We start from the raw sequence: 144,179 nt of genomic DNA, 5'->3' as shown, positions 1-144,179 counted from the left end.
TTTGAAGTAAGTGCAAAATGAAGATATTGATGATACCTTTAAAAGCACAAAGTAGCATAAAGACTGCTTTCCAACAAAGCAGCTAAGCATGCAGCTAGACCTGTGTAGTTCCATGACACTACTGGCTTTAACCTGTGACATTCTGCATCTCCCATAGCTGTGTGAACCTATGCACAGTTGTTCATGCGAGTCTGTCAAATGAGACTGGATCTGACTGCACCACAGTGCCTGTTAGTAGGACCAGGAAAGCCAGCAGTGACGTGGTCTGTAAACCAAGCGGCTTGAGGGGGGTGGAAATTATGGGAACAGTGGAGAAACTAGGACCCTGCAGTGACCAAGGTTGCATGGATAACCAATCAGGGCAGACCCAGCCTACAAGAAAAGGATAAAAGGGAGGACGGGACAGTTCTGGGGCAGAAAGAAGCCTTCTGTCAAGATGGAGTTGGCCTGCACCCTGGGCATCTGCAATGGAAGTGGAGGTTAGGCTTGTGGTGGGTATGGTAAAACCTAGACTAATGGGTGGAGGCAGGAACCCTCCCTCTGACATGTAGGGTGACAAGAATGAAGTTGGTGAGAAAACAGCCCCAGGGCAGGGACTCTGTAGAGAGGGATGGCCCAAATCCCTCTGGGCACGTCTACACATTCATTAATGCACAGTATTTACTGGGATACAGGTTGTAGCCATATAGGTCTACAGGCAAAAGGAATCAGAACTTGTGGTAGAGGTGATTATCTTTTAGACCAACTAGATATTTGCAAGAAAACATTATTTATTTGCAAGCTTTCGGGCACATTCATGCTTCTTCAGGCATAGGACAATGCAAAGATTGTAAAATTAAATTTAAATTAAATTTTAAAATAAAGAAATTAAAAATTAAATTAAAAAATTAAATGCAGTAGTTACAGTGCATTTAATTTAGTACTTGTTTAATGAAGTACTAACTAAATGCTCAGTAACTAGAGTTAGTGCATAGTAGCACCGGTGAATGTCTTTTTAGTGACACTACAGTGCAGTAGCATATTAACACTGTCCATGCTGTGACGTGCTACTGTGCAGTGTTGTTAGGCTACTGCGCGTTAAGCATCTTGTGTAGACATGCCCCAAGTGTGGCACTAATTGGGCCACAGGGAGTATACCCCTCCCCAGCCTAATTAGGTGGTACTGGACTGTGAGCCACACTGACCTTGCCCAGCCTCTGAAGAGGAGAAGCAGAGGTGCAGGGGGACATGGTGTGTAATTTGAGGTTAGCTGCAGGATTGATCATGTGCCCAAATCTAAGCATGTTTTAACATCCTGCTGGACTGACCAAGTCCCCCTTCCATGGGCTTTGCTTGGACCTGCACAGCCCCCATGAAGGACCCAGCTGCTTTGCTGATGGCTGTATCACGATGCTGCACACAGCCAACCATTCCCAGCTGTGTGAAAACAGATTACCCATCCATCAAACATTCCTGGACAGAAACAGACAAATGGGGTGATGATTTAAGGGCCAACTCCTCTGTGACTCCCTTGTGTTAGGGGTCTGGTGGGTTTCCTGAGACTGACAGTTCACATGAGTAATGTGAAGGCAACCTGGTTCTAAATTTGAATTCTGATTTCTTCATTTAACACGCAGCACTAAAACGCTGGTATCTGTATCCTAGTCCTGAATCAGCAAAGGGCATTGCTATTCAGGACAACAATTCTTCTTATGTTAGAGTCATATAAAACAATATTTATGCACATACCTTTTTTTTCCCCGCAACATGCCAGAGATCCACCACTTCAGAGCAGACTCGATTAATCAAGTCTCCTCTGCTGCATGCAATTGTATAAGCAGTGAAATGCGCGTCAGCATGCAGAAAATGGTGGCGGTGCACTTTTGAACTAAAGCACTTCCGAGGTGTTTTAGTTCAAAAGTGTGCTGCTGCCATTTTCTCAGCACTGATGCGCATTTCGCTGCTTATACAACTGCAAGGATTATAGTGCTGCAGCGCTTGCATACGTAAAAATGCCCTAGGGTGCTAGATGGTCAAATTTTTCCAGAAAAAAAACCTTTTTAAAATGAAAAATGCATTTTACGTATTTTTTCCCCATTTAATTGAATTCAGAAAAATATTCAACCTTCATTTCTGAGGTTGAAGAAAACAAAGCACAAATACAGGCTGAATTGTTTTGGCATAAAACCTGAAGAAATATTTTTAAAAGTGGCAATGTTTTGCTTTGACAATTTCTGAACAAAACATTTGATTTTTGTTGTTGCCAAAGCATGCTTTGTGCTAATTTTACCTTTTTTAAAGAAATGGGAAGGGGGGGAGAAATGAATCAATATGTTCAGTTCTGCCCAAAATGAATGTTCTTCAGCTTTTGGCTTTCAGAAAACAAACAACCCAAAATCCACAAAAATCTGTTCCCGGTTGACCTAAAATAATTGTAGTTGTTGTTCAATGTATCAATTCAGGCAGTGAATCAAACCACCATTAATTAGCTTTCTTGAATTGTGGGATATAACCCTTTAGCCAAAATTGACTCATTGTTGAAGGCTGATGATGCTTTGCTTTCCTTTTCCATTTATTTTTCGTGCTTGCACTCGGGGCATTAAGAACACTGTAGTGGTGCTAATGAAGGTCAGGCCAGGTTGGTCTGCTACCATAATTTACAGTAGAAGGTCCTACCTGCGACTAGCATTGCCGAGTGCTGGGTGGCGGTTAAATTAACCTGGTAATCTCCAGGGTGCCAAACGGTTTGTCCAGAAGTGCATCTTAGAGGTGGATATTAGTCTTACCACTAGTGGAGGAAATGCCACCAAAAGGTTGTGGAACTGAAGTCCGCTCCATGATAGGATAGGCTGTGCTCTTTAATCCTGGTCTGCAGCCAGTCTTGGAATGGAGCCCAGGTAGACAGACATCTGGATGATTTTTGCTCTGGCAGCTCTTGAGGCCAAACTGGTTCCAAATCTACTGGCACCTGCCTTTCCTTGGGATGAAACCAGCAAGGCTGAGAGGGGGGATACTGGTGTGTGGGCAGTTCAGTGTCTCCATATACAATGCCCAGGCTTTTACACACTGGAGAAGTCACTCCAGCTTCGCTTTATCTTTCAAGTGAGGATTACATTCAGCAAGCCGATGTCTCACTTGGCATAATTCTTACTGTCTTGTGAGACAGGCAGATGCCTACTACTACTGTGTGAGCACTGCACATCCCTTCCTCACTTGTTTCCAGTGTTTGGAGCTATATATTTGAAAGCCACAAGATCAGTGACTCTGACTTGAGATGTGACTGCTTCAACTTTGAAATAACAGAGTGCACTTCTCTGTACAAAGCTGTTGGAGTTGCATGCCAGTGCAAACTTTGATCCTTTGTCCATTAATGGCTTGATCAAAGGGCTTGAATTCTTTAAATTCAATAGCAAGGCTTTCATTGACTGCACTTGTACAGGAGCTGGGACCGAGATAGGGAATGGAAAAATTCTGAGACAAAATACATGGAGATAGCTAAGGGCTTAATTGATAAACTCATATAAATTAAATGAAAATCAGATAGAATTAGAATGTTGTAAGTAATTAAAAACACATTTGAATCCAGTAATGTAACTAAAGGGGGAGGAGGCTTAACTGGGGCAGTTGTCCTGGGCACTGCCTCTGTGGAAGGTGCAAAAATAGCTATGACCACAGCAGTGGCTGATCACATCACTGCAATCGGCACTGCAGCAACTTGCACTGCCCAAGGAATTGTGTGGTTGCCCAGGGCACAGACCTGCATGGCTAGCTGCAAGCCTTCCTATATGTTCAGGTGAAAGCTGGATAGAAACCAGCTACAGAGTGCTTCCACAGTTTCAAGCACCAACTTTGTAGCTGGTTGCCTCTTTTTATAGCTCGATAGTCATTTTTATGGTGTGATCATTACTTTGCACGTGTGACTGGTCTAAATGTATTGCACAATTAGCCAGTTAATTGCATAATATATGCAATGTGTTAGCAGGGGCCTGTGTGACTCTAAGGAAATTCAGACTTGAGGCTCCTCACAAAACCTTCTCTCTTCTCCTGTGCCCTTCATGACTTTCCATGAAATATGGATATTGTTATGCCATAAATATTATCACTGTTGGAAGCTTTCCACATTGCTGACTGTAGAAAAGCTCCCATTGATTTTGATGGGCTTTTGACCAGGCCCATGTCTGCGTAGGTTTATAGACACAGAGGTGCTTGAAATAGGACAATGTTTGTCATGGGACATTTCAACAATGTTTGGTTTGAAGTTACCCATGGAAGTATATATTTATTAATTGAATATTGAAAAAAATTCTCTTTTTGAAAACTAAAATGTTTTGCTTTTTTTATTTCATAGAAAAGCAGGCCTGAAAGGGATTTTTGCAGGGCATCTAGTCCAACCCCCTGCCAGAGGCAGGATCATCCTTATCTAAACTAGCTTATACAAATCTACTGTCAAACTTATTAGTAAAGCTACACAGTCAACCCTGACAACCACAAGACCTGAACTTGCCACAGGTCATGCAGGGGGACAATGGTGGCCAATGTCCTGCTGCCACAACAGTTGTTAAAATAAACTCGAGAGATCCAAGGAAGAGGGTCTTGCCCCCTGCTACAGGGGAAGACAAAACACCCCACAATCTGGCAATAGGATAAAATGCCTTCCTGATGCAAAATATGATGACTGGTCTGACCTTGAGCAAAGGGGCAAGCTTCCTCCAGCCAGGAGACTTGGAATTTAAATCCCAGCAGGAGCACTGGCACAGCCCAGTCAAAACCCCCCGCCTTGGCTGCAGACAATTCCCATTGTGACTTTCTAGTGGGGATTTCAATGAAATCTTGTAATTTCTTTGCAAATGTGTCTTTCTTCCCCTAATAAAATGCCCCAAAATGAAAACCATGCATGTCAAGAGCTTTATTTTTTCTAGGTTTTGTCTTAAAAGATGGGAAAGGGGGATGATAAAGGTGAGGGAAGAAAATTTCCCCCAAATGATTTTTTTTCCAAAACTTGAAAGAAATGGAGTCATTAAACTGTTAAATTACAAAGTGTATTGCATTTAAAATAGGGTCATTTGGGGATTTAAAGCATTTTAGTTTAAAAACATATGTTGCCCAACTCCATGTAGAAATCAGTTTGATTCTTTATGAGCACATGTTTAACAATCTTGCTGGTTCAGGTCCTAAAAGAGTACAAATCAAATTATAATACATTCTACACACATGCCACCGTATACCCTTTGATATCTTCAGCAGAGCACTGTAGTGACGATGGGTCAATAATGCATCATCGGGGGGAGGGGGGGGGTTGGAGAGTCGTGTGCTAGAGAAGCCCCTGACCCATAAGGACAAAGTTGTGGGGGGTTTTGTGAAATTTCCACTATGACTTGTCCTCCTGGTTGGGTATAGGTAGAGGCTAGGAGCATTGAGGGTCCTGGTGACTAGTGCCTGTGTCAGAAGAGGAAAGGGTTTGAGAGAACTAATTGGAAGGGCATGGCAGTTGCACATTCAAACCTCTGAGGCTTGGACACCTGATGCATTTCCTCCAAATAATCAGCCCTTACACCCATGTAAAAAACAAGATGCATAACATACTGCTTTACACTGGTGTAACTTGGACCTGATATAGAATTACCATGGTGAGAATCAGAGGTAAGGCAATCACAGTGAAGAAATCCTATGTCTACAGTTTATCTTGGGGTACCTGGAGAGAGACATGGAGAAATCCCTGACTAGCTGCCTACCTGTCCACTCTGGATCCTAGTGCAACATAGCCCAGTTTACAAAAGCTGTGTAAATGACACCAGTGTAAACATATTGTGTGTCCAGGACCTTTGATACTTTTAAGTCCTAATGATCAGTTTGTCTTTGCCCCAAAATGGCAGCATTTGCTTTGCTAAAGAAAGTAAGCTCGGGTAAATGTTGCTCCACTAAGGGCTAACTGCCCAAGTGAATGCATTCTGCCAGGACAGGATGAGCTGAGTTTCAAAGCTCACTGTAGATAATTCTAAAATTAACTACCCAACTTTCCCAAAAATATGCAAAGTTCACATTTAGGACAACTGACTAAAATGAACCTGGAATTTGCAGCCTGAGTTATTTGTGACATGGTGTTCCAAAATAAAAGTATAAAACTATAACAAATGCAAAAAAAGAAAAGACCTTCTTAGATTTCACAGCCTCCTAGCTCCAAAAGAGCTTTAATTTATAGCAAACTTTACAAAACAAATTACCTTCTGGCTACAGAATGTGCCTGAGACGTTCCAGATGAAAAGCAACTTCTTGAGTGAGTTCAGGAAGGATGTCAAACTCAGGCTTGCATAACGGAAAGGTGGTTATAACTTAATTATGGAGTTTTAGTATGGCTATATGCTATGCATGAATTGTCCAGCTTGAAGGGACAACGGATATATAGGATGGGTTTGAATTAAAATGACTGTGTATTCTGAGAGCAAGGGAAAGGGAGGAGTAATTGCTGTTATATATATGTACACACACCCCTTGAAAGGGAAGTGTTTTAACCTCAAGAAAATTCAATTAAAAATATGCTCCAACACCATCAGAGCTGAATCACTGAGTGGGAGGACTGCTCAACAAATGTCACATGAAATATTTTCCTGTCCGAGATCAGGGCTTGTTGAAATCGAATGGTGTTGCTGGATACGTTTGACTTTAGCCTGCTTTTCCATTGGAAAAAACAAGCTCTTTCATTTGTGTTGGTCAAAATAAAACATTTCTTTTCAAGTCAGGTGAATCTTTGAATCTGCCTGGGCCACTAGAAGCCTCATGGGAACTGGGTAGCCAGGTGCTCTGTAACCATCTTGTCTTGCTCCTGAGCCAGACTGTGTCTCAGGTTGAACAGTGATGCAAGGCCCCATTGAACATCTGTGATGGTCCCTGGAATCTCAGTCATAGCGAGGAAGCCTGGTGACTCATGGGTAAGCTAGGGCAGCTGGGAAGAGGAGATTGTCGCAATTTCAGTGTTTCATCAGGATTCAGGAGAAAAACGAATGTCGCAATACCAGAATTTCTCTTGCAACAGATGTCCCAATGTGTTTTGATCGGCTGTATGAAAGCCCTCAGAAGTTGGCCCACGGCAAGGTGGCATTGTCCTAAGGCAGTGACAGAGTCAATCACTTCTCACACTCCTAAGTTTAAGTAAACTTATGAGAACATGGCCAGCCCTAGAGCTTCTGTTGCTGCTCTGCTGTTGAGCTTTGGCCTGGAGTCTCCCTAAGCCTCCACCTGCCTGGCTTTCTGCTGCAGGCTGTAAGAAACAGGCCACGTCTTCCTTCCATCCCTTTGCTCGCATGTATTAGAAGCAAATCTCTAATTACATAACTACTCATTAGTTTGCAGGTCATGCACTGTATCACATACCACATGGGCCTGATTCTCATTTCTACTAAGGTCCCCTAAAATTATTCAGGTGGTATAGTCCAACCCTCTGCTCAAAGCAGGACCAGCCCCAACTAGATTATCCCAGACGAGGCTTTGTCCCGCCGGGTCTTAAACACCTCCAATCCCACCACCTCTCTAGGTAACCTGTTCCAGTGCTTCACCACGCTCTTTGTGAGAGAGGTTTTTCCTAATATCCAACCTAAACCTCCCTTGCTGCACTATGAGCCCATTGCTCCTTATTCTGTCATCTGCCGTCACTGAGAACAGTCCCGCTCCATCTTCGTTGATACCACCCTTCAGGGTGACAAAGGCTGCCGTTAAATCCCCTGTCAGTCTTCCCTTCTATAGACTAAATAATAGGGCTGCGCGAAGCTTTGGTCCCTGATTCAATTCGGCGGAGATTTGGCCTGATTCGGTGGCCAAATCTTCGAATCCGAATCAAATCAGAGGACCCTTTAATCTCTCTTAATGGAATCGGAAACCTCTGAATCAATTCAGAAAGATTTGGCAATTCGGACATAGACACAGCTTTAAATGTTTTTTCTATGTATCATTAGGTACCAGACAGCTCGTGAATGCTGCAGTGCTGGGGCGCACGGAGCATCCCACAGGAGCGCAGGGCGCTCCCCAGCGCGCTCGGCAGCAGACCCGCAAGTGGACCAGAAGCGCTTATGGTCCACTTCCAGGTCCACCAGGGAGCACGCAGGGGGGCCCCCTGTGACCCCCGGCTCGGCAACTGGTGCCTCCTGGGTCGGGGGGGGCACCTGGGGTCCCCCTGCAGCCGACTGCTGAGTTGGGGGGCAGCAGGGAGGGGGGGCCCAGCGTGCTCCCCAGCAGACCCGGAAGTGAACCAGAAGTACTTCCAGGTTTGCTGCCAAACACGTGGAGGGCCCCCCGCCCCCCTGCACTCCTGTGGGACGCTCCATCCGCCCCACCATCGCAGCTATCACGAGCCGCGCCTGGAACCTTGAGGTATATAGAAAAAACTTTTAAATCTCTGTCTGTGTCCGAATCGTAGATTCTCTGAGTCAGCATCAAATCTTCAGATTCAGATTCAGCTGAATTGAATCAGGGACAGTGATCCAAATCAAGTAATCGAATCACTGTCCCTGATTTGGGCCAAATCCAAATCAAATAGGGCCCACTTTGCACACCCCTACTAAGTAAGCCCTGTTCCCTCAGCCTCTCCTCACAAGTCATGTGCCCCAGCCCTCTAACCATTTTCATTGCCCTCCACTGGACTTTTCTAATTTGTCCAGATCCTTTCCATATTGGGAGCCCAAAACTGGATGCAGTACTCCAGATATGGCTTCACCAGTGCCAAATAGAGGGGAAGAATCGCTTCCCCTGATCTGCTTGCAATGTTCCTACTAATGCAGTGCACTAGAGCATTAGCGTTCCTCACAACAAGAGCACACTATTAGCTCATTCAGATTCTTGTCCATTGTAACCCCCAGGTCCTTTTCTGTAGAGCTGCTGCCCAGCCAGTCAGCCCCCAGCCTGTACCGGTGCATGGGATTGTTCCATCCTAAGTGCAGGACTTTGTACTTCTCCTTATTGAACCTCATGGGATTTCTTTTGGTCTCTCTGAATCCTAGTCCTGCCCTTCAGTGTATCTGCTATTCCCCCCAGCTTGGTCTCATCTGCAAACTTGATGAGGGTGTACTCCATTCGCTCTTCCAGGTCATTGATGAAGATACTTAACAAAACCAGGTCCAGTACTGACCCCTGAGGAACTCTACTTGATATGGGCTGCCAACTAGACATTGAGCCATTGATTATACTACCCTTTGAGCCTGATGATCCTGCCAGGTTTCTAGCCACCTTATGGTCCATTCATGCAGCCCATACTTCCTCAGCTTGCTTGCAAGAATGTTGTGGGAGATCATATTAAAAGCCTTATTAAAGTCAAGGTAGACCACATCCACTGGTCCCCCCACATCCACAGAGCTAGTCATCTTATCATAGAAGGCAATCAGGGTGGTCAGCTTGCCCTTGGTGAATATAGTATGAATAGAGCGTGTAGTATCTGTACTTTAGACAATACAAGTATCACAGGAGGGAAAAGATATTGTTAAATAAGGGACATGCTTTGAACAGGGGATTTTTAACGGGCCTCCTATTTTTTTCAGGATGCTTGTATTTGATTTGGGAACACAAATGGTTGTGCCTGGATATATTGTTGACCTGAGCAGTCTGCACTTGTTTTTCCATAGCAGCCTATAAATCTGAGGAGTCTGTTGCTTCATGAATCCACTGTTCACCTGTTTTCTATATTGATATTGTTTGTCTGATGGATTCTGTTGTTAACAACTTACTCTGTCCCAAAACACTGTTCTTTGTAAGGTACCAATTTTTTCCTTTTAGACTGCAGCCTTGGAACTGTCCAAAATGAGACTGAGCTGCAAGAGACACATGGGAGAGATTTCATTGAGCAGTTGGTTCATTTGAAGGTTTTCTCAGTCTATCTGCTTATGAGAAGTGAGCATCTTGGGGTAGAAAGATTGAATACAGGGGTAGATCTGGGGGGAGGGGGCAGGGTTGAACTGGTCACTTGACTTCATGGCTCATTATCATCTATGTGATCCCTTCTAAAATCTTCATTCCACAGGTGTTAATGACCCTCTCTTCCTTAGGTCCCTATCATATTGGTATAGCTTCTAATTTAATGTTAACTGGAGAAAAATATATATTGTTTTATATGTGTTCACACTATATATGCACTTCACTTATATGCACTGCACTATGTGCATCCTGCTTTTCAAAATTCTACATCTGCCAATGGTTGAATATAAGTCTATAACAGTGGCAGTTATTTAAGGCCATTGTGTAATGCACAGACATGAATACTGCAGTATCTACAGTAGTGTTGAATTTGTCAGTGTATGTGTAGAAGCTAGGAAATCAGTAAACAAGTTCCTGGGGAGATAGTCAAGCGTGCATTGGACAGGTCCGGCATTTCAAATGCAAGGATATGTGTCCATTAACCCAGCCCCTCCTGCAAAATGCAAAAAAGGATGAGGTCACAGGGTATTTTGAACCTTCAAAGGAAAACTGGGGATAGCTTCTATTGAGGGCAGGGAAATTCAGACATATTGCTCTGCCCCTTTCATCATGGGTGGGCTTTCTGGATAAAATACTGGTTGCACTGAAGCTGGTAGCAATGCTTTTGCTGACTACAAAGGGGCCTGCATTTCCCAAGGCAGAAACAGTAGGTTGGCACACAACTCCTGTTGGTGCCTTTTTGAAAGGAAAATTGACTTAAGCCAAGATGCTGAGCCTGGATGACGTCCCTTACACAGAACCAGATTTGTCCCCTCGGCAATTGCCGCAGAACACATCCAAGTGTTGTTATGATCAGAAACAAATGTCTCTTCAATGGGCCACCTCATGCTATAATATAATGTTGCTTCATTTGCGTGTGCTACAGGTTCTGACCTCACCAGGGGACACTGCTCTTCTTTGGTTTTCATATGGGCCAGATGGTGATATCTTCACTCAAGCTCCCTTGCCTTCAGGGAGATTCCCTGTGGTGCAAGGTACCATTAGCGTCACCATCTCCTCCATCCTGGTTATTTTCATTTTCCTGTGACTGCATTCTCATCTTCTGAATGGATTTTGTGGCTAAACTTAAGTCCTGTTCCCTCCCACCACAGATAGATACACCCCAGATGTTGTTGGTGGGGTTCCATGTAAACACATAGACCTGCCCAAATGGAGCTCATTTTCCAATGCAGGGCCAAAGAGGGGCATTATTCATCTAGGAAAAAAAGTTAGTGTTGTCTGCTTAGCTCCATTAATTGGATGGGACAGGTGCCAGGAGTGCCAGCTGCACATTTGGAAGGTCCTGCAGGGGTTGCAGAGCAATGGACAATACCTTTGTTTACTGTGAATTGACAAATGAAAAATGAAATGGGAAAGCCACTCTCTGCCGTACATATTGACAGAACCCACTGGAACAAGCCCTGGGATTGATCTCTTTGGAACCATTCAGCTGGCTTCTGTTAGATCATGATGTGCCTTTCCAGATCCCATGGAAGTATTATGTTACACTGGCTCTGGACCTGTCAGTGGAGCCTGTATTATGAGCCCTTAGGGTACAATTAAAGCCATGGTGGGTGAGAATGAATTACCCAATCTTAAATGAGAAATGGGCGTCAGGGACAGAAACCACAAACGGGAGAAGCAGAGTGTGTGCACTGGCCTTAATGGAAAATGACACATGCTGGAAAATATTCCCACCCACATTTTTATAGCCTTCGAGTGAATTTTTTTCTTTTGCATAAGATCCAGGATGAAGTAATATCATGCTGATCAGAGCCCAATCTTATGATCTGATGGTATGCACAAAAAGAACGGTAGCCAGTCATTTGTAACCGATACTATATTTGCAGAGTAGCCATGGGTTCGGTACAAGTGTTGCCCGGCATACCAAAACCATGCATAAGGAGAATTAAATAGGCTCAGATCTATTCAAAAGGTGCATGCTATTTTCTGAGAACTACGGTAACTTCCCCTTGAACATTACTGGCTGTCCTAGAGCTCTTGGCGTTCCTCAGAGCCCATCTAAAGTTTAGAAGCACATTGCCATGGCAACTAAAACATATTATTTTTTCCAGCTGTCAAAAATGTTGAATTAAAAAAAAATAGAAACCGAGAGAGGAAATTCTAAGAAAATGAAATAAGCTGGAGAAACAGCAGGCAGCTCCCTTCCCCCTGCCCTGGCTGCAATTTTCTCCTTCACAAACACTGGCTGGGAGCAGGCTGGGACCCTTACAGTGGCATTAGTAATATCTTGTCTACACAGGGAAGCTGGCCAGGATAGCAACTGAGGAATAAGGCATCTCGCTAGACCTATTCTGGAATACCTCCCTGTGTGGACACTCTGTGCCAGAACAAGTCACTTGATCCCACAGTAGGAGCATGGAAGTCATTTTATCCCAGAATAGGATATCCACCTGGAAAGCTCTTCTGGAACTGCTATTCTGATCAGTTCACCTTTGTGTGGACAAGCCTATAGTTAAACTTGGATCTGTTTTTTTCCCTGGATTTCTATTTTCTCTTGTACAGTTAGGTTGTGCTTTGTTTAAACAGACCTTATCAAGATTTTTACATAACTTTGACTTTCTTTGTCTTCATTTCAATTGTTTTCCCCACCCTTGTCTTGCTCTATCATGACTCCTTTCTCGGCTTGAAACTAATTTCTTTTCCCTCTACTGTGTGTGCTAGGTAGGGCTGTGCTGTATGTGTGGGATTTTTCTTTTGAGGACTTTGCGGTGGTGGGGAAGAGGATGCAGCCATATATGCAGTATTGGGCTGGCTCTGGATACACGGGTGTAAGGTTGGACTTTGGCTTGACATTGAAGTCCCTCCAACTCTCTACTCACGAGGAGATATTGCCCACTGTATATGCACCCCTTAACAATTTTTGAGTTTGGTTGGAAACAATACCAGCCCTGTACCAGGCTGTGCTGATGAAGAATTACCAATTGTCCTTTCAGTTTCTGTTTCCCTGGAGTGACTTCTGCCCTCCATGGAACTGGGGCGATGATGCGAACTATGACAGAAACAGCATGGCTCTCAAATGATTTCCATGCACATCTCATTGGCAAGAGCCTGTCAAGTCTCTAGAAACATGGCTTGTCTGTTAGAGCATCCAAACTCAACCCTGACTAAAGGCTTTCAACTGAGGAAAGTCTTATACCCCTGTGTGGATGCCTTTGCTAGTGTCTGTCATCATGAGTATTGGCCAAAGACTTCACCTTCTGAGACAGAGGCCTGAGGAAGAGGGTAATGTATAGGACCTTCACCTTCTCAAGCAAATGATTCCGGCACTGAAAATCTGTCATCAGCAGCGATCTCAGTTCTCTGTTATTCTGCATTGCTGTTTGCTTGCCACAGCCTCCTTTCCTTGTGGGGCGCTAACAAATGAAAATCCATGCCCACCTACAGAAGCATTGCCCATCCATACTTTCTGATGGAATTTGCCATAATATTTGCTGGTTTTAGTGAAGTTCCCAGAGTCAGGTGATACCATCAGAATTCTCCCTTTCCAAAACAATGTTTGTCGTGCCCTTTCGGGGTGCAGACACACACACACATTTACACTGGGGTCAGTGTGCAACATCATATAGACCTCCACCAGTGTAAGTCACTCCACTCTGGGGTAAAGGTACGCATTCTGGGGTAAAGGTACGCGTAAGAAAGTCAGCAGTAAACAGACACAGATAAGGGTGGTGTGTCCATAGCTCCGGCCATTTTCATCCCTGTAGAGGTCTTTCCTGATGAGGCTCTACAATCGCTAATACTGTACTGCTCCTTTGGAGAGCAGATCGTCTGTCCAATCTATGCACAGTGTAAATGTATTTTGTATCCGTATGCTACACCATAGAGAAATGCTTGAAATTGTGAAGCTGAAAGGGTCCGTATCTGATGTGAAGCCAGTATCTTCCGTACTGGGGTCTGACTTATGGTTTTTGAACAGGTGGGATTGTCAGGACTCAGCAAGATGCCGTCCACCCCCATCTGCCCCAGTGGATCCTATGTCAAGCTTCTCTCATTTTTATTTGGCTCACTCTTCGGTCTGTTGCTTTGAGCAGAACATAACTTCTGCTCCTGCCTCTTGTGCAAGGCCTTCACCAGCCGCACCGTAATGCATATTGCAAGCCGATGAAAGATCCTTGACCCTTATCCACCTGCCAGTGAGATAAAACCAAGGGTGGAAAGTTGTGTTGATAAAACAGAAGAGCTAACCTTTGCTTTGCAAAACCAAACAGGTATGTAAAAGGAATGAAGCACCTCTCATAGGCATGGGGGTGTGTGAGGAAATGTTGGAATCGGCAAATGGCCTCTGGGATGTCTGTGCTCGGTTGCAGTGTGATGGGGGAGGTCACTCATTTTATGGAGAAATGGATCTCCATTCCACATTCCTTTGGGGCAAGGGAAAGTGAACTGTCAGCATGACATGGTGGAAATGCTGGATTGCAAAGATGAAGTTAAATCAATGCTTTCTGACTTTTCTCCTATGCCTGAAGAAGGGTGCTTGTGCCCAAAAGCTTGCAAATAACAATTTTTTTCTTTTTTTTTTGCAAAAATCTAGTTGGTCTAATAAAAGATATCACCTCTACCACAAGTTCTGATTCCTTTTGCCTGTAGACCAAAATAGCTACAACCTGGATACCACACACACACCCACACACCCCAGCATGCAGGGCAATCCCTACTTTCTGGAATCTAAGCACAGCATTAATGAGCGCTTTATATGCACACATGCATGCCCCTGTAAACCAGTCCTGGAACAGAGATGGTCAAAACATCATGCAGGGCAGTCCTTACTTCCAGGTCTCCAGCTACCATGCAAGAACCCTGCCTCCACTGCTTTCTCTCATTAGAGTTTACAGGGTTCTGGCCCAGGACCAGGACTCATGGGTCCTATGATAATACAAATAATAGAGAACAGATTCTCCTGCTGCTCCCAGAGCTCTTTCTCTCCCAAAGCTGTCTCTGCACAGAAATCTTGCATAACCCAAAAGTAACAACACTCCCAATTGTCCAGACCTGCTCACATTCCAGGGAAAAAGAAGCTGGAAGATTATATGTAACAGCACCATCTGCTGATGCCTGCATTTCGAATTTGGAGTCGTAACTCCCCAACCTCTCTCACAAAGGAAAACTTTTAAACATTTTCCTTTGGAGGTGAAGCTTCCCATTCTCTGTCTCGCAGCAGAACTTTTAGTTTTTGGAAAGTCTAAGGAAAATCCCTTTGAGTTTAAGGATGAAGAGATCTGCTTTGGAGCTAGCCTTTTCCTATCTTTATGAGAGACCCCTAAGAGGGAGGTTTCAGGCAATGGCTCATCTCAGGTTTCTTTGTTATCACAAGGTTCACCCTTGCCATCCACATGTGCATAGGGTTTATGCGGCAGTGACATCAAAGAGAATCATAGAGATATTGGGCTGGATGGTACCTCCAGAGGACATCTAGTCCACCTCCCTGCCTGAGGCAGGATCATCCCAATCCAAACCATCCTATACAATCCATAATCTAAACTCTATATAAGACTAGCATCAGCCCTGACACAACACAGACCTGACGCAGGTAATGCAGGGGAACCACAGCAGACAATGTCCTGCTTCTCTGAAATGTTGTCAATATATGCTCAAGAGATCCTGAGTAGAGGACCATGCCGCCTGCTACAGAGGAAGGCAACCCTCTGACTTCCTCCCAGTCCATAACAACCTGACCGTGGGGTAAAATTCCTTTCTGACCCTATATATGGTGATCAGCCTGACCCTGAGTGGAGGGGCAGGACCCTCCGGCTTTTCTCCCAGCAGGACCATTGGCACATCCCAGTCCCATTCCCCAGCCTTGACTGTAGCCAACACCCAATGCATCTGAGGAAGGCTCAAATATACCTTGACACGTGTAGTAGAAAAGGGTGAGGGGGCAAAGGCAACCAGTAAAGCTCAGAAGCATGGGAAACGCCCATAGTAGACCATAGGCATAACTTTGCCTAAATCATCCCCAACCAATGGCTGTCCAACCTCTTCTTGAACACCTCCAGTGATGAAGAGTCCACAGCTTCCTTAGACAGTTTATTCCACTGCCTCTCTGCTCTCACAGTGAAGAAGCTTTTCCAGATATCCAATCTAAGCTTACTTTGCTGCAATGTCTAGCCATTGCTTTGCATCCTCCTCTCTGCAGCAAGAAAGAGAAGGTGCTTTTCCTCATCTTTATGGTAATCCTTCAAGTATTTGAAGAGTGTTATCATGTCCCATCTTAAGCACCTTTTCTGCAAGCTGAACATGCCTGGCTCCTTCATCCTCTTCTCATACGACTTGCCTTCCAAGCTGTTGATTATCTTTGTTGCTTGCCTCTGGACCCTCTCTAACGTCTCCATGTCCTTTTTAAAATGTGGAGCCTAGAATTGCACACAGTGCTCCAGATGAGTGCTGAGTGAGAGGCACTATCACCTCCCATGTCTTGTATCTAATGCTTCTACTGGTGTTCCCAAAACCACATTCACCTTTTGTGTGGCTCATCATACTGCAGACTCATATTCAGTCTGTGATCTACCGAGACTTCCAAGTCATTTTCCATAGTACCACCATCCAGCCAAACGTCACCAGTTTTATATCTGTGTTTTTGATTATTCCTCCCAAGGTGCAGCACCTGCATTTGTCCACGCTGAACTTCATCCTGTTAGCTGTAGCCCAGCTTTCCAATCTGTGGGGATCCTTCTGAATTGCATTTGTATCCTCTAACATGCTCACAACCCTTCCCAGTTTTGTGTCATCTACAAACTTGCTCAAGAAGCTTTCTATGCCAACATTCAAATCACTAATAAATATGTTCAATAGCACCATGCCCCGGACAGACCCCTGTGGGACTCCACTCAAAACCTCCTGCTATTCTGATATGGACCCATTAATAATTACCCTCTGCTTGAAGCTATTGAGGTAGTTACCTACCCGCCTTATAGTAGTTCTATCTAGCCTGCATTTCTCATAGATTTCATAGACATTAGGGCTGGAAGAGACCTCGGAAGATCATCGAGTCCAGCCCCCTGCCCAAAGGGCAGGAAGTCAGCTGGGGTCATAGGATCCCAGCAAGATAAGTATCCAGTTTGCTCTTGAAGGTGTTCAGTGAAGGCTCTTGAACAACCTCCGGTGGCAGGCTGTTCCAGACCTTGGGGGCTCGGACAGTAAAGAAATTCTTCCTTATGTCCAGCCTAAACCATCTTGTAGTAGTTTGTGACCATTCGACCTCGTCATCCCTTGGGGCGCTCTGGTGAACAAACGTTCCCCCAGATACTGGTGGTCACCCCTGATAAACTTGTAGGTGGCCATCAGATCACCCCTGAGCCTGCGCTTTTCCAGGCTAAAGAGCCCCAGGGCTCTCAGCCTGTCATCGTAGGGTCTGCTTCCCTGACCTCTGATCATGCACATGGCTCTTCTCTGGACTCTCTCAAGCTTCTCCACATCCTTTTTGAATTGTGGAGCCCAAAACTGGACGCAGTACTCCAGCTGCGGCCTCACTAAGGCCGAGTACAGGGGGAGAATGACGTCCCGGGATTTGCTTGAGAAGCATCTATGGATGCAAGCCAGCGTTTTGGTCGCTTTACTAGCCGCAGCATCGCATTGCAGGCTCATGTTCATCTTGTGGTCAATGATGACCCCCAAGTCTCTTTCTTCCATAGTGCTAGCCAAAATAGCACTGCCGAGCCTATAAGGATGCTGCGGGTTTTTTTTCCCAAGGTGGAGAACCTTGCATTTATCGGCGTTGAACACCATCAGATTCTCGTCCGCCCACTTGCTGAGCCTGTCCAGGTCAGCCTGGATCATCCGCCTGTCTTCTGGTGTGGATGCTTTGCCCCAAAGTTTGGTGTCATCTGCGAACTTGGCCAGTCCGCTTCTGACTCCAGTGTCCACATCATTAATGAAGATGTTGAACGGTATGGGTCCAAGGACAGAGCCCTGGGGGACCCCACTGGTCACAGGACACCACAATGAGTGACTTCCATCAATTACTACCCTCTGGGTCTGACCCCATTTTGTTTATGAGAAGATCATGTAGGACCTTGTCAAAAACCTTCCTGAAGTCCAGATACACTATATCCACAGCCTTCCCTTCATCCACCCAAGTGGTTATTTTGTCAAAGGAGGAGATCAAGTTTGTTTGATGGGATTTGTTTTCATAAATCTGTGTTGGCTCCTTGTGATCAACTTTTCCTCCTCCAGATGCTTATAAATGACCATCCATAGGATATGCTCCAGTAATTTCCCAGATATTGAGATGAGGCTAACCCATCTGTAGTTCCCTGGGTTCTCCTTTTGGCCTTTTTTTTTTTAAAAAGGGCACTATGTTGGCCCTTTTCCAGTCATTTGGTACCTAGCCTGTCTCCTATGACTTCATAAAGCTCGTCAAGAGCTGAGATCTCTCCTAGTTCCTCTAGGACTCTGGGAAGAAGTTCATCCAGCCCTGCTGACATTAATTCATTCGGTCCCAACACAAGCTCTCCAACCATTTCTTTTGTTATCTCCTCTATCAGCTTGCCCCCTTCCATATTCAGATAATCCTGATTAGGTATTTGGCCGTAGCTTAATTTTTTTGTGAAGACTGAGGCAAATCAGCTGTCTTGCATGTTCGGTTAGGAGTTTCCCCCTGGCTTGTTAACAGTGGACCCGCAGCTTCCTTGGTCCTTCTTTTCTGGTCAACATACTTAAAAAACCTTTTCTTGTCCTTAACCTCCTTTGCTGGTTGCAGCTTGTTCTTTATCTTTGCCTTCCTGATCTTGTCCCTGCAGGTTCTTGCTATTTCCCAGTACATGTCCTTGGTGACCTGCCCGTGCTTCCATTACCTGTATGATTTCCTTTTGCATTTGAGGCATTTTAGAAGCTCCTTGTGCAGACACACTACTCTTTTGCCATTCTTCTTGTGCTTCCATCATGTCAGGACAGTTTCTTGTTGGAATTCCAATACTGTGCCCTTTAGAAGCTGCCAGCCTTCCTGAGTGCCTTCATACTTCAGTCTGTCCTCCCATGGCACCATGCCTATTAGCTTCTTGAGTCAGATGAAATCTGCCTTTTTGAAATCTAGCATCCTCATTCTGATGACCTTGTGCTTTCCCTGTCTCAGGATCTGGAATTCTCCTGAGACAGGGATCACTTCCTCCCAAGTTACCCAACACCTTCACATCTGCCACCAGTCCTCCCTGTTGGTCAGGACAAGCTCCAAGATAGATGATCAGCTAGTTGTACCTTCCACTTTCTGGAACAGAAAGGTGTCCTCCACACAAGTTATGAACTAGCTTGACATTTTATGTTTGGCTGCATTGCTCTTCCAATGCTTGCTTGTCCAGAAAGTGTCAGTCTCCCATCAGTCCCGTCCCATAGCTTTTGGATAGATTTGTCTGGATGCTTGAAGTGTGCCTCCTTCACCTCCATGTCCTGATTAAGTAGCCTATAATACATCCCCATCATTATATTGGGGCTGCATCCTTCACATTTCATCTTGACCCAAATGCATTCTACTTTTCTATCTCTTTCTCCTGAACCAGGGAACAAGTGTACATATGTTTTACACACAAGGCAATGCTACCATCTTTTTCCCAACCCTGTCCTTCTGAAACTGAGAGTAACCCTCCATATTGACATTCCAGTCATAAGAGCTGTCCCACCAGGTTTCAGTGATGACAATCAGATCATAGTTTGTTTCATAAGCTGCAGCTTCCAGCTCTTGTTTGTTCCCCGTACTGCTTGCATTTGTATAAATGCATCAAATGTATTTTGCATTTTGACCTCCTCGCTTCCCTTTTGCATCGCTTGTTGCCATCCTGTAGCTCTCTGGCCCTCTCCCAGAGTGGAATTGCTTCTTTGAGTCTTTTCATCTCTGGACCGTGTGCTCTGTTGGTAGACGGTTTTGATCACCATCCTCCATGGAACCTAATTTAAAGACCTCTTTACTAGGTTAGCCAGATGAGGCTCAAAGATGATCTTCCCCCTTTTCATCAGATGGCTCCCATCTCTTGATAGCAGTCTTCCTCCCAGGCAGAACACCTGTGTGTCATCGAAGAAATTAAAGTCTTCATGTTGACACCACTGTCTCAGACATGCATCCACTTCCACAATACAATGGTCTGTGCTTGGTCCCTTGCCTCCCACAGGAAGAATCAATGAGAACACCACTTGTGCTCCAGGCTTCTTAAGCCTCTTGCCAAAAGCCTCATAGTCACCTCTGATCTGCTCATTGTCATTCCTGGCAGTCTCATGGGTACCTACATGAACAAGCAGGAAGGGTTAGTGGTCTAAAGGATAGATGAGCTTTGGCAGTCTCTCTGTGATGTCCTGAATTCAGGCTCCAGGCAGGCAGCACACCCCCTGCGCCCCCAAACCTGAATGACAAATTGGTGCCTCTGTCCCTTGCAGAAGGGAGTCATCAGCCACAGCCACTCTTCTCCTCCTTCTTGAGGCAGTGGTCCTGGAGGCCCTGTCCTTGGGGCCTTGCACTACCTACTCTTTAGGCTGCTGCCTGCTCTGCCTCATGCCTGCAGATGTCCTCTCCTCTGCCTCTTCCTCAACAGTTCCACCACAGAGTGCTTGCAAGCAGCTGCTGACTTCAATCCGCTGCTCTTCAATTCTGGGACCCTCCTTCTTTGAGTAGTCACGTGCTGCCACTTCTCATTGCCCTTTGGCCCCTCCAGTACCAGCCTCTTGTAACTCTTGTTCAAGTAACCCTCCTGGTTCCCAATGCAATGCCTATGTTCCAATCTTCAAATCTTCTTCAGGGCAGACACTTGGTGCAGATGAAGTGTTCTTGCCCCTCTGGGAGGAACACAAACATGGCACATTTCATGCGGGTCACAACAGCTGTCCCACACTCCACATGTGTCTCCTTTGATCCCTGCAGAGCCCCTCAGCTGTAAGGAGAAAAAAAAATGATGGGAGAGAGGAGGAAAAAAGGTACATCACAATAACCTGCATGCCAAACACCTACATCGAAGCCCTTGCACATGCATACACACATCATATACACATGCACAGAATCTCCTGCTCCCAGCAAACTCCCTCTCTGTTTGCTGCCCCCTGCTCACTGCTCACACAATACCTTGGGGGCTGCCTTTTTCTAAGGGTGTCTAGCCTAGCTCCACCCCTCTATTCCCTAAACCAGGCCCAGCCAGAGCTAGCCTTGTCCCTCCAGAAGGAAGGAGAAAAGCAAAGAATAAAAAGAGGGAGAGGAGAGCAAGGAGAAGGGAGGAAAAAAGCAAACACACACCATGGGGGGTGGGGGAGGACCCCCCAAACACAGGGCAGTCCCACACTTGAGCTGCTTATCCCAGAGCAGCAGCTCTCTGCTTACTGCTTAGCATGGGTGGTGATTACACTGTAAAAATCCAGCTCAACTGGCCTGGTGAATGCAGTGGACTGGATTTCCCAGGGCTCAGTTGAGAGTGAACTGGCTACAGATGAGGTTTCCTTTTTTACCTTTACCAGAGTTGGGACAGGTCTCTGATCCCAGCTCCTGGGAAAAATTAAATGGTAGATGAGGATTCTTACGGGGCTGTGATTCCTAAACATTTTATTGACAGGTAGACATATTTTTATTCCTCAGTAAATGCTTGTTCAGTAAATGCTTGTAAAGACACAGTTTTCTGTGTTTATCTTTTGAACAAAAATTCCCCCAGGCACTATTTTTGGTATTCATTTTGTTTGTAAATCAGAAATTATCCAACTTTTTTTTTTTTCAATTCCCCCATGTGTTCATTTCTTTTAAACTTTTCAAGGAAAAAACCTGAACATTTTTCAAGCAGCTGCCTGTTTGTTCATTTTTTCAAGTGGATGAGCATCTTTTAAGATAGATTCAAACAGGCCAGAAGTTAGTTCGGGGGCAAAAGTTCAAACTAGAAATTCAATTTTTAGCAGTGCTGTTAATCAGGGAAAGAAAACTTTCCATCTCTTGAAACAGAGCCTAAGCCCAGATCACGACCCAAGATCTTATATGCTTAAAATAGGATTTAGGAGCTTAGGTCCCAAACTGTGATCCTGAACACCTCTGTTTTATGCAATCAGTTTAAGGTAAAATACATAACAAGCTTTGCAGTCAAGAATGGGATAGCAGACTCATGCCTCTCCCAGGTGAGTACTCTAGAGTGCCTTTCTCTGACCCAATGAATCTTTAATACTCTTAGGCAAAATGAATCAACAGAAAGCATGGAAATTGTTCCTTCCAGACCTCACCCCTGGTTTGGAGCCCTGTCTGAATCACCTTGTGCAGAGGAAGAAATTAAACCCTTGTCTCCATATCCTTGGTTGAGTTCCTCTAACCATTGGGGATTGGGATAAATGTGGGGAGACTTCATTATGAACAGAAGCTTAGCAGTGATTTCTTCTCTTCCTTTGAAAGAAAGGACTACAGTGCCTACCTTCAAGAGAGGGTTGTGGGCCAAGAATTCAAAATGGAGTCAGGAGGCAGGATTTAATACACTGGAATTAATGGGTTTCCACTGATGTAGAAATGGGGTAAAGGGGTGATGAATCAGATGGAGGATTCTTTTGCCCTAAATGCACTGTAGCATCATTGTTGCCTGATGCTGAAGCTTTGCTATTTTAGGTTAGACAGTTATATGAGTCTGGCTCAGTAAATAGTTAGCCAGCGAATAATTCTGTAGTATCTGGTTGCAGAATCTATTAACCAGCTATGAGGCCACTGAGACAAGACTATTTTGGTTCGCAGGACCCTGCCTCAAGAAACTGGATGTTGTTTGGTGATCTAAGTTGTATGTAACATTATAAACTATATAAATAACACTTGTCTGCTTTCCAAAGGGTGTGTGGAAGGGGCAGGGTAATTGCTGTTTGCTCAGTGCTTTACAGAGATATACAACTTTATATGAGCTCAGTATGAGAGAGGGACTGAGGGTTTGAATTTGGATCATGCTCAGATTCAGGTGCCAAACCTTAGCTAGGCTACTGATTTGGCTCTGGTTGTGTAGAAACCCCATGAAACCTTTGTCCCTGGCCTGCCTGTTGTCTGTCTATATGGGATTATCATTGTACCAGATACCTGTGGTTCACATATGGTGGTCTCCAGCCCACCTAACTTGCCCAGAGTGATGTGTTAGTGAGAGCTGACTGGCCACGCGGCTCTGCCTTCTGCTTGTTTCTAGCTGCTACACTGCATTAAAAGAAATCAAAATATACTACATTTTTTTCCTACTAGCATTTTTCCATGTAAGCAACGGCTGGAGGGGAAACAGATGTTATGTAACTGCGGACGGGAGAGGCGGAGGCTGTACATTCCCCAATCGGAGGAGAGGTGGTTCCTGAGACATTCTTTCTCTTACAGTTTGGCCCATGCTTTGAGAGAGGAGTTTGAGAGCCCTTGCCATGCATTTGCATTTTCACAAACCTGCATTTTGCTTATTGGCTTCTACTCCATTGTGGCGAACACAATACACCAGCAGACTCTCCCTATGCCTGAAGAAGGGTGTTTGTGCCCAAAAGCTTGCAAAGAACAATTATTCCAACTATTTAGCCAATTTAATTAAAAAAATCACATTTACCCAAATAGCCTTGCCTGCCTATGCCGCAAAAGGAGGCATCTGACGGAGATGCAGCGCGCACAAACCCCTGGATTAGAGCAGGCGCTGCTCTGAAGATCTGAAGTGTGGTTTGGATTGGGAGCCCTCACTTCCCTTCCCCCTGAGCGCAGGGTAGCCCGGGTGAATGAACTCATGTGCTTGGAGTCTGGAGTGTACATTCTGTCCACATTCTTGAGCCTGGGACGGGAATGTCAGATCCTGTCCTGATGCCAAAGACTGCATTCCTTCAAGATGCTGCTCCCAAGAATGCTGGCCTGAATCTTTTTTAGGGAGACTGCAAGGGCTGTCACCTGATTTTGGGGGGAGGGAGGAGACCTCAGGGGAGCTCTTTTAACAGAATTGTGCTTTCTTCCCAAGCCTGACAAGGAAAACCCAGGGGTGGAGTGTGTGTTTACCAACCTTTACTCCCTAGCGAGGGTGAATTGCTGGAATTCTCTCCTCCAGTAGATCACCCCTTTCTCCGCGCCCTTCCACACCCCAAGGATGTGCCATCTGAATCTTGGAATTCTCTCATCCTTCTCTCTGACAGCATTGCATACTTGAAAATGGAAATCAGACATTAGTCCAGCAAATGAAAGCTCTGAGCACCAAGAAGATAAACTCAGTGGAGAAAGGGAAAACAAATAACAGGGGAAAAATGTGGAAGAGTGAGAAGAAGGGATTGCAGGGCCACAAGGTATTAGATCAACCCAAGAAACCGGCAACAGAAGGTTGCTCTATTTTTTTTTCTTTTAGATCAGGGGTTGTAAACCGGGGATATGTGTACCCCTGCGGGTATTTAGAAAGGCCCCAGGGGGTAAATGGTGGCGGTGCAGAGAAATGGGGGTACTTGGGAAGTGCCGCCACCACTTCACGTTAAGCCACCGGGGGACCCCCTTCTTGTTCAGCGACCGGTGGCCCCCACCCCACTCTATGTCCAGAAGGGGGTACCCACAAGAAGGGGTACTCTCCTTAAAAAAGGTTGAAACCCCAGTTTTAGATTATAAGGTCTTAAAGAGCCCATTCATTTGTCAATATTTTAATTGTGTACTCAGACTCCTGTCATACAGCAGGGCTGCCCAGTGCTTGGCATTGTACAAACGTGTAATAAAAAGATAGTCTTGGGGTCCAGAAGCTTTCCCCTGTAAGCATGTGGGTCAAGAGACAGCAGATTCATTCCCAGCTGCAGAACATGGCCTGTTTTGTTATAATCAATAGGCAGGGTCATTAGAGCAGTTACTATTTTCAGATGATGGGGCTAATCTGTTTTCAGATATTATAAAGGCTGTCAGGGGTAGACCTAATAAGGATTATTGGTCAGGGAGCTGGAAAGCAGAGTAGTCTTGGCATGTAAAACACGAACAAGAAAATATCTAAGCCCCTATCTCCAGGAACTGGCAAGACACCAGGACAAATTGGTGCTTAACTCCGTGTAGTGTGATAGCCCATCCATGCTGATACTTCAAAAGCAGTTTTTTGTTTGCTATATATCTTTAGAGCATGATTGTTGGATTGATTAGATAAGTGGCTTGCAAACATTTTATAGCATGAACCATTTCTTAGTGGAGAGCCTCTTTTGTTCAGGATTATGCCTCCCCCCATTATTCATATATGGAATAGCGTATGTTTTCCTACATGGAAAAGCAATATCAGAGGAGCATTTGATGTATTAGGAACTTCTTGTAATCCAAATAGCACGTGGAAGCTAGGAGAAGAACCAGCACTATATAGATAAACAGCTATTCGTAAATGAAGAGCATGGGCTTTACGCACCATTGGGGAAGCACCGGTCAAGATGCCAGCATGTTATTTAAGCACACCAATGTCTCGGCAAGCAACTCCTCAGTCCTCCCGTGATCTTAAGATGTTTGTTTATCAATAGAGATAGCTTTACTGTCTTCAGCCAAGTTTTCTTGTCTCAAAACTATGTATGGAGACCTTGGAATTGCATTTTTAATTGATGCATTGGTTGCTTGAAAATATGTAGTCAATAGTACCTGTGAACACATTTTGGTATGCAGGTGAATCGTTGCTTTCAAAGTTTGCAATTCATCATTCTCTGTGGGTGAACTCTGTCCCATGTAGGAAGGCACCAGAAGGCCTAGATAGCATGAGCTTATGCCTTCAGAGCAAAGTTAAATACTGTAGATACAATCATGGTTTGAAAGTGCATCTTATCCCCCAAAATCAAGAGGGTGTGTCTTAAGCAGGGAAGCTGATTTGTCTCTGCTGCAACCGAAGCAGGGTGGAATAGAGCTGTGACTCATGGCTACCAAGATAGCTGCCACTTCTCCCTGGGGTAGCAAATAGCAGGGAAGGAGTTCAGTGTTAAGCCTCTCACAGCCACTGGTAAGTCAGTAGCCTTTGGCTGAAGAGCTACTGAGCTGGCTGAGGGTGAGTGAGCTGCTGCATGCAATCTGTAGTATTTTGATGAGACTTGTGGTGTAGAAGCAACACGTTATTATTTACAGGAACTTATATAAAGGACTATTTACAGTAAAAAAAAGTAACAGTCTTACTACAGCCCTTGCAAGGGCCTGGGGCCTAGTCTTGTTGGTGTCCTGCCATGCCAGAAAGTTCATCTCCTGGAATGTCCCACAGCCTGGACACCCTGTGTTTCAAGGAGAACTTCCAGCCAGGACTCTAGAAAAAAAATTCCCCCCCACCCCATTCTGCCTTCCAAACCCAAGATATGTGCTTTATATGGGAGTGGAGAGGGGTGTAGAGGTCTGCGAGAAATTATGGTAATGTCTTTTATTGCACCAGTTTGTACATTTGGAAGAGATACAGGACAAACTCTTGGGTTTCAGGTATTTTTCATCAGGCCTGAAGGAAGCAGTCAAGAGTCCAAGCTCAGTACAGTTGCTGTAGTTGAACTTAATTATGTTAATGAATTTGACCGCTTGAATGGTTTAAGAGTCTAAAATGTATGCACCTCTGAGGGGTATACACCTGTGTGTTTCTAGATCAATTTTAAATTGTTTTAATGACTTGAGTGTAACATTTCTCAAATAAAAGAAGCCTGTTGCTCCTTCAAGATAGACTAGAAGCAGTCTGGACCCAAAGCAATGCTTGTTATAGCAGGAGATTCCCCATCGCTTTTGTTACTTCTAAAACACAAAGCACTGGAATCCGAGATCCTATGGAGAGTAGATGGAATGAGCTTATCAAAGATCCATGGCCCATGTGGGCACAGGTTTAGCAGATGAGTGTACATGGAGGAAAGGATGGCTTTTCTGTATAAATTGAGGCTATGCCATTTCTTGCCTATCTGAAGTTCTAATATGATCACCAAGTATATTAATTACAACACAGACTGGAATACAAAGTACTGGGACAGACTCTGGAATTCACCTGAAGATGGTTACACACGCTGGGTCTCTCTTTGACAAGCTCTTCTCCCTTACACTCTGGTGTGTCAAATACTTGTCCTGTTTGATATGTTTCTGTGGGTCCCATCAGATAGTCAGCTCCTGTAGAATCTCAGCTTTCCCTTAAAATGAAAGAATCACTTTCTAAGATCCAAAGCGCGAAGGAAAGCCTTTCAAAAAACCAGTGGAGATGCACATCTCCATTAGCATCTGAATACAAGGAGATAAGAGAATGCAAGGAAATAATGAAACATTGGTCGGAAGAAAAAGCAGTGAACTCAGAACACAAGTGACAATTTTTATAGGCATGCAAATAAAAGAGAATTTTAAAGAGGTGTTCCAAGGGAACTAGTCAGGTAGCTTTGCAGATGCCTTTAGGGAACACCTCCTAAGAGTGAGAAACAGCATGAGAGAAGCCATAAAGGGACTTGTGTGAAAATGGGCAGTGGAGCTTGGCCTCATGAACCAGTCAGAGTAAAAGTCAGCATCTCAATACTGAATGAGAGATGATGGGGAAAAGTTGTGAAGTGCTTTCAAATCAAAGACAAGCAGTTTATGGCTGATGAGTCAGAAAAGGAGTCAGTGGAAGGAGGAAGAGGGAAAAAGAGAGACCAGCAAAGGGAAAGAAAAATCATCTTACAGCTGAAATCTGGGTAGATATAAGCAGGGCCAGATTGCATTTCTCCATATCAGAGAGAAGGATGTTGTGGCAACTGAAATACAAAATGAATGGACCCTGGATCAGAGTTTTAGCTGGACAGGAAAGACCATATCTTAGAGAAGTTATGCAGAAATTTTCTGCAAAATAGCTTGGACATGGGGACTAGAGAGAGGTCTGTGCTGCAGCTGACTCAGTTACTGGCAGGAGTGATGGGCAGCATGGTGAGGCTCTCAACAGTGAATGAGAAAAGAGACAGCAGAAAGAGTTTGGAAGGGGAGATTAAGAGCTCTCTCTTAGCTCCTTGGAGCTGGGCAGTGACAGCTCATATTAGTGGATACAGTGAGGAAGAGAGTAGGGAGGTGGAGAGGAGGGTGGGATTTGAGAGCTGCAGCACCCAATGAAAGCCCCAGGTGTAAACCCCAAGGAGAATTTCATTTAAAAGGAGATGGCATCTCAAGAGGACAGAGATAGAAATGTTCCTTGTGGAGCAATAGTCCCCAGTTCTGTGGCTCCTACCACATACCAGCTTACCAGTCATGCATTGCCTGGTCTTTACCCAGCCAGGAGATATTGAACAAACTCATTCCCTTCTCCTTGCCACATACACTTCCTCAGAAAACCCTGCCAGAGTCATTAACAAATAAGAGCAAAGAATGAATGCCTCATCCTGCTCCACTTGCCTTTGCCCTTTTACATGTCAGGGAAATAATTCTTCTTTGTTTTTTTTCCCCCTCACCTCTCAAGACATAGGAATAAAGGCATAACTCACCCATAAGCTCGTCTGTTAGGAGACTATTTGTTCTCAGAGCTGATTGTCCTGTTTCCCTCAGGATAGATGTATACTGACCATTTAAAACTGAATGAACTTTAGGCGTAAGTCTAGATTCACTGGGCACGTCTACTCAAAACGCTTACTGCACATTAGCCTAATAACACTGCATGGTAGCACGTCACAGCACAAACCATGCTAATAGCCTACTGAACACTGAGCATATCTACATGTGCATTTACACCGGTTTAAATTTCCTGTGCAGTAATTTACTGCCCAGTAAGTAGGAATAGGCTGGTGTCTACACGTGCAGACGTTAAAGCACATTAACGCTGTGTGTGAACTGACTTGGGACTAAAGTTAGTCCCAAAACAATCCACACACAATGTTACTGTGCAGTAAAGTGTCTACATGTGTGTTACTGTGTAATAACTAATCAGGCATAAAGTTGACGCTTACATGATGCAGGTATCAAATTTACGCTCAAGTCAGCGTAAGTTGCCATATTTACTGCGCAGTACAGATATATGTGTATAGATGCGTGTCCATACTAAACAGTAATTTTGGTTACTGTGCAGTAAATGCGCACATGTAGACATACACAGTGTTATTAAGCTAATGGGCAGTAATGTCTATTAATAACCATGCACCAGCACTACTGTGCGGGAAGTCTAGATACTGCATATTTAATTAGTACTTTATTAAAGAAGTACTAAACTAAATGTGCAACATAAATGAACATGTAGATATGCCCACTGTGAGCAGAGTTCAAACATTCCCGTTGCCTTCAATGGGTATTGGATCAGCCCGTGAATGTGAGTGAGGCAAGGCATGTGGACAGAGGCCAACCTGTCAATCCCCTTGCTGTCCAAACTGTCATCTATCCACGAAACACAGCTGAGGCACAAGAGCTCAGGTATGCACAGAGCAAACAGCTGTGTCCCAACAGGCTTTGCAAGTGCCAGAGGCCGAGGAATGAGCAAGCTTGGAGGGCTGCTACCTGAACCTGAAGAAACAGCGACACCTAGTGACACTACATCAAAAAATCCCTGCCCTGCTCTTACCTTCTTGCCCCTTTAATGACTGGTTATGGATAGTGGAGGTGGGAGTAACTGGATGTCTTCCACTGCTGGTACTAGTATATAAATCCCTACAGTGCCTCAAGCTAGGTAGAGAATCCTAGGTGTGGAAGGGACCTGAGGTTCATTAGTTTGCCAAGGGTCATAAGTGTGTATGCAGGATTCAAAGACATACAAAAAACCAGAACTCTTAGTTCCAAAATGATACCTTTTATTAGACCAACTGGAAAATGGCAAGACAATTATCCTTTTCTGCAAGCTTTTAGGAGCAAAGTCCCTTCATCAGGCTCTGGGAAAAGTTAGATGGTACAAGATGGTAAAAAGTCCCCATAGGTAGGAAATAAACTTCATTTTTGCACAGAAGGAGCTGAAGATGAAAGTCTGTCCCTCTGGGTCCATGAGTGTTTTTGTGAGCTGTGTTGAGTAGCTCTTTCATGTGTTGATCACATAGAATTTCTTCCCTGGAGGTGTCAGATGGCTGGCAGGGAGGCAAAAAAACTGCCTTGTTGTTCTGCAATGAAGTTTAAAATCCAAAAATTTGGATTTTAAACTTCATTGCAAAACAAAATTTTGGATTTTAAACTTCATTGCAGAACAACAAGGAAGATCTTTTGCCTCCCTGCCAGCCATCTGACACCTCCAGGGAAGGAATCCTACCTGATCAACACATCAAATTGCTATTCAACACAGCTCACAAAGACACTCATGGACCCAGAGGGACAGACTTCCATATTCAGCTCTCTCTGTGCAAAAATGAAGTTTATTTCCTATCTATGGGGACATTTTACCATCTTGTACCATCTGCACTTTTCCCAGAGCCTGACAAAGGGACTTTGCTCCCGAAAGCTTGCAGAAAAGGATAATTGTCTTGCCATTTTCCAGTTGGTCTAATAAAAGGTATCATTTTGGAACCAAGAGTTCCAGTTTTTTGTATGTCTTTTTGCCTCAGACCAACACGGCTACCAAGTACACCCCTGAAATATGCAGGATTCATTGTTTCTAAAACCACCCTTGGAAAGATGCTGCCCAGCCTCTTCTTGCAAATCTCTAAGGATGGCGGTTCCACAACTTCCCCTGGCAGCTTGTTCTGTTTGTCCTGCTCTTCAAGCAGCGACGGAAGTTTTTTTCCTGAGATTTAATCTAAATTTCCTTTGCTGCTGCTTAAACACACTGTCTCTTGCCCTGTGCTCTGTGGCAAGGAAGAACCCTGTTTTTCCATCTTCTTTATGGCAGCTTTTCAAATATTTGAAAACTGCTATTACATTCCCTCTTAATCTCCTTTTCTCCAAACTAAGCACACCTACTTCTTTCAACCTCCCCTCAACAGGCTTGCTTTTTCCCAGTTATACACTATTTTATATGCATTCTTCATCTTGGAGTCAGGGGAATGGAGTTCCATGGGGAGTAGCAAAGTTATTCAGAGCTACAGGTGGTCTGAAAATGAAAACAGATCAGGCAGAACTTCACAGTAATATCTGCACATCAAAACCATCCATGAAATTGTAATTCCATCAAACAGTTTTCCATGAATATTTTCCATTTTTTAAATAAGAAATTGTTACAAGTATGACTTTTGGGGAATGGTGGAGCAGCAGTGTAGTCACATTCAAATGTGAAAAAATAGCAATTTAAGAACCTGAAAAGAATGGATTGCACATTTAATTTAAATAATGATGTAAAAACAGTTTGCAATGAAACTCTGCTGAGAGCATTTCCCATGAGATGCCTGTTGTGGCAAATACTGGACCTATGGTTAAAACTACTGGTATGCATTGGTACAATACCAGCCATGGTGTCAGCACATAGGAGGGCTCAGACATATTTAGCATAGTAGTCTTTAACCCTGCTCCAGCACATTTAGACAACACGGTGGTAAACACAGTGCTGTCTTGTCTACTCAGGCGCACACCATCATAGGAAGTTTACGTGGCGTGCCACTTTTACCAAGGCTAGCAGCAGTGGATCTCAGCTTGAATTCAGATTCAGTCAGTCATAAAGCATGCTGGATTTGAACAGATATTAACTGGGCACATCTACACATTCATTAATGTGCCGTAATTATGGCACATTGAGTTTAGTACCTGTAATGACAGATACTAAATGCTACTGAGCATTAGTGCAATTGAATGGTCTTTTAGTGATGTTAATGCGCATTAGATTAAATCTACCGAGTATTAGCATAGGCTTTACCCACCACACTAATGCAGAGTAGATTGTCTAATGCCCTTGAAGCACCTTGTTTAGCTGCACCTACTGAATGTTAAAAAAGAGTAAAGGTAGTAACATAGCTTACAATTTCTAGTGTTGAAATGACTGTTTTTCAGCTGACATCAGATTTGGATGTTTTATCAGTGAACATTTTTTGTAATGACTGGTTAGCTTCTAAAAGAAGCAGGATTTTTAATGTAGTCCCTTTTGTTTGCTTTGTATGTGTGAAAACAGTTTTAACCCTCTTCAGGAAAAGTTACTGGTATGTATTATGAAGTGATAAATCCAAGAAGGTTTTTTTTTAAAACATATTTAGATGCTAAAAAGGTGCATGGATATTATGTCAAAAGTTGGTGTCTGTACTTCAAAAAGAGAGTTGAATAACTGAAAAAAAATGAGAATTACAAAATTCCTTCAAGATCAGGAAAATCTGTTTTATAACAAAAGACTTGGAAAGCTCAATCTATTCATCTTACGCACAAGAAAAGTAAGTACTTATTGATTAGTTTAGCTACCTATGTGTTGAGAAAATTTATGATAACAGCCCCCTGCAATATAGCAGGCAAAGGCACAACATAGGGCTGCAAGGGAACACTTGGGTGACCGATTCCTGTCCCTTGTGATCCCAGGCAACCATGTAAAACACAATTAATCCAAAGGGAACCATACAAACATCCACTCGGGTCCTTCCCTTGATAAGTTTGTTCCAGTGGTTAATTACTGGTCCTCATTAAAAACATGGGCCTTGTTTCTGGTGTGTATATGATCTAGCTGAACCTCTGCTTATGGCCCAATGTAGAAACAATTTGCTGAAATCATTGGTGACAGGGAGATTTCAAACTAGAATAGATCATGCCACAGATCTTCTCCCTGCTAACCTTAAAATCCAAGGATGCTGACAGACATGGGCCCCCCCACCAAAAGGTACCAACGGGCTTGGTACCCCCGCACCAAGCACAGCACATGCCCAGAAGAGGAACCATGTTAGTTTGACCCAGCTTCCCTAATGTCTGTATAGATTACATGCTTTAGTGGGGCTTTTTGGCACTTTTATCTAGTAGGTGATTGAATCAGCTATTAATTTGCCAAAAAGTTCTGCTGAAGTGCCCAATCTATACAGTGGGGAGCTGGATCAAACTAACACGGTTCCTATTCTAGTAAAGCACCACATTTTTTCCACATTTGTCAGTGGCCCAAGATATTATAGATTCACAGTCATGAAAGACATACAAGGGGCAGACCTGAACAAAATAAAGTACTGTTTTTTACAATCACTCTTAGAACAATGACAATGATTTAATGATATTGATTGTCTTCCTGACCGTTCTAAAAGAATGTACATACATGGGATTATTGGAGGGAGTCAAAAATGAATTTTATTTTCCATGAAAATTTTAAAAAGAACATATTTGGTAGGCATGCACCTGTGTCAGTATTTTTCACTGATTTGGTTGGCTTGTTTTTTAAAAAAAAAAATAGAACTCCTAAAATTGGTTTTTGTTTTGACATAACCTGCATTTGGTTAACATTTTTTTTTTAAGTTAAAAGAAATGTTGACCTGAATGAGGGAGTCTCTGTTTCTTGCTAAAGAGGCCTCCCCTCTGCCTGCAGGAGTTTATTAGGAATCCTTCCTCAGATGTGAAGGCCAGGTAAGGGGGATTGAAGACCCAGGCATCTATGAGGACAACAAGTGCCACTACTGGACCTAACTAGCCATCAATGTCCTGGACTTCCATAGACTGTGCACTAGGCAATGGTTTATGTACCGCTACAATCATCTTTCATTTTCCATGTAATTACTCATTTCTTACAGCAGATGGCAGTACAGGAAAGTTCTTAATGGACTGACTGAACAGCAGGTTTGGGATGAGAAGGTGACCCTGGGCACATCTATACATGCAATTAATGCGCCTGGAGGTTACTGTGCGTTAATATAAGGCGCAGGAAACTGCACCTGGGACTGTGTCTACACATGTGCCTGTGTCAAGAGCAAATTAGCTCCCAATGGGAGCATCTGAGTCCAGGGCTGCTCCTGCCCCTCTGCCTCCCCTGCCCCTTCTGCAGCAGCCAAGGGCAGCTCCAGGCTCCCCTGGTGCCAGCCCTGGGCTGACAGGAGGCACAGGGGTCAGGTCTGGACTCTGTGGAATAGGGGGGAGCTGTCCCAGATTCCCAGCCTTGTGGATCTCAGGATCATAGCCCAGCTGGGCAGTGCTGACTTGGGGCAATGCTCCATGACCGAGCAACAGCAGCACTCTGAGCTCTCTCTCCCCTCACTTTGTTTGCTGAGGGGACAGGGGAACTCCTGGTCCCCAGTCCTGATGCTGCTTGGCTCCTGACTTCCCCCAGGCATGGGTGGGGGAGCTGGTATGTGCTGAATGGGCAGTAGCAGGGCTGTGGGGACAGGGACCTTCTCTGTCCCTGGCCTGGCACTGCAGAGACAGAAAGCTCCCCTGTCCCACCACTCAGCTTTGGGCTCCTGGGGAGAACCAGGACCTGAGCAGCACCAGGACTAAGACAGGGAGCTCCCTTGTTCCCTCCGCAAGGAAAGCAAGGAGAGAGCTCATGGTGGTGCTATCGCATGGCCACAGGGCATTGCCCCAAGCCAGCACCGCCGAGCTAGACTGCAATCCTGAGTTGCACACACGGACAGCTCCCCACAATCCCTGTGGCCTCCTGCTGCCTAGGTTGACCTGGAGCAAATTGTCCCCAGTCAATGTCTACACGTACACTACTGCACAGTAGTTAATGTACTGTTAATCTAGTACCTGTATTTGTTGGTACTAGCAAATAGCGCATTAGCTTAATTTACTGCATAGTAAATCCCACATGTGTAGATGCTGACACTTTAGTGCACATTAAATTAATCTAATGCAAATTAAAGCATCTCGTGTAGATGCGCCCCCTTTGTATCTTAACCTTTATTTTTATTTTGCAGTTTTACAACAGGTGTCAGCCAGAAGGAAGTCACATAGATGGAAATTCAGTAGAAGCAGGAAAATGCTTGGGGACCAGATCTGAAAAAAATATTTTAGCACCAATCACCCACTGAGGCCAATAAGACTTAGGTATTCAAATAGGAGCTGGGCATCCAAACATCTTTGTGGATCTGGGCCTTAGATATTCCTAGTAATGTATTAAGAAGCTTGGTTAAATATAGAGGTCTCCTTTTTTTTTCCTTCCAGATGAGCATGCACATGTGTTTTGTGGTGACTCAGAGCTGTCTGAGGTGCTACAAACTGCAGGCAGCACACATGCACCCATTCACCATGCTATTAATATGTAGCATGGTGCCAAAATTTAACACGGGGAGATCATGGTATAAAAAAAAATCGCTGCAAGAAAAAGCAATGGCAGCAGCATGAACTGTCAGAAATGGAGCCTGGCTGTCCAGAGCCCTAGCCTCCCCTACCCCATCCAGGACAATTTGGCTCACGCCAGAGTATATGTGCAGCGGTGTGCCCTGGGGCACAAAGCAGCAGCACAAAAATATGTGCTGCTGCTATTTGTGCCATGTCAAACACATGGTCCTGCACGTGCACGCTCATCTAGATGTAGCCTTTGTATACAGACAAGGTATTAAGCTTCCACCACTGAATTTTCTCTGTGCTGCTAATGGCTTTTGTTGGTGAAATACCCTCCCAAAAAAGTTGTTAATTTCAGGCCAACCTAAAACCAAACTTTTGGGGAATTTTCAGAAAATTGAGGGGGAAAGCCAAAATTTGTTTCCAGGCCTTTTAAATAATAGCCACAAGCTACATCTACAAAAAAGAACAAGGAGGATAGGACACTCACCTGACACTAGGCCATTTTACCTGCAGCAGGGACAGGAACCCAGGGGTCCCTTCATGAGGGTCATTGGTTTCTGTTCTCTCTGTTTCCTTTGAGGCATCAAGGGTTCCTGTAGATGTGTGGAGAAGCTGCTCTAATATGCTGTAATTACAGCACATCAGATCAGACTCAATTAATTGAGTCTGCTGAAGCATGCTAATTAATGTACTCCAGCAGCCTCCATGTCTTGTGTATTCAGCATCACCGTGTTTCAAATGAGCTTTAGTTTAAGCTCCCCTGCCACCATTTTGAAGCGCAGGATGCTGAATACATGAGATGCTGCAGCTGCTTTAATTAGAGCGGTTTTTGGAGCTGCTCTAATTAAAGCGCCCCTGTCCCCAGAGCATGTGTAAGGATGCCCTAAGATTTTGGCCACAGTTAAGGTTGGGTTTTTCTTTTTTTAGCTGTGCTAATGCTTCAGTACTTAGGGGTTTCTGGCAAAACTCTTCTTGCTCTTCCACACCAGTCACCACATTTGGGATCAGGAAGGAATTTTCCCCCCAGATCAGATTGGCATTTCAGGTAGGGGTTGCCTTCCTCTGTAACATGTGGCATGGTCCTTGTCCTAGGATTTTCATGAGCCACCAATGTGATGCTATAGCCGGCAAAGCAAACAAAACACTGTCAGGCATCTACCAATGCATCTCAAACAAGACTAAGGATGTCATCCTCCTGCTTTACACAGCCTTGGTAAGGCTGCAGCTGGAGTAGTGCATCCAATTCTGGGCACCACGCTTCAGAAAGAATGTGGAGAAGCTTGAGAGAGTCCAAAGGAGGCTACACATATGGTTAGAGGTATGGAGAGCAGGCCATATGATGAGAGGCTGAGAGACTTGTGTCTGTTCAGCCCAGAGAAGAGAAAACTCAGAGGGGACTTGGCAGCCTATCAATATATAAAAGACGCCCATCGGGGACTGGGAGAATGTCTGTTCACCAGGGCTCCCTAGGGGAAGACTAGGACTAATGGTCATAAATATCTAGAAGACTGCTTTAGATTAGACATACGGAAAAACGTCTTTAAAACTCGAGTGTCCAGGGTCTGGGTTAGACTCCCCCCATAGGTGGTACAATCACCTACTCCGGCTATCGTCAAAAAACATCTGGATGCTCACTTTGCTGGGGTCATGTGACCCCAGCAGTCTTTCCTGCCCAAGCGCAAGGGGGCTGGACCTAATGATCTCAAGAGGTCTCTTCCAGCCCCTAACACCTATAAATATATGAGTTCAGTAGGGTTGGAGTGCTGTTGTAGCCATAATAGTCTAGGATATATATGCGAGAGTAAAGGGTTTCGTGTGATATCTTTTATTAGACCAACTATAGTTGAAAAAAGGTGTTGGATAAGTTTTTCAGCATCAAGTACCCTTCCTTTAGCAACCTTAGGTGGAATCATGTTTCTACCTCCCAGCTGAACAGCTTAAATATTGAGCTATACTATAGAAAAAGGGCCAGAAAGTAGTACCTTCACCCTGGTTTGGTGAACAATGCGAACAATATTTAAATCTCACTGAAAAGGTTCATAGATGCTTGGGTTGGAAGGGACCTCAGTAGGTCATCGAGTCTGACCCCCTGCACTGGGCAGGAAAGAACACTAGGATCAGATGACCCCAGCCAGGTGCTTGTCCAGGTTGGAATAATTCATTTAGACAATTAAAAAAAAAATCTTTGCTCTTTTTCCTTTGGCTAAAGCTATTTACCAGCTTTGAATCTAAATCTGCAAATAGTTTCAGGGCAACGTTAACTGCATTATATAGTGAATAGACTATTTGCCAGAAACAAAACAAAACAAACCCATTGAAGAAATAAAGGAGCAAAAATAGCAAAAGCCAGTTTCATTGTTGCTTTGTACTTTGTACCATTATTCAAATCTCTGTCAAGTACTGGTCAGGTCCTAGCAAATCAGAATGGTTATGTTTAATACCCATGTAAGCTGTTTGACTCGCATACAAATAGCATTTAGACTGTAAGGCAACATCCAGTCCCATTTTTATTAATAAGTTCTGCAGTCATAACTCTGAGGGCTCACAGGGAGCAGTCTGGCAGAGTAGCACAGGGCTGTCTGTACAGGATCACTTTTCTGCGCCCAACCTCATTGTGATAGACTCTTCCACCAACCTTGGAAAAAGAGACTCAAGCCCACACAAAGCATTTTAATCAGCTGAAACAGTCAGTGAAGTTGTTAGGTTTATTGGTACTGAATATGTTCAAAGCCCTGGAGAAAGGGACTCAAGAAACAGCTATTAAAACAGTTGGCTTCCAGCAGCATTTCCCAGACTCTGTGAGTTTACACCCAACTGCAATGAGGTCAGTCACTCTTGCAGCCTCCTGCTTCAGCTATCATTGCTGATTCCCCTTGCCAGAAGCTGGGAGGGAATCAGTGGCAAGGGGAAGTGGCAGTGGCAGCTGAAGTAAAGGAGTACTGCCCCCTAAATAGAGGGGTACTGCCCCCCAGGAACCTTTTGTGCCCCAGTTTGGGGAATGCCGACTTCCAGGATGTACAATAATGCATACTTAAAACTGAAGTGGATCAATGAAGAACAGCTTTGATTGCATTTGCACCTACCATAACAAGAATGTATGTGCCACAGGAATCTATTCCTCTGTGGTAAAGATCTTTCTTAATTAGAAGTGCTTAGCTAAGTGATCCCTGAAGGGTTTGGCAGTATTATCATGTGGCCATAAAAGAAGCAGAGACCTTAGCTGGGTCTGATCCAGCTTGGGAAGTCAATGTTAATAATCCATTTCTTATATATGAGCTGGAGAGTTTTAATGTCCTGTGGGCCCAATCCAAAGCCCAAAGTATAAATACGAGAGCAGAAAACAGTACGGTAATGCAGGCACAGTCAGTTTGTATATGATTTTTGCAAGAAGGATAGAGAGCTCAGAAAATTGCCTCTCCACTTTGTCACCCAAATGTTGTTCTTTTCTTTTTCTTTTTTTTTTGGCATTTTATAATAGTTCCCTAGAATTGATGGTCACATGAATGTTAGGCTGTAATAATCATGTGAACACAGAACAAAGGTAATAGGCTGTAATTAGAAACTTATTACGTACATCAGTGTCAGGGATTCTGCATGATTCCCGCATGTCTTGACCACGAAAATGCTTCAGAAAGGCAGAAGCAATTAATAGCCAGTCCAGCTAGCATTCCACGAGCCTACCAACAAGAGAAGAGGCGTGATGATGAGCCCCCCAAAAACCTGAACAATTTCTTTCATGTTTTAGCAGCATTATACCACACACCACTCCCCTTATAAGGCAAACAAAAGAATGGTATGTATCCTACTAACCACAGGCTGTAATAATATTCAGATGCTTTGCTCCACTCCAACCTCTTCTTAACGTTATAGTAGCTATAGTTAGCTTGTTCAGTTAATGGTCTCAGAATGTTTTTTTCCATTTGATGCTACATCTACAGCAACTCGTATACAAGATTTCCCTTTGCAGTCATGTGTATTACATTTTCCTCTCTTTATATGTTCCAGCTCCAGTGTCCAGGACCCTGGAGTACTTAACAGCTGCCCTGGTTTGGCTAGGATCACTCTGGCCTTTTAAAAATCTCATCCTCCTCTCATTTCAGGTCAAAGTTTTGGAGACCTGTATGCTCAAATAAAAAGAACATTTTAAAACCTGTTGCTAGGGGAAACAGGCAGAAGGCTCAAAGGCATCTTTTCTCCCTGTAACAGATCCAGAACACAGCTGTTTTTAGCCCAGTCTCTTATAGAGGGACCTGCAAAGGGTCAGCTCCACCTTTTTTCCCCCACTTAATGTATAAAGAAGGCCTGGGGGTGGTTTTTGTTTGCTCTTGATGGAGTGAACATAATGCTCCATTAGATGCTCTCTGTTTTTTCTTCCCCTTGTTTGTTGTATTTTGAGAAATTCAGGTCTTCTCTACCTTGTTTCTTACTGGAAGTCTCTAGGTCAGGGGCGGGTAATTATTTTGGGTGGAGGGCCTCTTACTGAGTTTTGGCAAGCCATTGGGGGCCGCATGACAGGCAGCCAGGGGCAGATGAATATTAATTTTCTAAATTTTTAGGGGCCCCACGGGCCACATTTTGCCCACCCCTGCTCTAGGTGACTGGAGGTCTAATAAGTTTGGGCCAGGTTCAAATTGGTTCCTTAAACGCCTATATGAGATTTAGGTGGAACTTAACTATTTAAATTTCGAAGAGTGATTCATGGGGGCCGTGGAGTGGCAGGCATGAAACTCTGTAGGTGCCTGAATTCAATTCAGCCCCTCCATTTTGCACTGGAAGTACCATGGATAAGCTATACTAGGGTTTCTGAGCATGCTCAGAAGCAATTGAGATGGCATGCCTAACTCCTGTCTAAGCTCTGTTATAATTCAAATTGATGCAGGGGGTCACCTAAACTCCATCTAAATCCCTAGAGGGTAGGTGCACAGGAAAGCACATATAACTTGCATCTAATTCAGCATTTTCTCAGTAGCAGTGTGATAACTAGTGTCTAACTTTTGCCCAATAATCTAGAGGCCAAAGCAGTCATCTAGTAAGTAGGTGACCTGAATGCTAGATCAGCTGGAAGAGCCTGACCCTTTAGCCAAGGGGTGTCAAACACAGCCCTTGGGCCAGATCTGGCCTTTGAAGCCCCATAATCCAACCCCTCACACTGTACTGGCCCAGCTCCATGCCAGTCCCATGCTGCACCACACCCAGCACTCATTGGAGCTGGGTCCTAGGCTGTGCCACATGCTGAAGCCGGTCCCAGGTTGTGCCACCTGCAGCACTGCCTGAGGCGAGGTCCTGGGCTGTGTTGACCATACAGCATACTGAGTCCAGCATCCCAAACCAGGAGGTGCTGAATACACCAGATCAAACGTGCGTAAGGGGTCCATAGGCCTGATCCAGCCCGTGGATTGGACCTATGCCAGACATCTGGCCCACAGGGCCAGATGATTTTGACACCCCTGCTGTAGTCTGCTAGTTGTGGCATTTCCTTGGAAGCCAGCCTCTGCTTCCAGGCTTATTTCTGTTTCATAACTAAGGACTGTCTAACATCAAAGGCACGAACCACGCACTGTCAAACAAGAAGAACTGGCCTCTGTATCCTGTTGGTTATAGCACTCCCCTGGCAGGAGGGAGAGCTGGGTCCTGGTTTCTGTTCTCTGTACTGTTTGTGCATTTTACATCAGATGACCATTGGTTAGAAAATAGAAATAACTCTGGCAGTAGAGGATGGAGCCCAGGGTGCCCTGATCAGGGGGACACCAGAACTAGTAGGCCACAGAGTCAGGCATCCTCTTATCTATTTTCCTGGCCCCATGCGTTTTGTGCTCTTAGGTGCCCAATGAGAGATGTGTACAAACTCCCTTGTACTGAGAGGCAAAATCTAGGTCCTTGCCAAAATACTGTAGCCACTTCACAGCTGGGCAAATGGTGCATTGGGTGGCCATCATAGAGGACATTCCAGTTTTCTGCTACTCTGTCCTCTGTCCTCTATTGATGCGAAACCCAACGCCTTTATATCCTCTATTTTTCTCTTAAAAGAGAAAAATTGAACACTTGAAAGAGAAAAATAGAGGACATAAAGGTGTTGGGTTTCGTATCAATAGAGGACAAAGGACAACCAGTCTATGATGGCCACCCTATGCGTGGCACCACCACCACCTTTGAATGGTAGTGAGGTTTAAGAGGGAAGGGAGGAGGGGCTGTGGTTGTCTAGACATACCATCTGAATCACTTCTAAATGTGCTCACAGTTAAAATAAGTGGCTAGAAAACTTTGCAGTAAAAACTGGAGGTACCTAATGCATTTTGTGGCTGCTAGCCCAGGTTAGTTTTGAATCATTCTGTGGAATTTAGGCACCTAAACTCCACCTAAATCCCATTTACGCAGCTAAGGGAACACTTTGAATCCTGCCCAAGATTCCCTAGCATATCACATTCTCATCAATGAAGCTAATCATAGGCCATTTGCTTGTGCATGTTTGTTTTACAGCTGGAAACTAATTCCCAATTCATCTAGATCTTGTAGGACAAAATCGTGGAAAGCGAGAGTCAATATTATCAAGCTGAGAGGATAAGAAGTAATGCTTTGTTCTAACTTGCCAAACAAAACGTCTATGTAAGTCCTTCATTAATTCACAACTATTGCTAGAAGCTTCCAATACAGGGACTTCATACACTCTCTTGCAAGCTACCCTGAGCCAGAACAGTTATGAAGGAAGAGAATCATAAATTTGACTCTGCCAAAAATCTTGTTTGGAGCCAAAAAAAATTAACAGAAGAGATTTAGCATCTGAACTGGCCTGTGAAATGCATTTTTCACCTCCTTCAGATTATATGTTGCTTGACATCAAGAAATCTGCATTTGGCTTCTGTATAATAGCACCAATTATTCTTTCGAGTCTAGTGCTTAAAATTGTAATTATAACTTCAGTGTCAGAACTCAGGAGGGCAAACAACCTGCACTTATGTTGCTGTAGAACCTGTGTGAGTCAAATTCATTCCTAATGCAAGTGTTCAATTCAGTGGTGTAACACAAGGAATGAGTTTGTGCAAGGTCATGGTCTGTTGTATCTTACGCAATATATCTGTTTATTTGTATTTGGTTTGTCTACTTTTGATGGGCTTTTTAAGTGACTCAGTGAGTTACAGAAGATGAACTGTGTATGCAAAAGAAAGACAATAAAATGTTTTATTGATCTGGCATCTAAAGTATTTAATTTATTTCCTAAAACAGGAAATGCTTTACAAAGATCCTGTTCATTGTAGCAGCATTCAGAAAAACAGGGTTGCTTTGCACATTTGTAAGAAGACTCACTGATGGTTTGCACCTCCTCCCTTTGTGAAACAAGTGTTCACATGTAGAACTGCTAGAACTGCTGGTGCCACTGGTTTAATATTGGTGAAATGGTGTATCCTCACATTTGGTTTAGCAAAATGAGCCTGGTATTCAGCTTGTTGCCATGCCCCTATTTATCAACGTGCATGTGTAATATAATAACTTCTGAAAGCTATGTTTATTTGATTCCAAGATGTCAAAAGCATCGTAGGCCAAATGGGAAGAACCCTCTGGATGTTGTTAGCAGAAAACCAGAAAACCAGAACTCTGGACAAGCCTGATTTCTACATTTTGTGCTCAAGGCAGAAGAGCTTTGGAACATCAGAGGCAGCTCAGCCAGTTATCATACATATCTTCCCACTTCAATCCAGCTGGGTGGAACAAGCTGGTTAGTGGTACTGCAGGCCGGGAATTAGGTACTTTGACAGACCTGGTGGGTTCAGGAGCCAGACCCAGTGGAAACTGTTTTAGGAGCTTGATTGGCAAAATGTGACAGAGGCTGGAGATCTGTGCTGTGTCTGTCCAGCTTGGACAACAGCACTTACTCAAGTGTGGTCACAGCTCGTTGAGTTCATCTAAACAGTGGCATTGGGTATAGCAGGAAAAGAGATTCCTTCACCTTCAGAAGCACACACCTAGGAGAATGGTGAGCAATGCAGGTAGCTGGGTTAGTGGTGGGAGGATGTCATGACTAGCTACATAACTGCTGAGATCCAGTACAGAATCCTCTGCCTCCAGCACCCCAGGGCCTTTTTCTAGGGAAAGGTGTTAATGTTAAACTCACCCAACAAAAACAAAGAGAATGGCGTAGGTGACTTGGCTGTAGAAATGCACCACAAGTAGCAACACCCTGATGACTACAAGTCCAGGGATGGAGATTGCATCCCTGCCCCTCTCATTACCTGCCAGCTTGGCCCACATAAACAAGTGTGTGACTGCAGTCTAGCAGCAGCATAATAGGCTTGGGGTCAACATGTTTGAAGGTGCCACATGCAGTGGCACACAAGTGTCGATTCTTCACTGCCTGGCACTCTGTATCAGAGCAATGTGTGTATAAAAGGTTATCTCCCAGGTTGGGGGGTGGAGGAGTTTAACCAGGCAGTAATTTACGCTCTCTCTGCATATGTGTAATCCCACAAGGTGGAAGGCAGTGGCAACTTGGACTCATGGGTCACATGCTAGTGGGCAAGCATAACTGAAAGGGAAAAGGAACTTCTCTTCTGGCCATGTGGCAGAGGTCAAACCCAGCAAGAAGCTATAGCACAGAGAGAGGCAACCTTCCTTTCCTAAAGAGGCCTGCTGATTAATTTTCAGCCAGCCAGAACAGCCACCTTCCAAACGCTTGCAGCTTGCAGCTCTCCCAGACAAAAAGTACATATGTTCTGAAAAACGCCTTAGCGCTGAGTAGAGACTGCTTTCACAGGAGCAGTCATGTCCTGGCTGATTTATACAGGGGTCTGCTGGTTGGGTTCTGCCTTCATCCCTCTAAGGTCCTAAGAGGATTATTCAGAGTCCTAGATTCCTTTTCAAAACAAATAACACCTCACTTGCTGGGCAAAATAAGGCACAGGGAATACAAGATGTCAGCGGCTCCTTTTGGGTTCCAATGAGTCTGTATGACTCCTAACAGGCTTCTAATACCTTTTGCCAGATCAGTATCCCAGAAAGATAGTCTAGATGATCAGTATCCCGGAACGATGGCCTTTCTTCACTCTCCAGTTCAGCAAGGTGCTCCGGTGGCTATCATTGGAAGAACTGCTGTTTGCCTTGCCTCCAACACCCACTGCCATTCATTGGTCAAATGCATGATGGCTTTTGCTACCCCACTAGTAGAAGGTGAAAGTATCTCCAACTTCCTAACTTCCATGGAAGTAACACATTAAGAGGAGGCTGTCCTATGGTGGTGAAGACATGTATTTGCCTGTGATTAAGACTACTCCATAATTTACAGTGGAACATTTACTCAATCTGGCATCTTCCACTGAGGGAACAAAATCTGGGTTGGGAGAGGATCTGGTTCAGTGAAGTCTATTGTATACTTTGGTCATGAGATTGGCCTAGTGACCACAGTTAGTGTATCAGTGCCGTTACAATGCCCCACAGACTTCAAGAAAATGCCACCCAATGGGAGCTGTGGCATGCTGAGCCCACATTTGCTAAAGTAATCATTTCAATTTATATATTGTTGAAAGTCAGTTAGTGGCATCATCCTGGATCATGTGCTGCTGGTGAAGGCAGGTCTCCATTTGATGAGCAAAAACCATTGATCATGTAAGAACTGTGCATAATCTGAACAGTACATGAACATCAGAGCTGTTCCATCAGTGTCCTGTTCAATGTAAAGAATGCACTGAGAGAATGCCTACATCACAGTTGGGGTGATCCTTTTACCACTACAAAGAAGCAAGCCCTGCACTTCTACGCATGCAGCCCATGCTGAAAGAAATGCAGAGCACTAGCCATTAGAAACATGCTGAGTGTGCCTAGCCCTGCTCTCAGGAGCTCAAGATTGAGATTTTCAGTGTCCTCCTTGGAGGTGAGGGGGAGGCTATGGGGACAGAGGAGGCTTCAGTGGTCCTGAACATGTCCTGAAACCACACCCTGCCAGGATAGGGAGGTCTGGTGGGACTACCAGTGGTGTGGCATCCCCACTTAAATACCAGGACTGTGAACCTCCCCGGTGTAAGGCAGGTTGGGGTGCATAAACCCCAACCCCCACCTTTGGGTGGGTTACTAAGAGGGAGGAGTGGGGCCAGGCATGGCTGTGGCCACTTAAGCCCGCAGGGGTGCAAGACCCCAGAGGTCCTGGGGAAGGGATAGTTGTGTGACCCCAGGGAGGGGGCAGTTGAGAGACCCTGAGAAAGCGGGGGTGTCAGTGGGCTCACCCAGAGTAGGGGGCATCTTCACGACCTGAAGGACTGGGCATAATTCGGGGTTGAGTAGGACTGAAGGCTGGTCTGAAGAGCATCCCCAGGGGATGCGTTGAATTGGGCTGGACAGCCAGAAGGGCAGCATATGGGCCAACCCCCCCAACAGGATCATAGTGTTGTGTATAAAGAACCTGGTGAGAGGCTAAGGCAAAGTAAGCTCTCTGTTTGGTGAATTGGCTGGAACTACTGAAGTGAGGGTTGTAAGAGAGGCCCAAGAGACTGCATGTCACCAGCCAAGACATGATTTGGATAAGTCTGATGGGCAGAAGGGTCGCTCCAAGAGAGAAAAGGGCAGAGTGGAGGGGGCACAGTATGGTGTGGCGATCAAGAGACCTTGTGAAAGGGGGTGGAGTGCGAGAGGTCCCTGTGAGAGCGGGGCAGTATGAATGTATGTGTGTGTGTGAGACCTGACAGAGGGCTAGGTTTGGTCCGGCTTGTGGCTGGGAGTATGATAACATCTTGGATGCCACCTATGAGGCATGGGCCACAGTGTAGGGAAGCTACGGAGCCATGGATAGCGCCCCCTGGCATCAGGGCATAGAATGGGCAGCCTCCTGCATTTACTACCAGTTTTTTGTAATAGCAAAGTCATGGCAGACAAGACTGGGCAGACTGCCCTACGTAGACAGGTGGGTGGGCTGACTTGAGACTCGGCCCCCAAGCTTGCCCCTTCTCACAGTCACAATGAAATCTTATAACAGATTGCAGTTACTAAAGCAAGTAGTCAAAGTATTCCACCAGAGGAAAATAGCAGGAACCTTCAAGAGGCAATATTTAATCAATTTTAGGATCATCTTTGAGGAACAGAATGATTAGGATCTGAAGACCTTTCACACCCATCAGTCTGAGCAATGGTTTGTTGCGATTGTGCAGATGGGTTCTATGATTTAGAAGAATGGGCAAGGATCATTACTGAGGAGCAGTGATCTTGCATTTGGCAACTTGTAGATAATGCAGGATTGCCTACTCAGATGTTCGGAGTACAGTTTCTGGCCATTTTGTGTATTAAGTTAGCAAGTGATTAATTTTTTAATATGGTTTAGAAGTCTGGAAGCTGATAGATGAGTCTCAGTTTTATTCTGGATAAGTTTAGATGTAAAATACCCTGTCTGCCTATATGTCTCCGTTGAGGTGCTTTAAAAATTCCTGGAATTTAAGATTTCTTTTTTAGGCTGTGTCTGATCCAAAAATAAAGATGCACACCCGGGTCCTGTGTTTAGAAGACTGAGAAAATTCTCCGTGGGTGAACCTGTGGTTCTTCCACAGTCTGGCTATGTGCTGGGTTTGAAGTTGTTAAATAAATTATGTTTATTGTGGAAAGGGATGTGGGCAAGTCCTCCCTCACTATAGCAATTAGACAGAATTTTCTCTCTCTACCTTACATGGATACTGCTGGGGCTGAAGGAGTTGCCTCACCAGCCAACCAACATTTAGAATTCCACAGTATTACAAAGCATTTGTTTTGCCCTTTTGTGTACATACAGAATGTGGCTTGGCAGGCCAGAAGCTAAGAAAATGAAAGGCTATTAACTGCAAACCACTGCACTGATTTAACTTAATAAAAAATGAAGACTTAGTATAGCAGCCAGATGGTCACAGGTCAGGAGAGAGAAGCCACCGGTGAGAAACCTGCTGAAGGCGAACCTGCGTATGATCTTCTCAAATTAGTGTGAGGTTGATAGGCAGCCAGGTATCAAGGAGGTTAGGAGAGCAGGGATGAAAGCAGCTGTTCCTAGTGGCTTCCTCCAGATCTTTTTCCGAGAATTTGAGAAACCTTATATTGGATTGTTTTCATTCTAGATTATTTTAAATAATTTAAAATCACATAATGCCACAATAGTACAGGATGCAATGCCATTATGGACCTTATATAATATGGCATATTGGATTGGTAAATTTATTCAATTTTTTTGAAGATCATTAAGGACAGCTGCTACTTAATAGTGATTAAAATATCTCATGATGTTTTGCAGACCCACATATCATCCATTTGTGTGGCAATGAAACAAAGCGCTACTATGACTGACACATGAAATAATGTGCAGTCAGTCCTTGATTTACAACATTTCAAGATGCGTTTCACACTTACAGTGTTTATAGATTGATGCCCTGTTTCAACTTTCTGACAACAGTTTCAACTTTACAACACTTGATCCAGTGCTATGCCACGCCAGCGAAAAAGTTTGCTGCGTTGCCCATCTCCCTGGAGAACATCTGTCCAAACTTCCTTGGTCACTTTCTTTGAGAAAGCAGACAAAACCCCAGAAAAACCTGCAGCCAAGAACCCTTCAAAAAGTGCAGGAAAGTCACCTCAAAGAAGTCCTTCCAAATCAATATGATTGCTATTTACAATATAAATACATTAATGCAGCTAAATACTCATCTATAATTAATCGAGTACAAAATGCTGGGGTATTTTTGGTGAAAATAGAGTATTGGGCCTTGGTTCAGGAACCAATGCCCATTTATAACATTGTTTCTTATGAGAAAATTGGTTCCGAGTTACAACGTTTCGACTTAAGACCTGGTTTTCAGGAATGAATTGTGTTGTAAATCCAAGGACCGTTAGAATTGTGACATTTTAATAATTTTCCTAAGTCACTTTTTAAAGTTTTTGCTTTTTACCTCCCCCACTCCCCTGTGATATTCACTTAAACTCATAGGATTTCATGGAAAAATGGCTCAATCAAATGATGGTTTTCCAAAGAGAAGTTGTTCCAACTCAAATTGCCCAGGCAGGGCGGACGCAACACAGGCACATACAGCCATTCAGCTGTTCAGCGATGCCCGAGCTGAGCAATGCTGGGTGGGGAGAGGACAGTGGTGACCGTGCTGCTCTTTGCCTCCAGCTGGGGTGGGTAACAGATCCCCGCGGAGCAGGGCAGGGGCAGCTGAGGGGCCGTCTGCGAGGGGCTGTCACAGAGGGAGGCTGTCTAGGGCCCAGGGAGGGGCATGGAGCTGAAGGCAGGTGGGAAGCGTGAACTGGAGCCCATGGTCACCAGGGCTGGCTCCTTGCGCCTGTCCCCGAGCCCAGCGCGGCCCCCGAAGCACTGCAAGGGGCAGAGGGGTTTGACACTGGAGCGACGCCTCAAGGGAGAGGGATTTGGACATTGGACCATCCCTCGTTGACCAACACCGTGCTGGGCTCCAACATGGCCATCGGCTTCACCCCCGCTGAGGGAGGCAGAGCTGAGGGCAGGACGTGGGACACAGACTGAAGCAGCCCCTGAGGGCCGAATAAAAGCAGCCCCAAAGGGGGACAGCAGGAGCTTCTCCACATAAACTATTATTATTATTATTATTATTATTATAAACATATTTCGTGTCCCGGGTCGAACCAGGCCGCGCTGAGAGCCGGGAGGGGTGGCACAGAAGACGCCCAACAGCGGCCCCCACTCCCATCCCCGACCCGGGGCCTGACTGTCACAGGGCGGAGGGGGCGGGGCTAAGAGCGGAGGGAGTGGTAAGCGAAGGGGGTGTGGTTAGCGGGGGCGGGGCCCGTAACAGAGCAGCGCGGCGCCGCGGCGCTGGTGAAGGGGGCGTGGCCAGGCAGGGTGCGCATGCGCGGGGCGGGTAGGGGGTGGGGCGTGCGGCGGAAGCGGGACGCGAGCGCGGGGGCTGCCTCCCTCCCTGCTCGCTGCCCGGGCGCCATGGTGCCGGGCAGCCGGGCCGGGGGGCGGGCGGCCGCTGCGGCCCCGTTGCTGCTGCTGGTGATGCTGTTGGCGGCGGCGGCGCGGGCGCGGCCCGGGTCCGGCGCGGGGCCCAGCCTCAGCCTCTACATGGACGAAGGCGAGGTCTGCCGCCTCCTGGGTGAGCGGCGCGGCGGGGGCGCGGGTGAGGCCGGAGGGGGGTGGCCCTGGCCCGCGGGGGAGCCCCGAAGGGCCGTGGGGGGCGAGCCCGTCCTCACGTGCCCACCTCTACCTGGCGCTGGGGTGACCCCAGGAGTTCATGCGTTGCCCGTGTGGCAGCGTCTCCGGGCTTGAAGTGGGTGGTGGCGGCGATTTAATTGCAGCTCGCTCAACAAGCCTAGGGTCAAGGGCCCCCCCACTGCCATTTTGAAGCAGGGACGCTGATACGCGAGGCGCTTGCTCGGGGTGCTTCATTACATGCCCTCGCTTAAGCCGTCAGCACCCGCCTGGCGCGCTGGCTGCTAACACGTGAAGGATGAAGGTGGGTTGCAGAGATGCAGTGGCGGAGGTACGTGTGGCAGACCTAAATCAGCATTTCCCGAACTCTTCCTCAGCAGGGCCCCTCAAGCACGACCCCTCACTCCCGCCCCACGGTCCCCCACCCCCGCTGGCCTATCTGCTGATGTTGCAACCCTGTTTGCAGTCTTGACTCAGTTTGGGAGCTGCTGACCTAAAGTTTCTGTAGTTGCTCCCAAGGTTCTTTGGGTCGACGTGGTATCGTTTATTAGACCAACTGAATAGTTGGGGGGAAAAGTTCTCTGTCAGCTTTCAGGCACAAACGCCCTTCTTCAGGCATAGGGAGACTGCTGTTCTCAGTTCTCCAAGGCAAAAAAGGAAGCTAAAAGTGTGACAAGAAGTCCATGAGAATGTGAATAGGCCCATGCGGGTGTTAGTGCAATGCCATGTGATTGTCTAAATGTTTTTTTTTTCCAGTTTGTTTTTTTTCTTTTGAAATCTAGAAAGAGATACTAAGGCTAAATGAATTATTACTGAGATCATGAAATCAAGTACTCAAGTAGGAGATACTGTAACCTGAAATTGGCCCCTCTGTTCCGAAGCGTTTATAACAACCTTGTATTACATGAGCACGTGCTGTTTGTTTCCAAGGGATCCTTATCTCATAAAGAACGGAGGATGATGGGCAGCTCTTCACTGCATGGCTCCATGCTTTTTGTTTGCTGCTATTCAAACTTATAAGAACACAGAATAGTTTCCTTGTGGGCTTCTCTAACATACTTATTATCACTATACTATTTATTTCATACATTTTAATGAATTTTCAGGAAATTCCTTGGAGAAGAATGGGCATTATCCCCATTTTGCAAATTAGGAGCTAGAGAGTAAAATCTCTGCTAATATTGGGTGCTCAGCTTGAGCTGTTCAGGGCCTGATTTTTCTGTGCTTGGGCCTATATAGCACTTTTAAATATTCGGAGCTCAGCTCCCTTCACTTTGGTTGCAGCTGGGAATGTTCAGCAAATTCGGTTTGAGGACCTCAAGTCAGATATCCAGAAAATAAGGCAGGTACAGTTAATAGTCACCTGTTAGCTAAAGAGATTTGCCTGCTATTCTGTTTCTTTGGCCATGGAGCTTCTGAGATACAGTGTCCAGTTCTTGAGGATGGTATTCAGGTGCCTTAACCATGAGGCCATCCTTACTCCTCTTGCTTTTTCTTACCTGTGGAGTACACACCTTTCAACTTGTGGAACAAATGAAGCAAGGATTTTAGTCTCCATTACACTAGCCTGAGTCATCCTTGGCACAGATGCAGCCTGTGCAGCGAATTAGGCACAGATCTGATAGAAAAATAGCTTGTGGTTGTGAAAGACTTTGTTTATGTCAGAGGGGCTAAATTAAGGTTGCAGGTGTGGATAATCTTAAACCTGACATCATCTGACCTTGCAACTGTAATGTTCTTTTTGACCTAATTTCTGTAGTAATGTATATATTGGGATTACCCTGTCTTGCTGCTACTGTATTTGTGCACTTGCTTAATTACAGAGCAGGTCTTAGTACCTTTGATTTACCTTGTCACGTATAATTTTTCTCTAAAACCAGTGTGTAGCTTATTAAAAATTGATTTGTTGGGAGATTTAGGATGTTGGATTCAGTTCTATAATACAATAAAATAGACTTTTTCATGTTAGCCTCTTGTGCGTCTCAATCTGTTTTGTTTTTTTGTTCTGGATACCATTTTATGGGTTTTCGGGAAACTTGTACTAACAACACGTTAGCACAGAAATGTGACTGCTTTCTTATAGTTCCAAGAAGTATTCATATTTAACGTGTCATAAATAGTTTTAAAGTTAGTAATACACATCCAAACTCCTAGCTGGTTCATTTAGTCCAACATCTTTTTTGCTGTATTTCAGCCTCAAGGCTTCATGTTGTTATCCTTTAACACAAGAACCGTTTAAGAAGCAAGTATGTTGTAAGACTGCATCAGTTTAACTTTGATGAACATTTGAGTGGAGGCAAATAGAGAAGGGGTATGTTCAGTGACTGGCTGGTATGTTAATATTGTAACGCAGGATCACTTTTATCAAATTCAAGTTTGTGGTAACCTGTTCTGAAGCCTCAGCTTCCCAGGGGAGATATAGGAAAGATAGAGGAATCCTTCTGGAGCAATTCAGTTCAAAGCCTTCCTTCACAGGGACCAGGATTTTGTGGGTCTGAAGGAAAGGATTTGTTAGTGTTGACGATGGCGAGTTAGAACTGTCTTCTGAATGGGTTTGCTGGCAAGAAGCTTATTTGTAACGGTGTCCATGATAAATTTCCATGTGAGCTGATCTCATTGAGATGTCAGAGAAGCAGGGGATGTTTAGGCTTTGGAATTGCCTCTGGGTGCTGGCCAGACTCATTTTGCTATGTTCCATGTTGCTTCTCTTCCCTTACTTTTGAGTACTAGGATTTGAAATAACAACTTGGGTTTTGTATGCAGTATGTATTTTCCTTTACTATGATTCCTTTGGAGCTATGGGAAAAAATGCTGGCTAGCATTTCATTCTGTCGCTGAAATAGAACATGCCAAGGGGCCAGTGAACTAGACATCTGATGCATGGAGAACCATCCTCAAAATGTCTCTTAACATATGTGTCACGTTAGTAACTCAGAAGGGAGAATTTGTGGCTTTAAAGAAAACTTAACAGTACAGGTACATGGTTTGATGGGCTATTTTAGGATCATTGTTTAATTGGAACTTCTCCAGGATAACTGACTTACTCTCTCTTTCATATGGCCTCAGATGTCAACTTCCAAATGCATGAGCCACTGTCTGGTATTGTCACTCATTGTGTGTGGATTCCATCAACCCCGTTCAGGCATTTGTGGAGATTACAACTTTTGACAAAATGCTGTGCTGTTTGTTGGATACTGCATTTGTGTTGAGGGGGCTGCCCGAGATGTTTCTCTTGTAAAGTGTTGTTCTGAAGCATCCATATGCAGATCTCAGTCTGTTCAGCTTGACCCATGCTTCTCTGTCAAGGTCATGCCCAGTGGGGGACTCGTTTGCTGTTGGTATAAAATGCTGTAGGAATAGGTCTGACCTTTCCCAGCAGTTGACCCACTCTGTTGCTGCCCATAGGATAATAAATTGGTGCTTAATGCATTATTTTGTACTATTGTGGGGTCAGTTCCATTATTTTTAACTCCTTCTTAAAATGTAAAAGGATTCAAGCTATAGGTGGTCAGGGAGGGAGAGATGCCCGTACAACAAAGAGCTTGTTATTTACAAAAACCTGCAACAGGTTGTGACAAGTTACTTGTCTCTTATGGTTATGCCATCTGTTTTCATTTTACAAGCTTTAAGGCTGCTTGAATGTTTCTCTCTCTGATTTTCTTCTTGCTCTAGATAGTGTCAGAATTGTTTAAAGGTACGGAGACAGCTTTACTTTGTCTCAGAACATGATTGTGGGGGCTCTTCTGCTTTTTTCTGTAAAGTTACCTTTAAATACTGCATAGGTCATACTAAGTTTACAAAGTTTACACACTGCATGGATAATGCAGCTTTCTGAAAATATGTCCAATCACAATCCCAACCCAACACCACTGCCAATTTGTAATATGTATAGGTCAACAGAATTGGCCTACTCTGGAAAGCCTTGGCATTTAAATAGCTTGTGGAAAAGTGAGACATGTGGATTGATGGCAACTTGAGCTTTTTTTTTTTTTTGAAGAATCTCTTTGTGAGGTCTGATGACCTGGTGTAGCTGATTTGTAAAAAGTTCATTCTGAATCGGGTCTTTTCTTTTTGATCCTAGATGTTCCTAAAGTGAATGTTCAGTTTGTCTAGTTTATTTTGTTAACATTTTAAAGTTCATTCTGCATTTTTATTTATTTTAGTGTTTTGTTTTGTGTTTTTTCCTCCCCTCTTCCCTCAATGCAAACGGGGTCTGGTCTGTGGTGATGACATGGGTAAGCCACACCAGCTCTAAGTCCATCATGCCAGTATGCCTTGCCATTAACAGGAAGGGAACATTTAACATTTCACTAAGTGCTGCAACCTTGCAGTCTCGGCAGAGGTCCAGGACTACTTAGCAACGCTTCCATCTGTGGCTGTTGCATTGATATACCCTGGGGTTGAAAACACTTGGTATCTGTATGACTTAAGGCTAAGCTTCCTGGTAGAGGCTATAAAAGAAAAGCCACTATATTTACGTGAGTCCAAGATGAAGTTTTCCTCCCATTCAACCTGGGGGTAGCGGGTGGGAAGGAAGCCTGTCCTAGAGTGTCAAATATAAATGCAGTATCTGCAGTCAGGAAAGATATCAGGAATCCTCTCAGTGAGGGACCCAGTACAGAGACACCTGGCAGCGCAACATGTGGTGGAAGAGGAACGGGGGCAGGCATGGGCGGTATGATGTGTGGGGGCTAGGCACCAGGGGAGGGCAAGGAGCTGGAGTCAAGTTGCTTGTCCCCTTGCTTCCCCATTGCTGACTTGAGGCCATCTGCTGCTTTCCTTTGACAAAGTGGTGGTGTTGTTTGGAGGAATTTAAGACAGTCCTCCAATAATAGTGTTCTATACATGGAAACATTAGAACAAATTAGTTATTTTCCATGTAAAGAATTAATTTTTTGGAGGGGTCTTAAATTCAAAATCATCCCTGCGAGCCCTCTGACCTGTTTCCACACACTCCTCCCCTCCCCCCCCCCCCCCCCCCCCATGGCTGCCCCAGCTCTGGGACCTTTAAAAAAAAAAAAAAAAAAAGGTCTGCACTCACTGACTCCTGCCAGGTGTGGGAGGTGTAATCCCCACTACCCTGTGTTGTGTGGGGGGCTCTGCCATGGTCCCCAGAAGCACCAAGGCTGCTGCAGCAGCCAGTGATGGCGGGGTGGAGGGGCTTTTTTTTTTTTTTTTTTAAGGGCTGGGAGCTAAGGTGGGCAGGGCAGCCATAGGCGGTGGGGGGCTGGGACAGTGGGTGGGGGTTGGGGGGCTCAGGTTAGCCATGGGGGGGCTGGGACAGTGGATGGAGGTTAGGAAGCTCGGGGCAGAGCCCCCCATGGGCCCTGGGGCAGTGTGGGGGGGCAGCAGGGATCACCCCCTGCCTGGCAGCAGCCAGCAAGTGGGGGGCTTTATTTTAAAGAGCCAGGAGCTGAGGCCAGGTGGGGCAGCCATGGTGGGGGGTGCTGGGAGAGCGGTCGGTGGTTGGAGTGTGCTATGGAGGGCTTGGGTAGCAGGCAGGGTTCTCCCCATGTTTCCCTCCTCCATATCCCCTTCCCCTACCCGCTTCTTACCAGCATGGACTCAGGGTCCAGCTCCCTGCTGCAGTGAGCAGGGACTGCCTGGATCACTGAAACTCCGAATCTTTTCTGAATTGATTTGGAGAGCTTCAAATCAATTTGGACCTTTTAATTGGTCTCCTGATTCGATTTGGATTTGGAGATTCGGCCACCGAATCAGGGTGAATCTCCTCTGAAGTGAATTAGCACCTGAAGCTTTGCACAGCCCTAATGAGCAGTTCTGGCATCTTTAATTTTGAACTAGCTGTCAGGGAAGCCCTTTCATCCACAGTGGCATCTCTGCATCGAGCTTGATAATTTCCTTGGCTCATTGCAAGTTTGCATGAGGAGAAGCTGTCCCATAGCTTCCTTAGAAATACTGAAATAGTGAAGGTAGAGCTTAAGGTCTTCATTTGAAGTCAGTGCGGAGTGAGTACAGCTTTGGGTTCTATCATTATAGCAGCCTCTGGGCTCTTGAGAAAGGGTGTACTATGTAATCAGCTAAAGTCATTTTGTGTCTGGTAAATTTGTCAGGAAAAGTGAATAGCACCAATAAAGCTAACAGGCAGCATATATAGGTGTGGGGTAAAATTCCTCCTGAGGGTCTATGCAGTCCCTTCCCACCCTTTTTTGTCCCTTTTTTTCCCTGTGAGTAACCCCAGTTTCTCTTTGCTGCTACTCAAAGGTTGCCAAATCAGTGAGAGCACAAAAAATAATGCAGTCTTTTACAATTTCCCCGCTGCGCGTGGGGAATGGTATAGCAGTAATGAGATTAACCAGAATGTTTCACTGTGTTGCTTGGAAAAGATAAGAGTAGCAGCAGACAGGCGCTGGAGCTACTAGACTTGAGGGGGAGGTTTGGAAAGATCGTGCTGTCATCGTCTGAAGAGAAATCGGGACTCTGAGCCTGATAAACTAGCAGCAACTATCATCAGAAGACTGTTCTGTGGCCTGAAATCAGTTGGTCATCTCATAAGTTTCTTAATGAAAAGTAATCCTCCATGCTTAATATCCTTTTCTGCGTAAGTGGGGAGCTTGCTCTGGCAAGTGATCAGACCTCTGACAGTTCCTGTATAACTTAACTTTTCATTTTATGGAATGAATGTCTGGGATGACATTCATGACAATGTCTGGGATGGCATCCTTTCTAGGGGTGTCAACCCACTGTAACTGTGCAGTTAATACATAAACATGTGTGTATAGACAAAACCAAAATGCCTTGTGCTTTGAGTCACTTAAGCTCTTTGGAAATCCCACCCTGGTGCTCAAATTTTAGTTGGCAAAGACTAACTCTCTGGAAATTCAGTAAGTTGTTTGTTTCCAGGGGCCAAAGGAAAAATAATTTCCTTTAAAGGTAGAGGATCTGGCCTATAAACAGGCAAACCTATAGTCGAGGAAATCCTTTCATTAAGACATTTTAACATCTTGGACTGAAAATGTGGAGTAAGTGGTTACTCTGAGGATATAACACTGCATCACCTTAAAAGTATTGCACTTCTTTCCTAGAGCACGTCTCAAATTTTAGCAGGTTATAGAATTCCTAGTATGGGTTTACTTAAAGTAAATTTACTTCCTTACTACATTTGCTTGATTGCAGGCAGATGTCCTGCTGCGGACTTGTATGTATGGATATCCAAGAAGCGAACACTCCCTAACTTTGGCATGTGCAAGGGTCCGAGTGGATGAGCTGAGCCCGAGAGGGCAAAACTGCTTCTTCAGAGGGAAACATTGGTTTAGTAGGCTGCGGTTAAATAGATCTGGGCAGGAAATTGCGTTCCTGCTGTGAGAATATTTCTGAGATTCAGAAACACACCTCTCTACCTTGGGACCCAGAGAGCTTTCAGTCTCTCTCATGAAAAACAGGAGACCAACCTCAGAAAAGCCTACAAAAATGCCTATTTGGTAGCTGTTTCCTTGGAAAATTCCTCACTAGTTGAACTGTTAAGTGTTCAGGGAGTAAGGTGACCAGCAGTCAGAGAACGGAGAGGTGATGGGAATGAAGGAAGCCAGGTTGAGAAGCTGGAATGAAAGTGATGCCTCTGCTCAGGGATGAGATGTATAAGCAGGCATACTGCTGGGAAGTACTTTGCTGCTGCTGCCTTTGTGTACAGCTTTCCTCTGGTGTACTGAGCCTCATGGGACTCAAGACTTGAAGTGTAAATGTCTCGATCCAGAGATAACAAAGTAGGGAGCATTTCCTTTTCTGATGTTCACATTTTGAATTTATTTGTATAAGCAGTCTGGTGCCTTCAGCTTCTGTTTGCCTATTCTTGTTGCCACCACAGAGCTAACTGGCTCTGCCATGCCCTTTCTTTATCTTTACTTGTTACTCTCACCCTCAGTTATATTTTCACATAGTTCCCTGACTCTACTTCCTTTGGCCTTCCTGAAGTTAGCGAGACAGTTGTTTCTTCACAGGGAGGTTTATTGTGGAAGGGCAGAACTCTGTCCTGTGAGGGTGGCATTAGATCTGTTGTACTCTTTGGCTGTCCCTTGGAGTTGTTTCTCTCCATCACAAAGTTAGAGGAGAACTTTTTTTTGAAATACACCAGGGTTGAAGTACATGGGCAAACACAGAATTAAGGATCTTAAGGAAGAAGAATGAACTTTGATAAAAGGGTGTTGGTTGTAGCTGTGTTGGTCTAAGGACATAGGCAGACAAGGTCCCTAGGATAAATCTGATATTTTTTATTAGACCAACTAAAATAGTTGGAAAAATTGTTCATAAGACACTAAACTGGGGGAGTAGTAGATATGCTAGAGGGTAAGGTTAGGATTCAGAGAGACTGAGACAGTTTGGAGGATTGGACCAAAAGAAATCTCATGAGGTTCATCAAGGACTAGTGCAAAGTCCTGCACTTAGGATGGAACAATCCCATGCATCAGTACAGGCTGGCGGCTGACTGCCTGGGCAGCAGCTCTACAGAAAAGGACCTGGGGGTTACAGTGGATAGTATGATGGATATGAGTGAGTAGTGTGCCCTTGTTGCTAAGAAGGCTAATGCCACAGTGGAATGTATTAGTAGGAGTGTTGCTAACAGATCAAGGGAAGTGATTATTCCCCTTTATTCAGCACTGGTGAGGCTTCATCTAGAGCCCTGTGTCCAGCTTTGGGCCCATGACAGAAGGGATGTGGACAAATTGCAAAAGTCCAACGGAGGGCAACAAAAGTGGTTAGGTGCCTGGGGCACATGACTTCTGAGGAGAGGCTGAGGGAACTGGTCTTATTTAGTCTGGAGAAGAGAAGACTGAACGGGGATTTAATAGCAGCCTTCAGCTCCCTGAAGGGTGGTTCCAAAGAGGATGGAGCTGGACTGTTCTCAGTGGTGACAGATGACAGAACAAGGAGCAATGGGCTCAATTTGCAACAAGGGAAGTTGTGGTTAGATATTCGGAAAAACGTTTTCACTAGGAGTGTAGTAATGCACGGGAACAGGCTACCTAGGAAGGTTCTGGAGTTTCCATCCTTAGAGGTTTTAAAGACCTGGCTAGACAAGGCTTTGACTGGGATGTAGTTGCGGCTGGTCCTGCTTTGGGCAAGAGGTTGGACTAGATGCGACCTCCTGTGGTCCCTTCCAACATTCATTTTCTATGATTCATAAGCTCTGAACTTGATAGTTGTTGTTGGGTAAACCTTTGATCATGGAGCAAAGGTTTTTAACTGATTTGGTAAAATCAGGGGAAAGAACAGTCTACCACAGAAGCAACAGCAGAACCTTGAAACCTCTCTTGGTTAGGACTTCCACGTTAGGGCTTCTAGAGAAGATAGGCAGAAGCTGTCCAAGGTTCAATAGTTTAAACAATTCATCTTCATCATGATTTAAATCAGCAAGGTAGAAGACTCTGGTTTCTCTTCAGATCGTATACATCTTTTACCTTGTACCTGTACTCTAATTATTTTCCTAAAGAAAAGTTAAAATTGACTCACTGGACAGGAAAGATTTAACATGCGTCACATTGAAGTGTGACATCGATCTTAAAACATATTTATTCTGATTCTTATTTTTTACGTTGTTAGAAAATGGTGCCTGGCCCACTTAAATAATACATTCATCTAATTAAATTATGATTTGTGTCAAGCTGCACATAGGTGGAAACTGTAGTTTAGTTAATTTAATATACTGCTTTTGTAAATTTAGCTTTTATTGAAATAAAACTTAAGATGTGCTTGATGCATAAGAAAAAGTAAATTTATCAAAACATTTCTTGCATTTTAAAACTAACATTTTTATATAAAAAAACAAAGGAAGTGCTATCTGTAATTAGTGAATTGAACTGTTTTGTTCCTGACAAGATTGTAGAACTAGTAAATCTACCTTTATATTCATATCTTTTTTTCTGTATTCCTATCCGTAGATAGGAAAGCTTGTTTTCTTCTATTGTCTTGCTCCTTGGTTTCTCAGCTTTTCACAAACCACTTATTGAAATACACTAGCTGAATACATTTAAATGAAGTTTTCTTTGCACCTGGAAAAGATGTGCCTGGTGTCATAACTGAATTTTAGTACTTCAACAAATACCAACTTCAGGTATATAGCTAGGGACTTCCACTAGTTAAATCATTTGTCATCCTTCAAAATAGGGACAGCAAGTATGTACTGCTTGCAAATTTATATTATTGTAATAGGTTATACTAAGTGTTGTTGTAAATTGTTATAATTTTAATCTCCATTTTCTTGGAAAAATATTTTCTTAAAAAATAACCAATTTAAATAAATATATATATTTTTTAATTTATCCTGAGCATTCCACTTCTTTTCTCTAAGTTTAAGGGAGCAGGAAGCACAGAGATGGGGAAAAAGACTTGAGCTAAGGAAGGTTAAAGGATTTTTTTTTTTTTTTTTTTTTTGGATGTTTACTGTGGAAGAGGAGAAATTTATGGTTTGGCCGGAAGGCTACATGACATGACTACATAACTGCAGGGGGCAAATTGACACACAGTTGTTTGGAGCAAGTAGAACACCGAACAAACAGAATATTTATATAAATTTGTCATGTAACCTTTGTAGAGTTAATGTTGTTGAAGTGTGAAACTTTATGCTATAAAAAAACCAAACAAAAAAACAACAAACAAAAAACCCCTTTAACTCTGTCCTTCTCCCCTAACCCCTAGGGTTTTATGCAAACAAGAGCTCATAAGGATATCTTGGAGGGTCAGAATTGAAGTTGTATTGAAATGTGTAAATTGAGGTTTCATATGTGTGCTGCCACTAACAATCTGAAATGTTACCAGATGAAAACAATACTTTATCACAGGGTGGATAAAAATCAACTTTAAAAAATGATTTTTTGATTTAATCGCATTTATTTTTAATATGCTTTAAAAAAACTATATAAAGATTGTTTAAGATGTGTTAAAGCTCAAAGATATCATCATGGAATAGAAATTATAACTTCTAACTGTATACTATTTGAGACCATATATTCATGTAACCTTGTTAGAAAAGTTTTATAAATGGGTCATAACAGGCCATGGTCTATATTAGGGGCTCAATCTTATGAGATTCTCAGAGCTCCTCTATAGATTAGTAAAGATTAAAGAAAACCACTTTCCCCAGTGGGACTCAGTGCTCAGTCTGGAAGATCCCATTAACCATCTCTGTGATGCTTAGTTTCAGTTCTCAAAATGTGGATTTGTGTCTCCAGAGTTAACATCCTTGTTAGCAGTATAGGGAGATGAGATAACAAACCTAATTACCCACCCATAAGCCCTCTTTTTTTTCTCTGCAAGTTTGTGTACACACAGTCAAGCCCTTACCTTTCTCTAAAAGTTCAAATTTTAAGCAGTTAAATGAATAAAGCAATGAATAAATATTCAGTTAAATGAATAAAGAAATGAATAAAGAAATAAATAAATTCTTGTTGTTTGATGAAAATCAAACAACAAGAATGCACTTTTTTGTAGAAAACAATGATTAAATCGAGACTTCCTGACCCAGTGATTTAAATTGATTTGATTTAAATCAAACCCACCATGCTTTATCACGTGAGAAACTCCTCTGAAACTTTGTTTTGTTTAAAAATACCTAAAATATGAAGGTAAAAAATACCATCCTCAGAGAATTGCCTTGTAATTGTTTGGAGCCTACTCAAGATTAGGAAAAGAAATTCACGTGTGTTGTCAGTTCTACTTTAAGTAGTGGATTATTTATTGATTCATATTGTAGAACAGTCTTTAAGACTGAAGTTTTATTTTTCTCATGCTTAACTGAAGTGAGGTTTTTTTTCTTTTCTTTTCTTTTCTTTTCTCTGGCTGCGCCCCCCCCCCCCCCCCTCCAGCTCTTTATAAAGCTTTTTAAGAAGTTGAAGATAAGTCTGCATTTTCTTGAAATTATGGGGTTTTTTTGTTACGCTGCTAGTGACTTGCTCTAGTTTTGTGGTGAACGCAAGGACCTCCCCACCATACTGTGGGACTTGGGAACGAAAACCCTGCCTCTCCCCCTTCTTGCCTGAGCTACTTGGGAATGTTTTGTTATGTTAAATTCTTTTGACGAGTGGCTGTGTCCCTCTGTGGCATTGCCTAAATTTACCTTTTTGTGTGTACTTGAGCTAATTTATGCTTTTTGGTTCCTGTCCAAGAGCAGGCCCAAAGATATGGGAGTTAATAATGTGATTTAGAGGTTGCCTGGGTAAAGGAGAGGAGCTTTTTCTCAAATAAGAAGCAAAAAGATTGACTACATTGTTCTTTGTGGGTCGGTTTAGATTAGTCAAGTCCGAGTAACAAGAAGCTCAATCCATCGCCACTGAGTTTTGTCTGCATGTGAACTTGTTTAGGGAGCCTTGCCAAAGCAAAACTACAGATTAATTTTTAGGATTGGTTTGTTTTAGTTTGTCCAATATGCTTTTTAAGCCACTTATGATTCATTCTGCATTTGTTTACCTGAAGATTATGCAAGATGTAAAAAAAACCCAAAAAACTCTTAAATATATTTAACCAAAGTGTTGCTGGTTTGCATACAGAATTCAAAAGCGGAATTTCTCATTTCCCTACTTATTTTTAAAATATTGTATCCAGCTACTTCTCCTTGAGACATCTGTTTCCCCTTTCTTTACTTCATTCCACATATGACACAGACCATTACTTGCTAATTTTGGGTCTGATTTGTGAGGTTCTGAGCGCTCTTGCTTTTCCCTGACTTAAATTTAAAGCAGGGCTGGAATGGGGGAACTGCTCAGCACCTTAGGAAGAACATGGCACCTTATGACTTTAGGTGTTCAAATCATATTGGTGAACATCACCTAGATCAGTGCCTTGCTCATTTTAAGTTTCACTAGTGAAAAGTGATACCAGTGTTTTGAAAATTAAACTTGTTATTTCTATTTAAGTTCAGGGGGTTTTGTTTAGTTTTTTTCATTGATCCCCGTATTAGTCTAATGTCATTGCCCATCAATCTACCTGACTAGGCTTATTATGTTTCATGCTAGGATTACATGGGAAAGTGTCCCTTAAATGTTAAGTAAGGTGCTGTAGCTTGAGATTCAGGTTAGATAGGGCAGAATGGCTATGGTTGGTTTAAGCTGGTATCTTCTCTAGAAGCTGCATCTGCCTGAGGCCTAATCCAAACACAGAAATTGTAGCAGACTCACTACATTATTTTCTTAATTGTCGTAAGCCAGTGGTGTTCAATCTTTTGGCCCCGTGGGTCAGGTGAGTGGGGCATGGCTGGTCTGTGAGCAAACTTGAGTGCACACCAGGATCGAACCCTAGTACCCGGCACCACTCTCTTCTTGCTCCAGCACTAGGATTGGTCCCCAGGGGTCCAGTGCTGCCCTTTCCTGCTGAGCTTGGTCCTCCAGGGACCTGGTGCTGACCCCTCCCAGGCACCTGATCCAGCACATGGGGCATGTGACTCCCCTTGGGCTGGATATTCAGTGGTGTGAGAGTGGTGTTACCTCTCTCCTGCCAGTAACTTTCCTGCCCCCTTGGGAGCCCTGTGGGCCAGATGACACGGTGTCATGGGCTGGACTTGGCCTGTGAGCTGGGGGTTGAGCACCCCTGTCTTAAACTAATTTTAGTATCAACGTGAGAGAGAGAGTTACTGTTGTGACAACATCCATTTGAAAATCAAAGTAGTTAATGCAGTTTCTATTACAGGGGAGTTGTGTGTGGATATGGGGCTTAAATAATAACAGACACACACTGTTCTTATTCAGTTGGATATTAACAGTGAAGTCAAATGCTGCTTCAGATGTCAAAGAAACTGCACTAAACGAAAAGAGGGACAATCAGGTTAAAAATCAGGATGGTCTCTGTTTATAGCGTTTCCTTTTGGTGTTAAAAGTAGCCAAGTTAGAGCTTAAAGACTCCCAGCACTTTTTTTCCAGTGTCTTCCCTGTATACAAAACCAAGGTGGAAGGACTATAGAGTGTGTCCAGTGCATCACTGATGGAAAATTTATCCTTTTATCTCACATTGATTATATTGTGCTAATCATGGAAGAATAGACCTGACACATGGAGGATCATGTGTTCTTTGTTCTTGTGTTCCTGTATGTATTGTTTATAAAAGTTGGACTGTCATTTTCTACCCTGTGTGATAGAAAAATACTTTAAGCATGTTGCAGATACCCAATAATAGCTGAAATGAAATATCACTTTGGTGGGAACCTTAGGACGCTTATACACAAGTGCGGAGGCTGCTTCAACACGCTGGAATTTCAGCGGATTGGAGCAGACTTGATTAATTGAATCTGCCGGAGCATGGCAATTGCTGCACTCCAGCAGCCCTCCTGTGTCTTGTGTATCAACATCCCTGCACTTAAAAATGGTGACAGGAGTGCTTGAACTAAAGCTTATTGAGCAACCTTTGGTTCAGGCACCCTCATCACCATTTTTAAGTGTGTGTGTGTGTGTGTGTGGGGGGGGGATGCTGATATATGATATGTGATGGCACTTTAATTAGCGTGGCTTGCTAATTAAAGCACCAATACCCTCCCCCCCCAGCCATGTATAAAAGTGCCTTTAGTGGGGAGTGGGTGGAGACAAGGGGAAGAACCTCCCTGGCTTTAGGCAGTGTCCCCTTGTTTTAAAGAGATTTGGGCAAAGTGAAATCTAGTCAGTTTGCGAAGACTTCAAACATTATTTTAAGTAGATAAGTTGCCCTTCCAGTTTCCATGGTTGTAAGCAAATTTTCCTTTTCTTTTAAATCAGACACCCCGAATAAAGAAGGATCTCGGATGTTGTGGTAATGTGGTGCTGGGAAAATGAAATAGGGAAAATACACAATTCCTCTATGCAAAGTGGTGCCAAATGTGTTAAATAAACAGATTTGGTTTTTGTTTGCTTTGGTTTTCTTTTTTCTGACACTTCACTTTAACACCAAAAAAACTTGTAACAGTAAGCAATTATTATACATTTTTAGAGTTTTTCTAACTACCAGGAACATAATTTTTAAAAAGTAGTCATTTAAAGAGTGTGAAACGCTTTAAATAAAGGTTATGATTTAGTTTTCACATGAAATGAAAATTGGTGAGCATTATGGCTAATAATCACAATTTGCAAATGCTGAAGCATGTTCTTGAGATGAGGAAGAGAGTAATTGTCCAACAGCTGCGGCTAACATTTTTTGCTGTCTGGTCTGTTCCATATAGAGAGGTACATTTATGTTTTTAAAAGATGGAAGACCTGAGGTCGTGTTCAGTTGTAAGAAAATGGGAAGAACTCAATTGTATAGTTCAAGTTCAGTGATACTTAGCGGGGGTGCTGTGAAATCTTTTTAAGGGTGCTGCACATTAATAACGTTTTGCTTTGCAGATAGCTCCACATGATTCACAATTTAAACCCAGAGGTTTTAAATAGGAAGGCATAGTGTCAAAAACATTCTGTCCTGTTGTGGTATTTGTGAGTTCTTTGCAACAGGAGAGCTGCTGTATTTTTCTGTAGTCAAAAGTTAGTGAAAGCTAAGAGCTAGCATTTTTCTGAGGGGTGCCTTGAGTGTGAAATGGTTGAGGGCCACTGGAATAGTTGAATAAAATTCTTCTTCGCCTTTTTGAGAAGAGACCGATCATATTCTAGTGGCAGAATATTAAAAAGATCTCCCCAAATACTTAGATTGGCTAAAAATTAGTTGTTTGTTTTTTTTAAATGTGCTTTAAAAGTCCTAACTGAAAAGATGGCATTTTGTTTTAAAAATGTCTTAGGATCCTAGGAATAGAAAGTACTTCATGAGGTCATCTAGTTCAGCCCCTTGCCCAAGGCAGGATCCCTCTGGCTAAGCCATACCAGCCAAACGTCTGCCTAACCTGCCCTTTAAAATTTCCAAGAATGGAGATTCCACAATTTCTCTAGGTAGCTTGTACCTCTAGGTACCCTCGGAGTCAGAGTGTTATTCCTAATTTCCAACCTAAATTACCTCTACTGCACTTTGAGGGCATTGCTCCTAGTCCTGACTCTTATAGCCACAGAGAAAAGCTCATCTTCATCATCTTTATAATCACCTTTTGGGTATTTGCAATCTGTTATCAAATTCCCCTGAAGTCTTCTCCAGACTAAACAGCCCTCATTCTTTCAGCCTTTCCTCATAAGTCAGGTTTCCCAGTCATTTTTGTCATTTTTTGCTGGACTCTTTCCAATCTGTTCTCATCCTTCCTGAAGTGTTATGCCCAAAACTGGATGTTGTACTCCAGGTGATGCCTCACGAGTGCCAAATAGGGGGGCAGAATTGCTTCCATTTATTTACAAAGCGACTTTCCTGTTAATACGACCTAGTATGTTGTCGACTTGTTTATAAGAGCACACAGTTGGCTCCTATTTAACTTTACTATAACACCCAGGTCCTTTTTCTGCGGTACTTCACCTTAACCAGTTCTTCCCCAGTCTGTATCTATGCATGCAACTATTCAGTCCCAAGTGTAGGACTTTGCATTTCTCCTTGTTGAATTTCATCTGATTGACTTGGGACCATTTCTCTTGATGTTAAAACCAGATCAGAATCATCATTAGTGCAGTCAAAATAAAACCAGAGTAACAGAAGTAGCATTTGTATGCTTTTGTGGTAATATATGAACTCTAGAATAAGTGCCTTCTCAACAAGGAAATAGAGGCAAGCAGAAATGCCCCTCTGAAGTGCAAGAGCTTTCTGTTTTGGACCTAGTGAACAGTGTTCACTCTATGTACAATATTGCAGTGATGCTCCCCTGTTTTTGATGCTGTGATGTACTGCTCATTCTTAAATGTGAAATGTAGCTTTTGTGAGATGAAACGGGTGTTTTGGGCCTTGGATTTGTTTCCCTGATTCTACTGAGACCTTTGAATATCTTTGTTAGTACCATAGGTAACTGGTAGGGGGAGCATGGGAGGGCACATTCGCAACCCTGCCCCTGTCGCTGGCTTCTGTGGGCAGTCGCCACTTGCCACCCCGCTGCCGCCCACAAATTGTGCCTCCCACCCCATCTCAGGAGGCACCAGTCGTTCATGATTAGTACTATATTCTGGAAGCTGATACTAGAAAAAGGTGCTTGTACATTTAATTAACTGGATCGCTATTTATGAGGAGTATGCAGGGGCGGATGAGGGGTGTGGGGTTGGTCCAGAGGTTGGATGGGGCATACAGATGGATCCGGCAGCCTGAGCCAGTCTGGCACAAGCCCCTGACTGGCCCCATGCTCCAGCTGTAGTGGGGACTGGCACATGCTGCATGCAGCACATGACAATGGTCCAAGACCCAGGGGCAGCACTGCAGTCCTGATCATAGGGCTTTGTGGGTTGGATCTGGCATGTGAGCTGTATTTTCGACACCCTGGGTTTAGGGGGTAGTTGCCTCAGTTTTGGGAGACATCTCTCCTTTTAAAATGTACTTCGTAGAGGACATTTGGGATGTTAATTGCAGCCTATTTAAAAGAATATCTATTAGCATGAGTACACCTGATCAGCTGAATCAAATGGCTAATTACTGTACATGATGCACTATTTCAAAAATAATTTGCTTCCCTGCTCCCTCTGTTATTTCAGTTTGATCATGTTTTCTTTTTTTCTGCTCAGGCCTCAAATGTTTTTCCACTGCTTAATTGTCGTAGGCCTGTGGTGCTGGGCCATGCCCCCTTTCCCCCACAGGGCTGAGCTATGCTTCGTCCCACCCGGTGGGGCCAAGTTGGGGCTGGGCTATGTCCCCTCCCTCCCCTGCCCCTTCTGTGCAGCTGAATGGGGCTGTGCCACAACCACCCCATGACAGATTGGGATCATCAGCCAGATCTGGCCCACAGATGGCTTGGGCACTGCCCATCCAGGCCACTGGCCAAAAAGGTTGAGCATCACTGTTCTAGACATATTTATTGGGTTTATTCAACGTATTTCTATATGTGATGCTAGAACCAAAGGTGCCTCTTGAGGACACTCATCTCATTGTTTTTCTGCGCTTGCTGCAGTGCTAAATTTGTACGGAATCCCTACGTTCTACTTCTGTGTAAAGACAGAGGGTTTTTTGAGTTGCTGAGGAAGGACTTTTTCCCTTCCCCTCTCCCCTCCCTCCCCCTCCACCTTGTGAGCAATCTAAGTGAGACAGGTTGTTCTTGGAGCACTAGAGAAATGCTGGAAGAAGTGTGTTTCTCTCAGCTTTTTGCTTGTGGTGATTTAAAATAACTTTTGATGGGAGATCAAAGTAATGCATTCTCTCCTGACCACAAGTCCCTAAGAAAATACTGTATCTCTTTAAAGCTATTTTTCTCTGCCCTCATACAGGATTTACATAGCCCTCAACTTTGCCTTGTTGGAAAAAGATGCCCTATTCAGTTGTTACTGCATCTTGAACATCTTTCGACCTTTTCCACTGAAGACTTAGCACTTGTCTTATAGCTTCTCTTTTTCCAAGTGTTACTATATATTTGATTTCATGTTCTCAGTCTAAGGATCCTGTTGTGAAGTTTTCAGGGCCACCTGGTTTCACACATTTCTCTTATTTGCTATGCAACAGAAATCTAGACCATGCCATCAATCTCCTTTTATTGGAGGCTCTGTTCCACCAATTCTTTTTAGTGCATCTCCAGTGAACACCTGTGCATATCCTATATGGCAGGCGTGGGCAATTATTTGAACCAGAGGGCCCTGTAGGGAGTTTTGGTGAGCTGTCATGGGCTGGGTTTGCATGCCCTCCCCCCCCCCCCAATAGCTCATTAGTGAGCTCCCGAACAGCTCATTAGTGGGCTGAATCTAGTGAGCATGGTGGGGCTTGAGCTGGCTGCATGGAGGGGGAAGGGTGGCAATATTAATGGCTACTGCACCCCTGCTGCCAAAATTCCCAGCTTGTGGGGAGCCCCATGGGCTGGATACTGTGGCTCCAGCTTTGGGCTATGTGCCAGGGATTGAGTACCCCTGGTCTAACCTGTCAGAACTAGAATTTATGGGAAGAAGTGAACCTGGACTTCTCTTCGGTTTCCTTCATGTCCTCATGTCCAATAGTGTGACTTCATCTGCCCCTTTATGGTCCTTCAAGCAGTTTTCCTCGAGTGTTTTAGTAGCATGCACTTGCGATGTGCAAGCTCCTGTTACCTGAACAGTCTCTTCTAGAGAGTGAATATTTGAAAGTGCAAATTAATTTTTTTTAGAAGCTGGACTCCTCAACCACACAGGTGTGATAGGAGACGCAGCTAATATCAGAAACTTATCAAACCCACCATCTCAGTATCTTAAGTTGCTTTTAGATTTTGTGCAAATCATAAGATCTTAAAACTCTTCCATATTTCAGTATCTTTCGTCATTTCCTACAAGTTGTATCCCTTACAGTTTGATAGCTCTTGAAGTAAAGACCTCTCCATACAATGCTACAGGTAGAAGCTTCTTCCAAACCTCTGCCACTTAGAGACAACTTTGTTCTCACCTGGTGCTCTTGGAAAAGAGAGAGGCAGGTAGCTATGTTAGTGTGGAGTCAGGCTGAAGGCAGGGCAATATAGCAGTTTACGGACTTAACTAATTCAGAGGCATGTGCTTTCATAGGAGATGGCCTCCTTCATCAGATTAATGAAGCAGTTTCACCTATGAAAGCTTTTATGAGAATTAAAGAGACTTTTCTTAACATGGGCATACATGAGGGTTGGTCTCCACCCTGTATCTGGTGTGAAAGAGAGAACACCATGTTTCTACTAAAATGAGGAGTACTACAAAGAACAAGATAGGGCAAGGCGACACCTTAGAGCAGGGGTAGGCAACGTTTTTTGGCCCGCATGCCGAAAAAATCACAATGTCTATCTTGTAAGGTGCCAGAGTGCCGGCACGCCACAAAAACAAAACTGGGTTGGAGGGGGTACGTGGCAGGATGCACTGCATATTTAATACTATTAATAATCATTAATGTTGCTCTTTTTTAATTTTAATTTTTTTTACAGTAAATAGAGGGCTGGTGTCAGGCAGGGAGGAGGGGCTGCCCCAAGGCTCCCCTACTCGGACCACAGTGGGGGGCCCAGCAGCACCGGAGGTGGGTCCCAGCCAGCCTGCGCAGCTCCGTGGGGATGGGGCGCAGCCACCCTGCCCACAAAGGGACGCTGCCTGGCTGGGGCACGACACCGGGCTCAGGGGGCTCCTGCTTAGTCTCTTTATGTGCTGGGTACAGTGGGAGTGAGAGCTGCAGCAACAGGCTGTTCTCGGGCTGTGGGAGCAGCCGCCACAGCCGGTGCTCAGGGTCAAGCCAGCCAGGAGCGTGCAGTGCAGCGGCTCTGTGCAATGCCTGCCCCAGCCCTGGCCCCTTGAGGGGAGCTGCGGGTGGGCAAGGCCGGGACCCGGGCAGGCTGAGGCAGCTGCGGTGACTGTTCCCAGGCTCCAGGGGGCTCCCGTGGCCAGGCGCCTGCACCAGGGATGGCTCTGCTCTGCCTGCTCTGTGCCCAGTGTGCAGGGAAGCCGATCCCAGAGAGGGAAGCCCCCTGATCCCCAACATAACGAAAAAAACGTTAACTGGGATGATGTTAAGTGAGGAGTACCTGTATAAAGTGAGTCTGTTTCACTGGCGATCTACATAAGGGATAAAAATGTTACAAAACTTTCTAAAATTAACCATTCTAAGCTAGGTAAAGATGAGTTACTTTAATTGGTGTAGTCACAAGCTTAAAACTAATTAGTGCAGTTTTATGCTGGACTGAATGGAGTATCTTATTTGCTGAGTTAGTGTGTTTCTGTGCACTCCTTAACTAAGTTTTATAAACTTAGCTTCATCTTAAGGGAACTCCTTCTGCACTATTTTAGTTTCTGTTTGTACATCAGTAGAGGCTATTTGGAAATCTGTTTCCGTGTGTATGGCTTATGTCAGTTTTTTTGGCTTAAACCATTTTTAAATTCCTTTTGTTTTTCCCTGTTTCATTGAGGATCTTGAATGGAACAGCAGGTACAGTGCTGAAAACTTAGCTGTTCTTTACTGTTCTGTAGAGTACTGAATTAAGTTTTATGTCCCTCGCCTTTTGAGTGAGTTTCTTAAGGCAAGTGTCTGTTCTACGACTTAATTTTTGGCATACTACCCAAACACGTGTTGAACTTTGTCAGTGCTTTAATCCTGCACATGGAAGGAAAATGTAGATGATTTGCATTGTAGTGGCTGGTATATGTTGGCGGTGTTGTATGAACTTGTGGGGAACTGAGATTCATTTTAAAGCTTGGGGGGAGGGGGCGCAGAATAGGCGTATGTTAACCAACTTGTACTAGCACAAGGTCCATTGCAAACTGGGACCCTTGTTGAGTTATACAGGGCCACAGTCAGAAAGTGCTGATATTAAAGATTTCTTTGCAGACTTACGTGCAGGATTATGGTCTAATTACGTGCTCTCAATTCCACGGAGCTTGTCTTATTCAGTGAATAATTTAGGCAGTGCTCCAGGACTGAGAGATTCTAGTCTAAATCATCTGCAGCTACTTCCGTATAAATCCATTAGAGCATATTTTGAATGTATACTTTTGTAAAGGATGGCATATTTGGGGCCTCTGATGCACACAAATAGAGAGTGCACAGTGCATGGGTGAGATGAGTCTATTCCTTCTAACCTGAGATGAATTTTATGGTTTGTATAAAATTCTCTTCATTGACAGTGTCAGCCATTCTTGTCCATTCCTAGGCTCTGAGCTCTTCTAAAAGATTAATCACTTTATGCAAATTAAAATATTTCTCTTAACATGGGCATAAATGCGGGTTGATTTCCACCCTATATCTAGAATTTAAGAATATTAAGAAAAGTGTGGGCATGTAAACACAACATCTGTATTAAAATGTGGAGCTTAAAGTACTACAAAGAAATGGATTTTCTTCTCTGTCTTATATTTTAATACTCTGTTTTCTAGGTCTTGATGCAGAGTTATATTATGTGAGGAATGATGTTATTAATCACTGTGCATTGTCCTTCAATCTGTTAATACCCAGTGAGACCAGCAGTCTTCATTTCAGCTGGCATGCTAAATCCAAGGTAAGCATAAACCATTTCCACTTCATGCCTGGCTATGTGAATACATGGTATGGTGTTTTTAATACAGGGCCAATATTGTAGCTTTTTGGTGGCTTTTTTTTCTTTGCAAAAAGTTACAATATGCTAGGACATACTACTGTAGTTATGTTTTATTCATATAGTCAAAGGGGAACCAAACCATTGTTGAGCTGGGGGGAAAAACCCAAAGATGGAGGAAGAAGGCTGTTGGCTACATAATATTTTTAACCATTCAATATTGTTAGTTAGTTCTTTGGAGTATCCTTTTATTTTGGAATGCATTCATTAACGGCAAATTATCCTTTGAATTTATAGTACTGTGGATAAACTATACACTTGTGAAACAGGCAGCCATAAATTAAGGCCTCTGGAAATTTGACACATTTAGAACCCCAGAAATGTGTTTATGGGGGCGGGGCGGGTGTAGAGATAATTTCCAGGTCCCAATTGGATGGAAAGTATTTTGCTTAATCATTGGCTTTGGCATGTGCAGCACCAGATGAAATAAAGGTTACTTGTGGCTTTCCATTTTAAAGGCTTTTTCAGTTACTTCAAACTTGTTCTGTTTTGCAGCTGAATTATTTGTCTAGTCCCTTCCTGAGGCAGGCTTTTAAAAGCTGAACCATAATGCTTTTCTGATTTTGAATATAAGGCTAGTTTCTATTCCATGTGGTAGGTACCCAAGTATGATCCTATTCCACCTGGCTTGCATCCCTGAAAAACAAATCTTGCTATATACTGTCATCTTGGCCTTTAGACAAAGTCATCAAAAGTAGAGTGGAGGGGGAGGACCCCCCTCACATTTTCCATTAATGACTTCTCGGGGACAAGAGTAGGTGGAATAGGATCACGCTTGGGTGCCAAAGCCCATTTAGACCTCTGATAGATGGAATTAAAATCTGGTCTGTAGTGTCAGAAACTTTAAATGAAATACCTAAATAAGTCTCCTGCAAGGATTCTTTTGGCTCAGGTGCAGCTTTCTAGTGTGAAGTGTGAATTTTTACCCCTGAAGCTGTTGATAGCAGCTTGGTACAGTACAAGCCAGTACACTTGTTGCACATTCTAGCCCAGGGCTGTCCAATTTATGTGGTCTGCAGCAGGTTAACTCATAGTCCCTGGGCTCCCAGTGTAGGCACCACTCCCCACATTGCTCCACCAAGGAGGTGGTTCTGCAGCGGGGGTCTCTGGCCTTCCCCTCCCTCTTCCAGCTTCTTTTTTCTTGAAGAAATTACATACTCTTAGTTGCATGCATGCAGCCCACACTGCATGTGGCTGGGGAGGGGGGTGGAGGTATGTGGCCCCCAGTCACTCAGAAGTTGGATAGCCCTGCTTTAGCTTGTGAGAGTGTAAAACATGTAGCTTCTGCAAAATCCATGCACTTCCTCTTGGAACATATTCAGTGAAAGAGTTCCCTGTTGCCACAACTTGTGTTGGCTCAGCTGTGAACTGCGTGCATCTTTTATACAACTCCAAGTTCCCAATGTGTGCAGTAGATGCCCATTAAAAAAGCCCTATTAAAAAAAAAAAACATTAACTCTGGTAAACCCTGGATTCATTCCCTACACACAGACATCCCCCAGTTCATCCTCAGTTGTAACTTTGCCAGTAAGTGCTTTTTAAAAGTATTAAACATGTGGTATATGCCTGGAGTGTGACTTTTTTTCTAAAAGTTTATAGGTCAGGCAAATCAAAACAAGTTTTCATTGTATCACTTGCTCTACTTTACTCTTTCAGTGTCTTCTTTCTATCTTGAACATCGTAGAGCTATGTGAGATGGAAAAAAAACTTAAAAAAAAAACTTTAAATGGATTTTAAACTTTTAAAAACTTTTTTAAAATGGTAGGAAATTTTAATTTTACACTCAGTTAAATAATTCCTAGAATTTTAGGATTGTAATTGGCCTTCTGTCTAACCCCATGTGCAGATGCAGGATTTGCTGTTCCAAGATCCTTTTAGCCAGATGCCTAGCCAGCCTCTTATTGAAAACCTCCAGTGGAGCATAAACTGAATATGAGCCAACTTATCTGGCAGGAGAGATACTATCTTCTCAGCCTTGAATGACTCAAGTGTAGTTAGAGGGTGAAGGCCACTGCAGGCAGGCTGACCCCTGTGAGAGTCTACAAATGCCTCCAAATGCAAGGATCTCAGCTACACAATTTATGGTGATCAGGCTTTCCCCCTAGCTTGCTCCTTTGGCCTTTTGGCTAAGGGCGAGTAAGACTAGGGGGCATCTGATCTCCAGTGTCTCTGGGCTTGGGGCTTGCACATAGATGGATTGTCATGGATTTGGGAGTATCTGAAGCCGCAGACTGAGTTTGGGAAGTAAGATACTTGCTGGTGGTGACAGCGTGCTCTTGTTGCAAAAAAAGCTAATGGCATGCTGGGCTACATTAATAGGAGCATTGCCAGCAAAGTGAGATAAGTAATTATTTCCCTTTTCAGCACTGGTGAGGTCACATCTGGAGTCCTGTGCCCAGTTTTGGTCACCCACTACAGAAAGGATGTGAACAAATTGGAAAAGTTCAGCAGAGGGCAACAAAAATGGTTTGGGGGCTGGAGCATGTGACTTCTGAGGAGAGGCTGAGAGAACTGGGCTTATTTAGTCTGGACAAGACGGGGGTGGGGGAGATTTAATAACAGCCCTCAAGTATCTAAAGGTTGGTTACAAAAAGGATGGAGCTAGAGCAGTGGTTTTAAACCTTTTTTCATTTCTCTAAAAGAAACTTTGAGTGGAGGTGTTAAACCCCTTTGGAAATCTTGAGGTGCAGACCCCATTTGAATTGTAAGTGTGGGTATTCAGATACTTCTGATCATAGTCATCTTTCATGAACGACTTAGACATAGTCTGTGGACCCCCAGGGGTCTGCAGACCACACACTGAAAACCACTAAGCTGGACTGTTCTCATTGATGACAGATGACAGAACAAAGAGCAATGGTCTCGAGCTTCAACAAGAGAAGTCTAGGTTAGATCAGGGGTGGGCAGTTATTTTGGCTGTAGGGTCACTTAACTAATTTTGATGAGCTGTCAAGGGCTGCGCACACACAATCTTTCAGAAGATACCATTTTAACAAATTATAGATCCAGAAATGTACTGAAAATCAAACTCTAATATATTTTAATTTTATTTTAAAAAAATACTGTTTTTCTTGAGTAGTGCTGCCTGCTGCCCAGAGTGGCACTGCAGGGGCAGAGGAGGAGGAAGGATTGCTGGGTGGGTGGTGGGAGGGTGCAAACAGTACCTGGGCAGTTGCAGCTGCACCAGGAGCAGCCCTGCTGGGAAGCTGTGCACACTGGCCTGGGTGTTGTCTGTGGGTGCGTGGGGCAGACTGTCCCAGGTGGGAGCTGATGGGGCTCAGCCCCATGCAGAGCACAACAGGGGCAGCTGGGTTGGATACAGTGAGTTGGCCAGTGCCCTAGCCCTTGCTGGATCTACTCAGTTGGTGGGCTGGATCTGGCCTACAGGCCGTATTTTGCCCACCCCTGGGTTAGATATTGGGAAAATCTTTTTCACTAGGAAGGTAGTAAAGCACTGGAACAGGCTCCCAGAGAGGTTGTGAAATCTCCCTCCTTGCAGGTTTTGAAGACCTGGCTAGACAAATCCCTTTGCGGGGATGATCTAGTTGGGCCTGGTCCTGCTTTGAGCAGGGGCTTGGACTAGATGACTTCCTGAGCTCCCTTCCAATCCTCATTTTCTGTGATGCTACAACTTCCCTAGGTAGTTTGTTCAATTAGCCTACTGTTCTTGCAGCTAATGATGTTTGCTTGAGATTTGATCTAAATCTGCTTTGCTGCTATTTTTAAACCTATTGTCTCTTACCCTGCTCTCTGGGGCAAGGAAGAACAACACTTTCAAATATTTGAAATGCTGCTATAACAAGTTTGCAATGTCCTCCCTCTCCATTTCCCACCCTACCCTTCAGCCCTTTCTCCAAACTAAACAGACTCAATGTCTTCAGCTCTTCCTCATATATCTTGCTTTCCTTTCCATTTATCACTATTTTGTTTTGTTTTTTGCTGGCCTCTGGATACCCTTCAGTTTTTTCTGCATCTTTTAAAACATGGTGCTGAAATCATGGTGGTGGTGGCTTTAAGACTTGCTCAGCTCATTCCTTCATGACATACTGACTTAAACTAATTCAGATGAGTCCAACAAAAAAATCCTAAAAGACCATGCCTGAATCTAACATCAAAGATGAGATTCTGAAGGGAATTGACTATATATTATTTGTACAGCCCTTTTCTTTCTTGTAAGCAAGTGTTGGCAGGTTCAGATTCTTCAAGTGGAAAGAGAATATTGCTTATTATTGACACTTTATACTGTTTTGGTCATTTACCTTATAACTGGAGACTTAGTAAATGAGTGAGAACTTTATTTCTTAATTCTCTTAGTGTATTAATGATTTAGCTTTTGACTGGTAAATGTAGTGCAATAACATGAGTTAATTAGCCCTATGTTAAGCATTTTAAGAATTGTTAAATCTTCTCCAACCTAATTTGCAAAGTGATTTTTGCAGTTTTTTTAAAGTATTTTTCTCTTCTTTAATGCCCAATTTGAAACCATTTAAAGGATCCTGACAGTCACAGTGCTGAGTAGCCTGCTGTGTTATAATTGAACTTCTTTTAAATACCTTGATCTTGGGCACATAACATTACCTGTCAGTATTGTTTTTCAGAAATAACCCATAATTTAGTCAAGCTAAAGCTAGAAAATGTGCACATACTAATTCTTTTTATCAGTGTTATCACATTCCTTTACACCTGGGTTTCTTAACAGTTTCCAACATGCTGTTACAGGTTGAATATAAACTGGGATTTCAGGTAGATAATCCTATGGCTATGGATATGCCCCAGGCCAATATTTCTTTACAAGGAGAGGTCCCTCGCACATTATCAGGTGAGTAAACTGACTTTCATCATTGAAGGCACAAGCACTATGCTAGCACAATACTTTCTTAAGAATGCTAGTAGTATATTCTCACATAATTTCAGCTATAGATAATAAGGCACAGTAGTTTTCCAATAAGAATGTAAATCAAGATTCCTGTTGTGCTTGGGAATGAATCTCGTTTCCCCTCTTTTTGGGGAAAAGCTATAACTCTTCCCTAAAGAAAAGCACGACATTTCCATAATATACGTAAAGTTATATTCCAGTCTTGCTGTCGCAGCTAACAGATGCACCGGATTGTAAACTTACTTTGTAACATATACAGGGTGTTTATAAAATCCTTGTGCAACTTTAAACTTCAATCATTTTGGATATACACATGATAGAAGCAAACTGTAAATGGCTATTGAAAGCATAATTCATTAAGTTTTTTAGCATAGTGTAAGCTATGCTTAGGGTAAGGATCACAAATGCAATTAATGATATCACTCAGCAGCAACTGGAAAATGTTTTCTGCGAATCGAAATATTGGATTGAACGATGTATCACGAAAGATGGCGCTTATATTGAAGTCTAGCAATTCGAGCTGTATTGTGTTAAAACTTAATGAATTATGCTTTCAGTTGCTGTTTATCATGTGTACATCCAGAGTTATTAAAGTTTTACAGTTGCACAAGGATTTTATAAACATGTATAAATATATATTAAATAATGACTTCACCTTATCTTTTTTTAAGAAAAGCAGTGCTAATTAGCACCAAGGGGCAGTGTTGTGCATTTGTAAAGAATATTCTGCCCCCACCCCCTCAAAACTATTAGGGGAAAAACTTGCCCAATTTGTGCAAGAATATGCTCAGGTGTTCTTGTCACTACTGCAGTAAAGTAACTTTGGGACTTTTGTTCACAATGGATGTAAAATACTGGCATGTTGCTGTCTGTGTGTCTCATTATTTCCTTTGTAAAGGCAGTGGAATATCAGGCTTGTTGTTTTTGCAGTTGTGCTGACATCAGGGATGTTGGTACATCGCCTAGAAGGCAAATCTAGTCATATTAATTTTAAGCTTTGTTCCCAGACAGCCTTGCTGAGACTAAAATTTTCCAGCTTGGCTGCTGTGAAAAGACTGCCTTTGTTGGTTCTAAAAAGTGAGGGAGGTTAGGGGGAGAAATCAAGCACTTCTGTTTTGAACTACAGCGATAGCAGGACACGTCAGAGCCTCTGCCTCAACTGATCGATTTAATAAGTGCTTGGTAACTGCAGTGTCTAGCAAGTCACTATAGAGACTGTTTGTGTGTGTGTGCAATCTTTGAGCTTTACTATGGTTTATGTAACTAAATATAGTTGACTGCACCCACTGTAATAGACTTCCCAGAAATCACAAGATCTAAAGACCAAAGTGATGTTTTCTCAATTAAAGTGCTTGAAAAATGTTGCCCTTTTTAACTCTGTCATTTAAACATTGCTTTATAAAATAAATGGTTGACATGCACTTTAAAAAAGCTTGTCTTATTCTTTGTCTTTGCAGTGTTTCGGGTTGAAATCTCCTGCACTGGCAGACTAGACTCTGAGGTTACGATACTAATGCAGCTCAACTTAACAATAAATTCCTCAAAAAATATCACAGTCTTAAATTTCAAACGAAGGAAAATGTGCTACAAAAGTAAGACATGAAGCTGCCAGAGGGAGAGTAAATGGGGAGTAAAAGAGCAAAGATTAGGATGATGACCATGGGATTAAAAAACCATTGGAGTTTTTGGTGGGAGGGAGGAGACATGCTGTCAGGAAGATGAGGGTAGAAAGGGCAGAAGGGTAAGATCTTGTCTTCTAAGGAAATAGGAACTCTGGGTAAAAGAGGAGGATGGGAAAACAGCAGTTTGAAGTATATACTGAATTGGTGAAATGGGACAGGAGGAGAGATGACAGAAAGAATTAGTAATACGTTTTAATTGAATAGTAATCTTTCCACTATGGAGATGGAGGATGTAGCTTTGTCTCCCCAGAATTACAGCATTTTGCACATCAAGGTTCTTAAGCTAATTTTCAGTTAAGAAACTTAGCACCCTGTGGGTACACTTCTTCACACTAACAGCACATGTAGATGAATGCCAGCACACTTTGCCCAGGACCACAACACTTGGAGCTGAGGCGGAGAAGCCCTGGGCTGGCAGCAGGGCTGGCAGGGGGGTCAGCCCTGGGCTCCAGGTGGTGGCATCGGGTGATGGAGGTGCTGGCTAGGGCACAGGGGTGCTACAGTACAGGACTAGATGGCAGGCAGCCCTTGCACTTTAGTACCCTTGTACCCCAGCCAGCCCCTGTCACTGTCTACATGTTTGTTTCAGTGAAGTAAATTATTCTACCATAGGACAGTACTGTTCCCGACAGAACTATCCTACGATCAAGTTAGTTAATTTCCTGTACCCTAATACTGGTATACGTGTAGATTGTGACACTTTACTGCAGAGGTAATTAGTCAACTCTGGAGTAAAGCACACATGTAGATGCACCCTGTGTCACTTATTTTAGTCCTGTTTGATTTTTATTAGTGAAATAATGCAGACTTTACACTTGCCACCTAGCTGACGCAGTGAAGTGTTAAGGGGTAAGCTACAGTTTGAAGATTTAAGGTTCAGTGTTGGTTTTTGTCATTATCTTTAATTGAAAATTTCTCCTTCACTGGAGTCAGAAGAAAAATATTTTAATTTGGAGAATTCCAGGAAATACTCTTTTAAAATGGCTGGAAATGTCTGCTTTTAGACTGCATCTCAGCAAAGATGACCACAACTCCCATTCACCTGCTTCTCACAGTGCCTTTCTGCATTCTGAGAGTATTTATAGGTTTTATAGGTGTCAGTCACCAGCTTCCCTGAGGGCAGCCTGTCTTTAACTCTCATTGGTTATAAAAGCCTGAAAGTGAATTTTGCTAAAGTGGCTTTTGTTTTTACATCTTAAAAATGTTTAGCATGTAACACTTATACAAGGAGAGTGAACACCACTGCTTGGTTTCATAAGAAAATAGTTCTTGACTGTTTCACATTTTCTGGTGAAAAAAATGATATGGGTTTTTGCTGACTTGAGGCAGTTTTGAGACAGATGTTCCTTCATCTGTTGGCCTTTTGATACTGGTTTATGTTTTTAGTTAGGTACTTTCTTTAAGCATTCTAAATTAGCGAAGTTTTCACTGCTCATGCATGCACAGTTAATCAAGCTCATGGTTAATGTTCATCCTTAAACCACCATGCAGCTGTTAGGGTGGGTGGGGTTGGGACACTTCTTAAATTCTGCAGGGAACATTCTCATTCAGTGCATGTTGCCTGAGGGTGCCTAAATGCATCAACCTATGCTTTTTTTTGTTTTTAATTTGGTATTGAATGGAGGAGGAGAGCTACACAGGAATCCTTGTCTCTGCTATATGTGATTATAAATATGTAGGGACACAGAGGTGGCACTGCATGGTACTCCTGCCTGCAGTTTGTCTCACAAGGTGGAACCTGGGGGCTATCTCCTGTGGAACTTAAAATAGATGAAATATCAGAATTGCTCATTTCATTCCTCTTTATAGCAAATTCCACCCAAAACAGTGTCTGCAGGCTCTTTGCACTCAGATGAAATAAAACCATAATGTACCCTATGCTCCCTTAATAAAAGGGAGCTCTGTCAAAGGGAAAGGAAGCAAGACTGGGTGGATCTCAGTTGTCCTGACAAACATACCAACTGCATACAGCATTATGAAACCTTATCTAGAGAACTGTACAATGACTACACTGGGTACATGTTATACATTAAGCTCTTGGATCCTAATGCTAAAATTCATTTGAACCGTGCATATGAGAACCCATTTTCCCCCAAACTTTTAAACCACCATGGTTTCTGCAAATTTAACATAAAGACCAGCCCTCAGTAAACTTGAATACCATCCTGTAAAGTTGCATCTTCCATAATGCATCTTGTGTGGAATTCTTTTTGGGCAAAGGTTTTATAACATCATTTTTTTTAGCCTTGCTTAGCTAAACACTAGGTTAGGTGACTGTTCCCCAAGTTGATGGGATAGATTAGAACAGGGTTGTCAGCTAAAACCAAAAACATGGCAAACTTTTATTTGAAAAAAGACAACTTTTCAGGAGTTGAATCTTTCTTTTTCATGTTCTTTAAATGCCTGTCTGTTAAAATGCACATATACATTTTAGTGTGGGCATGCATGTGTCTAGGGCTTTTGTATCCAGATTGTCTTAGGCAGCAGTTCCTCTTGGGGCTGCACCTGTCCTGAAGTGTCTTCAGCCCACAGAGAAAGTCGTAAAGGACAGGACAGCTTCAGCTGCCCCTCAGTTCCTTCTCTGTTTATTGCTAAAAGCCAAAACTTGCATTGTGTGTGTGTGCGCGTCTCCATTTCCATTTAATGTGCTGCTTTTCTTTCTTGTGCAAAATATCTCTAAATATATCTTGGGTGAGTCGTGGTTAAGCTTACTGTTAGTAATTTGATAGCTTCTCTTCTCCCTTTTTTGTGAGGGGAAAGCTTTTGTTGTAGTTCAGTACAGATTGAGTGCTTGGATGAGTCTGTGCAACTGGAATCGCCATGATTAAAAAAAATTGCCCTTCGTGTGAGATTATCCCTCTATGCTGCAGGCATACCAGATGCTCATTGTGTCTGAGATGCATGTGACATCTGTACATCTGTAAATAGTTTTCCAAGAGAACTAAAGAGTTAAGGAGACTTTTTTTTTTTTTTTTTAAATTTGAGGGCATTCTACCTCAAATTCCATGACCAACTTCTGAGCCTTCATCAGCTAGAAATGCCCCTCCAGCCTCCTGTATGCATGGAGCTCAGTGTAAGTTACTCAAAGCAGGAATGTCTGTGTGTAAAACCTCAGGTGACAGAGGCAAGAGCACTGGGGACTGACAGGGATAGGAGATGGTGATCTCCAGCACCAAGTCCTTCCCTGTAGAAGACATGAATTTTCTTAGGTATCAGTTTTAAGGGTTACCTGAAAAACCATGATTAGTGAGAAGAGAAGGGAGGGCCCTTTCTCCTGTTAGCTCAATAGCCTCATGGCTTTGGCACTAGCCCAGCAAGTGGGAGGCTCAGGTTTTATGTACCTCTCAACCCAGGGGAGTTTGAACATACATCTCACCTCTCTACCCTTTGTTGGAGGAATGAAAACACCCAAGCCACAGTGGGCCCTGCTGTCAGAGAGAATCTGGACTAAACTGGACTGAACACAAGTATGCTGATTAAGATAGAGAGACAGAGACAGACCTAGCAAAGGAAAACGTAGGTCCTTTTAATTGAACTGAGGCAGGTGATTTAATATAAAGGAATTTAAATGGGACACATGTTAAACTTCACTTTTTTCCCTTGTCTGTCTAGAACTTGAACAAGAAGTAAAATCTCCAACATCTGACAAAAACAGCAGCAAAGCTATTTGTAAGTACTGCAACATTAAAGTGTGCTTACTACTCGCTGCATAAGTGAACAAAAAACCTTTGATGTACTCATGAAGGGAATTTTGTCAAAACATTAGACTCTTCCCTGTTCAGATTATATGCAGCCAAGCAGTTTGGAGTTGATTGACAAAAGAGTTTTCTTGCTTTCAACTAGCAATATTCAATGGGGACAAGAAGGAACTGTATTCGATGAAATCACAATCTTTCCCCAATGGCCCAAAGCCTCTGCAATGGTGTTGCAAAACCAATATATTTTCAGGACTTTGGAGCATGTTAACATTGCTTTGCACATTCACTTTGGCAAGTTAAACTAACTACTTTAACTGGGAACAAAGGAAGGAGGAAATAGAAATGCTACCTGCAGTGTTCTCAGTCGCTCTTTTGGTAGCAACATAAGCCTTTTGCCAAAATGCTTTAGGACTCAACAGATGGGTTTACTCGCTTTTTATTGATACTAATTGGCTTTTACTTAAAATACTAGAAATAATTGTCCTTTTAAATAAAAAAGGAAAAACCAGGTGAACAGGGCCTTGCAGAAGTCCAGTCTCTAAAGTGGGAAGTTTGTCTTGCCTCCTGTTAACACCCCCTCTACTGTGAGCAAATTGTTGCTGCCTCCTACTGCTAAGAATCATCAGGCAGCCTTGTGGCTGCTAAAACAGGGTGACAGATTTATGTAGGCTGGATGTAGCTGGGGGTGGTTGGTGGGAAGCAGTATTAACCACCTCATGCTGCTGTATTCAGGTGCAGGGGACAGATATCCACAAGCCACTCATGACACTTTCTAAACTAAAGAATGAAAGCAGGTATCTCTGGTTACTTGTTAGGTAGTCTTCAAATTGCAGGTTAGTTTTGGTGGGTCATGGCTTCTAGATGTTAAATCCTACTTTGTCCAGCTGAGAGACCTGCTAGCATATTTGTTTTGGCGGCTGGGAAAGCTGTGTCCAAATACTGTGTTGTAGTGGTGTCACAACAGCTGCTCTGTGTGCCACTTCTGGTCCCTGGGTTGTGTATCTGGCCTGCTGAACCACTGGTGGGCAGCTGGAAGCTATAGCCAGGGGGAGTGGCCTGCCATCTAAGGGGATGTGGTGCTGAGCAGCAGGAGGATGAGCAGGAGCTGATATAGTCCTGGTCACTCTCCAGCTAATTGCCCTGCAGCTACCACTGCAGCCCTACCTCCTTGCAGGTGGCATTATTGCCAGCCTATGCTTGAGCCCTTACAGCTATGTACCCCATGCCAGAACCAGACTTGCTGCAGCAGTATGGGGTATGCAGCAGCTTGGGTGCATGGTACGCTGCGAGAGCTGGAGCTGCTGCTGCCACTGTGTGTCTGAAGTTAGAGCAGCTGGATCCAGCCCAGGAGGAACCCTACAGTCTGGATGTGGCTGGAGTTTGACACCTCTGTTCTATTGGGATCCTGTTGGTATTCATAGCTGATCTGAGCAGTTCTTCTGGCTCGCCTGTGCTGCAGTGAGGTGCCTCTGTGCTGGGGGATGGAGTAAAGTGTGCCTTGTGCCAACTGGTCCACTGCATGCTGAAACAGGTGGCAGGCTTGACTGTAGCTCTCCTGTATGAACTATAGCAGTGATAGCACTTTGCTTGGGGAAATGGTTGTTATTTTTCTAGCAACATCTTTCCCAAAGCCTGGCAGCTGGTAGGCTCCCTGACCATTTGCCATAAGCTGGAGGGCACCTCTCTGCCCTCATACTGATCAGGGTGCTGGTCCCTGTCTTGATTTAGAGCAGGGGTGCCAGAAGTAGAGCTGCTCTGTCCAGCCCGCCGGCATACCACAGGGCCACTGGAAGTTGGGCGGGGGGCTCAGGGAAGTATGGCCTGCTGCTGAATCCATGGCCTTTGGACCCTGGTGGACATGACTGTTGGCAGCAAGAGAGCAAGTGGGGGCTGATACAGCCCTGATTGCCCTCTGTCTACATTGACCATCATCATTTTCATGGCTCCAGCTCGTTGTCCTCCAGCTCTGCCACCATGTGCTGTGTTCTCCATGCTGGATCTAGAGCTGCCTCTAGCATGGGGCAAATGGTGACAAATGTCAGCTCTGGTTCCAGCCTGGGGCATGCAGCAGGAATCAGAGCTGTGCCCTGTGCCCCATGCCAGAACCACAAGTGCTGCCCCATGCCTCGGGCTGGGCTCAAGGAGTCCCACAGTCCAGATCCAGCCCTGGGCATAGGTTAAATTTGATACCCCTGGTTTAGGGCATGCTTCCCTTGTTAAAATGCTGTGGTTACTTTCCTGAGCCTGCTTGCTCTGTGCTATACTGACCTCTCCTGATGAAACACAGACACATATTTAAAAATTAATTAAAGTTAAAATGACTCGAGTCACTTTTCTTTGTTCCTGTTCTTTCAGGCTATGATGCCATCATTGTAGTAAAAATGCAGTCACATTCCTTGCTTAATCCTTTGAACTTGTTTGTCACGCATGTGATTTGTCGTCTTTTTAAAAGTCTTTCTCAGTGATGTTTTGTCCTTCTCTTTCAGTTGATCCTGTAAATCCAGCTCCCACCACATCTACCCGTGTGTTTTATATCAGTGTCGGGGTTTGCTGTGCTGTTATATTCCTGGTGGCAATAATATTAGCTGTCTTGCATCTTCATAGTATGAAGAGAATAGAGCTGGATGACAGGCAAGTACCCGGTTGTCTTTTCAGATATGCGTTTATGACATTGTACATAATTCACTTACATAAAAAGGCATGTATACATGGTAAGAATCATTCTTTTGAAGCTGAGAAATGAATTAGTTGCTATTAATTTGCTTTTTACAGTAGTCTTCTTCCTTTTGAAGAATTTTCCAACCGCTGGTTTTGACTGGCAGGTCCTTTGAAGTAAGCCTGGGGAACAGCCAAAATCCAACAGTGCTAGTAGAATGGGTGATCTCCAGTCAGTATCCAGTGGCATCTGTCTGTGTGGTCACCTGTGCAAGCTTGTGTATTGGATCGTCTGATGCTTCTCTTCATGCTGGTCCAATTTCAAGTAAATTTTTGTTTGGTTTTAATTTCTCTGGGAGAGCGCTACGCATTCCTTCTCAAACCCCAAGACAGAAACTTCTGAGTTGTCATCAGAGAAAAATCTGGGTCCATTTATGGCTCATGTAAGAACATTGCAGCCCAACATTAAACAGCCTTCAGTTCTAATATAGGCTATAAGATGGTAGGATCTGTTTCACCAGAAGTATCTGGATCCTTCGGTGTTTGGCTTGAAGCCTTACTGTGGAGTAATTAAGACATTTGATTATAGTGTCATAATAATAGTATTTTATCTATTAAGATAAAAGAAAGATAAACATGGAAAAGTTCAAGGGGAGGAAATTGGCCAAAAAATAAATCCTTCCTGATGGTTTTGTATCTGCCATGTCTTATTTAGGGTGAAGCTGTGGCAGTTGGAAGTAAAGCTGTCTAGTCTGAAAATCCAGTGCCTTGGAGGCAGAAAATGCAGATGGGTTTAAAATTACTAGATTCTGTCCCATAGTACCAATGTTGAGAGTGAATGGGGTAAAGAATTGAGTGGGGGAGGCAATGATTCAAAGTCCTGAGGCTGTTGGGATTGAAGGAAGATTTTAATATGCTGTGAGTGCATTGATAGCCTTTGCTTTTTCCCTAGTTTGAGAGAGTAGGGCTGCTGGATTGTTTTCACTGTGGCAAATCAGTGTATCATCCTTATTGGCATTATGGTAGGACCTGTGCATCCCAAATGTGCCATTACAAACAATGTAAGAAAGGCAGTTCCTTTGTGGAAGAGCTGTTTTTCTGTCCCCACCTCATAAGTTGCTTTTTCTCCTTCTTTGTTTTTTTTCTTATTTAATATATGTTTAGTAAAAAGTAGGGACCTACTCAGTTTGCCTAATTTCAGAGAGAATGCCCAATTTTGCGATTTTTGTGAAATTCACAAAATTGCAATGTCCAAGATCCAATGTCCAATCTGTGCTGGCTACCCAGTGGGAACCAGTGGTCCTTATGGCAAATGCGGCCTGGCTGCGCAGCTGGGGGCAGGGGGGTGCTGGCGCAAAGCGGAACAGACAAGAAGGTGGCCACTGCTGATTGGCTGAGGGTTGCCTGTTGTGCAGCCCTGCCCCTCTCCACCAATCAGTGGTGAGGGGTGGGACTGCATGACAGGCAGCCCTCAGCCAGTTTGACAAGGGGCAGGGCCACATGATGGCCAGCCTCTTGACCAATCAGTGGCAAGGGGTGGAGCCAGTGGGGGCCCTTGGCCAATCAGAGGTGTGGGGAGTGGGGTTCACCATGATAAGCCTGCGACAATGGCGGCTGGTCTCACAATCTGCCCATGAAATTGGCTTGGTTTGGGTCATTGTCAGTGATCCGTTACAGTCGAGGATGACCACTCCCACGGGTCAAATGAAGGGTTACAGATGAATCGATGACTTGGAAGGCTGATCCTAGCGCTACAGACTCTGACAGATGCCACAGGCCGTGGTTAAAGGAAGGATCTGACCCCAGTTTTGTTTTCTTTCCTTCAGTTTGACATTTTTCTGCCTCCAGGGTGAGATGGTTTTCCTGAAAGTAAACCATCCCTCATAAGGCGATGCAGTTATTTTGGTAAACGTACAGCAGGCATACACACACATATTGCCCTGTCCACCACAGCTGATGTTGAATGATCAACACTACCATACCTATGGTGATAGCATTGGTGAGGCCACTGGCGGTGTATGATAATCCTTCCACATTATGCCAAGGATCTTCCAGAGTTTGTGCTGATGATGGTGTTCTTGGCTTTTCACATGGTCCCTGTAGGTCAACCAAGCTTCACAGCTATAGAGAAGAGTTGAGATTACCATAGCCTTGTACAGTAGGAGTTTTGTTAGAGTCCTGATGTTGCAATTGTTGAACGTACGATGATTCAGTCTTCCAAAGGCAAAGCTGTCATGTCAGAGCCTATACTGGATCTCCTTGTCAATGTTGGCCTTCTTTGAGAGATGGCTGTCAAGGTATGCAAAGTATTTGACATTCTCTAGCTCCTCTCCATCAGTGAGGATATTTGCCTGGGTTGCTGATTGGCACAGAGCAAGTTGGTGAAGCACCTTTGTTTTTGCAGTGTTAAGGGTCAGTCCTAGGCACTGGTATGCTTGAGGGAAGCAGTTAAGGGCCATTTGTAGGTACTCCTCAGTATGTGTAACGATAGCACAGTCATTGGCATACTGACGTTCCACAGTCGAGGCTGATGTAACTCTGGTTTTGGCATGGAGGCAGGAGAGATTGAAAAGGATCCCGTCCATCCTGTACTCAAGTGCCAATGCCATGTGACGTAGTCATGGGTAAGCGGTTTGATGACTGCAAGAAAGATGGAAAATGGAATTGGTGCATTCACACAACCCCGCTTGATGCCAGTTTGAATGGCAAAAGGCTCCGTAGCAGAGCCACTGCATAGGTTGGAGGTAGTCATTTGGTCATGAAGGACTCTTAGGATGGTGATAAATTTTCCTGGGCAGCAGAACTTCAATAAGATCTTCCATAGATCCTCACGGTTAACTGAGTTGAAAGCTTTGGTTAAATCAATAAAGGCTGCATACAGTTCCTGGTATTGTTCTTGGCAATTTTCATGGACCTGCTCGGCTGCAGAAATCTTGTCCATGGTGCTTCTTGGTGGTCTGAAGCGACATTGAGACTCAGGAAATGTTTCCTTGGCAAGAGGGAACAGTCGGTTCAGTAGAATTTGAGCAAAGATCTTCCCAGCGATGGAGAGGAGGGTGATACCTCGATAGTTTCCACAGTCAGGCTTATCTGCCTTTTTAAACATGGTGACAATATTGTCATTCCTTAGGTCAGTGGGAATTTCCTCAGTGTTCCAGATTTTGAGAAACAGTATAAGGAGCTTGTTGGTCGTAGTTTTCCCCACATACTTTGAAGACCTTGGATGGTCTGCCATCAAGGCCAGGTGCAGTGTTGTTCTTCATCTGTCTTATCGCCTGCTGGACTTCAAATATTGGTAAACTAGCAAGTGCTTCCTTTATTGGACGCTGCGGGATGGATTCAATAGTTTAATCAGTCACGGTTGACTTTCAGTTCAGGAGCTTTTGGTAGTGCTCCTTCCAGTAGTTTTTGATGGACTCGTTGTTTTTGAGGATTGTACTGCTGTCTTCCGATCTAAGTGGGGTGAATCCACAAGAAATTGGTCCATACATACCTTGATTGCACTGAAGAAGCTCTGCGTATCATGGTTGTCAGTAAATTGTTGGATTTCTCTTTCCTTCTCTTCCCACCACTTGTTTTTGGCTCCTCCTCGATTTGGGTAGGTCCCTAGTAATAAGTACTTGAAGCCATTACTTAGTACCAGGTCATTGAACAAAATGAGGTCACTTTTTTTTTCTTATTTTGATTTTTGGTTCTCTGTTTTTCCATTGAAGCTAATTGTGATGAATATAAGAATAAACTGCACATCCTTTAAGGCCTTCCAAAGAAAAACACTGGCACCTACAGTCCTTTCATAGACACTTTCATTCTTTGCTTTATCCCAGTGGCTTTATTCCTGGGCAAATACTATATTGTCTAGAAAATTGCCTTAAAAAAAGGGATACAAGCTTTGCATTACAATTTGAATTCTGTCTACACTTGCTTTCTGTCAATTTGTAATTTTTTTTTTTTTAGTTGGTTCCTAGCAAGAGTATATGCCAGGGGTTGGCAGCCTGCAGCCCCTGGAGCCTTTGGATTCAGCCTGTGGAACTGTGTCTTTGGCAGCATTCAGTAGCAGGGGGGCTCTCCCTGCACTGTGTGGCAATCAGTCGCCTGGGGCTCCAGCAGAGGATGAGCACTGCCCATGCTATGCTGCAGTTGGGTGGCATAGGCTATTGTGGGGGTGGGTTTGCCGCACTACAACACAGCTGAGTAGCGGGCAGTAGCTGAGTCATACCTAATTCCTCCAACCCTCTGCTGGTTCATTTGGGCCCTCTCTTTTCCCCTCCACCCCCCTGGAAAACATTGCTGAGCCCTGGTATAAGCTATGAAATCTGCAGTACCTTTTTTTTTTTTTTTTTTTAATGGTAATTTAATAACAGCACTCAAGTTTGTTGTTAGAGGACCTTGCAATTTACCAGGATAGACAGGGTGAACATACTTCCCAGTTTGTCTGGGACAGTCCTCAATTTTCTAGGCTGGTTCCAGCTGATTGGTGAAGATTAAAATAAGTGTCCTGGGTGTGGGGCACAGTCCAGTGGGGAGGCAGAGTGGTGCAGTGCACCAGGAAGGCAAACAGGCAGGCACTACCACTGTCTGCCTGCCTGGTGTACCATGCTGCTCTGTCTTTGCCTCTGCCTGAAGTGGTACTGCTGACTTGGGAGGGGGCAGGGTCCTGGATGTCTCAGATTTTGTTATGGTCACCCTAAGTGAGGACCCTTCTGAGCTGTTGATAACTGAAAACTGATTTGGCACAATTGACAGCCTCGGAGACTCCCACGGATTTTAATAGTGGCACAAAAGCACTTCAGTTCAAACAGTAATGAGTGTGAAAGCATAACTGGTGTATGTCGGTGCTATGCTCAGGCTATTGCTGTGAGTCCCTCAGTTTTTTATGATCATTATTCCATCTTGGCAGAAGACTGTTGATAAAATAAGAAAGGAATCTGCCTGGAGATATATGTTGTCATGTATGTTGTGAGAGAGCATACCTCTTGTCAGATGTACCTCTTTTATATTTTAATAGGGATCAAAAACCTGGGAAATGAAACAAAGTACATAAGCCAAATACATGAAAAACCTTAAATGTTAAAGAGAAGTAAGAGTAGGATTGTGGGCTGAGAAGTTGATCTGCAGAAAATGCCCCAAAGGCTCATCGTCACTTTTTTGCTTGGGTGCTACAGATATTTTTTCCCCCCCAAGTTTAACCTTTTTATGTGCTGGGATTTGAAGGGAATTTAAGAATGTTGTGGTATGGAAACAAGCCTAAATATTCTGTTAATTTTTGTTTTTAAAACAGCATTAGTGACAGCAGTAGCTCACAAGGCTTATCCCAGCCCTCCACACAGACAACACAGTACCTGAGAGCTGACACCCCTAACAATGCAACGCCAGTAACCAGTAAGTGTTAATCTAATTAATCTAATCTAATTACATACATTTCCAGCAGGTGACACCAGGCTGACCTGAGGTCTCAGTGATCACAAGTGTCCTAATGACTATATATATAGACCAAGAATGATGAGCGTGAACAGGATCTGGGCTGGGCATCTCTGTCTAGCTTATGCTTCCTGAGTCCCTGTCAGTGCTGCATCTCTTTTCTTTTAAGGCTTCATTCTGTAAAGCATAGTCCCATAACACGTGGTTTTGGATCCCAGGCATCATCACAACAATATGACCCTGTGGTATGACAGCAAAGTGAATCGGTAGTGGGAGTGTGCAGGGTGAGAAGGAAACGGGGAGAGGAAGAAATAAAAGATTGATGGGAAACCAAGAAGCAGTGAAGGAAATGTAGATACATGTTAGGGGAACATTCGTTGTTAATGAAAATGACCCAAGTCTTGCATCTTTCAAGGTCACTGAGGGCTCTGCCCTTATTGTCAGTGAATGAGGCTCAAGGTTGCCAACCCAAACAGGTTTTTTTGTTTGTTTGTTTTTACTGACAATCTGCAAGCTGTTTACTGATGACTAAACCTTTTTTATTTACCTTTTTTTACTGTTAGTTAGAAAAGAAAAAAAAGGTGGGTTGGCATCACTGTATAGCTGTAGCAATATTTTTACACCCTGCTGGCCCCACCTCAGGGGTATGATGCTCACCCATACACTGACACCCCTGACGGCATCCCAAACCATGCTGCCCTCCCAGCCCACCCCCAATGCCCCTAATTTCATCCTGACTGCAAGGAACTACAGAGCCTTACTGGGCCACACAGCCCTGCCAGACAGGTCACTGAAGGGTGCTGAATAGCACTCCTGCTTAGACACCAGGTATCACTGCTCCACCCTCTCTGTCCAGCATGGATACATGGTGGTGAATCTGGAAATGAATTGAGGATTTATTTTTATGGAGGCTCAATTACTTTTATGGAATGTATGGATGGATAAGTATGTTTGTGTTGTTCTGTTTTTGGGTTGTTTTTCTTTAAAGAACCACCTGTAAGTGGGCACTTGAGCAACCCTGATAAGGAGAAGCAAAACAAAACCCCCCCCCAAAAAGTTGTACAAGAGAATTTGAAAAGGTTAAGGAAATAAAACAGATAAAGCTTGAAAACAGATTTAAAAAAAGCTGTAATGACTGTTCTTTGCTTGTGCTATGGAAGACAGGGAAAGAAGCTCTTCATGGGTTGGCTGGATAAGGGCACAGTATATGCAAAAGTTCAGTGCATATTTAAATCATCAATTTTCTGATAGTAGACTGCACCCTTATTGTCCCTTCCTCCCATCTTACTCCTTCCACAATACTGAAAACCAGTCCATTACTTCCTGCATTAACCTCCTTCTCTTCTGTTTCCCTTTTCTGATGCATTTTATCTGTTTTCACTTTAGTTGGTCTCATTGGAAATCTACTTGAAGTCTAGTAAGGGAACTGAGGTGACCTTTCTATAGTGGATGTGACTGGGAAACTCACTGTGAAATGGGGAGTGCAACACCACTTACTGTATTCACTTGACTACAAGATGGCCTTGAATATAAGACAACCCAAATAATTAGATGCTATATATGGAAAAACTATGAATTTCTTACAATTTTCCAGGTATAGAATCTAATTAATTAGAGGTTTGTCTTAAATATGTCCCTTCCCCACTGCTACAGCAGAGAAAATAAATCTAGGGTTAAGGTAACAACCACACCCTCTGCCTCCATCCAGTTTCTTCTCCCACTCCTGCCTGTCAGACCCTCCTCTCCCTGAACACATGGAAGTGTGAGACAAATTTAAAAACACCGACCTTGATAAACATAGTTGTAGTCATTCGCATATAGTACCCATGGACTTCATCCAGAATTGATGTATTTACCTCTTTTTGAAACTGCTTCAAGTGTTTGCACAGGTACTCCATAAACACACTTTTAAGCAGACCTTTTGCACATATATAATACAGACTATGCATGATAGTCCAAAGCCAAAAGACTCCTGATTTACTATATAGTTAATTGGGCTGGGCCCCAGCAGAGTCAACAGCATTTCAAGCAATGGTGACCCCAGAGCTCAGCTCAGCACTGCTCTGCGTGCATGCATGTGTGTGTGTGTGTGTGTGTGTGTGTACACTCCAGATATCTCCCTCAAAGGATCTATGTGCTAATAAGCCCCCCACTCATGACTGGAACTGGGTGTTCTTGTCATGAGTTTTAGGAACCTCCAAAAATTCATATGCAGATGAGATGTAGGGCAGCCTGGTTCCGCTTCAGATCATGGAGGGCAGGGCCACGCTAATCATATGCAACAAGCTGAGAGGTTATGTTTGCCAGACATTTAAGGTTGGTGAAGAAAAAGAAATGGAAAAGAAAGGTACAGATTGGTTGCGAGAGTGAAGAGGAAGTCTAAAGGTATTCAGTGTACTGGTTAACCATGACTAGAAAAAGAATCGGTGCTGAGGGGGACTATGCTCAATGGGAATTTATATCTTATTCAGATTGGCTGCATTTATCTGGTCTTCTGGTAAGTCATGTATCTGGGTCTATGAAGGCAGTTTTCCTTAAGTGTTCCTGGGGATAACTGTTCTTCTGGTGTTGTTTAGTACTTGCCAGGGTTTTGGGACTTAAAGCCCACTTTTTGGAAATGGAAGGCTCCTCCCTAGCTTGCTCCTGTGGCCATATGGTTGAGGGCAGGCAAAACTTTGGGGCATCTGAACCCCAAGCCTCTGGGCTTGGGCCTGCATGTAGGATGCCTGCCAAAAGACTTTGGAAATATCTGAAGTCCCTGGTGGGAGTGGAGGATGTTTGCCAGTTGTTGTGCCACTTATGGTTTTGGACTGACTCATGGATTTGGACTTCATAGATTCATAGATGTTAAGGTTGGAAGGGACCTCAACAGACTTGATTTGGCTGATTTGGCTTGGATCATGAAAAAGCTCTTTTAAAAAAAAAAAAAAAAAAAAGATTCCTATCATCATGTTTGTCACAGGGTACCTAGGTGCCTGCTCCTAGAACAGAAACTTCCTGGGGAGAGCCCAAAGAGCCAGACAGGAGCCCAAGTGCAGGTTGCCATGGCAGCTAGCTAATGAGGAAATTATCCTGCACCTGGTCAGCTGGCCGGAAGGGGCAGGGCCCTGGGCCCATATAAACCCCAGGACCGGAACTAGGGAGTTCAGTTCTCTGCCGGCGGCCAAGGGGAAGGAGCCTTCCTAGAGTGAGTGAAGGGAAGAGGCCTGACTGAGTTCTGCTCCTAGTAATGTAAAGGGGCAGAGCACACCTTCTGCAGTAAGTGTTATGTTACAGCCCAGGGGCTTATGTTTTGTTTGCCATTTCATAACAACTGGTGGTTTGGGTGAGGCTATTTGGGGAAGGAGGCGGCCTCATTGGGGGCCCACTGCAATGTGGGGACCCTGGCACCAGAGAGGGCACAGTATTTGGGGTGCACAGACCCCGCCATCAGAGAGGGCACGGCATCTTGTGCTGCAGAGAGCCCAGCGCCGAGGGGCGCAGGAGACAGGGCTGTGGAGAGACAATGCCAGTACCACCTGCAAGGCTTGGGGTATGGTAAAGGGACGGTTGGAGCCACGCATATAGCCCATAAGGCTGGGGTGTCCCCGGGACATCCATTTTGAAATGGGGCCCACAGGGATCAAGGAAGTCCATCCAGACCATGCCCAAGTAGGCTTAAAGGCAGCCTCCCTACTCATTACAATGACATGAAGACGTGGCGGGCGAGAATAGAGGGTGCCCAGAGGGCTGTATTGGCACGGTCAAGGGGCCCTAGGGGTAACTCGGCCACCCTTGAGGACCCCATCCCATGACAGTGTTTCCCCAATATGGGCCATGTGTTTTACAAGTCATGCTTCATTTTTTTCTGCTAAAACGTAAACTTGGAGCGAAATCAATTGTCCACGTCAAATGGATTTCTCAAAGACATTCTTGGGTGATTAACCACATTTTTCTCTGCAAAGAGTTTTAACAGAATGTCTGACCTCTGTTCCAGTGCACGAGTGTATGGAGTCAGGGGTGGAACAAGGAAGGAGGTATTGATACTGTAGGGGATTGAAGCAGCTAAGGCAGGGGTGGGCAAAATCTGGCCTGCAGCAGACTCAGTTTCCCAACAGCCCCTGCTGCATCAGCTCCTGGCTGGATCCAGTCCTGCTGCCTTGGCACCCTAGCCCATCTGCCCCACACTCTGCCAGGAGTCGGACCTGCACAGGCAGGGTACGTGGCTGGGAGCAAGATAAGGCTTGGAAGTATGGCCTCGGAGATGGTCAGATGTGGGGTGAGGCTGCGCTATAAAGAGTTTTGAAGGCAAATATGAGGAGTGCAACTTGCTGCTGTTTTTCAGGGAGAGCCTGTTTTCAAAGATTCAGAGGTGAAATGGTTGGTCTGACACAGGAGTTGGCAGTGTTTTTGGCTGGAGTGCAAAAAACGCTCCAACCTCGACCCATGCCTTGACTTTGTGTGCCAGAGGCAGGGGAGCTGAGTGGCCTGATCCTCTTTGCTGGTGGTGGGTGCACAGTTGCCTTGGGGTGGGTGGCAGGGGATGGCCCAGGGTTGTAGTACCCCGGCCTCTCCTCTGCCACGTGCACCGAGTCGTGTACACCTGCTGCTGTCAGAGACTCCAGAGCCTTGTGCAGCTGTTTGCAGCCTGCCTGCTGCAGCTGCCCATAGACTGGGCCAGCTGTTGCAGTTAGCTGAGAGGCTGCATACAGCTGCACTGGGCTCTGGCAGGACCTGCACATGTGCATAAGTATGGCTGGGAAGGGACTTGGGGCAATGCAACCTCAGCCCCTCTCCCACCATGCACCCTGAAGTGTGTGTGCACCTTCCAGAGCCCAATGCAGCCTACCACAGCCGGATGGGCTCTGGGCAGCTGCAGCAGGCAGGCAGGAGGCTGCAAACAGCTGCTCCAGGGTCTGGAGCCACTGCACCAACTCCATGGTGGTGGCAGCTGCACACGTGCCTTGGGGCAGGGGAGGGACTGGGGTTACTCTGCCCCAGGCGCCTTCCCAGCTAGATACCCCGAGGTGTGTACCGCCACAGAGCCCAGTGCAGCTGTTTGTGCCTCCCAGAAGCAGCTGCTGCCTGCTACTGAGCCTGGGCTGCTTGCAGCAGGGCTTGTAGCCTCCTGGCCACCTGCTGCAAGCAGCCCAGGCTCTGTGGCTGGTGACAGCTGCCCAGAACCGGGGCTGGCTGTGGTCTGCTGAGTAAAATGGTCTCACATGCCATGCTCTGGCATGTGTGCCAGGGGTTGCTGATCCCTGGTCTAACAGGTGAGAGAAGATTTCTGCAACTGCCTTTCAGATGCCCGGGAGGGTTTGGATTGTAAGTGAAGCTGGACAGGAGAAACAAACTGTCCTTCTGTTCACCATTTCTCTCAATAAAACAGGCATTGCTAATCCCAGAATTGCTATACTTTCTAACCAGTTCACAAAGAGTAAAGCAATCAGTCAAGTCGCTCCTTACTTGGTGCTCATTTGTTTGTGGTAGCAGTTCTGTCATGTTTCCTGAAGAGGTGTTTTGTTCGTAGAAACATAGAAAATGAGGATTTTGAAGGGAGCTCAGGAGGTGACATCTAGTCCACCCCCCCTGCTCAGAGCAGAACCAGGTCCAACTAGATCATCCCAGCCAAGGCTTTGTTGACTGGGGTCTTAAACACCTCCAAAGATGGCAATTCCACACCCTCTCTGGTTAACCTGTTCAAGTGCTTTGACTACCCTCTTAATGAGAAAATTCTTCCTACTATCTAACCTAAACTTCTCTTGCTGCAGCTCGAGACAATTGCTCCTTGTTCTGTCATCTGCCACTACTGAGAACAGTCCAGCTCCATCCTCTTTGGTACCACCTGTCAGGTGGCTGCTATCAAATCCCCCGCTTCAGGTAGTTGAAGGCTGCTATTAAGTCCCCTCACAGTCTTTTCTTCAGCACTAGAATAAATTGAAATCTTAATATTATATTAACCCAGTTATAGACAACAGGGTAACGTGTTGAAAACCGCTAATATGATATCATTAGTTTCGGTTTTGGGTTTTTTTAAAGCAAAGATAAAACCCAAGTACTTGTGGGTCCTCGTTCACTCTCGTTACTATTTGACGTTACTACAGTGTCAGTCCTGTGCATTGGGAAACATCTTGGTGAATCTCTTTTGCATTTTAAATATAGGAATTTATTTGGGATGATTACTATTTCCTCCACAAATCTGGAGGAAGTTTTGCCATCTGTAACTGATCTCTCACCACTGTTCAAGGATGCTTTTTGATCATTTTCCTCAAAATTGCATTCATTTGTTTCCTCAGATCCTCTGAGGCTTGGGAGATCACCCTCATCTGTCAAAAAGCTGTCAGAAAAGGTGGTTTATACCTAGGAATATGAAATCCCAGTTACTTGATATTTAATTGCCCACAAGAGGTCAGAGAAGGACAGTAATGTACAACTTCTTTTTTTTTACATCTTTGTTTCTGCTCCGTCCCCCGCCCCGCAAGCCCTAAGGTCATCACTTATCAGCTCCCATCCGAGTACATTCTGTTCTGGCTTTGTCTTATCAGTCAGGAGCCAGCCTATCAGAAACCCCATAGGTAACACCACCTTTACTATAAGCAGAATCATGACCTCTGGAAACTTTTTACTGAGCCAAGAAAAGCACTTGTCTAAGATTTTGTAGGCAAGCACTGTCCCTCCATTGATGCAACTTGTTCTTGTGTTTTCAGATCTGAGTTGGCTGAACTGTAAATATGTAGGTAGTATGCAGTGCTTGTGCATAGTAGGCATGCGGCTTAGCGTCCTTCATCCAAATGTATCAAGATGCCTTTGCTCTGGGTTGGCTGTCCTTTTTTTTTAAAGGAAGTCCTCATTTGTCATGGTATGGACCTTAAGCAGTCTCCAGAAGGAAAGTAACCTTTGCTTTTGTGCTATAGGTTGGTAAAGAACACCAAACCCCTTTCATAGTGGCAACTTTGTAGCATGAGTATTATTTGGAGTAGACTTCTTTGCTTCTGGGGATCACGCCATGCTTTTTCTGTCTACCAGTGTTTTTGTGACGCCCAAAAGCACAGGTGAAGAATGGAAATGACTAATATTGAAAGCATATTTGAAAAAAAATGTTCTGACCTTTCAGTATTAGAAATCTTATGTTATTGAAAATTGTTTCAGGTATGACAAGTGTTATCCCATTAAAAAGTAATCTGTGGATTCCAGAAGTGTAATAACATTAGGCCTTTTTGAATATAGTAAAACTTAAATGCCTCAGAGATCCAGAAGAGGGCGCAGATATGGCTGTACTTTTACGCTTTTCTGTTACAGTCTTGAATTGGGAGCAGTCGTCTTTGTAAAATTATTACTCAACCATTGAGCATGGTTTTATTTGCTTAGTTATGAGCTAGTTTAAATTAATTTGGTAAAGATGTCATACATAACAAGGTATCTAGTGCAAAATATATAACCTGAGGGTTATGGAGAGTAACTCAGTTGGAGGTATTTAAATCCATGTTGCTTTTCTAAATCCAAATTCTTTTCCTACTTATAGCTTATAATAATACCTAATCTTATTCTTTTATAACCAACATTGACTGTTTTTCCATCTGTGGGGGTGATGATGATGGAGGAAAATGTTATGTTCATATTCTCAGTATAAGGGTATTTACATTGGTTGGTTTGGCTGTGCTGGCTCCTCAGGTTATCCAACATTACGGATAGAGAAGAACGATCTGAAAAGCGTCACACTGCTGGAAGCAAAAGCTAAAGTGAGGGACATAGCCATCTCCAGGGAGAGGATAACACTAAAAGATGTACTCCAAGAAGGTATTTACAAACTGTCTCAAACACTTGCTATTTACAGTGTGCTGTTTATTTTCTTATTTTCACCCTCAAAATTCTTTCAAAGGATGTTTCACAAAAACAGAAGATGTCATATGAGGAACAGGAGTAACTTCTGCAGAGAAAGTTGCAAGAAGTAATTAAGAACGTATGCATGCATTTTCTCCATCAGTTCATTGTTTCTGCATAAATATATTTTTCTCCGATTCAGATTCCAAACGTTTCTCAGTTCATAGGAACTAAATTATCGTGAAAAGTCACATTTCAGTGTCTTGAGGTTTTTTCTTGATTACCTTGTATTTTATTTAAATAAAATCTTTGGTGTCTGGTATTTGAGCAGCTTCTTCATTAAGGCACAGGTTGATTAAATGCAGCTGAAATGAATGGTAAAACGATTCATTTTCTACTGAACTTATTGGGAGAGGGCTTCATTAAGTTCAGTCAGCTTTTAAAACTTAATGGTTTTCTTTTCAATTCAGTCTCATTAGAGCTGGTAAAAGAAGATTAGTACATGATGAGAGAGAAAAATATATATGAGCATAGTGTCAATACCAAGATTCCTTAGAGGGAGGGGAGGCATTAGTTGCTGCTTCTTGTCTTTTTAAAGTTCTATTTTGGGAGTGTACATGTAAGCTTTTGTTAACCTGTTTTGTCTAATAATGTTGATTTCAAGACAGCTAAAAATTGCTCTTATGTTGTCTCAGTAATTTGAATGATTGCAATGAGTATACATCTTTAAACATATGCTCATAAGCCTGGCTAGATTTGAAACATATCAGAGCTAGAGATCGGCGCTATTAAATCACCTCCTGAGTAACTGATAGTGTGTCTGTGCTGTTGAGCGAGAACTTTTCTCGAAGTGTCTTAGAAATTAAGTATCTTCCATGTCTCAGAAGTGTTGGTTGTAGCCATGTTGGTCTACAGACATGGACAGACTTCTCTGGGTAAATCTGATATCTTTTTTTAGGCCAACTAAAATAGTTGGGACATTTCTTTTTTGCAAGTTTTTGGGCAGACAACCCTTCTTCAGGCAAGGGAAGCACATTCTTGTTGCCTTTACCACTCAAGTAATTTAATTCTGAACTTTTGTTCTCCTATTTGCATGTGGTTGGCGCCACAAAAGGAGCTGCTAATGAATCCTTTTGTTTCCACTTGCCTGCATCTGCCTATGATATAAGAAGGTATCTGATGACTAGAAGCAGCAAAGTAGCCCAAGTAAGCTTGCATGATCTGCCTAAAAGGAAATAATGTTTCCTATTTCCGTGGCATGCAGATCAAAGTACCGTTGAATGCCATGTTGCCAGATCCTAGGAGAAGCAAGCAGTTTGGGTTGTTTTTTTGTCTGCCTGAAACTTTCAGACTTGAAATTTGGTTTGGGGTCCATCAGTATCTTCAAAGTCTGCATGTTCAACTTAAAGCCCCATGAGAAGTCAAGCTTCTTGAGCCTAATACCTTCCATTTCTGTTCAGTCTCACAACACCACTGGACTGGGTTTGTAAGAAATCATTAGAGCTGGTGGCGTGAATCAGTAAAAACATTCAGAATTCTCAAAATTTTAACTACGTTCTTTTAGAAATCTGTGGTACCTACAGTTGGCCACGTCTGGAAATCTTGACCAACACTTAACTCCATTCAGAGTATTTAGTTGTTTTCATAATTAAAATTGTATTTTGAATGTTGCCATGACTTGACCAAGTGGTTGAAGAAAGGGCATGTAAAGCATGGAAGAAGATTCAATCAGGGGGACAGACCTCACTTTCTGCTCTAGACAGCTCATTTTCAAATACACAGGGCACAGCTCTCCTTGGTGATGTATGGGAAGGTCTGCTATGCTCCCAGAAATGTTCATCAGCTTGTGCTGATGGACAGACCACAGTAGTGCAACATTTTGTTGTATTTTTGACGTAGTATCATGATATCCAGACTCATGTCACACTCTTTGGTTACAGCTCTGCAACAAGAATAGGTTTTGCAGGATCCCTTAACTAATCAGTCCAGGTCCCCAAATTAACTTTTAGTGCAGCTTTTAAACTTGGCTAACTGGAACAGAGGAATGGATATTGATGGTAGGAAGATGTTTGCCAAGGTATAGATAAGATCCGTCCTTCCTTTTTTTGTGTGTTCTTGTTATGACGAGGTATTCAGCAGAATTCAGGGATTCATTAGCATACAACAGGGCTGCTCCATGGGTGCTGCTATGGCCTGTCTAGGTAAGGTAAATGTAATGGCTTAAAATGGCTCTCTTTTTAGAGTAGGACAAATGGAATAATTTTGTAGGAGCACAAAATGTAGGGCGAGTGTCAGTTTTAAACCTGACTTCCGGAATCAAAGATGCTATCTGTATAGTTTATCGATGCCAAAGTCAAGTCCTGTGGAGTGGGCCAGAGTGTTATAAAACTCGGGTGTGAAATTGTGTAAAATGTACTTCATTATATTCTTATTGTGGTTAGATGTTTCAGTGTGTGAGAATTTTTTCGTTAACTGCTTTCATTCCTCTAGTTCAGGACTGCAGGGTAAGTAAATACCATCTCTGGTTTTGGAGGTGGGAAGAATAGTGCAATCCCATCACACATCTGCACTACCTTTCTTTTGTGGGCATTTGCATGCCTTTGTAGATTATTAATGTAGATCTAAGATACTGTTAGTAGCCCTGTTTTCAAGTTGGGAATTGAAGGAGGAAGATTTCTGCTTTTTTAAACAATCTAGACTCTGTAATTACACTTGCATGTAATCCCCTCTTTGAGCTAGCTGCTGCTTACATGAATCACAGGATAGGAGTCTGTGGAGCCAAAATAGCCAGAATTGCATTAATGGTAGGTAATCTGTTTTTTATTTAGTTGGCATTATTTGTCTCTTTACAGTAAAGCTTAGGGATCAACTGAAATTGGGGGCCCCCTCAGTGTTAGGCTCTGCACAACCAAATTAAGACAGTCGTATCCCAGGTTGCTTACAATGTGAATAGGCAAGACAGACAAGTGGCTAAGAGAAATGGGTATGGCATGCAAGCAGAGGGAACAGTGCATTGTTGCAAACATTGTGGTGATTGTGTGATCATTTTGCGTAGCTTCTGCATCTGCTTTCCTTACCATAGCCCACATGGCTTAAAACAGGGAGCAGAGCCACAAAAGACCCAGCAGTTAAGTTAATGATTCTCGACCAGGATGTCATGGCGCCTTGGCATGCCTTGAGATCCTTTCAAGGGTGTCATAGGGTGCTACGCAATGTTAACACTGTTGTGTGTGCAAACATGATTCAAAAGATAAACCCAGAGACTTCAAATAGAAATCCATTGTGTTAAAAGTATTAAGACCTGTCCTGGTCTTTCACTCATCTTTTAACTACCAAAAGAACTCAGAAAGTTGAGAGCTGGCATCTTCCAAGGGGTGCCTCAAACCTTAAAAGATTGAGAACCACTGAGATAGGTCTGCCTTGCCAAAAGCCCATGCTAGGGAGCTTCACAGCAAAGCATTGCATGTCTGGTCTGTGCTCACAGCACCCTAAAATGAATATAATGTGGCTGCACCTTGGGCACATACTAGTAAACTTGCGTGTTCACAGGACTGCTGTTGAACACATGTCCAGAACCTCATCGACAGCTACATTTAAGTCCATTTCCGGGTGGTTTCTGGATATGTTCAGTATGTATACTACACAGTTCTGGCTTTGGTAGTTTCTTGGGATTTGAAGACTTTCAAGGACTTCAAATTTGGAATTTACAGAAATATAATTGCAAAGCATCCTAATTTTCTGCTGATCCTGCAAGAACATGCCTCAGGGTAATATTGTCTAAGTGTGTTTTTAATTAAATGGTTTATGAACTTCATTGAAATGCATTATCTTTATAATAGCATTATGTTGTTTTCGCAGGCACTTTTGGGCGCATTTTCCATGGGATTCTAATAGAGGAAAAAGACCCCAGCAAAGAGAAACAAGTTTTTGTCAAAACTGTTAAAGGTAAGGTTTCAGAGAGGTGTTTCTTCCTCTTACTGTTCAAGCTGTCATCAAAGGGCAGAAATGGAAACCTTTGCAAAAAGGGAGTCGTGTGCATTCCACCAAACATTCCAGTTACTGCACCTCTAATCTCATTTGCTTAGTTAGGGCTCTGGTATTTAGCAAGTTAGATGCACGTTAATTTTTAAGTTAAATTGTTGGCCCTACAAAACAATTTAAATAACTCTCTTCAGATGGTCCTGTTTCCTACCTCTAAACTGGACTAAAAAAGTATGCCTAAAGACATACACCACACATCTTCAACATGTTTCATATTATTGAGCATCATGAGGGTACATGGCTATGCTAAATCTAAAGAAGAGCCTGGTTCCTGCCCCTAGGTTTTTCCATTCTAAATTGAACACTCATTCAGACATACAAAGCATTTGATGATGCACGATTTTAAAGTTAACTTTTTCCCTCTTTAGATTAATGTAGATTGGTTTTGTAGAAGTCTGTTTTAAGGAGGTCTTTTGGTGAGTTTGGCATGGAGAGGGCTGAAAAAATATTCTCATATGCTGAAATGTTATATATGGTGTAGGAATCACTATTAAAAAAATCTTCATGCAGATCTTTCTCTCCACAGATTTTTTTTGTTGCTACTGTTCTTTTTGGTAACTTTTATCTTTAGCACTGCAAGGCAAAATAAGTATATATAGTAGCCCCCTTTTATTATAGTCTTGCATCATTTGGACTAGGCAAACCAGTACTCTTTTTTAGAGTCCTTCCCATCAATGATCAGTGCTTTAAAAACCTTTCCTGATTTAATTTTTCATTGGCTGGTAAGTTTTTTTTTTTTGGGGGGGGGGGGGGTTATTAGCACATGATGGGTACAAGGGAAAAGGGATTTTAACAAGACTAGTATATACAGAGATTGATCATCTAATCTAGCCTAACTATCCATTTATACTAATCATTTTTTACTTTATAGTTCATACTTTAAAGCTAATGCTTTCAAGCTTGTTTTAAAGAATTGTTTCACGATTTGATTAACGCAAGAATAATTAAGTGCATGCATATAATAGTGCTAGGATGTAACTTAGTGAGGAACCATTGCAAAAAATATTTGGTTTGACTTGAAGTGAATGTTAGGCCTTTTTTAAAGGCCTTACTAGGGTAAACTAAAATTCCTTCCCCCCCCACCAAATTTGGTTTGTTTTGAGTAATATATATAGAGGGGAAGGGGGAGGCAGGGGGTGTATGCAGCATAGCTTACCCAGGCGGTGCAGTGCAGGTGCAGTCTGCTTCCATCCCCCCATCCCATCTTGCTTGCAGTGCTCCACATGGGGCTGAGCTTTGCCCACTCCTGCTCAGGGCAACCTGTGCCATACTCCCGCCTGGACCCACTGCGCCTGCTGTTGACCCTGGCAAACATGCACAACTTCCCGGCAGGGCTGCCTTCCACCCACTTGGTCTCCCACAAGTGGCTAAGTGGATGACAGGTGACCTGGAGCTGGAGCCCCACATCGTGGGGCATCCCCATGCTACCTGCTGCCAGCAGAGGTGGGAGGAGGAGGAGCTGCTGAATAATACCTGCATGGCTGCAGCAGCAGCAGGAACAGCCCCACTGGGAAGCTTTATGCACTCCCTGGGGCCAGGGTGGTGCCATCGGTGGGCTCAAGCAGGAGCAGGCATGTCTCAGCCCCATGCAGTGTGCTGTAGGCACAGCTACAGGCCAGATGCAGTCAGCCAACCAGATGCGACATGTGGGCCATATTCTGCCCACCTGAACTATGGTAATGAGACTTGTTGAAAGGCAGCAAATGCTTTGACTTGGACTTCACCAAGAACAAAGGAATTTGTGAATCTAGAAATATGACTCTTATCCCATGCTGTCCTCTTTTGTGCCTAACCCTATTGAGCAATCCCTTCCTGGCATGAAGGACTTTCAGCTCTCTTGCTTTCTTCTAACATCAGCTGGCACAAGATTAATTCTACATTGGTACCTGCAGATTTAGATTCTTATACAGAGTCCACTGAAAATGTTTGAGATAAGTATTCAACATGGTTTTGACTGAGAAATTTTCTCAGAAACATCAGTTCCTTTACAGATACTGCCTGTATCATCACTATACTAGTTTCACCTGCCATCCCTTCCTACCACCAGTGTTGTGCTGTGGGAGTGAAGCATGATATTAAGGAAGGAAGATTTGAACAGTTTGTTCTTCGCCTTTTGATGACTGTCTAGTGTTGAATTAGCTTTATGGAAGGGCATTTCAGCAGGCAAAAGACAAGACTGGAAAGTCAAATAACTAGTATTACATTATCCTTAGTTTAACCATGTTTTTTTTTTCTTGGTTATAGGCCTTTGTAATGTAATTTAGGTTCTTCAGATACTAGAAATTTAGACACGTTAGAAGTGACTGGATAAGCTATACTGAAGAAAAGGGTCTTCAGCTTGGGGACTGGAATTTAATCACTGTCAGTTAATCATTTCAGGCAGTCATCTCCTCTGCCAGCTTTGAAACAGGCAGTGTGTAATTAGGTTAATTTTAATATGGCAGAAATAAGTATGGCATTCATTATACTAGATACTACCTTGCGAAATACACGCTACTTGAAAAAGTAACCAAAAGGTCTCCTCATTTCCGTAAGATTCTTAAACTTCTCTCTTTTTATCTGGATCAAGGCAAGAAAGATAAGAAAATGTTTTTTCAGATGTACAGGCCAGTTGACCCAACAGAAAGCAGGATCTCTAGGCCTGTCATCACAAAGATGGATTGAAAAATCCCATTGGGCATTAATGGAAGATCAGTGCTAGGGCAAGAACCATGCCCTCTGGTCTCACTCTTCTGAAGTGTATTTTTTAGGAAGTGCTCTGAGGCGCACACTGAAATCTTTTGCCCACAAATGGATTAAATGCCAATGCCCCTTTTGGGAGGAGTGTCCCCTTTCAGATTCTGACCCAGAAAGAGAAAATTCAAAATGAACAAGCAGCTGTTTGGTCATTATGTGTGAAGAGGCAGTAATTACTTTACATTTGCCACAGGAGAGGGATGGGGTTGCAGATGGAATTGGAGACAGTTTAATTTGGAAAAATGAGACCAATAAGCCAGTCAGCTGGATTCACCAAGGGCTACTTAAGCCTGACCAACCTGATTGCCTTGTATAATGTGGATGCAAGGAGACAAGTAGATGTGATATTCCTTGACTTTAGCAAGGCTTTTGACATGGTAACATTCTCGCAAACAAGCTAAGGAAGTATTGGTTAGATGAATGGAATGTAAGGTGGATAGAAAACTGGCTGGATAATTGGGCTCAGAGGGTAGTAGTCAATGGCTCAAAGTCTAGTTGGCAGCCGGTATCAAACGGAGTGTCCCAGGGGTCAATCCTGGGGCTGGTTTTGTTCAGTATCTTCATCAGTGACTTGGAAGATGGCATAGAGTGCACCCTCAGCAAGTTTGCAGATGACACCAAGCTGTGGGGAGTAGTAGATACGCTGGAGGGTAGGGCTAGGATTCAGAGAGACCTTGACAGATTGGAAGATTGGGCCAAAAAGAATCTCATGAGGTTCAGTAGGGACAAGTGCAGGGTCCTGCATTTAGGACAGAAGAATCCCATGCACCAGTACAAGATGGGGGCTGACTGGCTGGGCAGCAGCTCTGCAGAAAAGGACCTGGGGGTTACAGTGGACAAGATGCTGAATCTGAGCCAGCAGTGTGCCTTTGTTTCCAAGAAGGCTAACAGCATCCTGCACTGAATTGGTAGGAGTGTTGCCAGCAGATCAAGGGAAGTGATTATTCCCCTCTATATAGCATTAGTGTGGCCACATCTGAAGTTCTGTTTCCAGTTTTGGGCCCCCCACTACAGAGAGGATGTGGACATATTGGAGAGAGTCCAGTGGAGGGCCACAAAAATAGATAGTGGGCTGGAGCACATGACTTGCAAGGAGAGGCTGAGGGGACTGGTCTTATTTAGTCTGGAGAAAAGAAGACAGAGGGGATTTAATAGCAGCCTTTAACTACCTGAAGGGGTATTCAAAAGAGGATGGAGCTGAGCTGTAATCAGTGGTGGCAAATGGCAGAAAAAGGAGCAATGGTCTCAAGTTGTAGCAAGGGAAGTTTAGGTTGAATATTAGCAAAACTTTCTCAGAAGGAGGGTAGTAAAGCACTGGAACAGGTTAACCAGAGAGGTTGTGGACTCCCCGTCTTTGGAAGTGTATAAGACCTGGCTAGACAAAACCTTGGCTGGGATGATATACTTGAGGATGTTCTTGCTTTGAGCAGGAGGTGGGACTAGATCAGTTTTTCAACACGTGGGTTGTGACACAGAAGTGTATATGAAGGGGTAATGAACAAACTTTAAAAATGGATTCTCCTTTAAAGGAGAAAAACATGGGAAACCACGGGTTTCCCCTTGCTGGCTGGCATAGGTCTAGCCTGCAAGGGGCTGTTTGGGTTTGGGGGGAAGCAGGAGAATGGCAATCGGGCACACATGTACATGTCAGCCAGGCAGTGTGGAGAGTAGCTGCCACAGCTCCCTCTCATGGCCCAGCCCCTGCTGCTGCTTCCCGTTAAGCTGCGGTCCTACCCTGGATGGCAGGTGTGGTGGGGTGATGGGCAGTGAGTCTCGCCACCTGTTCCACCCTCCCACACTGGGTCCTGCTTGCTGGGCCATGGAGGCAGCTCCATGCCGGTTCAGCCAGGCTGCAGCCCTGTGTCTGCTGAGGGCACACAAATCTTCTGGACCTGTCATCTGCCTTCCCTCCCGCCCTCCCCCCTGCCCCCTCGATTCCACATGCCCACCCTCCTGCTCCAAACATGCACCCACTGCCCCAAACCCTGGAGACTAGGGGTGGGAGTGTGGGGCACCAGCAGGGCTAGGGCTTGGGGGGCTGTGGGTTTGGAATGAGGGGCACCGTGGGGCTGCTTTTACTGGATCAGGACTGACCACTAATATTTACAAATGGGTCCTGGTACAAAAAAGGTTGAGAACCACAAGACTAGACAACCTCCTAAGGTTCCTTCCAACCCTAATTTTCTGTGCTTCTCTGCTACACTTGTGGCTTCAAATTAGAACTTCATGTTACTCTTAGAGAAGTTATCAAGAAGGAATGGGAGTTTCCAGAGAAAATGAGAATAGTGAGTTAGATAGCCAGGCAATGTTATAATATCCATTACCACAAATTAAATTGCCATTGCCAGGCTCCCTAGTGCTGACAGGCTTCCAAGATTGGGAAGTGACTTGCTAATCCAGTGTTCCCCACATGTCATCATGTTTTAAAAAGCAAATGTATGGCCTGGCATCACCCCTGGTCCTGGAAGATGCATGATGGGAGCTGAAGAATTTTATCTCCGATCCCCAAAATCATGCATCCTGCTGCCAGATCTTACAGTATTGGAGATCACTTGCCTGGTGCTGAGCTCTACAAGGAAACTTGAATGGCTTTGCAGGCATCCTAGCACTGGGGAATGGCTCCTGAACTGGGTGCCCTTTAAACTAATGTGCCATATATTCATGTCACAAATCAGCCACAAAGATATTCCACACTAAATATAGATCTCCTTTGTGGCTGGTTTGCCATTTTTATCACTTGAGAAATTGGTTGAGCATGTGACATATTATATGATTTAATACAGCCATTCAGTAAGTTTAACATGTCAGGGGGCTTAGCATATTCAAGACCCTGATTTGCTACCTTGTCAGAAAGCCCTGCACATGTTGAACATTGCAGCATCCCAGAAGAGATTCTTGATTGCCACTTTATCTCACAGTTGAAAGAACACTCATAGTGACAAGCTTAGCCTTAACCTTAACAAGTAATGTGAAAATTAGGAATTGATCTGTGGGACTAAGATGAATAGGTTTGTTTACTAGTCTCTTATTTCTCCCTAAAAGATAAGCTCAGCAAGAAGCATGGTCTCCATCCATTCTGGACAGGCTTATACATGTTTATCCACCAGAACTCCTGGTAATGACTCCCTGCTAAAGTTAGAAAAATTATAATCCCCTCTTACGAATTGCTCTGTGCTTGGCAAGAGCTGATGATTCTGCTGATGATTATGATCACCTGCCTAGTGAAGCAGGCCACAATTCATTGTCCAAACATTATTGCAGGTTAGCTTGGAGACCCATCTCATATATTTAAGTTACTACCATTATACATTGTAAGCAGTAGGGTAATGTCTGTGGTAGGTGTCTCCAAGAAGCAAAGAGTGTATACTGAAAGCACTTAAGTGGAAGTGACAGACCCTGTACAAGATTGTCCATAAGTCTCACACCTAACTCATTTTATTTTCAATTTGTCTGAGTCTGGCTTACAAACAGATACTACTTATGTATATTTGACATTGTTTCAGCCTGTTAGCAACCAGTTGTAGTGAAATTGTGCCAACAAAGTTATAAGGTTATTTATTTGATGTAGGGCTACAGTATTAGTTATTCCCTACATGCACTAAAACTTGTTAAATTTTAAAGGATGGTACTTTCAATAACATACTATATTTTTAATGCAAAAACATGCAACTCAGTAATGTTGTAGTCTTGAAGTTACATACAACTATACTTTAAAAGAAGCTTATATCTCCCAAACCCTGAATTCAAGTTCCTGGTTTTCCAGTGAAGGACTGATGACGAACATCTAGAGTAGTCTAAGAAATGCATTTGAGGGCCTACGTTAAGTGTTTGCTTCTTTTTTTGAAAGAAAACCATCTTAATTCTGATCTTGGGAATGAAACAAAATGGAGAATATTCTAATTTAGGTCGCATTTGTCATGGTATATGATCCCACTTTGTTAAGAAAATACATAAACAGATTTGAAACAATTTTACATATGTAAAAACATTTTTGTTTCTCCTAAGTGCTTGGTCCCATGGAAAAAAATAACTTTTCTTAGGCCTTGGACACATTACATTTTTAGCACTACATGTGCTTGTAGCCTTTAAAGGTTCCAGACAGCTAGTGTCCACATGCTAAGGTTGTTCGTAGGGCTACAGAGATGGTGGATCCACACTGGTGGAGGCCTGTCTTAACTGCTACCCTGCTCCATGGCTGATCAGACATGTCTGCTGTGAGTGGCTTGCAGACAGCTCATCAGCCGTTGTCAGTGGCAGCAAGAGCTGATTTGGTGGTGAAAACTCCTAGATCAACCGTTTTCTTTGCTGTTGCCATTTGCAGGTATCCAATTAACTTCTGCCACTTGGCAGTAGGAGCTCATCAGGCAGCAGAGCCTAAAGACAGCCCAGTTTTGTAGCACTATAAAAGTAACCTGTGTCTAAGGCCTAATTCACCCTTGCTTTTACCCTTTTATTAACTTCAAACTTTGTGCATCTGCAACATTTCTCAGCCCTTTGAAAAGTGGGTGGTGGGTCTATATTTTGAAGTATGGCGCTGTTTCCACAGTTGTACCTGGTAGTGTCAAGACTTCATGCTCAGAGATATCTTCTGCAGAAAAATCTCTCAAATGTTTTCCCCACCCCTCTCCCCCTCATATTTCTGCCTCTCAGGCATCGTTTGATTTTTTTTGCGCACTTAAAACTGACAGCATTTTTCTTCAGTATTGCCAGCTGTTGCACTTTTAATAGACTGCTTCCAAGGATGGTTGAAATCTAGTACCAGTATTTTAACACCACTTTTTCATATTTCATGTTAAATATTTAAAATAAAAGCTGGATGTAAAAAAATTGGGGGTGAGGGGACAGCAAGCAAAGGAACTATGAATTGTAACTAGCAGCTCCTTTTAGCTATTTTTTGGACTGTTCTATTGCTGAGTATCAACAGTTTTCTTCCTTTTTCCCAAATGTAATTCCAAACACCTATCTACAGGGTTATAAATTTGAAAATGTCATCCTGCTTTATAGCAGAGACTACACATGGTCATATAGACCAGTGTTTCTCAACCAGTGGGATGTGTCCCACTGGTGGGACTCAAAGATTGTGTAGGTGGGACTTCAGCTCGTTGTCTGATTTGAAAAAATCAGTTGTTTGCACTTCAAATAGATGAATCAACAGATACCTTGAACAGTGCAGTTTTGTGGAGCCTCATCTGCCAGTGACACCCCACATCTGGGAGTCCTGATTAGCTGGTAGTTCCCAGCTTCAGGAGCACAAGGGCTCTCGTGCTCCGGAGCCTCAGCCTGGCCACACAATTAATGGCATGATAAGAACCATCCTCTCCTCCTATAAAAACTTTTTGGCTTATTCCTTGTTTTATAATGCCATTGATTGTGTTAATGTATGCCTGGGTAACTACTTAAGATGCACAAAGACTCTGGATGAGCATAACATCTCACATCTGAATTTTCAATTTGAGATTCTAAAAGATTTAACCTGATTTAAATTCCAAAAAGTTTTGATCTGGTATCCCACAATGTTTTCACAAGAAAATTGGCAGACTGTGGGCTTAACTGCGAGACAGTTAGGTGGGTAGGAAGCTGGCTGCTGGGTAGGACCCAGAGAGTCCTAATGAATGGATCTGTGTCATCTTGGTGGGAAGTGGCCAGAGGTGTCTCGCAGGGGTCGGTGCATGGTCTAGTGCTATTCAACATTTTCATCAATGATTTTGGGATGAAGAGCTTACTGGCCAAGTTTACGGCCAACACCAAGTTATTGGGGAAGCATCATGCTTGAAGGTAGGCTGCAGATACAGGTGGACCTAGACAGGCTGGCAAGTTGGGCAGACCGGAACCAGATGAAGTTCACCGTTGAGAAATGTAAAGTGTTGCGCCCGGGGACGAACAGTCCCTTGCACACCTACAGGCTTGGCAACGCCAACCTGACCTGCACTACAAATGAAAAGGACCTGGGGGTAATAATTGACCACAGTATGAACATGATCCGGCAGTACAACACTAGCCAGCAGGGCCAACAGTACCCTGGCATGCATTGATCAATGCATCTCCAGCAAAACCAAGGAAGTGATTCTTCCACCCTACTTGGCATTGGTGAGATTGCAGCTGGAGCATTGCATCCAGTTCTGGGCACCGCACTTTAACAAGGACCTGGTAAAGCTTGAGGGAGTCCAGAGATGGGCCACCTCTATGATCAGAGACTTGCGCAGCAAGCCATACAAGGAAAAGCTGAGGGATCCAGGACTTTTCAGCCTCAAAAAGAGAAGACTGAGAGGGGACTTAGTAGCAGCTTACCACTACATCAGGGGAGTACATCAAGGGCTCAGTCAACAACTGTTCACCAGGGCACCCTTGGGGAAAACCAGGAGTAATGCTCACAAACTCCTGGAAGACCGTTTCAGGCTCAACATTATAGGAAAAATGACTTCACAACCAGGGTCCAGACTGTGGAATAAGCTCCCTCCAGAGGTGGTGCAATTGCCTACCCTGGAAATCTTCAAGAGGAGACTGGACAGGCACCTTGCTGGGGTCACCTGACCCCCAGTTGTCTTTCCTTCCTGGTGCAGAGGGCTGGACCCAATGATCTTCCAAGGTCCCTTCCAGCCTTACTATCTGTGAATCTGTAAAGGTATCTGGTAGGACAGAAATTCTTCTCAAAGCTAGAATTACAGGTGCAGGCTTGTTCTAGTATTGCTTTTAAAATGTAGCTTTTTATGCCTGAGAACATAGGTGCTGAAGAAACTCCAAATACACTGCCTTTTGTACATTCTCTCAGAACAGCAACAGGGAGTAGAAGGGAATCTCTCCAAGGCTTGGAGCAGGACTCTAAGCATTTCCACTTTGTTGTTCACATCCACATCAAGCATCTTGATGCCTGTCTTGCTGGGGTCGTCTGTCCCAGCAGTCTTTCCTGCCCAAGTGCAGGGGGGCTGAACCCGACGATCTTGTAAGGTCCCTTCCAACCCCTAACAACTATGAAACAGCACTGTTGATACAAGACCACTGCAAAAACTTCACCACAGTTCCAGACCTTCTGTGTTGGATATAACAGGTGGTGTCATAATCACCCTTATAAGCATGGCAAAAATTCAGAACTGGAAATCCAAGAGCACATCTGTGTGCTCAGAGTTCTTTACAATCCAGCTATTTTGGTCTTTTAAATATGGTTCTTGGAACCTAATTATATGCACCATTTTTATTGGTTTGGCCAGCATAACTAAGGAAAATAGCTATAAAAGGACAGGTGACTTAATAGAATTGTTCCTGTCCAGTTATCCATTTGACCGTAAGTCACTTTTTTTTTTTTTGCAGGAGAAACTGAAAATTATGAGCTAGATTCTGTTCTGAGTTGCAACTTGTTTAAATTCAAAATGATTTACTCCGACGTTGTTCAGATAGATTGACGTTGGTGTACTGAAGAACACTATTTGGCCCTGAATTGCTATTGTTTGTTGAGAATGTGTTGAATTGTATATAATTTATTTTCCTGCAGGAATGGTTTGACTTCTAGAAAACAAGGAAATAATATTGATAAGAAAGCACAATATGGATGCGGGAACTGTTTCACAAGATAAGATTTGGATTTCCGTATATACTTAAATGGGAGTCAATCATACTTTGGGTGCCCAGCCCCTAAAATATAATGTTATTTCTGAGCTGGCAGGAAACAGTGGAACATACAGGCATTTCTTCAGTGGGCCATTGTTGGGATTTTGTGATGGATAAAGGAAGGGCATCAGCAAAGCAATGTGTCCCCTGTAATGGGAAAAGCTAATGAACTCTGTGGAGAAACACTGTGCAAAAGCTAAGCCTCTGTGCCTTCCAATAGACATAATGAGTAGTAAAGCTGTATTCACGCAGGTCTGAGGGGCAGAGCTAATTAGCTGGCCTCCATGCTTCTGTGCTATGTCCTCTCAGGAGATGCAGAAAAACTCAGGAATGGGACATTTGGGTCAAACTGAAAAGTCCCCTAGGACATTAGGACACATTCCTGAAATTCTGGATGGTTCAAGAAACTGAGATGGTTGATACCTTTATCACTGAAGGATTTGCCAATAGATACCGTCCTGAAGTTTAGGTGAGCAGTTTGATTTCTGATCATGAGAAATAATATTCAAATGTCCCTGTGGACACAGTTTGGAAAATCAGATTTTGGTGAGCAGTTGGAAAGAAGGGAATAGGATCTGAGGCTCAAGGATTAGATTTACAAGTCAGCTCAAGACCTATCGGTGATTCATCGTAGAGATTACTCTTGAATCCAGGGGTTGCCCATGACTACGACATTTCATTAAGACATGCCTTGTCTGAAGAGGAGGTGGTATTTAATGCTTGCATTTCCTTCCCCCTCCAGCTGTATCTATGGCAAGCTTTTCTTCTCTGTCCCTAAACCACCATTAGTTCACTGAGGCCTTCTTGCACTTAATCTAGTTAGTGTTTCCAGTCCTTTCCCAGATCAGAACATCTTCACACCTCTTCAGCACATCCCTGGCTCAAAAATGTGTGCTTTCTTGTTCCTCTGACCAAACCTCTGCAGCAGGGGCAATTTTTTCAGGCGAAGGGCCGCTTACTAAGTTTTGGCAAGCCATCAAGAGCCACATGACAGGCGGCCAGGGGCAGATAAATAATAATTTTCTATATTTTTTAGGGGCCCCGCAGGCTGGATAGAATAGCCTGGCAAGCCACATCTGGCCCATGGGCTGCATTTGGCCCACCCCTGCTCTACAACCTTTTATCCATGTACACATGGAGCATTCTTGGTGTTTCAGGTATTGTTAATTGTAGATGGGGGTAAGTTTGAAGTGGCAATTCCTTGGGTTACTAGTTGCCCACAAATATGAGGGGCTGGACTGTGGCTTGGGAGGTCCCTTCTGGATCTATGACCCTGTCCCTTCTTGTCAGGTTGCTTTTGAATGCAATAGGTCTGTGGAAATTGAGCAATAACATAGTTACGATACCATATTAAACCAGTGGTCCACTTAGTCTGTTGGTGACCAGTACTAAATGCTGAAGTTTTAAGGTGCAAACCACTCATTGGATGTTGACACGTGTGACAGGAAGTTTTGGGCTTATTTCAAATAATTAGTTAATCCAGTTGCAAGCCACGAGGTCATATGCATTTATCTTGTATAGTCTAACTGCATATTAGATGTTTGTGTAAGAAAGAGTGTATTTTTAATTTTCCTAGACTCAATTACTTCAGGCAGTTTGGGTATGCATGTGCATGGGTAGGAAAAACTCATGGTTGGTTAGAAGCATGAACCAGAAATGATGACTTCTCAAATTTTTGCATAACGTTTAAGATTAGCTTTGGTTTTGGGACTAGCTGTTTAGATGTCAGGGGAGAGAAATGTACAAACTTAAAATCGGTTACTGGTTTGTTTTATGTGGTTTTCTTGTTGTTTGTTGTTGTGTTTTTTCCAATCCGTGCAGTAGCTGTGCTGACTTGTAGAGTCCCCTCCATAACTGTTGGGTTATTTTAATTGTAGGGGAAGCGTTTGGGGAAAAATATGGTGGAATGGTAAAAAGTTCAGAGTACCAGAGCTCACGGATATATTGGGTGAGGCCAATTAAAAGTTAAAACAATCTGGAAATAAATAAGACTGGTATCCTTTAGCCTGGAATTAAAGCTGAAAATATTTCAGTACAACTGGAGCTGATTTGGTACCTGTATGCATCTGCAATTGGACTACAAGTTAACCAAAATTAATGTTACTTTTTTATTTTCTATGCAGAGTAGCTTTATACTTTCATAAGGATCTTGAGCCTCTTCACTTTTTTTTTTAATATTTTTTAAATTGTGACTTTTGGAAGTTGGTTAGTTGTGCACAAACCAAGCCTATTTTCTTGTTATACTGGGGGGGGGGGGGGGGTTAATGACTCTTTGTTCAGTTTCCACAGATGATTATATTCATAGTTCTTTTTCCTTATATTCTTTAGATCAGGCCTCAGAAGTGCAGGTGACAATGATGCTGACAGAAAGCTGTAAACTCAGAGGCCTTCATCATAGGTAAGCAATATAATGTGTAAGTGATGTAACAGGAGTGAAATTAAATTATATCTGTGTAACCTGAAAATACTCCTTTGCTAAGAATATCAACAAAAAATGACTTCCACACTTACCAGATGTGCAGAATTTCAGCCAAAAAAGCTGAAAAGCTGCTCTAGAATGAACAGTACTGCACAAAAGAATACGTTAGGCGCTCATCTTATCATAAAGCATACCTGGTGCACACTTTATGATCTCTGAGTCCCATATGGTGCTGCAGGCATTTGCTAACTTATGTGTTTTGTTACATTATGCTTTCTTTGCAATGTGAAGGAGGCTGCGTAGGCGCTTTGTGATTCTCGGCTCCATCAACACTCAAGTTCTTTCCAGCCATAGCCAGGAGTGCTGCATGTAGCTCTGTAGGCACTCTCCAGCACTGTAGTAGAAAGGTTTCTATGCAGTGACACTTGTAATGCTGCTTGAGTGCTTATCTTGGCTCTCTGCACCCATTCCACTCTGTCTAGATCATTGAAACACCACTGGTAAGATTTATGCTTGTGTACCTAGGAGTGCTTAATTCTGTGGTGTGGTCTAAAGGAGTTGCTGGCAAGACTTTGGGGATGACTACGTTCATTGGAAAGACTTATGCAAGTCATCCAGGTAATTCTCAGTAAAGGGAGTTTCGCAAATACCACTGAGGGTGAAAATTGGCCTTTGGAATCTATTACTGGTAATTCAAGTAGGAAGGAACTTAGCTTGATTAAATCCAAGCTGATGTGGACTAACAATTAATCTTTTTACTTGTAACATAAAGGAGTTTGATCAAAGAATTATTGAGACAAAAACAAGGAGTTCTTTACCGACCTGTTAAAAAGGTTCTTTTCTGAGTGGAATCATGCATAATATAAAGTTCTAGTTTAACCATAGAAGGTCAGGTTAATGTAATAAATAAATACATATGCTTTCAAAGGAAGTACTTGTGTAATTTTTCTCTGCCTACATAGAATGATTGCACCAGTCTCTTACTTAGTCTCTGTACATGCCCTGTATAATAAACTGGGGCAGCAGACTTAAAGGCTCATCTGACACTGAGACTGATGATCTGGGATGTACCAGGAGTATTTCATGGAAGCTTTCAGGTCAGCCCGCAGGCATAAACCCCTGAATTAAAGCTCCCGAAGGGCACTTCTGCTCCTAGAATGCCACTTAATGTTGAGCAGACTTTTCAAAGTAGAAATATTTTGATTAAAGATTCCAGAGGCACTTTTCAATTGCAGTTCTTCGTTCTCTGAAATCTTCATATTTCAGCTCTTCCCGTTTTGGGGATGGGAAGATCATAATACCAAAATACCTTGTGAGTTTGAAATGTGGGTGTTCTTTCCACTCAGCTCTGTATTTGATATAATATAATGGAATATTTTCATGTATAGGTGTGTTTCAAAGGTGGTGCACTTCGAAAGCAAAGCAAGATTAATAATTAATTGTGAAAAAATGATAGATTCTGTATTAGCAGGCTTTTATCTTCAATCTGTTTTTGTCCATGCAAAATATAAATATATATATATATATATATATATATATATATATTTTTTTTTATTTATTTTTTTTTTTTTTTCTTAATGGAAAACTCAAATGTTTGCAGAAATTCTTAAGCATACAGCTTCAGGTTACCTTAGACCCAGGGTTTTTTGGCGGGCCTGATCTGGACCCACCTGATTCTTACTGCTCTCTGAACCAGCACAGCAGCTTGTGGAGCTGGGGTCAACACCTTTTGCTTTCCTTGCTGTCACCAAAAATAGTCCTCAGTAGGCCCCGCTACTCAAGAAATGGGTGGTGGGGCAGAAATGACAGTGGTGTTAACCCTTACAGCATCTTGAGCCGCTGTCAACTTGAGCAGCAGGGATAAGGCTCCTCCAGGAACCCCCTGGAGCATGTTTGACACCCTTGCCTTAGATTGACACTTCCATTTTCTTGCTCTTTAAATCCACTGTTCTTTATAGTGTTGTTCTTAACTGCCAAAGTGTCTCATTAACTTCACCAAATTTCACTTCCCAAAAATCAGGAATATCTGCTTTCACCTTCCAGGAATCTGCTCCCTATCACCCATGTCTGTATAGAAGAGGGAGAGAAGCCCATGGTTCTGCTGCCTTACATGAACTGGGGGAATCTTAAGCTGTTCTTGCGACAGTGCAAGTTAGTAGAGGCCAACAACCCTCAGGTGAGACGGTCATTTTTAAGGCTTAGTTCCTGCACAGCTTGCGCAGACTTTACCAACATCTTACCATGGAGTATGTTGTAAGAGATGATTTCCTCTCCCCCCACCCCTCCCTCTCCACCCCCTCAGGTTTGAATGATATGGAAAGCTTGTTAACTAGAATTTAAAAAGCAGCCATGGCAATGATTCATTTTAAGAATCTCGCAGGGGGGAAAAATATTTGATGCATTTATCAAAGCTTGTTGCAGACTCTCATTTTTCTTGGGAGATGGGAATCTTTCATATGCTTCACTTAACTCTGCATTCTGTCTATAGTTTAAAGCATCTTAATGGTGAATGTCTCGGGTCCTCATGAAAGGATTTGCTAGCTTATTTGCTGAAGGGTTTGTTTTTGTTAATGAAGTTCTCTGTCGGATTCTGCAAAGCAGGGCTATGAATTTCAAATAAAGCAGCCCTACATTGTGTTCCTAAATCCATAGATGAGCATGTGCCTGGTTGTCAAGGTATGATCACTCCCTAGCTTCCACTGGCATGGTGTGCCTTGTCCCTTAGGATAGCCCCATAAATTTATGCATCTGGTAGGGATGCAACATTCTGTAGTAACTGTCTGTCGGTGTAACCCCACTCCTAAAATATACAGTGAAAGCAGTAGCGTTTTGTGGGAGCCCTACCTCATTTAAGATGCAGACAGTTCAGGCTTACTTAGGAAGGCCATAAAATCCCTTGGTTTCTCTGCGTGCCCACTTTACCTTGTGCTGCAGATGTAGAGTCAAATAACCACAATCTGGGTTGTATTTCATTTAAGCTTTTAGGAAGCTTAGAATGCTACAATTGCATGGTTTAGCACTCCAGTCAGGTAATACACAGTTACAGTTCTGTCTGCAACTTGAATATGTATGCACTGCAGTCATTCCGATTATGTGCCTATACATCATTTCCTTACATACCTGGCATATAAATTATTTTGCTTCTCTCGCCTGTGCAGGGAATTGTTCAATAGCAGATGCCACGCAGGTTTATCTTTAAGCTGTTTAAAAAAGTAAATTGAGAAACAATGGTATATGGTCATAGTATTTAATAGTAAGGGTTGTATTAAGTTGTGTATGTAACCTTAACTTTGGCAGACAAGTTTCTTTGGGTAAATCCAGTGTCTTTTACCCGATAGCAGATTTACTCAAAGAACCTTGTCTGCCCGCGTCCTGAGACCATCATGGCTACGACCTATACCCCTAACCTTAATTTTGACACTGCTTGAATTTTGTGCGTCAAACCTGATATACTTTTCATTAAACAAGATCAGATCTTAGGTTTATGCACTAATCAACACATTTTCATGAATATTCTTAATACTTCCCTTATTAACAGGCTTTAAAAATTTAGGCAATTTTAAACCAATTTGATCCTTACTAGAGAGAAAAAGAAGCCCTTGCTCTTATGCAAGGCAGGGGGCAGTGCCTTGTTAAAACTTTAGAGGCATCAGTTGTTCTTCACTCTGGACTGGTACTAATGGCTGCCCACAGTCAGCCTGCCCACCTGCAAATAGCTGTCCTGTTGTTGTGGCTGGGGACTCAAAAATGGCTGAGTGTGATGCGAGCCATATCACTCCTCTTGCCTGCTATTGACTACAGAAGCTGGTGTGCCTTCAAGCATCTTAATATAATAGACCACTAAGCATAGGTGGACTTTATCCCTCCTGGTTATATTATGTAGTTTCATGTTTGGCAGAGACAGAACTGTGCAACCTGCAGAACCATTTGTTACTAAATTCAGTATAAAAATGTCTCGGTGTTTAGAGAAAATCTTGCCTAAAAGAATAGGGTACGCAGGCTAATTGAGTCTGGCAGCATTCACTAGATGAGAATTTATGGCTGTCAGCAAGGGAGTGTTTTTAAAGGTATGTGCTAATGTCATTTATACTAAGTGTTCAGTGTCTCAAATGGAAATGAACCAAAACAAAACTCTCATGAGAAGAAAGCCAGAGTTTAAAAAATGTTATTGGTAGGGCTCCTCTTAATCTTTTTTTCCTTTGGAAAATTCTGCTTGTTTTTTTAGCATGTGATTAACTTTTTAGTCCAAAAAACAAAGTACATTTGGCTTACTGAAATCAGTAAGTCAACCAAGTGTGATGCACTTAAATACCTACCAAGTGGCAAGGGACTTCCTTTCTGTTTACTTTGCTGCACACGGTGATTAACTCTGCTTTTGTTACTTTGTAGTGTGATCTCTGAATTGCAAGTGTGCAGACTATGTTAACACTGTCTTCTTCCCCTGCCCTCATGTCAGCCTATTCGATATTTGCTTTCATATAAGAGCTTATTGTCCACGTACCAAGAAAAATATGGAGGAAGACACTGCCAACATGATAACAATTATGTCCTGTTAATTTAAGGATGCTTGATCCAAATATCTTCTTCAACTGACTTTTTTTAATAAACAGCTGTGACCATACTGCCTTTAATGTAAGAGTGGAAAATACTTCGTACCTTGATCCCAGGGAGCTATTCTTCTTCTGCATTTACAAGTACCTTAACAATTAATTCGGCAAACTCTTAATTTTTCTGCGGTTCAGTTTTTTTCATTTGTTAGTAATGTATTAAATATGAAAAAAAACACTGTAATATTGGTAGTCTGCCGTGCTTAACATTTGGGCTCAGTTTATTCAGTTCCAGATTATCAATACCCACAAATCTGTTAAAACTATATAATTGTTTATCGTAACAGAGCAGGGAATCTGAAGTACAAATCTGTGGTATGGGTGGATTCACCAGGGTACTTGGGGGCTTGGTCATAATCCATTACTAAAGATCACTATTCCCCAGTAAAAAGTGTGCTGTGGAGACTGTTATCTTGGTTGGTCAAAATGATCTTCCCCATCCTTGATTTGATGGATGGCTACTGCAGGAAATTGGGGGCTAAAACACTTCAAACTGTGTGACCTAATTGCTAACTTGATGTTTAATCAGAAATAGTCAAGGAATGCATGTCATACGCTGGTAAGGAACTCAATGATTTTTGCTGTTCTGGAAGGCCTGCTGCAGCATGAGAGGTTGTAAATGGGAAGATAGGGAAAATATGGCAAGGAAGATTAAAATTTGGAGACAATCCCTAGGTAGCAGACACTGAGCTCATGCTTCTGAGGATTCTGTGGTAATTGTTTTTCTATGCCTTTGTAGGCAATTTCCCAGCAGGATCTTGTACATATGGCTATTCAGATTGCCTGTGGAATGAGCTATTTGGCCAGAAGGGAGGTCATTCACAAAGACCTGGCTGCTAGAAACTGTGTGTAAGTACTGTCTTGTAGGGTTATTATATTAGCACTGCTACTGCTTTCTAGTTAGGCTAAGATGAGGTTTCTGTTTTAAACTTCCTTTCCATCTCAAAGCACTCCTGGATTATTCCACGTATTTCAGTTTGTTATGACTTGCAGACTAGGTTTGTTTTTTTTTCTCCCGCAAATATGGGGTGAATTGAAATACAGTAGTTCTTTTTTTGTAAAGAGATGCAGGAGGGAAGAAGCATGCTCTAAAGTCTTAATGCTTTTCTTTCTTCTCAGGATTTATCTTAAATGACCTCTGTTGGACTTTAAAGGAAGTTTGAGAGGTCTTAGATGGAGTCTTATTACAGGACCAATATTAGATTGAGCTTGTGACCCTTTACTGATGAAGAATATCAGAATGGCTTGTAGGTCTTCCATGGAATTTTTTTTTAAATTGCCAAACAGTTGTGTTAGGCCTCCATTATAAAAGAAACCTAGCAAAGCAAATCTCCATACCCCTTTTTGTTAAAATGAACCTTGAACATCTTAGTGACTGGGCAGTTTTAACTTTTCCAACATAAGTAAGTTGGCCTGCCATGAGTCCTGTTTACTATCCCCCAAGAGTTCATCAGGGCTGGGGGTAGCATCTATTCACCAATGCTCCGCAGGGGAGGACAAGAAATAATGGGCACAAACTGACTGAAGATCGCTTCAGGCTAGACATAAGGAAAAACTACTTTACAAGCAGAGTGCCGAGAGTTTGGAACAGGCTTCCCCCAGAGGGTGGTACAGTCATCCACCCTGGTGAGCTTCAAAAAACGTTTTGACGCCCATCTTGCTGGGGCCATCTGATCCCAGCAGTCTTTCCTGCCCAAATGCAGAGGGAGTGGACCCCAGTGATCTGTAAGGTCCCTTCCAGCCCCTAACAACTATGACAAGTCTGGTCTAAATTCTAGTAAGAGGAAAACTTGGAAAATTAGTCACTGCAACAGTACAGTAGCTTTTCCAAATTCAGAATGACTTATTGAACAGTGCTGGGCTACAGGAAAATAAATGGAGCCATTAATGAAGGTTAACACCAGCTACTAAACTGGAGAGAAGCAAATGTACCTATTTTTAAACGGTCATTAAAGATGATGCTGGGATTTCTGACGACAAAGTCTGACCTTATTACCAAGGAAATTGGTTGACATTACAACTGAAAAATAAATATAAAGTAGAGAAACACTATGCAGGCACCTAGTTACAAGTCTGTAGTTGGCATTGTTTTCTAAAATGGCCATAGAAATGAGGCATTCAGCCCTCTACTTCTAAAAGTTCGTGGCTCAGCTGTCTACAGTTTAGTCTTTTTTGGCTTTTGGATTCAGTGCCCAAAATTTAAGTTGCTTCTGAAAATTTGGGTTATTTCATTCAATTCTAGTTGCTGCCTCAGAAAGGATATAATAACAGAAGTAAAAGTAAGTGATATGTTTGAAGCCATTTAATAATTTCATGTATTTAGATTTTTTTCCTGCACTTTTTCTGGATCATTTGGTACTGAACAGTGTCAGTCTCATCAAATATGACAATATCTATATTAATGTTCTGTAAAATTAATCTGAAAACAAAGTAGCAAGGTAATGTGGAAATCTAGTTGACAGGACTGAAGAAAGGTGCTTTAGTGCTTTAAACTCTTTTTCCATATGCTTGACTTTTATTTTTATCTCTGAGATTTCTGGCCTCCTGTTCATGTTACTTGTACAAAATAAATCTAAGTCTCCTTATTAAGCTAAAAGAATTATTATACAGAACTATTATATTCAGTAGTTGCAGAAGAATAACAGTGTTTTGGTGTGAGGGAGAAAATGTTACTGTAAAATTTGAGAGGGTGAGCAGTGGCACTCACTGGCGAAATCCCCTTTTTATTAAATGCTTTCTGTGAAGTAGTCGGGGCTTTTAAAAATATTGTATACCTGGTATTCGTTGATTACTCTTCTCCCATTTTGTTTTTTGCTTTAGCATTGATGATGCACTTCAGGTGAAGATTACAGACAATGCGCTCTCCCGGGACCTATTTCCCATGGATTATCATTGCCTGGGAGATAATGAAAACAGGCCAGTGCGGTGGATGGCCCTTGAAAGCTTGGTTAACAATGAATTTTCCAATGCTAGTGACGTGGTAGGTTTTGTTTAAATGTTTTTTGTTCCCACCCCCAAACTGTTTTTATTCATCACCAATTAAATCTCTTGTACACAGAGCCACATACATCCTGAACAGTATCTGTCTGTTCCAGTTATATATGCTGCCTCACATGTTGAACCCAGCCCTTCTTGGGTGGCAGGGATAGTCACTCTGCTTGCTTTGTTTGATGTCTCTTTGATATACTAACAAAGGTACCAAGGTAGCAGTTTGCCGGTAGCAGCCTCAGTATATCTTGAACAAACACTTCACATAAACCACTCAGTGATTATAAAATAGTACTGATATTTGGGCATTGCCTCTCTGTGTTAGACTAGTTTCTGTCTAGGGATCTGTAGGCAAGAGACAAAAAATACCTATATCCTGAAACTTCCTGTGTAGAGCTCATTTGTCTCGGGAACAGGGGTTTTCATCCAGGAGCTGAGTGATTCAAATGTAACAAAGCCACTCCAACTTGAACGTGGTTTCATCCAGGGTTAAAGCTGCAGCAGTTTTGCTACATTTAATCATTCTCAGTTTGTTTACATGTAATAATTAGAAGGTACCAGTTGCCACCCTTGAAACATTCCCCTTTTGAAAGGGCTCCAAATGTATGTGTGTCCACACCCGTATGGTTACTTTGAATTTAGACTGCTCTGAGCAATAGCAGAGTAAGTTCCTCACATAAGAAGAATACAGTGAAAACTGACTGCAACAGACTAGCCTGCTGTTTTTCAGGTTGTCTTACAGCTTCTCCTAGTTTTAATGGTTCACAGTCTATGCAGTAGACAAAACTGTTTCCCTGTTGTCCCAGAGTTTGACTCTTGCACAATGGCAAACCAGTCACCCCCATAACGCATTGTTTTGTTTTTTCCTCCTCCAGACATAGGAGTAATTTCCTCTTGTTTTGTTGATTTAGCTTACAATTTTGATGTCATGGCATGTTGCATATTTTTAAATGCATGTCATGTATTAGAAGGCTTCTTAAATGTCTGTGTGTGTACATCTCTTGCATTCCAGTGGACTTGCCCATTCGTACTTCTTTTTGCTATAGTCTTGAATAGCAGCATGGGTATTAAGAAGGAAACGTCAGCTTCTCGTCAGGTCGACTGTGCTATTAACATAAACGCATCTAGGTATTTCCTTTCTGAGGTCTGTTTGATACAAGTGGAGTTATCTGAGATGTAAAACTAATGCAGGCTAAATTTACAACATGGAGTGGAATAGGTGCGGTGTATTCAGTTAATCTCCAGCATTACATTTTGGAAAGTGCTATGTGAAGAATAGACGAGGCCAAAGTTTTGTGGGGGGGGTTGTTTTTTTTAAATGCTTGACTGACATAAGTGCCTTCATCCGATTGAACATCCAAAACTCAAGTCATTTGAGCCCTTCAGGAAATTTTACCAAGACCACTAAAGCCGTTTCCTAAGTCAAAAGAATCATTAACAAGGGATCTTATGTGGTTTGGCGGTTTTTGTTGTTGTTGTGAATAACATCTGTCAATTCCAATTTTTATTTTAAAGCACAATGGAAAAAACTTGGTGTACACTCTCCCACCCCTAACCACTTGAACACAGTACTTATCAGCTCCAGTTCTTCTGTCAAGCCCCTTCCCTGGAGCTAAATCCTACCCTGCCTACAAACACTCATTTTATCAAACAGAAAAATAACACTGAGAGTTAATGCATTTCCTGGCATTGATGGAATTAGAGGTTTATTCTCAGGGGTGTGAAAAATAATTACAATGGTGCCTTCGAGACTGAAATTTGTCCAACAAAACCTATCAAAGCAAAGAGGTCAGGTTCTCTCTTTCAAGACCCTACAATCTTAAATGTGCCATTTTCATTGCTTTGGTCAAGAAAAGGTAACCTGTTTTTTAACATCCTCTTCATAAATATTTTGTAGTGGACAGCACAACTGCAGTTATGTTTAATTTATGGATCCTGTTGGTTAGCAATAACAGATACGGCTGTAGGTATCTGACTGTTGTAACACGCAGAAATTAACATTCCTTAAACAATTATGGCTGGATTGTCCGTTTAATATTCCCAAATACTGTCAATACCTATATTTGTGCTATTTTTGTGGATATTTCTTACTGTAAGCTTGTGTCTGCTCTACCAGAAACAAAGCTATGTGTCCATTGCATGTTATGTTTTGTGCATGGTGTTGTTCTTTTATAGGCATTTAGGCCCTATCTGCCCAAAGGAAAAGGAAGCAGGGCTTGAAAACAGTTACGGCATGATGCAAACACATCTGCTTCTGAGGCTGCGTAATGGTTTTCTTTAACACAGTCATGGCTGACTTCTTAAAAACAATTCTGACAAGGCTTTTCCCTATTTAAAGCGGTCGACCAAAGTGTTAGAAAAAGAGTTTCAACAGGAACCATATATTCACACTTTTTTTTCTTTCTTAATTTTTTCCATGGTTATCTAAAAAATATAGTACTTTTACTTGAACTGCCTAGTTCCTAAGTTTTAGATTTAGTTGTTTATATTAACATCACCAATGTCCATTGATTGCCATGCTACTTTCTTTTAAAAATCCCTTTTTTTGCTTCACTTAGAAGTTTCTTTAATTTTAATGAGCAATCCAATTCTCTTATGTGTTGCCATTATTTAATAATGCCTTTTGCATGTATGATGCATTCAGTTGGGTAAGTGAAGCTTTCAAACATTTATATGCAGCTAACTTGCTAATGTGTATAACTTCTTTTTAGTGGGCCTTTGGAGTAACACTGTGGGAGCTAATGACTTTGGGACAAACTCCATATGTGGATATTGACCCTTTTGAGATGGCTGCATATCTAAAGGACGGATACCGAATAGCTCAGCCAATCAACTGCCCTGATGAGCTGTAAGTGATGACTTACAGGAATGTACAGTGCCTCTGTTCTGTATGTTGAAGCCCTATTTCAGTTTAAACTAAGAGGTTTCTAGTTGCATAGGTAGCAGAAATCACAGTTTAGCCAGTAAGAGCTGGTGATAGGAAATACTCATTTGTTTATAAAGACTGTAGTATGCAGAGTGTATTCAGAAGTTTTTCAAGTGGACTGAAAGAACAACACTAACTTTTTGTGCTCTACCTTTCTTTAACTCCTTGGGTTCTTCTCTCTCCTGCCCATCAGAAATTTTTTTTTTCTTGTTTTTTTTTTTTTCTCTGCATTCAATTACATCTACCCTTTAAGCAGCATCTTTAAGGCATTTTAACCGTCTCTGGACTACCTGATATTTCCTCCTGAACTGCCTTTGGCTTGCTAAATTTGATCAGCACCTCTAGGTACAGGGTATGATGCCTTTGGAAGTTCTCAATTTGGCAGAGTACTGAGAGATGAAAAGTCACCAGATAGCAAGGAAAACAGAAATCCTGAGTGCATGGCTCTATCAGTGTCCTAGTTCTCAATACTTCTGTTGGCCAGCTAGGCCGTTGTCATTTTAATGTCTCCTCTTGTTTGTCTCTCAGGTTTGCTGTGATGGCCTGTTGTTGGGCTCTGGACCCTGAGGAAAGACCCAAGTTCCAGCAGCTGGTGCAATGTCTAACAGAATTCCATGCAGCACTAGGAGCCTATGTGTGAACATCCAGGCACAGATTCCACGCGCTTCTTGGGAGGGGACAGGGCGTACGCTTCCAGCTCCATGTATCACTTGGATCTGCTCTCACATGCAATGTGTATAAAGCAACGCCAGTGGGAGAGAGCACTTCTTCCAAAACACTGTGCCTTAGAATGCTTTAGTAGTCTGAAGTTTTTTGTAAGATCTCAATGTTGATGATTTTCTAGATATCACTTTTGCCGAGTTAAACTGAGACCTTTTTATTTGCCAGCAGAATAATGTAGTTATAGCGAACTTGAACACAAGAGTTGGAATTGGACCTTTGCACTGTAACAACGGACACAAACATGATTTTTTTTTTTTTTTAAAGGTTTTTTAGAGCTGGTAGGAAAATGGAGGAGAATTTGTGCAAAAAAACCCCAACAAAAAACCTTACAGAAATTCGTCCTTCCTTTTTCAAAAATTTGAAACAAACTTTCTCACCAGCTCTGGTGTTTGATCTTACACATATTTGGAATAGCCTTTTAGTATCAGCTGCTTTTCTTTTGAGATGATGGCACAATAGGGTTGGATCCACAAGTGGCATTTTTTCCCTTTTTTTTAGCCCCTTCATCAACAGGTTTTTTAGAAATGCCAATCTTCAAGATGCAATATCCCCCTTTCTAAGCAATTATGTAAAAGTGATTCCAATTTACCTCCTACAGAAAGTGGTAAAGATAGGAATAAATGGAACCTCTCCTTCCAGATGGGGTACGATGACAGAGTGTGTGCATCTCATCCTGCATCTAGAGACATGAGCTTGAGCCTTTTTCTGGACTTGTGCTGAAGACCTCCCCCGGTTGAGCCAGTTGGTCACTCCAGGTGGGGAGTCAAAGATGGCTGGATGTGAAAATAGCCACATCACTCCCTCGTATGCCATTGGCTACAGAAACCGGCATGCCTTAACTACGGTTGCCTAGCGGGCCCTCAGGCTCAGGATGTACGTTTGGACTCTCCTTGCAAATGAAAGGCTGACGACTTAACACAGCTCTAAATGCTAATTAGTGGCCTTCAGAGAAGTGCCAAAGCAGCCCTTGTGTGGGAGCCTTTCACCTCAGACTTCTAGATTGCAGTTTCTCTTGTCGAAAAGGTACTGGTTGTTTCTAGGGTTTTTATGGCCTAAGATGGGCTTAAATATATAAATATATATTTGTAAAGACACACTTGCAGAGTAAAAAATGTTTCTCTATTATGATGTACGTGAAAAGTTTGATCCCTAACACTGCCTGGTACATTAAGTTTATCTGCTCTTGCTTGTCTTTACTGGGTTGGTTCACTTAGTTCTGGGGTCAATCATGAAGCCATTAGATTGACCCTTTCCTTGAATGCTTGGTCTGAAGAGCATGTAACATTAGCCTACCCATCCACCCCAAACTTCCATGCCATCTTAATGGGAGTTTCTTTTTTTATGGGAGTTGAACAGTGATACAGTCTGAACAGGGGTGGCTTTCAGGGAAATGATAGAAGAAGGCTTCCATTGGTTCAAGCTCAGGAAGAATGAGGCATGATGCCACACTCAGGCCAACGGTAAGGGAGGAGAATCTTGATGCCCCAAGTAAAGTCAAAAGATCTTCACAGAGCTCATGGGTGGCATGAAGCAGGTTATGCTTTGGCTCCCAAAATGCTCAGTCAGCAATTGCAGTAGTCTCACCCAGTCTTTAAGATGAAGTTCCTGTAGGCTGACACCTCCCCCCCCCCCCAAATCCTTTGGTAACTGTGTGTTGTGCTCTGCAGATGAAAATTGGAGCAGCCTTTGCCAAACCTGAAAGCTGAGCTCTGTTCAGCAAAATCAGCCTTTCCTCCTGCTCTGCCATGTTCACAGCAGAGCATATGGACAGTTTGCACTGCACTGTTCTGCATCCACCTTTCTTTCCTAGGCTGCCCCTCTGCCCTTCCTGCTGGGTGCACCCAATTATTTAAAGAGCAACGGTGGCCGTCCTTTCTGACTGGGAAGCCAGAAGTTAAACCTCACTCTCTTTGCAAATGCTGCTCTGATCCGCCCTGAGGCATACCTGATGTGAGGTGTGCCCTGGGGTGCTCAAATGGAGGAAGGGGAGCTTGAACTATCCAGCCATAGAAAGCAGAACAGAGGCAGGATGTTGCTGCAAGAGAAGTGTTAAGACCAAGAAACAGGTTAATCCATCTCTTCTCCTACAACCACTGCAGTTCTATAGGGCAAGTGAAGATCCAGAGCCCTGAATTCAGAGGGTTAACCTGGCTCTTAACAGTGACAACTGAAAACACCTCCTAGTGTCTGGGGCTTGCATGCCACATGCAGCAGCTGCCCATGCTACTTTATGGCACACATCCTGCAGGTTGGCCCCCCCTGATATAGAGGGCATTGCCTTTTTTTTTTTAATGCCAAATACAAGTCTTTCTCCTGAAATGGATATCTTGTACAGATGGCCAGAATAGCAAGCACTGCTATGAAAATAAACAATAACACATTGTGAGCTAGGAGATGCAGTGGTGGGTTGCATGCATTTGAATTGAATGGAGCATGCTTCATTTGGCCAACTTTGTGGCCATCTGTTTCATTGTTGGCTGTGGCTTTAAAAAAAAACAAAACAAAAAACCCTGCCCTCCAGCCATTTGGGTCTTCCACAGAAAAGTTGCATGACGTCTGTATTTGTTTTTTGCTCACTCAGTTGGTTAAACCAGCCTTGCTTGTGCTGGTCCTCTGCAAATCTGTTTTTATGGCAAATTCCACAAAGGCCCAGCAGCTTTCAAGACTTCTCAGAAATTACAAGGCATGGAAAGCAGTATTCCTGTAAAATGGCAGATTTACTGCATAGCCTAGTACTATACTTAAAACGTAGTGGGTTGCAAAACAACCAAACCGTGCTCTAGCCTCTGTCACTCTAATCACTGCTGCCAAGGAATCATTTTGTGGATAACTGTCTCCAAACAGAGGTTCTAATGTGGATCGCATTTTCAGCTTCTCTGAGTATAGCATTTTAAGGAAGTTCATTCATTCTTGGCATGTATCTTATACCCATACATGCATCTTGCAGAATCCATTCACCTGCAGTAGGTAGCCATCTCAGTTAGGCAAAATCCATCAGTTCAATTTGTGAAGAATCTGCTGTCTTTTTTTAAAGTAGCAAAAAAAAGCGAGAGAGAAAAAGCCCAAAGGACCCCCCCCCCCTCCCCTCCCCCCGTACATTTTAGGGCTATTGAAATTTGGCAGAACTGTTTTGTATCTAGGCTCTGGCAGAGAGGAAGTTGACTGTAGTCTTCTGCCACCCTTCACTGCCAATCACTCTTGGGAACTTCCTTACCCCCAATAATTGGCCACTCTGATGCATGCTATGTGAGCTCTGAGCAACAGCAGAGGCAGAATCTAAAATAGAAGATCCAAAAAGCTTGGGAAGGGAGAGTTTAGTAGCCTCTTCTCTCTTCCAAGCATTCATAATCTGAAGAGGGAGGTGGACCATAAACAAATAATAATTCTTTCTTCCAGCTGCAAGAGGGAGTTAAATTGGGGAAGACCTGGCAGCTGTGAATTGATCAATACTATTAGCCAGAGGCTACAAAGGAGGGAATCCCTGAACAAGGTTCAGAGACAAAGACTTGGCAGGTATCTCCATGCTGTTTCATCTGCCCAGCAGACCTAGAAAGAGACCAGAATTAAAGATGACCCCCAGATTGCAGCTGTGAATGAGAGGATGAGGGTGGGGTGCTGCCCCTGACCTTTCCCTGGTATTTTGATGAGAGCCATTTCCATGGAGCTTCAGGCCATAGCCAGAGTGTAGAGGGCAGGGCCTAGGATGAAGATAGATTTGGACGAGAGGGGCTTGAGACGGCAAGTGTAACCTGGGAATTCCTTTAACTGAAAGGCAGGGTGAGTAAAGGTAGGTTTTTAAGATTGGAGAAACCCAAGTGATTTTTGTATTGTGAAGGGGAGGGAAGAAAAGAGATAGATATTAAGAGTGAGAGGGTGGTTTTAGGGTTGGATGTACTTGTTAGAGAAAGTAAAAGGGTAGAGGAAGAGAGCAACCTTCTGCACCATGTAAGAAAGTTGTCAGAGTGGAAGAAAAAGCCAGCAAGAAGGGACCAATCAGTGTCTTGGCCAATTTTATTTGTGGCAGAAATTGGTAAGATTTGGAGAGAGAAATAGTGCTTGGCAAAAACAAAGTTCAATAGAAGTGATAGCTGAATTCCACTTCACTGCTCTTGTCTTCCTCTTACTAATTAGAATGTGTGGGTGAAAAAGCATCAGTACAACCTTTGCTAGTTGTTTTGAATTTACAAGCTATCATGTTTTAAAGCCTGGGGTTTCTCTCTGACTGTTGCAAAAGATCGATTTCCGAGAACTAAATGTAAATTTAATCTTCACCAGCTCTTCATGCATTGTCAGCTACATTGCAGTAATGAGGGTATATGAACACATGCTCTCATAACTTGACTTGGGATGAGGCAACACTCAGGTTTTGAAGCACTTTTTTTTGCTAAAACTACAATTCTGTTCCAGCTCTGGAATGAATTGTGTATTCAACTAGCCATTAATTAATTGAGGCAGTATTCAAGATGGCACCAAGTCAGCTTTACTGGAAAAGCTAGTCTGCATGAAAAACTCTTTGGTTGGGCTTCCAGGACCTGCAGTGAATTGGCTGGTACTTCCATCATGTTCAGAATGTTTATTCCAGGTTTAAGACGCCCAGTGAAGGGAGAAACCCAGCATGACAGATGAGGAAAAAGTGATGTCTAGCTGCAGTGGCCGAAAACTGAGAAGTCTGAGTGAGTGTAGACCCAAGTCAACATCAAACATACCAAATAGTCAGAATACCTCAGCTGTGGAACACAAGATAAGCAGGAACTCTGGAGCCTGAGATCTCGCAAGCCTGATGGGGGGGGGGGGGGGGGGGGGGGGGGGGGGGAGGGGGGGAGTGAGACCATGATAATAAGCTTGGCAACTCCAGGTTCTGCAAGTGCAATAGCTACACTCCTATAACCTCACAGGTATTCAGAGTGGCTGCTTGTCTCTGCCCTCACAACATCAGATGCAGGACAAATGCTTTCCCTTCTGAACAAAAAAGCAGAGAAGGATGCATCAGTGTGCCCGGTTGGGGTTTGGAGGAATGCTTTGGTGGGGCTCCCCGTGCTGGCCTTTAATGCAAGAGCTTCCAACAGGTCATCCTGCTGTGTGATGTTTGCAGCTATACATTATTGGCAGTTGAGCCATAATGGCACAGGTGTGCTGGTTGAGTCCCATGCCTAGTGCTTGTTTGAGCATTACTTTAGTACCGGGGGGGAGGCTGGTTCCAGGTGGTGGCCAGCTTTTGTATGCTGAAATTCTTTTGGACTGGACACTAGTCTATCTCAATATGAAGGCAAAAGCTAGCCTGATAAAATTCCTGATATCAACTAGGGTTCATACACTGTATGTGGCCAGATTTTTTTCCAACTCAGCCTCTGGTTTTATGGCTTGTCTGGCAGGGCTAAATCCTGCTGCTAGTGTCTTGGCACAACTCCAGTGTTTGTTTCCCCCCCCCCCCCCCCCCCCCCCACTCCCATGCCTTCATGATGTAGAGTTTGGGGGCATCTAAAAAAATAACCAAAACCTGATCTTGTGCCCCCAACCTGCTCCCTGCTGCATGAGACCTCCAAAAGAGCAAAGGATCCTGTGTGCAGTTTGTCCTGGACCCTTCCGTCAGAGAAGTGTCCATGACTTGCTGCCTATGGAGCTGCTCCATGGTTGCAGAAGTAAATGTGGCATTTCCTCAAGAGGCAGAGAGCTTTAGGACATATAGTCCAGCACTATCACAAAAGCAAATTCAGGTTGATCTTGGTCTTTTTCTGGTAGACTCTGCATGGCAGGAAGAGCCCAGAGTTGTGGGGAGCACTCAGGTGCACTATGCAACTGTCAGACAGCACCACAAAGGACTCTGCAGCTAGGAGCAATCAGGAGAGCTTTTGTCTTGGTCTGCCTTTTCATAGTGGAGATCTTTATGCTTCTGTTGTGCTATGTGAATGTACAGAACTGTCCCTATAGGCAGCTGCTTCTGTTGTTTCACTGCTGACTTCAGTACCCTACTCAAAATTGAGATCATGTCTTCATCCTCAGGGAATGTTTTTGAAGTCGGCCTGTTTCACAGAGGTTGAGAAGTAAGGAATAGGCAAGACCCCATCTGCAGCTCAAATGGGGCTTGCCTATTAGGGCTTGTAGCTTAATAGAATGGGCTGCAAGGTCAATGGTCTACCCCACTTCTCACTAGGAGGGTAGTAAAGCACTGAACAGGTTACCCAGAGAGGTTGTGGACTCTCCATCCTTGGAGGTTTTTAAGACCCAGTTAGACGAAGCCTTGGCTGGGATGATCTATTTGGGGATGGTTCTACTTTTGAGCAGGGGTTAGACTAGATGAGACCTAAGGTTCCTTCCAGCCCTCATTTTCTGTGATTCCCTTTAGCCAGCCCAGCACATGCATTGAGGCAATGATACCCACCTCTGAGTCCAGATAATTTTGTACCTGAGCAAAATCACATCCTGTGTAGTGAATATTAAGATCCTGTACTATAGTTGCTGTACACTTGCTTACAGCCAAAGTACTATGGCAGACAGCCAACATAGGCCCTAGGAATTCATCCTTTTTCTGTTAAAAAAAAAACTAAAACCAAGACATTTTTCAGTCCTTCATGTCAAGTCAGTCCCCAAGGCCACTGCAACTGTTGGGGCACCTTAGGTGCTGTAACAGTTCTCTACATCTGGGCCTTGACCCATCCTGTATGATGTTAGTTGAGTTGCTTTGCATCATTAGTGATTCTACCGGTGGTGACCTGGTGCTGCCCATCTCCTCTCCAGGTATGGCTCACAGGGAGCTCATCTGTCCTTTGACAGGTCTTGTTTTTTAGTCCTGCTGGGTGTCCATGTGTTGTCCTCATCCAAGCCAGCCCAGGTGGGGGCTCTGGTTTTGTCATGAACATCCCAACCATGGAACAACGTGCTGTGCTGGTTTACATGGTACCAGATAGAAGACTGAGAGGCCTGGCCTGACAGGATTGCAGCCATTAGGAGCAGGGAAAAATGTAGTTTGTGATACTCCAGTTGCAAGTCTTGCAATCACTTTCTAGATTCTGATAGTGATGAAGTAATGAGCGGATGGGCCATAGTATTGGCGTAAACTATTGCAGCAGGTTCTGGGGCAGAAATGAGTAGGAGGATAAGGCCACCTGCATAACCCGCTGCGTTCAGCCGGGTGATTCACTACCCAGCCCTTGAAATAATGAAGCAATCCAGCAGATGATTGCAGTTCTCACCAGCTCATACTAAGGGATCCTGCAGTACAGACTGGAGACAGTGACTGCAGAGGCTCCTTTTAATCCTGTGGTCCTAGGGTGATTTGCAAACCTTGCTTCTGTATGACACACACGGGAATGATACCATCTTTGACTGGAAATGTACCATACACCCTGCTTAGACTCACAGTTCAGACCTTCAGCATAAAATTCTTCCTTACCCAGGCTGGGCTGTTTCTCGGGTTCCCACTGACAGCTGCTGCCCCAACATGCTGTCCCCCCTCAGGGCAGCCTCCACCAAAAACTGCTTTGTCCTGCAACATAAAGGATGTCCCTCCTATGCACTTGGTGTTTCTGGCAGTGATGCAGGGCTGAGCCAGCTTCTGCAGGGCCTGCCATTATCTCTTCCTGCCCTATTCCAAAGTAAAGTTTGCCTCTTCCACCACTTTGGCTACTTTTTCCTTTCCTACGTTAGGCAATGTGTTGTGATTGCTGTGTGCGTTGCACATGAGAACAAACCAGACAAAATACAGGTACTATTGCTTGCCCTGGTGGAGGCAGTGAGGTGGTACCGTTGTACTATGTTGCCCTTCATTTACCTTTCATATTAAACCAGGGTCCAGCAATGTTTTTGGGCAGAGTGCCAAAAACACCTGCAACCTCAACTTGTAAGATGTTGGCATGCCAGGGGTGGATGGCAGAGGTGCCAGGAAGGGCCCGATCGTTGTTGTGGCAGCTCAGCCCCAGCCCCTTCCTTGAGGTGCATGTGCCAAACAAAATGCTTTTGCATGTCATGCTCTGGCATGTGTGCCAGGGGTTGCCTACCCCTGTATTAAATGCACTTTTCCTGTCACTCTTGGCTGGGAATTGGAGTACTCGCATCGATCTCTAACAACAGGGGTGGCCAAAACACACTACAAGTGTAACAGGCAACCTGTGTGTGTGGTATGTGGCAGATCAGGGAGGGAGAAGGGGGCAGAAAGCAGAGCACCAGATTGGGTAGGGGAAGGGGACCCAAGTGGCACTCCAGGAGAGTGGGGCACACCTTCCAAAAAATATTGGCCTCTACTATCTCATAGCATGCAACAATTTTTTTTCAATACCTCTCATGGCCTTGGTGAGCCAAAAGAAGCAGTGCACCTCTCAGAAAACAGCACAATTGGAAGTGTAGTCCTCTTATTTTCCTTCCCAGCATAGCATATGTAAAGAGATTGATGCTGAAATTTGGGACTGCCTGCTTTGGAATAGCCAGAAATAAACATAACCCTGGAGATGCTCCTTGCCTTGCAATGCTTCAGAAGCATCCCTGCTAAGTCATATGTATTTTTGAGCCATATGTCACTTCTGAGGAGGATTTTGTAAAGGAACAATGTCTTGGCATCTGGGAGCAAATGCAATCTGCTGTTGCAATAATTGTGTTCTCAAGAAGCCGCATACAGGAAGGAAAAAAAATGGTGATGAATAAAACAGAACTTGGGGTTGTTGGGGCGGCCCCTGAACAGGGTATTTCAAGCATGCTCTGGAATGAGGAACAACACATAATGATTATTTGACTGCAAATGTCAGATGGAGGAATGGGGTTACAGAGCCATTCTATAATGTGGTCAGTCAAATGGGCATTGCAGAGCAAAGCCACCTTAGCAAAACACCACCAGCAATAAAATGCTAGGGCTTGTGCAAAGCCCATTGGGTGGGGCAAGGGAGAGGTAGAGAAAAATCTGCTCCCTTGGTTTTGTGCAGAAGGGGGAGAATGGTCTAATGGGATGGCTACTAGTTTATGATGCAGGAAACCTGATCTCAATGCCCTGTTCTGCCACGTCTTCCCCTAATGTTGGGTAAGTTCCTCAGACACTGAGTAATAGCATTGCCTATCTTACAAGGTATGCCCAGAAATAAGGTAAGGATAGTGGATTTTAAAGGAGACATTCTCCCACCTAGAAATCACCCTCTCCACAGCTATCTGTATTGGTGAATGGGAGAAAATGAATAACTGGATTAAACCAGAGGCGTAACAGGGCAGCAGTATGGCCAGCTGTGGTGACAGCTATGTTTGGGTCCCCCTCCCCTTCCAAAGGCAGCACTTGGGGCTCTTGCCCTGGTCCCCTTGGTTTGTTACGCCAACGGTTCTCAACCTTTTGCACCTTACATCCCACCTGTGTAAGGTTAAAAAATCCTGGTCTCACCAGTCGATGCGGGGGGCATCCCCCAGTGGCCAATCGAAGTATGCAAAAGCAAAACCAGAAGTCTGACCGTGGCACTTCCAGTTTTGCTGCCGTGGCCCGAGTCCCATTTAGAGGACTAACAACAACCCTATGTTTCAAGACTGGATGAAACCAATTGCTTTTCTTCCTATAAGTTCAGGGCAAATAAAAGCTTTTATAGAAATATTATGGTTTTGGACTAATCCAAGATTCAATCCCATGTCTCATCGAGTGCATGAAGAAAAACGACTCAGTAATCTCGCTAAATATGTAACAATTGAACTTAACTTTGAAATGAAGAAATATTTTTTCAGCTGAATGCTTTTTATTGAGCAAACTAAAGACAGTAGTACACAACAGACAAGTGTAACCACAACAGGGACTTCTCTTAAATGTGATTAAACTGAGTATCGTTTTAAAAGAAAAACGGGGATTTCTTGGGGTGATAGCTTTTATTGGACCTACTGTATAGTTTGGATAGTCAGACAAGCTTTCAAATGCAAGCTATTCATGGACTCATAGAAACTGAGGGTTGGAAGGGACCTCAGGAGGTCACATCTAGTCCAACCCCTGCTCAAAGCAGGGCCAGCCCCAACTAGATCCTCCCAGCCAAGGCTTTGCCTAGCCAGGTCTTAAAAACCTCCAAAGATGGAGAGTCCACAACCTCTCTGGGTAACCTGTTCCAGTGTTTTACTACCCTCCTAGTAAGAAAGTTTTTTCTAATAAGGGAAAAGTCCAAGAATGGAGACTCCACAACCTCTCTGGGAAGCCTATTCTAATGCTTTACTACCCTCCTCCTGAAAGAGTTTTTTTCCTAATATCTAACCTCAACTTCCCTTGCTGCAACTTGAGCCCATTGCTCCTTGTTCTGCCATCTGCCACCACTGAGAACTGTCCAGCTCCATCCTCTTTTGAACCCCCCGCCCTTTCAGGTAGTTGAAGGCTGCTATTAAATCCCCTCTGTCATCTCTTCTCTAGACTAAATAAACCCAGTTCCCTCAGCCTCTCCTCAGAAGTCATGTTCCTCAGCCCCCCCCTAACCATTTTTGTTGCCCTCCATTGGGTTCTCTCCAATTTTCCACATCCTTTCTGTATTGGGGCCCAAAACTGGACACTGTACTCCAGATGTGGCCTCACCAGTGCTGAATAGAGGGGAATAATCACTTTCTTTGCCCTGCTGGAAACACCTACTAATGCAGCCCAGGATGCCGTTAGCCTTCTTGGCAACAAGGGCACACTGCTGGCTCCGATTCAACTTATTGGCCACTGTAACCTCCAGGTCCTTTTCTGGAAAGCTGCTGCTGAGCCAGTCAGCCCCCAGCCTGTACTGGTGCATGGGATTGTTCTGTCCGAAGTGCAGGACTTTGCACTTGTCCTTATTGAACCTCATGAGATTTCTTTTGATCCAATCCTCCAATTTGTCTAGGTCTCTCTGAATCCTAGCCCTACCCCCCCAGCATATCTACTACTCCCCTCAGCTTGGTGTCATCTGCAAACTTGCTGAGGGTGCAATTCATCCTATTTTCCAGGTCACTGATGAAGATATTGAACAAAACTGGCCCCCATTCAGTAAGGGACCCACACTTTCCCTGGTGGTCCTCTTGCTACTGACTTACTTGTAGAAATCCTTCTCGTTACCCATCACATCTCTTGCTAGCTGCAACTCCAATTGCACTTTGGTTTTCCTATTTTCATACCTGCATGCCCGAGCAATCTCTTATACTCTTCCCTAGTTTCCACTTTTTATAAGCTGCTTTTGTGATTTAGTTTACTGAAGAGTTCCCTGCTAAGCCAAGCTGGTCTGCCATCTTTGGTAGTCTTCCCGCACATCTGGATGGCTTGTTCCTGAACTCTCAGGTTTCTTTAAAGTACAACCAGCTCTCCTAGACTCCTCTCCCCCTCAGACTGGCTAAAGGGCAGGGTCCTGCCCCCCAGTTCTCTGAGGGAGTCAAAGTCAGCTTTTCGGAAGTCCAGGGTCCTTACTCTGCTGCTCTCCTTCCTGCCTTTGCTCAGGATCGTGAACTCAATCATTTTGTGGTCACTGCTGCCCAAGTTGCCATCTACCAGTACATCTTTGTGGCAGGTGTGCTACACATTAAACCTGGCTGCCACCCTGAAGGGTCCTCTGGTCCCTGGTCCACCAAAGCGCGCACCACTTCGAGGCTCAACAAGTTGATACTGAGGTGGAACGACAGCAGCAGAGGAAGTAGAAGGACACCAACCCGGGGCTGCGAATCCCACTTCCCCATGCAACAACATGCCCCCACTGCCAAAGAATGTGTGTATCCAGAGTTGGGCTCCTCAGTCACCTGAGGACCCATCAAGCCTGACAGACATCATCCTTGACTCTGAGCAACTGCTGCCGCCACTGCCGACATTTCCAGTAGGCTTATTTGTACATTGGGATGCCAGAATGGAGGATCTTCTATTTACTGAATGCCCAGGGCTTATGCCACAAACAGTACCCATGCCACTCGTGGAACACATGCCACAGGTCCCTTAGTTCTTTTAAACTGCAAGCAAAGTATATTAGTAAGCGAGGTGGTTAAATTATCTTTAACATACAAAATGTAAGCAATACCTTGATCGTGAACAGTGGTCTTTCTATGGAAAGAGACAAATCAAGCACCAAAACAATTTTAGTCTTAATGGATCTTCTGTAAATCTTATAACTGAGCCCAACTGGTGTGATGGAGATAAACTGAAGGAAATAGGAAAAATTGGGGGCCAAAGTCAAGGAAAGAAGTATTTGGGAAAGATGACAAGCAGAAAGAAGATGCTGCAGATCAGAATAGGTGGAGAAGAAAGCACCAGATGGCAGAACCAGCAGCAGAGATGAGACTAAAGGTCAAACTGAAACAGAAAGTGTGTCTAGAGCAGTGGTTCTCAACCTTCTGAGGCTCAGGGCACCCCTTGGAAAATGCCAGCTTATTTTGCACTTGTTTTTTGACTACATAAAAATAATAGAGTGGGGGGGTTGTTTTGTTTTGTTTTGTTTTTTTTCTGTCCTGCCACAGTAGGTCAGAGCATTTTTAACACTATGAATTCCTATTTGAAATATCTGGGTTTTATCTTGTTAATGGTGGTTGCCTGCTTAACAGGGTTATCATTGTGTGGTACTGCACATCACCCTGAAAAGATCTCAGGGCCCTCTGTTTGAGAACCAGTGAACTAGATGTTGATCTTAATAGATTTCAAATGCTTAAGAACACCTCTAATACAATACTTTTTTTCTCTAATTCTATCTGAAATAGACATTATTGAGCTATTCCTATGCAAATTAAGCTTATTATTTTTATGCTCCAAAACAGCTCCTATCAGTACAAGAGTTGGGATTTATGGGATACGGATCCAAATTCCAGCTTCCTCAATATTCTAAGAAACAATGCTGTTGCTCTTGAAGGCATAATTCTGACATCCTTCCAAGCACACACAAATTCCCTGTGTAATCTCTAGTAATACATATGGATTTCGTAAACTTTCCACACTTGAAGTAGCTTGGGATAATCTCATCCTTACTCCAGCTGCCCAGAGGATCTCTTTATGTGGTGATGACTCTTCTCAGCATCTTCAGGGAACTTTTTTTCTCCTTTGGCTTATGATTTGGATTTTGGGTTTAGGTGCCTTGTATTCAAAGACTCTCTGTCCACAGAGGATTCTCAGTTAAAGAAAGCCAGTTTCCCTTGGAAGGGGGCATATATAGCAGCTGAATACTTCTTACTAGAGGTGAGTAGAATCTATTTGCTTCTGAATAAGATGTTTCAACTTTCAGGAGCCTAGATCTTTTTGCAACACTCAGCCCTTCTTAGGGTTAGCTGGGCCAATGGTTTTTATACTTTAGCAGTTTATTTTTGTTAATTGCAATTGTTACTCCAACTTCCAATTTTTTGGTGTTGGCACAGTCTTGTTGGCCATCACCCACCTGTGGTTTCAGGTGATAATTTTAACTGCCTGGATCAAGTGTTCCATATTTTCTAGGTTTTTGGTTGTAGCCATGTTGGTCTAAGGACATAGGTAGGCAAGGTTCTTTGAGTAATGTGATATTGTCTACCCATTTATTTTCAAGTGGCACTCAGGTTTTTACAAAAGTTCTTTTTAATGGCTTCAGATGTCTTCCTGAACTTCTTTCATTTTAACTTGGCTTAGTTGTCAACTTAGTTTTCTGCTTAATTTTTCTTGAAACACTTTATAGCAGTGAAAATCTGCATTCTGTATTGCAACTTTGGGTGGTTATTTCCTTGACATTTCTTTAATTTTGAAGTGAACAGTTGGTTTTTCCTTTTTCTTACCCATCATTTTAATTTAAGATTTTGTATTATCTTGTCTTCAATTGTAGGAAGACTTTATTCCCTGATTTAAATATTAAAAATGTACCTGCCTGGCTTCGTGGAGCCTCTCTCGAGCGGCCCTGGAACAGGCAGTCGGAGTCTGCCATGGAGGCTATTCCTGCTGCCACGATGGTGGATCATGCTCTCCCCAAGGGATACCTCAATACTCGCCTGCCCCATCTTGGATATTCCATTCAGTAGTACGATTCCATCTTACAGCAGGACATGCTCCAGGCGTTGTCACCAGTGGATGTTCCTGGGGCTCCACCTCCTCTACACCCTAGCCATGCACCAGCCTCTTGGGACAGCCGAACGATGGTCAGCTTTTTTTGTGGCCTTTCTTCTGACCCCAGGGCTTAAAATGAATTAAAAGAAAAACAGATACCTGAAATTCCAGGGAGGGGCCTCAACCCACCTCCCACTCGCACGTGCTGCATCTGACAGCCTCGCCATCCCTTGACACCTTCCTCTGGTGCAGCTCACTCGCCATCTGGGGTGGCATGTCCTTTAATTAGATGCTGGACCCCTCTGTTGGGTCCCTCTTTGGCCTCTCTCCCCTTTCATCGAGAGGCTCTTACTCAGCTCGGGGGATGATCCAGCAGCTCCCTCTCTGCTGCGTCCCTACAGCTGTTTCCTCGCCTCCAGCTTTTATCCCCGCTGGGCGGCATTCTTTTATAACGTCATCCTGCTGCGCCAGCCCCAGCCACAGATAAAAGTGGCTGACAAACTACATGTGTGTTCCACCCCTCTGTGGCTCATCCAGCCTGGCTACACCTGCAGAAGATAAGTTTGCCCTGTTCTCAGGGCTTTTCTTCTTATGAACGTGGCGGGCTGTCCTCGCCTCAACCCACACCACGGGAGGGGTCTCCCACCCCTTTTCCTTCATCCCCCTGGGACAAACATCTTCCAGGTTCAATATCAAATTAGCATTCTGACTCCAGACTTGGTATTGGCTAAGCATTGACTTAGCATTAACACAAATAATGGCTTTTTCCATGTACAATTTTACCCTGGGATGCTAGTCTCTGTATTAGTCTCAAGAGTTTTGCGTTACATTATCCTTTAGGGATTTTTTGAACAGTTGTTCATTGCCACATCTGAATTAAACCTTTTCATTTTTTTTTTCGTAAATGGCATCCTGTTTCCCAATTTTTACTGGCATACTGCTTCAATGACATCAATATGCAAAGTGTCAAAGCTGGAATTTGAAGCAAGTGAGGGAGACCGGGGCGGGGGTGTAAGGTAGAAGTGGAGGACATGCTTTCTCTTCCCTTGTATAGGATCAATTCAGTGCGTCAAGAACATACTTTCCATAATCAGATATGGCAACTTAATGCTTCCTCGCAAGCAGTTTGATAAGACTAGCGTTATAGGTTGTTAAAGGTTTGGTAACTCAGGACACAGGCAGACAATAATAAAATTGAGGTGGCAACATACAAAGTCTAGCTGTGAAGGCAAGTTGGCCTCAAATTTGGGCCTTTGCTAGAGCTACGTCTTGTTCACACTGAACCAATTCTGAATACAGCTGCTCTACAACTTCCAATTCAGACAGAATTAAAATGGCTCATTTGGGGTTCAAATGAACACTCTGCATATGCAGGAGCTTCTGTGCTATGGATGCACTTTCCCTGGGTTGGCTCTTAGACTGCCTGGCTCCTGCCAGTTCTTGAACCCCAGCACCCTTCCCTACATCCATACCCACCTCCACTCCTACCCCTGCCAGAGCTGCATGCCCAGGGCCTTTCCTTGGCCAGAGTGACATGCGGCAGCAGTTGAGCTGTGGCAGAGAGCACTGCCTTACTATGCTGCAGCTTCCCTGCAGTCATTGTGACTGCAGCGTGTCCCCTGTTCTGTCTCAACTTGCCGTGCCAAACCCAGTCCCACAGCACCCTAGGAAGTATGGGGGTAAGAAGATGATGCCCTGGAGATGATAGACCCTCTATTTCTGTGAAAGAGGATCCAGATCCACAGCTTCCCTTAGCTCTAGAGTAGCCTAGAGTGCTACTGCAGCCTGGATGGGTGTGACTCATGTGCAGGGGGTCAGCCAGAGAGGATGAGCAGCAGCTGGCTTGTATTTGATCCCAGTTGATGGGCCCCTTGGTTCCCAGGACATGCTGCAGCTGTGGAACACACAGCTGGAACAAAAAGTGCTTTATAAAGCAAAACTCACCTGTTTTTATACTGACTAAATGCAGCCACACTTGAGCAGGGGAAATACTGCAGAGTAGAGGACCCAGCCACTGGAAACAGCTTCCCCTCTGGGTGCCTGGCTCAGAGAGGTTTCTGCAGGTCCAGCAACATTTGGTGCCTGTGAAGGTCCTTGCCCAAAGCCTTCATGACAGCTCTGCATTATGTCTTCTTGCAATGTGGGGACAGACTGGAAGCTTTTGCTTCCTGATGCACAGGGGAAGACAGGACCCCTCTGCCCTGCCTGAGACATGTCCCCCTGTTTCCAGGGTACTTTCATGGTTCAGAGGTACCCCAGGGGGACGAAGCAGGAATAGAGGCAAAGGGATGTCCTAGCTGCTGTGTGTGGGGGTGGAGGAAGGCCTAGCCAAGCGAGGCCTGTGGCCCTTATTTGGCCTTATGAGGACCCTTATTTTCTCACGTAAGCTGCGTGCCCAGGAAAGTACAAGTCCTATAACAGGGGCCAGAACTTGCCCTGCATGAGAGGCCAGAGGAAAGAGGACAGTTCCTCATATCCTCTTGGTGCTTTGTGCCCCCCACACAGATGCTGGCTCTGCAGCAACCCATAGCAGAGATACTAAAAACTCCTGGGCCGTTCATCCTCACCATCTCTACAAATGCGGATATCACTGTTCCTGAACTTGCCTGGGCAGCTGCCTGCTCCACCTCTCTTACACCTCCAGTGATGGAGTTGCCACAGCTTCCCCAAGCAGCTTGTTCAGTTGCCCCGCTGGTCTCGTGGCCTCCCAGTCATCCCCACCACAGCTTGTACTGTAGCCTCCACTGCAGGGACTTGTGGGTTGTTGCACTTGGTAAGTTTCTCCCAAGAGTTGATCGTAATCTGCCTTGCTGACATTTAAACCAGGGGTGTCAAAAACACAGTTCCCAGTCTAGGTCTGCTCTACAGTGCTGCCTACTGCAGTGCAGCATGTGCTGGCCCTTGCCCCAGGTGCCGCATGCATGCGATGCAAAGGCTTCAGTTACCATGCAGGGCCAATCCAGGGCGCACACGGCATGTCTGGCATGTGGGGCAGGTCTATGGGTTTGATCCAATGAGTAGACCAGCCCTGCGCACCTCCTCTGGCCTGCACAGCAGGAAGAGTTTGACAACCCTGGTTTAAAGTCACTGCTTTGTGTCCTGCCCTCTGGGCCATGGGAGAATGATCTTCCACTTTCTTTATGGCAGTCTTCCAAAAATGTGAAACCTGCTATCATGCCCCCTTCATCTCGCGTCCAACGCTGTTAACTCAGCTGAAAATGGCATTTGTTTTCTGTGACAGTATCGTGCAGTTGACTCATGCAGGCTTTGATCCACAGTAACTACAGATCCATCCAGGAAGTTCTGTTGTCAGGCCTGTTATTCCCCATCCTGTATCTATTCACTTTCTCTGGGTAACACCTTCCAGTTTTGTGTTGAATTTCATTTTGTTCCCTATAGCCCAGTTCTCCAAGCAATCAGTGTTACATTTGACTTCTAATCCTGTTCTCCAAGGTGTTTGCAACTCCCAATTTTGTAATCTGCTGATTTGATCGGTTTGTTCTCCCACCTAGTGGACCAGTCATTTAAAAAAATGTTATACTGCACTGGGCCCAGAACACACCCCCGTGGAACCTCACTTGAGACCTCCTGCCAGTCTGACATAACATTGATCCATTGGTGATTGCAAGCAGTTAATTAAAGGGTTCATACATTCATCTCATGGTAATTTTATCCAGCCCATATTTCTCCAGCTTCCTTAAGAGAATGGCATGTGGGACTGTGCCAAAAACCTTGCTAAAGTCCAAGTATATTATGTCCACTCATTCCCCATCCGCCAAACCGGTTACCCTGTCATAAAAAGAAGTCAAGTTGGTTTGACATATTTTGTTCCTAACAGACTCAGATGACGCATGAGCCCGGCAGTGTGTCTGCAACCTTTATCTAAGGAAGAACCTTCAGATGGAGGTAAATCTTGATGATCAGTGTGGCTGGGTCAAGTACAAAGCAGTTTATTTTGCTAATAATTGCCTGGCTACTTCCTTGATGCTTTTGCTAATCACTGATAGTATCTTCCTGCAGTGATAGCATCAATCTGCCCTTTCTTTCTCCACTGAAGGGATGGTCTTGCATTTAACAACATGGATCACAAATGTTCTACAATAATAAATCAGACCCTGTAAAATCAGATTTTTTTTTTTTAAATGCATTTAAATTAAATGCAATTTAATCTGGTCTCTGAGCCTTTAGGGGCACTCGGGTCACATGTTTCTTGGGGGGGGTTGTTTACATGAAGGTTGAGATTTACAATCACGTGCTTCCAGAAGCCAGGGCTTAGAGAGAGAGAAAATGCTTCCACCATTCTTAAAAACTCACAACATTGCAAAGGAATGGTTCAGCATAATAACTGCCTTATTGGGGTCTTCACAACCAATCTGAAGAGAGCCTGCTCCCACCTAGTCTTCCTTTGAGATTACCTGGCAGGGATGCCATGGGGAAGGCTTATTTTATCACTGGCTTACTTTATTGTGTGTCTTCTTTCTTCCTAGAAAACTCCAGGAGTAACGTGATATATGAAAATCAAATATCTTTAAGTTTTGAGCTCAAAGGCTCAAAAACTAGAAAGCAATTTTAAAAGAACCCTATTATATATATATATATATATATATATATATATATATATATATATATATATATATATATATATATATATATATATAGAAAGAGAGATTTATAGGGGTGTACCCTATACATCACAGTGTCATCAACCTCTGGAGTCTGAGCAAGCTAAAAATCACAAATATATGTTATTTTTATATATTATTTATATAGTATATTATTATAATATATATTATAATAAGCAAAGTGCTGCTTGACCTTGTGCTGGCAACCGGGGATGACCTAATCAGCGACCTAATGATCGAAGGGAAGCTGGGTGACAGCGACCACGAGCTGATCACCTTCACCATCCACCGAAAAGCTGTTAAGTCAGTCAGCAGTACGGAGGTCCTCGACTTCAGGAGGGCTGATTTTGACAAGCTCAGGAAACTTGTTGGTGAGGCCCTAAGGGACCACAACCCCAAAGGGAGGGGAGTCCGGGAAGAGTGGTTGCTCCTCAAGGGAGCAATCCTAGATGCACAAGCTAAGGCTATTCCATCTTGGAGGAAAGGTAGCAAGAGGGCAC

The 144,179-nt window shown here is 43.7% G+C and overlaps 1 protein-coding gene across 2 annotated transcripts; it reads left to right on the top strand.

The window, feature by feature from the left end:
* Positions 1–48,714: 48,714 nt before the first annotated feature.
* RYK (receptor like tyrosine kinase) lies at positions 48,715–126,258 on the top strand. Of its 2 annotated transcripts, none has more exons than XM_059730761.1 (15): positions 48,715–48,900; positions 70,745–70,866; positions 75,682–75,781; positions 77,296–77,430; positions 81,133–81,189; positions 83,705–83,849; positions 89,152–89,253; positions 96,934–97,067; positions 100,950–101,036; positions 113,799–113,868; positions 115,933–116,065; positions 119,236–119,345; positions 121,317–121,476; positions 124,196–124,332; positions 124,939–126,258. In XM_059730761.1, the coding sequence occupies exons 1-15, from the start codon at positions 48,741–48,743 to the stop codon at positions 125,048–125,050; spliced, it is 1,764 nt and encodes a 587-aa protein (XP_059586744.1). In that variant the 5' UTR covers positions 48,715–48,740; the 3' UTR covers positions 125,051–126,258. The 2 variants fall into 2 exon arrangements, with proteins under 2 accessions (XP_059586744.1, XP_059586745.1); XM_059730762.1 differs by having other exon boundaries at positions 48,716–48,900; positions 89,152–89,252; positions 96,942–97,067.
* The last annotated feature ends 17,921 nt before the right edge of the window (positions 126,259–144,179 follow it).

The sequence above is a fragment of the Alligator mississippiensis genome, chromosome 7, assembly GCF_030867095.1.
Source record: "Alligator mississippiensis isolate rAllMis1 chromosome 7, rAllMis1, whole genome shotgun sequence".
Classification (NCBI taxonomy): Eukaryota; Metazoa; Chordata; order Crocodylia; family Alligatoridae; genus Alligator; species Alligator mississippiensis.
This window is presented reverse-complemented; position numbering and strand designations above follow the sequence as displayed.

Excerpts from the sequence above, each read along its gene's own strand:
- RYK (XM_059730761.1), top strand. The coding sequence starts at position 48,741 with ATGGTGCCGGGCAGCCGGGCCGGGGGGCGGGCGGCCGCTGCGGCCCCG. Across the intron at positions 81,190-83,704 it reads AAACAGCAGCAAAGCTATTT|TTGATCCTGTAAATCCAGCT; the intron begins GTAAGTACTGCA and ends CTTCTCTTTCAG. Across the intron at positions 113,869-115,932 it reads CTCAGAGGCCTTCATCATAG|GAATCTGCTCCCTATCACCC; the intron begins GTAAGCAATATA and ends TTCACCTTCCAG.